The sequence below is a fragment of the Enoplosus armatus genome, chromosome 2 (genome assembly GCF_043641665.1).
Source record: "Enoplosus armatus isolate fEnoArm2 chromosome 2, fEnoArm2.hap1, whole genome shotgun sequence".
Taxonomy (NCBI): domain Eukaryota; kingdom Metazoa; phylum Chordata; class Actinopteri; order Centrarchiformes; family Enoplosidae; genus Enoplosus; species Enoplosus armatus.
In genome coordinates this window covers 26,664,568-26,805,162 of record NC_092181.1, presented here as the reverse complement: position 1 = coordinate 26,805,162, position 140,595 = coordinate 26,664,568, and the positions used below count along the sequence as shown (strand labels likewise).

General features: G+C 42.3%; 10 protein-coding genes across 16 annotated transcripts in view; 3 read left to right on the top strand and 7 right to left on the bottom strand.

The window, feature by feature from the left end:
- ltv1 (LTV1 ribosome biogenesis factor) overlaps window positions 1-6,142 on the bottom strand; it is an 8,836-nt gene extending 2,694 nt beyond the window's left edge. The window contains exons 1-8 of the mRNA XM_070919887.1: window positions 6,046-6,142; window positions 4,572-4,703; window positions 4,151-4,357; window positions 3,583-3,670; window positions 3,010-3,142; window positions 2,116-2,326; window positions 919-1,046; window positions 683-825 (exon numbers count right to left, since the gene is read on the bottom strand). Coding sequence (XP_070775988.1) covers window positions 683-825; window positions 919-1,046; window positions 2,116-2,326; window positions 3,010-3,142; window positions 3,583-3,670; window positions 4,151-4,357; window positions 4,572-4,703; window positions 6,046-6,048 — 1,045 coding nt within the window. The 5' untranslated portion in view covers window positions 6,049-6,142. The remainder of the gene's footprint in view (window positions 1-682; window positions 826-918; window positions 1,047-2,115; window positions 2,327-3,009; window positions 3,143-3,582; window positions 3,671-4,150; window positions 4,358-4,571; window positions 4,704-6,045) is intronic.
- A 2,043-nt stretch (window positions 6,143-8,185) lies between these two features.
- Window positions 8,186-19,886, bottom strand: capn9 (calpain 9). Of its 2 annotated transcripts, XM_070920049.1 has the most exons (20): window positions 19,597-19,885; window positions 18,390-18,459; window positions 18,184-18,302; window positions 16,684-16,817; window positions 15,640-15,808; window positions 15,457-15,540; window positions 14,976-15,061; window positions 14,265-14,342; window positions 13,745-13,905; window positions 13,406-13,563; window positions 12,244-12,452; window positions 11,898-11,934; window positions 11,728-11,808; window positions 11,344-11,401; window positions 10,619-10,683; window positions 10,395-10,463; window positions 9,740-9,818; window positions 8,821-8,937; window positions 8,674-8,732; window positions 8,186-8,495 (listed from the first exon to the last, which is right to left on the bottom strand). In XM_070920049.1, exons 1-20 carry the CDS (start codon window positions 19,801-19,803, stop codon window positions 8,469-8,471), a joined length of 2,067 nt encoding a protein of 688 aa, XP_070776150.1. In that variant the 5' UTR covers window positions 19,804-19,885; the 3' UTR covers window positions 8,186-8,468. The 2 variants fall into 2 exon arrangements, with proteins under 2 accessions (XP_070776150.1, XP_070776142.1); XM_070920041.1 differs by having other exon boundaries at window positions 15,457-15,808; window positions 19,597-19,886.
- Window positions 19,887-22,111: 2,225 nt separating this feature from the next.
- On the bottom strand, window positions 22,112-26,422 carry taf5l (TAF5-like RNA polymerase II, p300/CBP-associated factor (PCAF)-associated factor). Its single transcript, XM_070920060.1, has 5 exons — window positions 26,220-26,422; window positions 25,547-25,688; window positions 24,867-24,971; window positions 23,963-24,723; window positions 22,112-23,602 (listed from the first exon to the last, which is right to left on the bottom strand). The coding sequence occupies exons 2-5, from the start codon at window positions 25,683-25,685 to the stop codon at window positions 22,805-22,807; spliced, it is 1,803 nt and encodes a 600-aa protein (XP_070776161.1). The 5' UTR covers window positions 25,686-25,688; window positions 26,220-26,422; the 3' UTR covers window positions 22,112-22,804.
- Window positions 26,423-27,158: 736 nt separating this feature from the next.
- On the top strand, window positions 27,159-38,979 carry nup133 (nucleoporin 133). The gene is made up of 25 exons (XM_070920028.1): window positions 27,159-27,286; window positions 27,467-27,582; window positions 27,718-27,821; window positions 27,991-28,224; window positions 28,505-28,675; window positions 29,391-29,546; window positions 29,849-29,919; window positions 30,154-30,301; window positions 30,453-30,603; window positions 30,880-31,034; window positions 31,207-31,298; window positions 31,471-31,634; window positions 32,158-32,252; window positions 33,024-33,248; window positions 33,331-33,453; window positions 33,530-33,629; window positions 34,381-34,635; window positions 35,187-35,320; window positions 35,810-35,968; window positions 36,735-36,870; window positions 37,146-37,264; window positions 38,053-38,133; window positions 38,233-38,297; window positions 38,428-38,516; window positions 38,727-38,979. Exons 1-25 carry the CDS (start codon window positions 27,159-27,161, stop codon window positions 38,861-38,863), a joined length of 3,408 nt encoding a protein of 1,135 aa, XP_070776129.1. The 3' UTR covers window positions 38,864-38,979.
- A 5,891-nt stretch (window positions 38,980-44,870) lies between these two features.
- On the top strand, window positions 44,871-48,691 carry acta1a (actin alpha 1, skeletal muscle a). 4 transcript variants are annotated; one of them, XM_070914158.1, is made up of 7 exons: window positions 44,871-44,999; window positions 45,597-45,723; window positions 45,835-45,921; window positions 46,452-46,613; window positions 46,934-47,125; window positions 47,233-47,414; window positions 48,277-48,691. In XM_070914158.1, the coding sequence occupies exons 1-7, from the start codon at window positions 44,871-44,873 to the stop codon at window positions 48,418-48,420; spliced, it is 1,023 nt and encodes a 340-aa protein (XP_070770259.1). In that variant the 3' UTR covers window positions 48,421-48,691. The 4 variants fall into 4 exon arrangements, with proteins under 4 accessions (XP_070770259.1, XP_070770267.1, XP_070770249.1 ...); XM_070914166.1 differs by lacking the exon at window positions 45,597-45,723 and having other exon boundaries at window positions 45,726-45,921; XM_070914148.1 differs by having other exon boundaries at window positions 45,597-45,921.
- A 6,099-nt stretch (window positions 48,692-54,790) lies between these two features.
- Window positions 54,791-57,874, top strand: ccsapa (centriole, cilia and spindle-associated protein a). Its single transcript, XM_070926785.1, has 3 exons — window positions 54,791-55,142; window positions 57,023-57,381; window positions 57,695-57,874. Exons 1-3 carry the CDS (start codon window positions 54,791-54,793, stop codon window positions 57,872-57,874), a joined length of 891 nt encoding a protein of 296 aa, XP_070782886.1.
- Window positions 57,875-63,039: 5,165 nt separating this feature from the next.
- Window positions 63,040-68,705, bottom strand: cdc6 (cell division cycle 6 homolog (S. cerevisiae)). The gene is made up of 12 exons (XM_070924564.1): window positions 68,627-68,705; window positions 67,345-67,612; window positions 66,922-67,185; window positions 66,219-66,418; window positions 65,823-65,971; window positions 65,383-65,489; window positions 64,924-65,063; window positions 64,678-64,778; window positions 64,406-64,473; window positions 64,126-64,304; window positions 63,344-63,484; window positions 63,040-63,224 (listed from the first exon to the last, which is right to left on the bottom strand). Exons 2-12 carry the CDS (start codon window positions 67,598-67,600, stop codon window positions 63,132-63,134), a joined length of 1,698 nt encoding a protein of 565 aa, XP_070780665.1. The 5' UTR covers window positions 67,601-67,612; window positions 68,627-68,705; the 3' UTR covers window positions 63,040-63,131.
- A 19,278-nt stretch (window positions 68,706-87,983) lies between these two features.
- abcc10 (ATP-binding cassette, sub-family C (CFTR/MRP), member 10) lies at window positions 87,984-102,382 on the bottom strand. The gene is made up of 21 exons (XM_070926298.1): window positions 102,207-102,382; window positions 99,894-101,265; window positions 99,231-99,458; window positions 98,706-98,862; window positions 98,137-98,294; window positions 97,949-98,028; window positions 97,536-97,707; window positions 96,941-97,039; window positions 96,361-96,550; window positions 95,931-96,008; window positions 95,035-95,223; window positions 94,433-94,571; window positions 93,799-93,994; window positions 92,961-93,304; window positions 92,280-92,449; window positions 92,034-92,194; window positions 91,321-91,574; window positions 90,565-90,710; window positions 89,943-90,040; window positions 88,272-88,384; window positions 87,984-88,107 (listed from the first exon to the last, which is right to left on the bottom strand). The coding sequence occupies exons 1-21, from the start codon at window positions 102,380-102,382 to the stop codon at window positions 87,984-87,986; spliced, it is 4,644 nt and encodes a 1,547-aa protein (XP_070782399.1).
- A 5,347-nt stretch (window positions 102,383-107,729) lies between these two features.
- sp2 (sp2 transcription factor) lies at window positions 107,730-123,531 on the bottom strand. 3 transcript variants are annotated; one of them, XM_070922894.1, is made up of 9 exons: window positions 119,106-119,127; window positions 117,959-117,961; window positions 115,546-115,622; window positions 113,904-114,662; window positions 112,575-112,793; window positions 111,053-111,347; window positions 110,167-110,344; window positions 109,600-109,793; window positions 107,730-108,627 (listed from the first exon to the last, which is right to left on the bottom strand). In XM_070922894.1, the coding sequence occupies exons 1-9, from the start codon at window positions 119,125-119,127 to the stop codon at window positions 108,527-108,529; spliced, it is 1,848 nt and encodes a 615-aa protein (XP_070778995.1). In that variant the 3' UTR covers window positions 107,730-108,526. The 3 variants fall into 3 exon arrangements, with proteins under 3 accessions (XP_070778995.1, XP_070778999.1, XP_070779006.1); XM_070922898.1 differs by lacking the exons at window positions 117,959-117,961; window positions 119,106-119,127 and adding an exon at window positions 123,468-123,531; XM_070922905.1 differs by lacking the exon at window positions 117,959-117,961 and having other exon boundaries at window positions 119,080-119,119.
- Window positions 123,532-126,841: 3,310 nt separating this feature from the next.
- On the bottom strand, window positions 126,842-140,179 carry socs7 (suppressor of cytokine signaling 7). Its single transcript, XM_070920639.1, has 9 exons — window positions 138,621-140,179; window positions 137,670-137,749; window positions 135,151-135,255; window positions 133,714-133,848; window positions 132,742-132,887; window positions 131,824-131,992; window positions 128,980-129,108; window positions 127,377-127,512; window positions 126,842-126,962 (listed from the first exon to the last, which is right to left on the bottom strand). The coding sequence occupies exons 1-9, from the start codon at window positions 140,177-140,179 to the stop codon at window positions 126,842-126,844; spliced, it is 2,580 nt and encodes an 859-aa protein (XP_070776740.1).
- Between the last annotated feature and the right edge of the window lie 416 nt (window positions 140,180-140,595).

Here is a 140,595-nt window from a genome sequence, read left to right as displayed (position 1 = left end):
TAAGTTTAAAGAAGAAATCCAGACACAAACAGAATATGTTACCCTACTCAACGGCCTCTGAGGCCCGGAGTTTATACAACATCACTTCGGACATTTTAAGATTTTCAATTGGTGCTTTATGACTTTATGAGTTTCTGACATGGAAAATGACACCGGAGGGCCCAACTGGTTGTGGTCATATTTCCTATCAACCATTGACTAAATAAGCTTTAGTGCAACGATATAAAACAGACAAGATTTGAACCTTTGGCTCCCAATGAAACACTTTCTCAGCCAACAGCCGACTTCTGTGTGACGTTACACCTCATAAACTTTATATGAACTATTATCTTTGAAGAAAAGTCATTTAAGAAGAAGAGATCTGCAGCGGCATTATTTAAATCAGCTCAGCTGCTCTCCGTCACATCAGCCGCTGACGGACTTCTGTCTCTTCTTTAAGGTCCCGTTTGATTTCAGGTCCAACATTTTAGGACTTTTGCTTCTTTGCTTTCTTCCCGAGTTGATTTGACGAGATGAGTTTTGAAGTTTGAGTTCAGGGTCATCTCTGTGCAGTGGCTCCAGGATGTTTAGCCTAGCTTAGCACAAACACTGGAGGCATCTAGCTGCTGATCCTCAGACCGCCTCCTGTCGCAGTCGCAGATAATAAATACACAACTTCACAGCACAGAGAAATTAAACTCACTGATGATGGTTTCACAGTCCCACTTCTCTTCTGGAGCCCCGATGACCACGGTTTCCATCTCTTCTTCCTCCTCCTCCTCATCTTCCTCCTCCTCCTTCAGGACAGGAAGCTCTTTGGGACCCAAGTCATCAGGCCTCAGGTATCTAAACCACAAACAGGACGTCAAATGAATCAGCTGGGTCGTTTAAAGGAACAATTTTGGACAAATTAATTTTTATTTGATCTGCTTCACTCACTCCTTCTCTTTCTGTATGAAGTAGTCTTTGATAACTTCCTCCAGGCGAGCGCTGTCCGGTTCGATGAAGCCCTCCAGCTCAGCGTTGTCCAGGGCGCCGATCTCATCGTCATCAAACTGTTCGTAAAACTGAAACAACAACAACAACAGATGCAGTTTGTCTGAAACTTTAACTCAATACGGAGGGTTTGCACAGACACTATGAATGGGTGGAGGTGTGATACCAGAGTGTGATGAAATAAAGACCATTAACAGTGAGCGATCCACATCAGACAGTCAGCAGATGTTGACATGCCTGGTCTTAAGTTTAAACAGGATTTGTCCTCAACAAGACTTCAGATTGGTTGTCTGTGGATCATTTTATCACATTTCATTCAGAAAACGTGACAGATTCACGATTAAATACACATTATTTGTAATCTGAAGATGTAAGATTCAGTGTTTCCACAGAGGGCCGGCAAATAGGTTTGAATTGCTGACGTCATTTCAGCTTCTTACTTTTATTGGTTGTTCTCCCTGAACTGAAATCATCATCAAGTCAACAAGGTCGCAACCGAACATTAGCCGATGCTAGAAACAACTCTTTGAAATGTACTTTTATCAGTGGTGGTAGTATTCACAGTATATTCACATCCCGTGTTTCATGTATCCGCTTTCAAATGAGTCAATAGAACGGCGGTCCGAAGTATTCAGATCCTTTACTGAAGTAAAAGTATGTAAGTATTATCAGTATCACAGTAAAATGTTCCTTGTCAGTGTTGCATTTTACTGCAGTAGATGTTTCAGGTTGAGCTCATTTGAAGTACTTTATATACTGTATACTACAGCAATGCCTGTTTCCTGTTTTCAGCTTTGTGACGATGCATTTTCCAGCTGATCTGAGGAGGATTTATTTATTTAGCTGAAGGAGGAGGAGGAGGATATTCTCAACACAAGAAGGAACTCTTCATCCTTCAGTTCATCACAAACATCTGGAGATACGTGGTTTTCACTGGACAGGAAGGGGATGAAAACTTCTGACGCTGTCAGACGAATGTAGTGCAGTAAAAGTACAATATTTGCCTCTGAGATGTGGTGGAGTACAAGTATAAAGAAGTATAAAGCTGCATAAAATGGAAATACTCAAGAACAAATTTGAGGTACTTGTACTCCACTTAAGCACAGTACTTGAGTAAATGTACTTAATGTTAAAGGTCACCTTTTCGAAGCGGTCGTCCAGCAGAGTCAGCTGCTCGTTCCTCCTCATCACCGACGACGTCATCGAGTACTCTGTGAATCGACTCTTCGTCTCCTCGTCCATGAACAGAAACTCTCGACCGCGACCGTCCTCATCGCCCGAAAACCCGCCCTGAGAGTCGAAGTCGCCTTCCTCGTCTGTGTCATCCCACTCATCATCATCATCGTCACCTCTGTCACAGGTTACACGCAAACAGGAAATCACAATTAAATGTCAAAGAATACCTGCAAATTTATAAATATCGAAACATCTCTCTACATTTTCTGTCAGCTGTATTATATTGATCAAACGTGGCGATATCTAAGTACAGTTATCAATCAGTTAGCAATGACACGACTCCATGCAGCTACATCTTTTACTGTAAAACCTTCCCTAATTTTTTAAATCTGCTCAAATATGGTTCAATAAAAGATTCTTCATTATGTGACTTGTGATATTTCATATTATTTGTTATGTGTCTGCAAGTATCACTGCAAAAATCTAGTTTTCATCTCACGTAAAAGAGATAACGCGGTTATTATTTTGAGATATCAGCAAAAAGATCCACTCTATTTCTGCTCAATATGATTCTAATAAAATACGATGCACAATAAATCGTTTGTGTTGCTTAAATAAATAAACTGCACTATTAACGGGAATAATAAGTCTGAATGTTTGTCATAGCAACCACGTAAAGAAACCAGCAGTAACAACGGTGTAAATTTAAGGCGCTGAATCAAGATTTCAGATATTAGGAATATTTCAGAATCCCTCAAATGACGAAGCCGTCAAGCAGAAAATGAAGGTGACAAAAGACGTCCGATAACTCGAATAGTGATCATGACGAGGAATGTATATCTATATTTCCCTCCTTACTCTACGTCCACTGCTCCGCCCGCAGTGTTTGCTTTGGCGATGAAGTCATCGTCCAGGATGTTGTCGGGGTCGTCAAAGTCGAAGTCCTCGTCGAGAGCGGCCACGATGTCGGGGTCCATGTCCAGCCGGGGTCCTGAAGGGAGGACACAACAAGACGCTGACACCTGAACCCGAGGGCAACTTTAAAGCTGCTTTAGGCAACTTCACATGTTGGAGACAACAAACAGCAGCTGGAGGTAAAAGTTTCCAGTTGGAACATGAAATCCAGAACTATTCTAGACTGTTTAACATGCTTTCATCATTACAAATACACCAAAGAACTACCAGTATATTACCCTTAGAAGTGTGGGAGGAATTGTTGCTGGTACACTAAATTAACTTTGTGTAATCACACAGTAGTGAATCAGATGAAACACAACAAAATTAAATACAGTCTATAATAATTTCATTTTTAAAAAAGGTGCTTAATCTACAAGATTACATTTACAGTCAAGATCAAATCCAGCAGTGTTGTTGCAGTTCCTACCGTTCACCAGCAGAGGCATCGATAAAAGGTCATTTTAAGCTGCTTACCTGAGATGGGAGCCGCTTTGTTCAGAAGTCCCACCTCCTCCTCAAACTCTGAGGCGAACACTGAGGACGGCAGGTTGATGGAAGCTGCCTGTTCATCAAACACAACAGGAATCGTTTCAGAGCAGATTTTCTGTCCATGTTGCCGCATAAAGAGAACAACACTCCTGCGTTAACCTGTGTTTTGTTTGTTGACCTGTTGTGTGACTGTTCGTTGGAGACATCTAGAGATAACAACATATCCTAGAATCCTAGAATCATACAGCAGAAGTAACATGTTGGACTAAGAAATCCAGGAAACGAATGATTCTTCACAGTTCAGGGATTATGAGTAAAAAAGAGGACAAAAGTAGATGGAAGTTAAAAAAGTAGGTAGTTAAAATGTAAAGTACTTCTTAAATTGCCCCATGACGGCGCCATTCAAAAAAATATTCTTCTTTCTTTAATCTTCCCAGAAATCAGGACCAAAAACATCCTCCTGAAGTTTACAAGAATGAGAAACCTGGCGTCAGAATCTGAAATACCAGAATCTTTCTAAGATGTGACTGAGGTTAACTCTGAGTCAACTTACAGGAATAGCCGTCTCCATGTCACCCTCCTCCTCGTTCTCCTCGTCTTCATCACGGAGGTGAATAGGTCGCCCGTCAGTGCGCGAGGGGCCGGCCGCCACCAGCTCGACCGGGCAGGACGCCTCCTTCAGGTGCTGCAGGTAGTTGTAGTCGTCGTCGAAGAAAACGCCAAATTCCCTCTGCTCCTCGCGCCTCTTCTCTACCTCCACCTGAGAAATATCAAAATCATGGTGTCACATCAGGCATAACATTCCCAAAATAAAGGAATCAAGAGTCATTTCAAATTAAAAGCGGCTGCTAACAAGACAGACAAGAAAGAGCAACAATTTATTCCTTTTTTTTTAATTTCGAAATGCTGAATAGTTTGAACCTCTTCAAAGAATCTTATTATGAACCTGTTATGAACCTGTTATGAACCTGTACCTTAGAGGCGGGCAGGAGGACGTGCTGTGGGGCTTTCTCATCTGCAGCCAGCGGGTCCCTCTGACTTCTGTGGACGAGGTGAAAGGTCACGGCCTTCTTCTTTTCGATGAACGATTTCTTCTTTCGATGAGGCTGGAAGAGACACACGCGGCGGTGAACAGTGGCGATCGGTGGTGATGATACAACAGTGAGGTCTTTCTTTGGTTTGATCTCCAGGATAAATCTCAGACAACAGCGTTATTTCTTAAACTGCTGCGGTGGAGCCTCTCAGCAGTTCTTCTCGGCAGCTTTCCACCAAACGTTTTTTAAGACTTACTGTAACCAAAATCACTGCTTTCCTTAAAATGTTAGGAACCAGACATAAATAAAGAAGCGCTTCTAAACAACAAAATGAAGAAGAAGTTTAATTTTCAGCCTTTCCTATTTAATAATGACCAAATTTACAATTTCAAGCTTGTCAAACCGTTGCACCAACGAATCAACAAGTATTTTGATAATCAATTAAACATTCGGGTCATTTATTAAGCAAACACGGCAACAATATCCGGTTCCAGCTTCTAAAATGTGATGTTTTGCTGCTTGTCTTTGTTTTCTATCATTTTAAAATTAAATCTCTTTGGGTTTTGGACTGTTTGTCAGACAAAACCAAACGTTTGAAGATGTCTCCTTAAGCTCTTGTGATGTTTTTCACTGTTCATTGACATTTTACAGATTAAAGACAGTTAATTCTTGACCTTGGACACAGTCGCTGATGGAACTTTATCAGCTGTTCTGAAGCTTTCCATCATATCACATGATCCTCTTCAGCAGGTGGAGTATGCCCAGTTCCAGTGACACAGTTTACAGTTTCCATGGCAACAGGGCAGACTCCATGTGCTGATGAAGATCATGTGATATGATCAAAAGCTCCAGAACACATACTAATTAGACCTTGAGGTGGATTATTATTAATGAATAACAATGAACATATCAAAGAACAACAAAAGACTAAACCTAAAGTTCCAGAAAAAGTGCAAGATATCAATATGCTAATCCAGAGAAGTGTTTAAATATCCCCATTAAACCACAATACACAACCATTTTAGACCATTTACAAGACGTGTTTTTAATGTTTTTCCCCTTCATCAGTGGGGATTCTGCTGTTAAATATTGGTACACAGTATTATATAGTATATATACAACAGTATATACTGTGCTTGTCATTTATACACACAACCTGAGCTGATCTAAGATGTGAAATTAAAACATTCGTGTTATTAGGAATTGCCTCAGATCTCCTGTACGGGTTTGTGTGTGTCCCCAAATCTCAGCTGGAGAACCTTTAAATCAGCACTTTGTCTTTGCATCTTCAGCTTACAAATAATAACAGAGTAAATGTGTAACTTTAGGGAGTTCAGGCTCTTCTGAGTGCAGAACAGTGACGTTAGCCGCTGTTAGCTAACCCGGTTAGCTTAGTTTAGCGATGCTAGCTTACCATCTTGTAACGGAATCTCTGACGGCTTTCTTCGTCTGTTCGGGTTTAAAGATCCTCAAACCTCAAACTCCAAGTAGCTGTTAACACAAAATAACGGTTTAAATCCAGAAAGCGTCGTTGTTGTTTATCCACGCTGGATTCTCCTTCACCACGCCGCCGCTGCTACCATGACTGGAAAGAACCATTTCAGAGAACCACGGGGGTTTCAAACGATGTAAATATGCTTTAATATGTAGAGTACATGTGATGCATTTTTATTATTGTTAAAAAATGTTGGTTTAAATGGATACACGTGTTTATATCAATCATGTAATTCATGTTATTGTAGACTGTGGCTGTATCCCGCTACATTATACATTGTTGGTACAGTCCACACAGGATATATTCTTTCTCGCTTCATTTACTGGCGGTTGGAAAACGTTTATAGGTGCGTTACCGCCACCTGCTGGACTGGAAAGTGGAGCAGTGGGTTGACAGTGGAACAAATGATGCAGTGTTTCTTTCAAGTAGGTGATTAAATGGCTGTTTCTTTTCCACGACGCCTTCCCAAGAAGGCTTTTTTTTTTAAATGTACTGTCATGTTTTTGTTTCAGGATTGATACTAGTCTCTTAACTCCTCATTACGGACACGACAATCCAGCAGAACACTGCAGTTGGGTGTATGAAGTGTTTGATCGACATCACAGTATTCGTGCCACACTTTTCTCACATAAACAATATAAAGCCTTACAGGATGATGATAATAAAAAACGTTTAAAGTATGTGACACACAGCCAATCTGGGGTTAGGAGGTGTTCCAGCAGGAGGTTTGATTGTTTACAAAGAAGCTTCCACCTGTAGTCACTGTGTGCTGTGTAGTTACAGTTGTGGGAGGTGACGGGTTACAACAGGCCTTTCTTCCTAGAAGACGTCGTGACAGCAGAGAAAGCAGAAAAGACACAGGAGTAAATAACTGATGATGTCTAAATACGTCGTTAATGTTGTTAGTAACACCTCTTGGAAAAGTGCTGTCCACCCACCCACTCACTCAGTCACTGTGGTGTTTTTCCACATCAACATTAGTGCTTGTGAAACGTTTCGGATCCTGTTTTTCCAGTTCAGCAATCCAATCCAATCAACATTCTTCCAAAAACGATACCTGCACCCGATCTACAATCTTCACATCTTTTGCTCTGATCCTCCTGCATGAAGATTGTTTTCATGTTTGAGAAACTTATTTCCTGCTTTATCAAAACAACCCCTATGGTTGCCATCCCTTGGCTGCAACTTCAGAAAGCAAAACACAAAACACATGAAAATGAATGTTGTGTAATAGTGGTGGAATGTAACAAGTATAGTTTTGAGGTACTTGAGTATTTCCATTTAATGCTACTTTATACTTCTACTTCACTGCATTTCAGAGGCAAAGTTACTTTTTACTCCACAACATTAGTTGTTGTAACAGCTTTAGTTAATATTAACATTACAAAACATACTAAGAGCTTTAGTTGGCAACTATTCTGAAAATCATGTAAGTTTCATTTCATGCAAAAACTCCACAACATTTATTTACATTTATTTGATAAGTGTAGTTCCGGGTTACTTTGCAGATTCAGATTATTAATCCAAAATATAATTAACAAATACATTCTGGTGCATTATTGTAGATTAACCGAGCAGTATATAAAGTAGCTCCAGCTGCAACATTAAAGTAATGAACACATTAATGCATCAATAATATAATATGTATGATTCTATGATTCTTTTACTGCTAATACTTTTTACCCAAGGAAAGAGTTTTACTTGTAACAGAGTATTTCTGCACTGTTGTATTTGTATTTGTCTGCTGTACTGATGCTGTGTTGTAAAAGATCTGAGTATGTTTGATGGGTTCATTTTAATGAACGATTCATTAAACCTTTGGAGAAGTTTCACTCCCTCTGCAACACTCGACTCTTATTGGTTAAAAGCAAAGTGGAGGGTCATAAATAAACACAAGCTTTAGCTGCACTTCCTGTAAGAGGTTTAATGTGTTTCACCGTGGAGCTGGCTGACTCTCTAATTGTTGTAGTTATTATGAAAAACTATGTTTATTTTCTATGAATATAAATCTTGATTAACCACAAACATTTTCTTCCCAACTCAGTAACATGTCACCGCATTAAAAAGCATTTTATTCAAAATTTATTTCCATTCATGCAGAGAGCAGAGAGAATAAAACAATGTTTTGTCCAAAGGCACAAGTCAGCAAACTTTTAACGTCTGATCCCACCGTCCCAATACTTTAGCGCAGACAGTATCTCACATTATTGAGTCATCATAGATGTCGAGAATTTGAAACATGAAAAAGAAAATCATCATGATGGCCCGAGTGTTCAACACACTCCGAGAGAGTCCGTAGTGTTTTGTTCTTCTGGTGGCTTCTGTTTGCTTTCAGCTTCTCGTCAGACGTTCATTGACAGCATCAGGAACTGCGAGGCAAAGAGAAAATAAAGCAAAATAAATTGCAATAAAATCAAGTCCCAGAACATCACAAGCTAAATTCTGCCAAAATAAAGCACGTGGTCAGAAAGACAATCACAGGATAAATCCCACCCATCTGGCACACCAGGTGTGGTAAAACAAACTGATTAAAGGATGCGGTTTTACCTGCATCATGGTCATGTTCACACGTCCCCTCTTGAATTTGTCCATAGCCTGGAAAGCTCCTGGTTAAGAGCGAGAGAGTTCCAGTCAGGCGTTACTGTAGTTACTGTAAACCTAGTGGAGGATTCTACTTTACCATCGTTTACGTACTGAACATGCTCTCCAGACGGACGATGCAGGTGAGGTAGTCGTCGAAGTCGATGTCGTAGTTGCCGTCAGCAAACCTCAAGCCGACCAGCTGCAGGAGCTTGTTGTCCAGCTGCATGCCTTCATGGGAACAAAGCAGCACCATTAGCCCTCAGACCCAAATACACAAGATTTACTAACTACCACTAAATAATTCCCATATTTTTATTGGTTCTAGTGCCATTGCTGCTACTACCACTATGAGCTGGTGCAATACTACTTTTTATCCCTTTTACTATCACTAATACAGCCTCTATTAATGCTAGAACAAATACCTCTACTACTTTTACCACCACTTCAACTAATAATATTAATATAAATAATAATAAAAGGAAATTGAACTGCTTCGTGTGTGTGGAAAATACATGGGAAATGGGTTTTACGGTATGTTTCAACACAGCAACAATTGGCGTATTCTATATAAAGTATACAGTATTTCACAATAGAATATATCACATATATATTTTATTCTCTTCAAGACGGTTCAGCTTTGATCTTGCAAACAAACATTTCATTTGACAAGAAGAATTAACTTCCACTTACTGGCTTTTTCTGGCTCTTTCAACTGCATCTCATGGTCTTCCTTAGTGGTTAGAGTTTCACTCCGTCCACTGAGGAAGACTGTGAGATGTTGTTCAAAAGTTCCGGAAAAAGTTAGCGAGTGGATCTTAATTTAAGTGTCTTTTTTCTGTCAAATTGAATATATTTTACTGTGAAATCTACACACGATGTGTTAAATAAATGCCAATGTATTACACGTAAAACATTTAAACATGAAAATCATCCGAAAATAAATGTCTGCCAAGAAATATAAAATGACAATTTCAAATGTAAAGTAAATAAAGTGTGTTAATAGTTTAAACAGCGTGCAGTCGGCTCTCACCTGCAGCCTTGAGAGCGATACGAAGCTCGTAGGACGACATCTTCCCTGAGCGGTCTGTGTCAAAGGACAAGAAGAGCATCTGCAACGACAGAAGTTCACCTTTAACAGCCTCGACCAAAACCTCTACTTTACTGACTGTTTCCATGTTCTGCTGCTGTATACTTCCACTCCCGTACATCTCGGAGACAAATCTTTTCGGACTCACTCCAGAGGAGGACAGACTGTTACGTCAAAAACCGAGGTTACTTTTTAGTTGGAAACCTTTTTTAAGGCCGAGCTGTAATAATAATCATCATGTCATTTTATGATGAAATGACATGAAATGTTTGACCACTGCAGCTGTACTGTTGGTGTCTTGTAAACCCATGAAAATAAAACAAAATCAATCAATCAATCATATAAAATAAATCATTAGCTCCACCTTTACCAGCTTCAATATTAAATCGATGAACACATGAATGCATCAATACTTATAATCCAATAATATCATATATTCTGAAATGGGCCATTCTGCATAATGAATCATTTTACCTTTTGGTACTTCAGGTATATTTTGATGCTTATTACTTTACTACTTTTACTTAAGTAAAAGATCTGAGTACTTCCTCTTCAGCCAGAGCTTATTTACAGTTTTACCACATAAATCAACACATACAATCCACTTCTTCATCTTTTCCCAGAAGACCTTAAACTCTTGGAACTCCAGCTTCCCTGTGTTGTCCATCTGGTTCACTGTCAAGGAAGAAACGTCTAAAAAGCATCGTGGTTGTCAGCTAATCCTTTTTCTTAAAATCATGCTGTTCTTGTCTCCTCCCTCTAATCTCCAAGTCAAGTCGAGTGAGCAGGAGAAGAGAGTCGCTCAGTAATGTGGAAGGATACGTCCATCAGGTTGATGATACTGTGGCAGGTGCTGAGACTCAGGCCTTCAAATTTGATCTCTTTTCCTGAAGACAAAACAGATAAAACAGTGGAACATCGTTCAACAAAATAATTCAATAATATCGAGGTAAACTCGCGGTATTTACTTTGTTAGGAAAGACAATATATCATTTTGACACATTAGCATATTAGGCCGTAAACTAGAGTTCAAAAGAAACCAGCAACCGAGCAGCACTTCTCTAAGGTGACTAATCTAAGCATTACATCTGGATTGTTTACGAAATCTAGTTTTTTACAGGGCTTATGTGCCAAACTATTTATTGTCCGGGAGTATTGACTTCCTGGAGTCTCCACTGGTTGCCAAGAAATAGCCCAGCAACCCTGGTAAGTAAGTAAGCAAATTTTGTTTCCAGTCTTTGTGCTAAGCTAAGCTAACCGGCCTCTGAGCCTTATAGATATCATCTGTGTAGTTATGATAACAGATAAGATGATGACAGGGGTGGAAGTATATGAATACCAAATAGAGGAGGTTCACGAATGGACCCCTGTGGGACTCCATACAGCACGTCAAATTTACCCTCTTATGATGTTTGTGCTACAAATAGCATCAGTAAAAAGGTTTTACAAAAGGAAGGTTCACTAAAATCAAACCAGAGAGAAAAAAAGAAATTAAACTAAAGTGAGTAACTGACAAAAAGACATCAAAATATCTATAATTCACTTACGTCTGCTGAGAACGCCGTTCAACATCTGCTGGAGCTCTCTGACGGAGATAGCCTCGTCCTGGAGACGCACCAGGATTGAAAAGAAAACTTTAAATTCATACATACTGATGCAGAATACGGTGAACACCCGCTGAACTGGGAATAATGTGGAATAAAAGTCATCTACAAATCTGCAATGTATGAAACCCCTATCAAGTTCACAGTGTTTATACTTAAATTCACATTTTTCTCTACGTTGAAAACATGTTTTGACCCGTGGGTTTAAAAAAAAGATCATTCAAATCCTACATACTGAGCCAAGAGAGGCTTGTCTGAGATCTGCTACACCAAAGTAATGAGAAAACGTCTTATGAAGAAATTAAATGTGGACTGATGTTTTCTTACCGCACCAGCCAGCTGTTCAAACAGCCTCCTCAGGCCTTTCTCCTCGTCTGATTCCTCCTCTGGGGGGCTGGGCATGGGCGGCTGGTGGAAACAACACAGCATCAGTACAGCAGACAAGCAGCCAGGACTGTTTGATTGATTGATTATCAATTCCTGGGTGATCTACTTACATCTGGGAGGTCAGCATCAACTTTGCTCCCCATCTCCCTGTGGAAGAGAACCACATGTTGTGATAAAAATCCAAAGAATAGATGCTTTGTGCTGACATTTCATATTTTAGTTTTTCATTTTTTAACAATTATTCAGTGTTACCCAAAGAACTTTACTCTCATCAGGTTGGAAAAGCCACTGAAGCTGCATTTAGACCAACATGGGATGCTTCCACTCTCTATTAAACCCATACAGATTAAGTCATTCTGAGGCCTTAAATTCAGTTTTGGTCTCAGTTTTTTGGGGGTTCATTATTTTAAATTCTCCTTGGGTTTTAAATAGCATTGACTTTTGGTTTGCACTCACAGAGCTCCGGCCTTCCCCTCAGAGAAGATCCTGATGAGGAAGTCGGCCTCATGGTGGGGCTGGAAGGTGGTCGGGACCAACATGTATTTCCCAGGAGGCAGCGTGAAGCGCTCCGACACCTCCCGCATGTTGATGTAGGTCTTGCTGCGAGCCTTGGATGCGTGGTAGCGGAAGAAATCTTTCCCCGCTTGGTCCTCGTTATCTGGAGCCTGAGCGGACAGGAGATTAATTCAACCCGCTCTAACTGGGCAAAATATGCTAAATAACACATAAGTACACATATTAAGTAGGAAAGTTAGCGTGACAGAAGTACGATTCTGATCATTTGAAAAGTAGGTCCATTTAGAAGCTTTGGATCCAGATCAAGTGATATGATCCAAAGCTCCTGAACTGCTACATGAACCTTGAGGTGAAGTTGTTTTGTCGACTGCTGTTTCCAAGGTCAAGAATTAAGTTTGGACCTCAATAGGAAATAGGCACAGCTAACTTTTTATTTTTATTTTCAGAGCTGGTATTTAATATATGGCTAATAATGTCTATTTCTTGAAAATGCCCACTTAACCTATAGAGTTCAGGCGTATAGTTAACATGTGCATCGATAAAACTCTGAAGCTGTTACAGGGCCTCATTACTAGAAACACAGGCATAGTTCAGATAATAACTATAGACAGATAATACAAAATATGAATCATTTAAATATAGTTGCTCTCACAGCTTTCTAATCCATCCATCACCACATGTTGTTAATAAGTTGTTTTCCACGTTTTGATGATTCTGTTTTGAGTCAAATCTTTCCTGTAAAGTTCAAACTGTCTTTGATAAAGACACAAGGATCAATATGAGGCCCCTTATTCCCCCTAAGATCATTAAAAAAGTCCAGTTTTATGCTGATGATATGATGATATGTCATGATTGATCTCAATGAGACCTCCTGACAAGCTTAACTAACTACGTAATTATAATGATATGAACATATAGATTATTAAAGTATTAAAATATAAGAATACAGTACTTTTATTTAGTGTATTCTATTACACCAATTAGTCCATTTTAGTAGAAGAGTCCTGTCCCACAGTTTGCGACACTCTGTTCTGATGAGTTGCTTTATACAGAATAAAAGTGACACCATTAAGAGTCTGAGGCTGTTTGGTTTCTTTCTGACCTCGTACACCGTGAAGCCGATGGTCTCCAGGTCCAGGCCTTCCTTCCTCAGCTTTCGTCTGTTCTTCTGCATCAGAGCGATCACTACGCTGCACACGTCGTCATCGTCATCGGCGTCCTCCAGCTGCAGCATGAATTGCGGGTTGGTCCAAAATGTGTCTGAGGGTCGAAGATGCAGAGCTTTAGAGGGCAGTTTGGGATGTGAACACCAAACTAAATAAATCTCATTCAACCATCTCAAACGTTGCCAGCACACCAGACTCGTTTATTCTGCAGTGAATGTTAAAATCTCTAAATATGTGTTGGAAGATTGTTTCCTTCTCAGAGCTGGTGGTCTCACCGATGTAGTTCCTGCAGCCTCCAGCGGTGGAGCCACGGATCCAGTTTCCCTCAAACATGCTGACCTCCCAGTGGCGCTTTGTGCTGTCGGTCAGGTCGTCAGGGGTCATGTTGCAGATCTCCACTTTGTCGTAGTTCCTCTTGAAGTCCTCAAACTCCATCCTGGAGTCACAAACACAATCACTGTCATCTCCAACAAAAGTTCAGCTTTGCCGCATATGTGCTCAAAACACAGAGTTTAATCATAAAGCAGAACAATGTTCAAAAGGCAACAGAATAAAGCAGATCTGACTGTGTTCATGAGGTCGAAAGATGATTCATGGCCTCTATCACTTTAAGAAACCTCATGTGACCCCCGTCTGTATGTGAATCAGCCTCACATGGGGTCCAGACCCACAGGTTGAGAAACCCTGCTGCACAGGCTCTTTGCTTTAAATTACTGCTTTAGCTAATTTAGCAAATGTAGCATTAAATGGTTTTCTTAATCTTTAGTTTGGACCAAATTCATCACATGAACTCACCAGAATTCACCGTCCTCTGTTGAATTCTGCAGGATGCGATTTTTATCTGCTTTGTCAACGTAACTCCACTCTCTGGACCTGAAACAGACAAAACAATCTTTACACTTTACATCTTAAATCTGTTGGAAATCGCATTTGGATTTTTAGCACTAATACAGATCCTCAAAAATTACTAATCAAGCTGCTTTGACGACCTGTGGCCACTAGATGTCGCTGCACGACGTGAGCGTCTCAAATCAAAGAGTCAATTAGGGAAAGAAGACTAAAACAAAGTAACAGAAAAGCAGAAATAAGACTTTAGGTACCCCTTTCAAGATGAAAACAGGGAAACACACAGTCAATTTACTTTTACTTAATTTATTTACTTGTAAATGTATTCTGATCTGCTTTTCCTGGTACTGTGTTCTAGATTGAATGAAATAATTGACTGAACGGATGATACGCGGACTCGAAACAACTACAGAGATGTAAAATGCTCACAGAGAGGCACGAAACCACGACGTAAAGATGCAAAACGACTACAGAGAGATGAACAAAGAGGCCGTTTGTAGTTTTGTGTCTCTCTGGACTCATATAAAGGAGGGACGAGGGGTCTTGTGTATGTCTATTCCCAGGAGCCCGTTGTCTCATAATTTGTCCACGTGCAGACTTTGAGAATTTAGCTTCACATGTCTTGTGTATCTTGGAGGCGGCGTCGTCCTTTATGCTTACTTGTCACTCCAGGGACCATTCCACTCGACCTGACCCCACGGGTTTCTGACTCGGATCAGCTGGATCGTATTACCTCTATAATTCACCTGAAAATCAGACAAATGTCTTCAGTGTTACAGACTTTGCTTACGGCTTATTTTCTTACTTTGTTATTTATTCCTATTATTACAAATTAAGTACAAATCTTTCACTTTTAACTCCTTTAACTATTTTTTTTTTTAACTGTTTTTTGTTTCTTTAAAAACCTTTTTTCAAGAAGTTCAAGTCGAAAAACAAAAACACAGGTAAATGCAGGAAAATGAGCTCAGCAGCAGCAGTGACAAGAATTGAAATGAACTTCATAAATCTGTATTTGAGGTTCTTTGTGCCAAACTAAATAAAGGTTTCCTATCATTTTCCCTCATCACTATAAATAGGTCTGCAGTGCTGATACTGGTTCCAGTCAGAAATACATGAAACCAGGTGCCAGCTGTTTTCTTACCTCCTCCAGGCCTGTGATGGAGTATGCATGTCCCTTCACCAGGCCGGTGGTCGTCTTGGCCTCAGACTCAGCAGAGCTGGTGATCTGCAGAAAACCAAAACACCCAGAGAGGTTTAAAACAGAAGAGCTCGACTGGAGGAGGTGGAGGTAATAATAATTAAATGGTATCAACAAGAACTTTACATCAATAGAGCATCCCATCATGGAGCCTCTGTCCAGAGCCTTCTTCATGATCTTGAACAGGTTGTTTGGAGAGTTCTTGGTTTCATATACTTCCCCCACACCACCGGTAAAATCCTCCATGGCCTCCATTGTGCTGCCGCCCTTCAGGGACTCGTAGCTGCCGTGCAGCCTAAAACAAAGAGGAGGACACGTCGCAGTGGTTAACATGGATTTAACAAAGCGATAAAGTCAGAAGCCAAACTTAAAGATTTATAACTTAACTAACTAACTTAAAGGTTTGTAAAGCTGTCACATTTGAAGAATTTTAAGATGGTGGTCTTGCCATGGATCTTCATAAACCCTGATCCTGTTGTTGGTCTTTCCTCTGGCACCACTGTCAGGCCAAACATCAGCTTTTACACAGTCACAGCTCGGAGCGTACAGCCATGCGAGCGGCTCTGTGAGGCTGCTCAGGAGCACAGAAGCTAAATGCTAATGTCCACATGCTAACATGCGCACTATGATTGAATGATAATGCTAACATGCTGATGTTTAGCCGTTATGATGTTTACCACGTTCACCATCTTACTGTAGTGTGTTAGCATGCTAACATTAGCTAATTAACACTAAACACAAAGAACAGCTGAGGCTGATGGGAAGTTTTGCAGGTTTTTGGTCACAACCTGAAGTAACGAACAAATTACAACTTTTAGCTGACGGAGCAAAAGGGAAGATGAAGTGATCACACTTCATCCTGAGGGGGACGTGAACGTCTGCCCGACATTTTGACGGTAATCCGTCCAACAGTTGTTGAGACATTTCTCTCTAAACCACGTTTATGCTCCCCAGAGGATGACCCTTTTCCCAATTTGCATACTTTCAGCCATGAAACATGAACCCTATTCATTTTAAAGGTCCTTTCATTCAGTTCCACTGTAAAGAACTAAGATCTGCAAAGCCATGAGCTTGTTCTTGATTATAGGTACACTGTGGAGGTGAAGTGTTTTATGTTCATCACCTGTTTACGCAGGAGATATAAAGTTTTAAGATGTAAAGAGTTGTTACTTGGCGTAGGCTTTCTCCAGCAGGGCGCTCCAGAACTCGTTGTTGGAGGCGGAGTGAAGCATGATGAGTTGGTTTCTCACCGACGGCAGCCTGTCGTCCACCACAATGTCCAGCCATCTGTTGTGCTGCCAGAACTACAGGAGCAGCAGAGAATATTGTCAGAAAACACCTGGCTGGTCATTCTCCGCCTACAGCTCAGTGTTTATTATCTGGAACATACGGACGTTTAGTTAGCTTCACTTCCATTCTGTGAAGAGACAAAAATGTCCTTCTAGTTGTGAAATGGTTCTATTTTGTGAATTTTGTTATTTTGGCTCATCTGTGAGCTAAAGTTGAGTGTGATAGGCCGAGACACCTGTCAATCAAGCTCCCAGAAATCTTCCACAATATGTCTGTAGTCTTATTAAAACATGCCTTTATGTTTTGAGAGAGAATTCAGTCTTTTTGATTAAGCAGTTTTTTTGTAGCCAGAATCTAACAGCTGTTAGAGGAAGTGAAGCTCATGGCAACATATTTTGGATTATTCGTAATTTGGGAGGAGGCCCACTGTGTAAGCCTACAGTTTGTTGACCTCTCTTGTCTGTTTTTTATGATCAATTTCAGTTCATTTGATTTGTGCACCACCGCCTCTCATCCAGAGCCAGGGGGGAGAGACTCCAGCCCCTCGCAACCCTGCAAAGGATGACAGGGTGGAGCTCATGGATGGATGGATGGTTAATTTACTTTATTAAAGGGGTTTTGACCACTAAATGTACAGCGCTTAACAAATGTATTAGACCCCCACCCAGTGTAAGGTGTCGCTGCCCTAAATGAACAGTATTGCTGATGACCAAAATATTTGATGTCTCTGTAATGGTTAATCCACCAGTATGTGCAAGCCAAGCTCTTTAATCAAAATGATCTTTAATGCTAAAATATAATTATTGTTGTTATCCATGAATTCTCAAATTTGCTGTTTTACAAAAAAGCAGAAAAAAAATAGTAAAGCACATTATTATTTTTTTGATTGAGATGCCAAATCACAGTTATTTACTTGCATTCCTGAACAGAAACATTTGTTTTGTGGTTGTAAGAATGCAAGCTGTCATCAGGGCCAAAGGAGGTCGTACAAAATATTAAGATGTTTGGTTAATATATGTGAATAAGGACTATTTAGTTGTTCCAGTTTGATATTTGCCTAATAAATAACAATACAATTTTTAGTTTGAAACAAGTTTTTGACAGATTTCTAAAATATGTGTGTTTTCTCTTATTTATGACAGGTGGTCTAATAGATTTGTTAAGCGCTGTAAATGCACACTTTATGCCGCAGACTCTACATAGTTATTCCCCTCCATTCTGCATTCATCTGTGTGGTTTATTTGTGTCTTTCTGAGACTGAAATGTCTGAAAAGGACCAGAGAGACCACATGAGACTCAGTCAAAGAGACGCATGTCAGCCAATAAACCATCTCTGCTCAGACGCCTCATCCGTCAGCAGCCAATCAGCCGGCGGTGTACCTGGAAGTGAAAGATGCCGGCGTATCTGTGGTCGAAGTCCTGGTCGTGGGGGACGACTCGGGCCAGGGCGTCTTTTTTGAGGGTCAAGGATGCAATGGCTGCCAGGAGCCAGCAGTCCCCTGTGGTGACAAACAGGTGCATCATGGGTAATGAGTGACATATGTGTATATGAAAAGACACAAAATGACAGATAAGTTAGTACCAACCGAGCTGTCCTTGGCAAATGTCTGTCCTGTCTGCATTGCCAACAATGAACTTTGGGTTCTCGGAGAGCTCCTGTAGAACGGGCCAGAAACAGGAAAAGAACAGGTTGGTTTATTACAAAAAAACACAAATGACAGTTGAGAGGTGACACAGGTGCCTTTGATAGGTGTGTTCACATTCCAGGCATATTAATCAGCCTGAAATCCAGCTCACTGTAACACAGAAAACACACCAAACGCAGGCAGCTGAAGCATTTACTCTGAAGGAACGCCCAAGAGAGAAATGTGCTGTCATTGTACCGAACATGAGTGGTGACTTTTCCCCAGTTTACTTAGGCCAGGTCCGTGCTGAAGGTATGTCAGCAGGTAAAGATGCTGTAAATGAGCTTAAAAGAGGTATAAGAGACGATGCTTAAAAACAAAACAAGCAAGAACATCATGTAGCTTTAAGGATTTCATGAAAAAGGCAGCGAAAGCTTCCACACCTGCTGTCTTAATCTGAAGCTGATCAGCTAAAACCATCAAGTCAAGCCTCTGAGCGGCTGCAGAGTGTCTCTCAGCAGTTTTACTGGAGATAACGTTGAGGCGTGTGGGGATAAAGTGTGTGTACAGAGCTCAGAGTGAGGAAACTGCCCCTGCACTCAGCTCTATTGACACTGTTTTCTTGCAGAACTGGTTTTGCAGCTACGGCTGGATAAATTACTAATTGCTCTTTTTTTTTGGTATAAAAAGCAATAAAAACAACTTCAAATCAACTTTCACTTTATTAATTCAAAGACATGATATATATAATTATTGACTCTCTGTCTGTTAATGCTGCCAACACACAGTCACACACACAGTCAACTGCCATAGACAGAACTGGTGCAGCAATTTATGGGTTTTCATTCATTTTGTTTCAGAGCCTATTAGAATAGTAAATGTGACCAGTTTTATCTCTAAAAACAACGAGAATATCAAAGCAAGCGTTGACCCATCATCATCAGACCGACAGTCCACCTACAAACCTCAACACTTACTTCATTCAACACTTCAAAAACTGAATTTAAGTCGATTCCGAGACCACGTTCGACCTTAAGAGGACATCGTTTGAGACGTTTGGACACTTTTCTGGCACAACTTGTTCAGTTGTCTGGATGCTGCTCTGACTAGAGACATCAGCCAAGCCTCCTAAAACTTGAAATCTAAAATCTAAAATGTGCCTACATACCTTGGGCCTCTTCCATTCAATCTGCACTGGAACACTCTGGCTGAAGAAGAGCGAGGAGTCGACGGCAGGGAAGTCCGGGTCCTCAAACAGGACCCCCTTCTGCAGACATTCGTGCCTCAGCTCCTCGAACGACTTCCCATCCGACTGCGTGTCCTCGGCCTTGATGGAGCCGGAGCCCCTGCCGGACAAAGTGGACTGAAGAGGCATCTTCTTCGGGGGGGAGAGCCTCAGTGAGCGGAGACAGAGACGGAGAGGTGGTGTGAGATGGAGCGAGTCTCCTGCTGTGTGTTTGATGCAGGGACGAGCCTGTCAGGTCGGTAGGGCTGGCAGGTACACACCCTCCAGACAGAAACTGGTTTGTCCTCCCGAGGCGTTGGACCTCGCCCCTGCTGACTCTCTCTCACCCTCCTGTTTCTTATCTCTCTCTCTCTCGTTGGGCTTGGCCTGCAGGAAACAGTAAGAATATTCAGTCCTGATGGTTTGGCAGAAGTGCTGTTCTCATCCAAATCTCTAAATGGGGGCTTTGTGTTGCAAGTCGAAGGACCGCAGAAGTGTTTTTATGTACTGGGGGGCACTGCCTCACTGTCACTGTTGAAGGTTCTGGGTTTGAACCTTTCTGTGTGGGTCCTGCGTGTTCTCTGTGTCCCCCACCTCTCGTCCAACGTCAGCTGGACAGTGGTGGAAGAAGTATTCAGATCTTTTACTTCAGTAAAAGTACACAAGTATTAGCAACAAAATGTACTGAAAGTATCAAAAGTAATAGGCAGCCCCCGTCAGTGTTATATTACTTTATGTATTAATATGTGAGCAGCTTTTTAATGTTGCTTCCAATGTATGATTTTAAAAGAGTCTTTGTGTGTTTTCTGTGTACGACATAACTAGTAACAGTCAGATAAATGTAGCGCAGTAAGAGTACAGTAGAAGTACAGAGTTGTGATTGTAGTACAGTACTTGAGTAAATGTACGTAGTTACTCTCCACCACCGCGGCTGGGATCAGATCCAGCCCACCAGCGACCAGCAGGTACAGCTAATGGATGGACCATAAATTGCCCCCCCCCCCCCCCCCGTCCCTCTCATCAAAACACGAGAGAGACAGACAGCAGTGCAGACGGAGTCGGGGTGTGCCAACATGGTCCCTGCTGCACCCTGCCACCCACTCGGTCCTCCAGGCTGCACTGACATCCACATTCCTGCTGCACAGCCGCTGGATTCCTCACATAACTTAAGATGTGTTGTGCTGTGAGGTTACCGCTTGTGAGGGCTTGCTTGCTCTCAGGTGTTTTCGCAGTGCTTTTGTTTGGATGCTATGTGCCGTTGATTGAATCTAAATTAGAAACACAAACGTCCTGCTGGGTGAAGGGGGTGAGCAGCATCCTCCACCTGGATGCGTGGTGCACTAGATGGCCGAAGTACTCCGATGTTGCTTCATGATCATGTGTGGAGGCTGTAGATTGTGGCGCTGCTGTTGAACTGTTTCGCGTTACACTGACAGGAGTTTATATTATTCTGTCCCTCCAGTTTATCTCAATGAGGGAAGGCTAATTAGCAAGGACAACAACGCCCCCTGCAGGGCCCTCAGCAAACACCTGCACAGGCAGACTACCAGCTGTACAGAGCTGCAGGCAGGCGTCCCAACCTCCACCTCCTCCAGGCTGGGAGGGGAAGGAGGGGAGGGGAGGCTAAGGATTGCTGGTTTGATCCTTGCATGGAGTGTAAGTGTTCTGTTTTTTTTGTTATACATGATCTCGATCAGTAGTTCCCTCTTGTTCATCATCCTGCTCGAACACCAACTTTCCAGCAGGTGATGAGACAAAGCATTTATCAAACAAACCAAAAAAAACAGCTGACCCACATTTAAAGTTTTGCTGATGTGTTTAAAGTCCTGTCAATCCAGTCCGATACGTCCGGTTTAATGGCATCTGTACAATTCCCCCCCCGGGGATCAATAAACTATTTCTGATTCCTGATTTCTGATTCGGATGAGGGTGTTTTATATGCAGTGAAGTAGAATCACAACACACAAGATGAGGCCCAGCATTACAACAGAGGCTCAAAGCAGCATGTTACATGTGACACAATAAAGAAAAAGGAACTGGCTGAAGCGTTACTTCAAATAGATTCTGTTATTTATTCCTGGTTTTTGGCTACAGGAGGGAACAAAAGTTTACTGACAAACATAAAAAGACAACTTCCAGGCTGGATTTATGAATGAAATATTCAAAACTAAAAAAAAAAAAAAAAAAAAAACCTCAATCACACTCTGAATGTATGAAAACAATCCAGAAATATCAAATCAGTTCCTCTGTCAGTATTTTTAGCCCTCATTTAGAATAACCTGGATGGAACTCTTCATAGCCAAAATATTACAAAAATACAGTATATTTACACTTTTTAAGCATTGCACAGTTAATGCCACTCACAGAACAGTGTGAAAAATACAGGTTTGATTCTTAGAAATGTCCTCAAAAAGGCAATTTATACTTTCAGAGACAAACCAGCAGCATTCACTGCTGATGTGAGAAGAAACAACCACTTCCTGTTCTGGTGTTTGAAACTTCTCATGGCCACTCGTCAGCTTTTGAATTCGACCTTTGGGACCTCTTAATACACTCTGAACTCTATGGGAATCAATACAACACATATTTTCTGTGTTCTTCGTGTAGATGTGAATTTGTCCGACAATAGCAAACAGATTTAGAGCTGCATGCTATCATCACTAACACCGAGTATCAGGATCGTATTCTCTGTGTATGCAATGCATTTGTTTATTTTATCCAACAGGAACAATATTTTCCAACAGTGACATTTTATATGCTGCTTTTATAGTTCATAAAACTTGTGCATGACAGCGGAGTAAACAGTTTTCAACCACCAAGGCACCGAACCCAGAACTTTACACTTTTTAAATCATCAGGTACATGAGAAACTGAGGAATTCTTTAATACTGACATCAAGTGAAGACGCTTTGGTAATTACAAAATACCACCAATGACAAATGATAACATCTCTATAATTGAATATCTAAGCCAGTTTTTTTAACCTTGCTTCTTTTCTATGCCAAGAACTAATGAGGAAAACAAAAATCTGACGGTGACGTTGAACCTCTCAGTGGTTGACAGTCTGACTGGTGACCACATCTTCAAACAAACATCTGGAGATATTCCAGCTCTCCTCCCAAACACAAACACAAAACCCAGACGGCCGCAGCTACTGTTCCGCTTTCTCTTGTGCAGTTCCTGTCACCAGCAGCAGGTTGCAGGCCATGAACTGGACGTTCAGCACGTTGCTGGTGTTTCCAGTGTACAGTCCCACCAGTTCACTGGACGAGCCGTCGGCTGGCGTCCCGCCGTGGGAGTTCCGGATGTCCCACACCCGGACCGAGTTGTCCATAGACGACGACGCCACCAGGCTGCTGTCCGGGCTGAAAGACAGGCTGGTGACGCTGTCCGTGTGTCCCCGCAGGTCTTTGAACAACGACCCTGATGCCAAGTCCCACAGCTTCACCCTCTGGTCCTCGCCGGCGGACGCCAGGTACTTCCCGTTAGGCGAGAAAGCGAGTGACAGCACCGGGCCACGGTGGCCGGTGAAGAGACGAACAGACGCCCCCTGCTGGGTGCTCCACAACCGGACAGTCTTGTCTGTAGAGCCGGTGGCCAGGTAGTTGGAGTTGGGGTGGAATTTGACACAGTCGACGTCGGCAAGATGCCCGGCGTAGAGCCGCAGCGGGTAGGTGCGGGAGAACGTCCAGAGACGGGCCGTGCGGTCGTGGGAGCCGCTGGCAAAGTAAAGGCTGCAGGGGCTGACGTCCACGTCCCACACCGGGTAGGCGTGGCCCTGGTAGAGCGCCGTGTTGGTGAAGCTACCCAGGTCCCAGTAGCGGATGGTTGTGTCCTCAGAGCAGGAGAGCAGGCCGGAGCTGTCGGTCAGGAAGGCGGTGCGAAACACCGGGCCGCTGTGACCTCGCAGCGTCTTTATCTCGCTGCCGGAGCCGTCTTCTTCATCCACCTGACGAGAAGCAATGGAAAGATGTGACACCTGACATATATGAAATGGAAACATTGCTGCTGATCAAACTAAATAAGCAATATTATGATATTACTTTGGGCTCAATTAACAAGACATGGACATTCTCCATTAACTGAATCTCTTATCAAGTGTGTTGAAACAATTCGTCACGCTGTTGTTGGTCATTTACAGCAGCAAGAAAAAATGCCACATATTTGTGGGTCAGGCTTCTCAAATAAGAGGATTTGCTGCTTTTTGCCGTTTTATATAACTGTAAATTGAATATCTTTGCTGTTACTGTTTGAACCAGGGGGTCTTCACTACATGAATAAAACACGATTATCCCTTCAGTCAACTCACTTCCTCCTCCAGTACGTCACAGGCCAGGTGGATGAGCGACACGTCAGCCTGATGCGGTTTGGCCTTCAGCTTCCTGGCTCGGAGGCTCCACAGCTTCACCGTGGAGCTGTCAAAGCCAGCGGCCAGCAGCCGGCTGTCAGCCGAGACCTCGGCGGCGTTCAACATCTGCTCCGTGTGGTGGAAAGCGTAAAAACACACGGTGGTGAGCGTGGGAGGACCCTCACGGACTTTCTTGATGCAGTCCTGCAGAGCCTCCAGGGCCGCCTCACTCTGTGGGATCCCTGCAGGGACCTCCACTCCCTCCCCACCCTCTGCCCCATCCACTCCTGCCCAGGAGGAGGTGGAGTTTGGGGCGGCGGTCGCTCCGCTGGCCGTTCCATACAGCTGGTAATCTGTACGCCTCGAGGCGGTGACTTCCACCTGCAGGTGTGTGCTGAGGGCCCTGCAGAGGGTGCTGTTGTCCTCACTCTGCAGGTAACGCAGCAGGTAGCTGTAGGCCGGCTCCGTCAAGTGAACCACGTACTTGTGCTCCAGGAAAGCACTCAGCTTGGGGTTGGCTGCAACGTCCTGAGCGGTGAGAACATGGCGGAGCTGCTCTATGGTGGCACGCTGCTCGCTGTCCTGAAGAAAGGTGCTGTGGAAACGACTGTAAAAACCATCTACTGCCCCCTTCAGGCCGCAGTGCACCATGTCCAGGTGCAGGTAGACGAAGAGCGGGTAGAGAATGGTGCTCACCTCCTTCGCACAGGACATTTCTGTTTCTGATTTAGGGAAAATAAAAAGCATTCAGAGGGTTTTCTAATTAAAAATTAGCTGGTAACTATTGGTACGGCCACAGCACAACACAAAGCTGTGTTGGGATAAAGAATTCAGTGGTCGTGTCGCAGGAATGTGAACGTGATACCTGACAGAAAGGAGCGCAGCCTGGAGTACTGAGTCTCATACTGCTGTGGGTCAGACTGGCACGGTGCTGCAGAGACGATGTTGGCACAACCCGACTCTGTCTGCACTGCTCAGAGAACCAGAAGGAGGGAGGGAGGGAGGGAGAGGAGGAGGTAGAAGTGAAATATTCATAATGCAGCCCTTTCAGAGTGTTAAATATATTACAACAGAGTATTATTATTATTATTATGGAATGTGGCTGCTTACATGAACTCAATTTGAACTATTTCATAACATGTGGGGCAGTATTGGTATTTTTACTTTTTTATTATACAGGAGATTAAACCTGTGTGACGTGACAGACATCTGTCTCACTATCCTGTTAGCTTTGTTGCAGGACAAATTAAAACTTCACCATCACTCTTATTAGTACGCGGACTCACGTAAATCCCAGCATAGATTTGCACAAAGACTACAAAAGCAGGTTTTAATCAGCCACAACAAGTGAAAACACCTGTGTGGTTAAGTAGGGCCTTTAATGTATAATACAGCATCATATTATATAAGTTGATATGTTCTGTATGTAAAACCAAAGTAAGTAAGTACAATATCTCACTCTGACATGAAGTGTTGTCGTTCATGTGATGTGAAAGACAAATGTTTGTGCTGCAACACCTTCATCATCATCCTCATCCTGCTCACCTGTGAGGCTGGCAGCCATCTCCTCAGCTGACTGGAAGAGCTTGGCTCCTTTCAGGGAGCCATCAGTGTCTACATACTGTCTCCGCTTCAGGTACTGAGCCACGGCATACTGGATCTGCTCAGTGCGAACCCGCTTCATGACCTGAAAACAGAAAAAGTGTCACACACCTGGGACGTTTCAGAGAAGACACCTGCACATCACTTCCTCTCTCATTCTGTCAAACACAACGATCATCAATCACAGCAAGCTGTTTAAACTGAGTATTTACAAGTAGTCAAAGGACTGCAGGAGACGGTGCTGTTTGTTATAGAGTTTAAAATCCGGTTCACCATCTCCATGACAGTATTAACCCTCCTGTGCACAGCATCTTACCAGCAGCTAACTAGCTAGCAAAGAAGCAAGCTAATGTGTTTCCTAAGGCATTAAACATTGGCGACGTCCTTGCTGACAGTCTAAACACGAGAGTTAGCCTGAAACTAATGTGGAAGCCTGAAACAACTGGAGCAACGCATTAATCCGGTCTAAAAGCGGGCAGGTTTCCACTTCAGAGGAAGATGCCTGAACTGAGCTAACCGGCTAACTTAGCGCTAGTGGCAGTGGGCCTGGTGGCTCCAAACTTTTAGCGGGATTTATCCGGTTCCGTAGCACCACCCGTTGAAAATCGGCACTCACTGCATATCGTGCTGTGCTCTGCCCTCGGTTTCTGTATGCAAGTTGATGGAGTTTTAAGGCAACTCAGTTTCCAATTGAAGCTACGCCGCTGCCTGTCGTTGCCGCTCCATCGTGGTTTTCCGCCCCCCGGTCAGCCTCCATCAAATCATGCTAGGTTAGCTAGCTCGCCGCTTTCATCTCTGACGGGTAACAGCTATCGTTAATCTACTCGTGCTCCTGGCTTTCCCTTTATCATCACAAGGGTAAACACATCGACGATCTACTACCCACGTCTGGATAAATCTTTTCGTGCGCGGCGAAATTTGAACCAAACTCCACTGAAAAATGAAGGGAAACAAGCGCCAGTGGTCGCCAGAGACATATGATTCATTTCAATAAAATGTCAACTTTTTGGAGTGTTTTGTAGTGCTCACTTTCGACCAACTATCCATGCAAAAAGTGTGATTATAACACCACCATAAACTAAAAGTTAAAGTTAAAATTGAATCATAATAAGCGTCACTTGGCACTTAAGAAATATGCCGAGTTGATGATTGCTTTGTATTTATTAAATAACGTCTGAGGTAATATTGTATGGAAGGTGTACTTTCAATTGTTTTCATTCGCACTGCTCCCACAGTTGAATTAATACCCATATAACAGTGTCAGCAACAACAAATTAACATTATAATCTTCGGACTTATTCGACGATCTCAGGGCTAAAATCTAATTTAGAAATGGTGAAATATTCTTATTCTTCTTAAATTTATTATTTTAAAGTTTCGTTTTGGCGATGGGCGGGATTTTCCGTTGACGCGGTGATGACGTATATGTCAAGCGACTGCGCCGCGCGCAGTTTGGAGGAGGTTTCACAGTGAGGTCTGGCGGTGTTGGTAGGTTTTCACGGTTTAATTTGACATAAATCTCGACTGTTGAGCTGTACGGGGCATCGCGGCAGACATGTTTAGCCCCCGCACCGCTCCGAGCTCCGGCCGCAGGCAGCAGGGCAGGACCACCGGGAGGAAGAGCGTCTCCGGTGCGGCCACCAGTCTGCTGTTCTCCCCGCGCAGGACGCCTCTGTCGGCGAGGTGGGTGAAAACGCTGGACGGTCACATTTTAGCTGCTGTTGTGTGTCAGCTGCCAGTTTATTAGGTCCACCGAGCTAAAACTAATACAGCCGAATACAACTCTATAAACCTATAAACCTATTCAGCTGATGGTCCTGAGACTTTGTCCACTCTGTCTCACTTTAAATCTCTCTTCCTCAGGTCGACACCCACCAGAGTGCAGAGCCATGCAGCCGCAGAATCAATCAACTACGATGTGCAAACCTTCGGCTCGTCGCTGCCTGTCAAAGTGATGGAGGCACTGACGATGGCTGACGGTACAGGAAACCTTGTCTCTGTTGTGATATATTCCAGTTTTCTGTTCCTGTCGATGCCCCTCTCTGTTTCTTAAAAGTACTCAACCCCGTTCCAGTATTGCCACTGACCTGTTGTGTGTGTGTTGGTGCCTCTAGCCGATGACCAGATCTCGGTGAAGGTGAATGAGAGCGGCTGGGCCTGGATGGTTTGTGGAGAGAGACTGATCATCTGGAAGATCTGCCAGACTGCTGTGGCCAAGGTGCGGTTCAAGATCCAGAAACTAAAGCTGCAAGTAGCAAAACAGCAACTGCTTTCCAGTCCAGAGATTTAATCGTGTAATGAACAGTTAGTTAGTCGCAGCTCTTGAGGAAACACAGATTCATAATTTAAGTTTTTAAAATCCACCAACTCTCTGTGTTTTCCTGCAGCTGTCAGTGTGTAAGGAGCTGCAGCTGCCCAGCAGCGAGTACAACTACACAGCCGACCTCGTGGCCGTGGCCTCCGCCGCTCCTCTGGAGACGGCCGCCGTTCAGTCCATCACCGTCCTGGTGGTAGCCGCGGAGGGAGCGGCTCGCTTGTGGCCCAGCCTGGCCCAGGAGGGCAACTACACAGAGACAGACGTGGACCTGGGAGACCTCTGCAACTCAGTTGTTGCTGTCAGAGTAAGTAAATCTTCAATAAATCTGATTTATTATTATTATTGCAGCTAAAACCTCTGACCCGCAGCTGACTGGTTATCAAACTCTCTGATACAGGAGCAACTAGTCACAAGCTAATCTTATTTAAGATTAATCACTGGGAACTTAAACCAAACAGAAGAAAAACTTTGGACAAAATAAGCTTTTTCAGTCTGGTTTGAACCTCCTAATCAAGCAGAACATCCCTGCTGCTGTTTTAATAACTAATGCTGTCTTTATCTCTGACTGTTCTCTCGTCTCTCAGGGTGGAAGCTTCGTCTTGTCCTCAGTGAAGAGTCGGCTGTTGAGAGCGAGTCCAGATTCTTCGGGAAAGCTTCAGTACCGAGACCTGCTGCAGGGTCAGGGTATGCTGTCCGGCATCGGACGCCGCGTCTCCAGCCTGTTCGGCATCCTCTCCCCGCCAGCCAACGACACCGTGAGTCATGCAAACAGATTCTTTCGTAAAGACCAAACTAAACGTAGATCATTTTAATTAACTAGTCGAATGTTGGAGCATCAGGTGGCTTAATGCCTATTTTTAAACTGTAATGCAAAGTGCACATCTAGGTCACAATTCTTTAGTAACCAAATTAAAAGTGTTGAGTTTCGGCTTTATAAGTCCTCCTAAAGGTTTGGTGGTGATAACAAAACTTCTACACATTTTGATAAAGACTCACAACCAGTGTGAGTTGTTCTCTGTGCATTTTGCTTGTGTTTATTATCATGCAGTTAGTTGTAGATGTGTTCTCAATGGTAACATGGCTACTAGTTGCCTCCACTGTAGATGTTATGTTTTGGTCTCGTTAGTTTATTTATCTGTTTATTTGGCAGAATTCTGCAAAAAACGTAACAGTTTTGAATGACATTTGGTGTACAGTTCAGCAGCAGAGAGAAATGAGCGATCAGTATCCAGACATCGTTTAAATGGTATTTATAGCACAGATGGATGACATGAATAGTGTGTGTAATTGTTTTCTTGACTTTTGCCAACAAACACAATATGTATATTTTTATATATTCCCTTAATAGTGAACAGATTGAGATGAAGCCTCAGCTGTAGTTTCAGTGTGTTCTGCCCAGCCGACCTCGCTGCTGGTTTACTTGTGCTCAGATGGTGAACAGCTCCATCCTGACTCTGTTTTCTGCTGCAGCTCCACAGTGTGCTGTGGGCGGCCGGAGCCAGCTGCCTGTACACGCTGACCAGCTCCAGTCTGAGTAAATGGGAGGTGGACGACAACTGGGAGCACCAGATCCTCAGCTGGGACGTGCAGAGAGCTCTGACCGAGAGCATTGCAGACGCCATCTGGGTCAGTACACGGACACGTGCGATCAATGATCTGTATATTCAGTGTCGGCTTAATTCAGAGGCAGCGTTGGTGAACAGGGGAGGTAAATGATACAGAAACTGTAACTCAGCAGTTTGAACTCTTTTTATTGAATCAAATCCTCCGTTCAGTTCTTAACTTCGATCATTTATACTGGAAATGGTCGGCCGTATTGATCAGATTATCTTTTAAATCTCTTTATAACACTCAAAGCTTCAATGCTGCGAATGTCTACATGTCAATATGTCAAACACAAAGAGTTCTCAACATTTCTCTCCCACCAGGGCTCAGAGAGCAACTACGAGGAGATGAAGGAGGGAGCCAACGTGACGTACCTGGATATGAAGCTCAGCCAGTGAGTGTGCTCATCTGTGTGTGTGTGTGTGTGTTATTAATCCTCTCGAACTGAATGTGATGTATAACCTCTTAAATCAAGCTTGAGACTTAAAAGTCTTGTGTGAGTAGTTAAAGGAGTATCTCCGAGAGGTAGAATCAACATACTGCTGCACTACATGTAAGATAAAATATCCAAAAATACCAAGTGTATCTCGGGCCGACCTGAGCCAGAGTCTGCGCTGTGTGTTTTCAGAGCCGGCCTGGTGGTTTTGGCTGCAGCCTGGCACCCGTCAGACACTCCCTGCCTGGCTTACCACTGCCTGGTCACGCTGCAGGACAACGGAGCCGCCATCTCCGACCAGTTCACCGTGGAAGTCACCAAGTACAACCCCTCATTCCAGGTCAGTCCCGGTCCTGATGCTGCAGGGGCGGATTTGAATTCTGTTTAGTGTGTCAAAGGGTTCAGAGTCTTCTTCACTGGATCTGTTAAAGTTCACCCAAGTTACCATGAATCGCAAGATGCGCCCTTAATTTGACATCTTGTGTCCTCAGAGCGAGGAGGCCCTACAGGCTACACGGCTGGTGTTGCCACGCATCCCCGGCTCCACCGCCTTCCTGTATAACGAGGACCTGGTGTTTGCTTGCTGGACGGGAACCAGCAGGGGAGGACTACCTGATGAGAAAATCAGCTTTAACTTGCCTGGTGAGAGAAGAAACCTTGTGTCTCTAAACGCTCTCTGGTCTCATCCTAACAATCAGATGAGTATGATAATACAGTTAGAATGGAGGGAGGTGGAAATACAGTTAAAGATTTTACAAGTAAATGATTTGCACTAATTGTTCAATAAGCAGTCAAGCTGTTTAATTATTGAAATGACTTTCTTTTTGTTTGGGTTTTAAAAGACCTAATCATTACAAACCAGGCACGACGAACAAACACTAAATGTCTGCAATGATGTTTCCCTCTCTGTCTGTCCAGGTGATGGTGTACGTGGAGGAGGCTGCTGCGCCGACCTGCCGGTGTTTTTCTCCCAGAACAGCGGCCTGGTGGCGGTGGTGGCCCGGGAGAGCGCCTCCATCCTGCCGGAGACCATGGAGGACTCTCTGTGCTCCTCGCTGGCTGCAGCTCCAGAGGTAAAACTCAGTGACGGTCTGTACGGACTAAAAGACTAAAAGAGCGAGACCTGAGCTGATAATCATCTAATCTATTGTTCACGCATCCAATCAAGACAAAGAAAACTTTAAAGAAATAAAGAAAATGGCTCTGAACCATGTGATTATGACTAATCTTGGTTCTGTGTTCCAGGTTTCAGCCATGGAGACTCCAACCAGAGCCGAGCCTGTAGCTCAGGAGGACAAAACCAAACTCCTGAAGGCGGCTTTCCTGCAGTTCTGTCGGTACGTCAATAAACAAGATCTTTTATGGTGGTTTGGCTCCTGGTTTCACACAGTGTTTAATTATTACACAGTATTTAATTAGTACAGACATCAAACATGCTGAGCAAAGCTTCAAGCTTTTTTTCGTCCCCGTAATACTTGAAATAAAACCTTTTCTTCTTTCCTTTGTCAGGAATGATCTGGTGGGGGCTCAGACGGTCACAGACGAGCTCTTCCCCGCTGAAGGTGACGGGGAGGAGGGAGCCGAGCTGGACAGCGTGGTGACTCGAATCAACCTGGACCTGGTGGACGATTACCCGGCCTCTGACCCCCGCTGGGCCGAGTCAGTCCCCGAGGGTGAGGAGGGGAAAAGGGGGAGGGAGAGAAGGTCTATTCACCTGCACATTAAAGAAGAAACCTGACAAAAATGAAATTGAAAGCTGCCTGGTGTTGCTTTTCTTTACATTGTTAAATTGTGAGAGTAGATTCTTCATAGGCAGACGACACGGGCAGACTCTAATCTTTATTAATAATATATTAGTTTGTGATTTTACAGCACAGAGTACTAAATTAAATGAATACAGATCAGAGTTAATACAACATGTATGTTTGATTTTTAAATGCTTTTCTTGATTTATTTGTACCTCATGTCCTTCAGCCTTTTTCCTGAAAAACTGTTTATGAATCACTGCAGAAAAGTAAATAATATAAAGATAACAGTAGTAATTAGAATGATGTTTAAAAAAGATGCACAAAAATAGCAATTATAGTAAATAAGCTGAAGATTGTGGAAGTGATTGAACAGCTCATTCAAACTGTTTTCTGCTTTTGTCGTGTTTATTTCATACAAACGTTTCCTTTCCTGGTTCTGTTCTTCCAGAAAGCGCCGGCTTTCCTCTCACCTCCCTCATCATCCTCCACCAGCTGGAGGACAAGATGAAGGCCCACGGCTGCTTCATGGACTTCCTGCTCCAGGTACACACACACACACACACACACACACACACACACACACACAAATACATGCATCTGTATAGATTGATTTGTGTTGGACCAAGGAATCCAGAAAGTAGAAGATCTTCGCTCTGCTCCCCACGGTCCAGGAGGGTTGGGTGAAAATGTGACGTGGCTGATAAACGGCCACACGGTGGTGCTATTGCACCAAAAACGAACCGGCTCTGTCTTGACCAATGGCCTCAACTTTCAAAGTTCACTTAAATCTGTTAAAAGAGTACGCCACCTGTTCAGCATTGCACTCACAAATGCTTACAGTTGATGCAGCAGAACCACACATTTATTCCACACGTTCTTCCTCCTTGTCAGAATCTGGTGCCTACATTTCCCACAATGCAACCCGATCATGAACTGTTCGGTCAGGAATTCAGGTGTGTTATGCTAGTAGCTGCAAATGGAGCCTGTAGCTTGCAGCAGAGATGAGCAGCAGAGATGAGCAGCGGGCTACAGAGGTCTGGTCAGCTCACCTCCGTCTACCAACAGATTGTTTTCAGTTTCAAACTTTTATCAGGACATTTACACACCGCTCCTTCTGCACACATGCAGTAGCACTCCCCAACACCTGGAAACACACTTTGATGTGGAGTTCCCCTTTTAAGTAGTTGTTGACATAATCTGCTAAGATGACCGGGACTGAAAACAGAACCTCTAATCTAAGACGCAGGCTGGATTTAGAAAGAACTCAAAAGTAGAATCATCTACAAAATGATCGTCTCCGTCCTCCCCTGTCAGGTGGGTCTGCTGGACCGGCTCGGCCAGCTGGCGGTGCGCTCGTCTCCCATGGCAACGCGCCTGCTGCTGTGCGAACACGCCGAGAAGCTTCAGGCAGCCATGGTGCTGAAGAACCACCACACCAAACACGGCGAGCTGGTCAACCGGGCCATCGGCATCGCGCTGCAGAGGAACAACGCCGCCGTGCCGCCCAGCCTCACCGCCGCTGACGTCTTCTTCAGAGAGGTTTGTGTCTGACGGGGTTCTGCTGTGATGATCCGTGCTGGATTAAAGTTGGATTAAATCTTTGCTTCCGGTGCACTCGCAGGTGTCTCAGATCTCCTCGGTGTTTGATTGTCTGCTGGAGGAGGAGGAGCGGAGCCTGAAGGAGAACCCGGTCGACTCGGTGCAGTGGGCCGAAGTGGTTCTCACCGTCAACAACATCATCAAGGTAAACATTTCATGAAGGGTGACGTGTGCCACCAGAGAGGGAAGACGGCAGCGCTGACATTAACTTGTACCAACAGGACATTCTTCAGGCGGCTGGTCAGTACAGAGAGACCAAGGCCTTCATGTACAGAGCTTCTGAAAACGCTGCTGCAGAGCCCGAGTACGTCCCGTGGACAGGTACGTCTGTCTCTCAGCTTCAGGCCGCTGCAGCCTGACAGCATGTTGTCTCATCGTTTGTTTAAACCCTCAATTTATTTGAGCTCAAATACAAAAAAAAGTCTGAGTGGACATTAAACTGAAAGCGCAGTTTGATTTGGGTGTAGAATACCTGCAGGACACGTGTGTTCATGCGCAGTCTGAAACGCCCAATCACAACAGAAGTCCTCTCATGACACTAAGATCAGAATACTCTACATGCCATAATTCGATGATGCGTAATTAATGTATGACCTTATTACTGTACAGTTTCCCATTTCAGACTATCACCTAAATTAATTAGATGTAAATTTCTTGTAACAAAAGTCACAACTTCAACTTTGTTGAACTATCCAGCGTTGTTTACTTGCGAGCTTGTCTTCTTCCTCTTTGCCTTTGTTGCAGCATTATTGCGTTTCTTTGCTTGTTACCGCCACCTGTTGATAAAAGCAATAGTGTGGAACCGTTGAATGTTTATCGTGTCACCTGTGGGGTCCCACTCATAAAGGAAAATGCTCCATAGTGCTTGAGAGACTCCACAGATCCCTTTTTAATGTCAGAATATTTAATATTGCAGTCCATGACTGAAAACAAGCTTTGTTTTTATACCAATGCTGTAGGAAAGTGAAAACTAGAACCTCCAAATGTTTGTTAGTTACATGAAAAAGTGCTTTTTGGAGTGGAAGAAATGATAACCCCCCCCCCGTCTCCCACCCGATCTTTTCTCCTCCAGCGTCAGGTGGCGTTCGCACCGTCATCTCCCGCCAGCATGAGATCATCCTGCGCTCGGTGTACCCGCATGCCGACTCAGAGCTGCGCAGCGCCCTTTGCGAGCAGCTGGTGGCGTTGTTGGACATCTACTTGGGCGGCTATGTGGCCCAGCTGACCTCCCTGCAGCAGCAGAGGCCCCCAGGGGCCCAACAGGAGCGCTACAACAGCCTGGAGATGGAGTACAGCCAGCGCCGCTCCGAGCTGCTGGCCCCGCTGTGTAAGTGGAGCATTAAACCGGTGGCCGAATGGTAAAGACACCTGTTGTAAAACCACAATGCTCCCGGTTCACTTTCAGCCTGGGACCTTTGTTGCATGTCATGCCTCATGTTTCTCTCTGTCTCGATACTCTCAGTGAAGTCTAATAACGATATATATCAACCGATATTTGGTTTTTAACATAAACGCGCAACAAACATTTCTGTAAAAGATCACATACATCTGTTATTAGAGAGTTTTGGCCCACATGTGTACAAACCAACAGCAAATATAACATATAAATACAACTCAAATTCAAATAAACATTTTTAATAATATAAACTATTCTGAACATTAAAGATAAAAGAACAATAACATTTCGTTTTTTTCTGTACTGCGTTATTTTTCTGCTACTAACATTTACACAGATACAATATTTTCCCAGCTGATGTATCGGTCGAGTCTGCTCCGTCACAAACTGCCTCCAGGAACCACATCGAGGGTCAAAGGTCACAGCGTTCCTCTGAGTGCGTCTGGGTGTGTTTGTCACTGTGAGGTTGTTGTGTGTTGCAGTGGATCTGGGTCAGTACCAGTGGGTCGCAGCGCTGGCTGAGAAGTACTGTGACTTCGACATCCTGGTTCAGATGTGCGAGCAGACCGACAACCAGAGCCGCCTGCAGCACTACATGACCAAGTTTGCAGACCAGGTACACGGAGAACCAGAAACGCTGAGGGGCCACTTTTAGAAAGGGTCGTGTTGTGTTAGCATGTTAAAGGAACCCTGCGGAGTTTTTCACCACTTGCAGTGTAGAGTAATGTTTTCATGCACAGACCCTTGTTTTGTTTGTATCTCACACTCTTGATAACAGTTTCCTGCTATTCCACTTTAACTTCTGTGGTTATTGAAGGTGCATTTGTCTTCTTTGATTGGTTGATTGTGAGTTAAATGCCTGATGAAGGTCTGTGACAGAGCTGACAGGTTTCTAAAAATGGAAATAAAAATGAGAATTGATTGTCTTTTCAGTGTAGTCGTAGTTTTGGCTTCAATATTCCGGCTGATTTTAGTCAGCTGCAACAAATAAGTGTGATCACATGACGGCACAACGCTCATCTCGCCGTTTTACTTTCATTTCACGTGCCGGAGCTTTCCTCTCGCAGCCGCTCGCTAACTTCCTCCGTTTGACTTCCCGCTGCAGAACTTTGCCGACTTCCTGTTCCGCTGGTACATGGGGAAGGGGAAGAGGGGGAAGCTGCTGTCCCAGCCGGCCGCTCAGCACCAGCAGCTGGCCAGCTTCCTGCAGTCTCACCAGCACCTGAGCTGGCTGCACCACATCCACATCCACGACTACCGCAGCGTACGACACACACACACACACACACACACACACACACACACACACACACACACACACACACACACACATCCTCTGTGAGACTACCAGAGTGTGAAAACAGCACACACACCCTCACAGAATACTTCCTTTCTTACTTCCTTCCTTTTTTACACGTCCTCCATAACTGATGGCTTCAAATGGCTTCTTTACCTTCATTCTTTATTTGTGTTTATTTGTTTATTTATTCCTTCCATCTGTTTTTCTTCTTTCCATCCTGTCTTTCTCCTGTTTAACTTTCTTTCTCCCTGGTTACTTTCCAGTCTTCCTCCTTACATAATATTGTTCTTCTTCCCTCCATTTTAACTTTGTGTCTTTCTTCCTTTCCTCCTTTTTCCTTCTTCTGATATATTATTGGATAGATAATATATTAATATAATAATAATGATAATAATATACCAGAAGAAGGAAAAGAAAAGCTGCAGTATTTCAGATTAACGATCAGAAGAAGAGATTTAAATACAAATGTCTGTTTTGTTTTGAATCGTATCGCGTTATCGACTGTTTCTCTGTTTCTTGTCGGTGTAAATTCAACTTGTTTAGGGTTTTTTGGCAGCTGGTCCGACCCAGTAAGCAGTTAAAAGATGCTTTTGAGTCATTAATTTTTATTTCACCAAAAATGTGACATGAACCAATAATGGCTAATAATAATAACGTCGTTCACAAACAGCTGTCTCCTGCGGTGCTCACTGTGACGCTGTGACTGACGAGGCGTCTTGTGTCTCTGCAGGCCCACAGGACGCTCTACAACCAGGCCAACGTGGAGACGCGATACTTTGTGAAGAAGAAGACGCTGCTGGCTCTCAGCAAGCTGACGGTGCTGGCGTCCGACCTGCCGGAGGGCGAGATCAACAAGCAAGTCGATGGTAAAAGCTGCTCATTGAAATACTCCTGTCTGAGGTGGAAATCTGTTGTTCTCGTCACCACTTCTCTTTGTAATCTTTATTTTCATCGCTTAACCACAGACTCGGGGTCTGACGTGTTACTGTAACACCTGTTTGATCCAGATGGGAACTGAAAAATGTGACTTTTTGGGAGCTTTTCCACTTTTCTGACTGACGAAATCAGACAGATTGACGGTTTGACACAACTGCAGTGTTGAACTTGTCCAGAAACTTGATGCTGTCATGTGTCCAATCAGACATCGTGGAGCAGGAGCGCTTCCTGCTGCATCAGGAGACTCTGCCTCGACAGCTGCTGGAGGAGAAGCAGCAGAACCCCGACACCATGCCTCTGCTCAGCGCTCACAACCTCATACAGGTGAGAACACACACACACACACACACACACACACTCCAGAGGAAGTGAGTCATGGACTTCTTTCATGTGCGGGTCTGAAAAGTGAAGTGTCTTAAACCTGCATTCTTTCTAATGGCCAGCAGGGGGGCGACTCAGATTGTATAGAAGTCTATGAGAAAACGACCCGACTTCTCTCTTGATTTATTACCTCAGTGAACATTTTACTGATGAGTTTATGGTCTCAGTCTCTAGTTTCAAGTCTTCTTCAGTACAGCAGGATGTTCAGTCAGTAAGTTAGGGTCCCATTTAGAGTGAAACAGACGATAAAGTCACTACCATGGCGACCTGTCAATCACGACAGAGGCGTTTGGTTGCACTAAAAGACACTTTAAGAGTCGGCTGTTCATTTTTTCCAGTGAGTACATTTACAAGCTAACTTTGTTAGCAGCGACTGATGAGGAACGCTGAATGAAAACATGACCACATGGTCGCTGCCCGTTACCCCCTTTTTATTTCCAGTAAAAGACGACCTAATGTTTTTCTCCTAAAATGTTCCTTGCAGCCGTCACAGTTACAGAACCGTTTAAGGTTATAAAGGATCAAACAGTCGGGTGTCTGCAGGAGAAATCTTCCAGCGAGTTTACTTTTAATCCCTTAACATGAAGAAACAAGACTTCCTGTTTACGTTGACATTTCTGATTCCAGGTTACTGCCATAATTGGGGTATGATCATATTACCGTAGTGAACGTTAACACGCTAACAGTAACTCCATGGCCTCGGCTCACGTCCGTGTTCCTCCTCTCCACAGTTGTACATCTGCGACGACAACAGGCGAGCCAACGAGTACGACTTCAAAAAGGCTCTGGATCTACTGGAGTACATCAACGAGGTGACTTCCTGATTTATTGAGCCCTGGTCTGTTTGAGGTTCGACCCGTCGGCCTTGATGGCAGTTAAAAGTCGACTTATGTGGGTCATGTGTGTTGCAGGAGGACGCTGTGGACATGGACTCGCTGAAGTGTGAGATCTTCGGCAAAGCGCTCAGGAGAGACGAGTAAGATCCGTCTGTTCCGGTTGATCTGGTCAAACGCTGCAGCTGTGTGCTCCGTGTTTACTGTACATTACGCTCCCTGGTTGTCGTGGAGTTTGTTATTGAGTAGTTTTACATGTTCTGTTCCTCCCAGCTGGTCCTCGGCTGACGGGACCGACGACCCTCTGGAAGCCGCCAAGGACAGCATCTTCGTCAAGATCCTCCTCAAACTCATACAGGAAGGTGAGAAACGTCCACGAAGCTGCGTTTAGAAAATAAAACAAAGTGCAGCCAGGAGGATTCAAGCATACGATTTATTTCATCCACAAATGTAAATAGCTTACAAGGCTAATTTTTAGAAGGTATCGCACAAGAAGTGTCGAATCGTCGTCTAATCCAGATGTATCCGTGGAGTCCATGTTTTCCCCTAAACCACAAATGAATGTTTTGCAGGAGTTCCTCTGCAGACGTACCTGCCCGACGTCAAAGAGCTGCTGGAGCTGGACGAGCTGAGCGGTTTGAAGTCGAAACCCTGTTTTGAATTTGTCCTTCGAGCTAATTATGAACATTACCTGCAAGCTCAGATGTGACGACTGCTGCCCTCCCGATGACGCCTCCCGCACTTCTGCTTTCCTTTAACTTCTTGTCGTTTTCGATCCATCGTTGGTTTGTATTGTGCCGTTTTCTAAATAAATGTGTTGTTATTTCTGCAGACTAGACGGCAGCATTTCTTTCAAGTTCTGAGTGTTTTTACAGAGAGAGCTGGTGGGACGGCGCCGGATAAAATCTGTGTTTCAGCTTCGGTTCGGTGGGTTCTGAGTGACATTTCTGCAGCACTGCTTTAAAAACGACTAAAGACAAAATGTCCAACTTTGTTAAAGGAATCAAAATGATTTATCTACAGAAGAGAATATATTACTGCCAAGTCAATTAAGATGGATCCTAAATACAGCGACTTGAGTATATTTCAGTTGCTGTTATAGAAGAAACTAATCATATAATTTGGTTTTAAAACTAAAAAAACAAGAAGAGGTCTGGAGCGGTGAGTTAAATCTGAATCCAGTATTGAATCCAAATCCTTTCACATCCTTTGTTGAGTCCAGCGCCTGTTAAAAGTACATTTAATAGATTCAGTCAGGCAGAAAAAGACCCTTTAATGTCAGAGTGGGGACGCTGCAGACGGTGACATTTCTCTGCAGGAACCTGAATTCTGTTTACTATCAGACCTAGAAAGTGACAGAAACCTGAGCCAGCGGACTCCAGAAGCTGGCCTGCGTCAGTCAGGACTTCCTGGTGTTTGGTGACGAGGGGCAGATGTTGGTTATAAATAGATTTGGACTTCTTGGCTGACTGACCGCCACCCTGACGGGGATCCTCGGCGATGATCCACTTTCACAGCCACAGCGGCTGCAGAGGGCTTTCAGGGTCCAGCTCACCTAAAAATAGTGAAAGTAGGTTAGATTAGGGACATCAGCTCTGCGGATCTGTTCTGCTCTGCTTTTAGCTGCAGAGCTGAACCTTTAATAGTTGGAAAAACATAACTGATTGTAGCTCTGCAGGATAGTTGACAGAAAACACTGTCGTTGCATCGCGTTGGACCACAGGGTCTTGTTTAATTCCCCAAATCTGGGTCAAAAGATTAAAAAATGTAGACTGGACCATCATTCAAATACACGGAAGTCTGTTTTCAATTCTGCTCAAGATGCCACATTTTCAAAAGGCACCAAATGCTGAATTATTTGGGGGGGGGGATGTGAATACAAATAATAATTTGGAGGACTTGTTGGATAATAGACGTCTGAAATGGAAAATCTCTCTCAGGGTTGAATAATTAAAGTTATCTGGTCGCAGAGAAGAAGGACATGATGATAACAACGCTGCGGTCGTTTTAACACGATTAACAAAATATGAACATACTGTGTAACGTGAAATATATTGTTATAGGTGTAACTGTACGTCCATTAAAATGACGCTTACATGTTAATGCATCATTAACGATAATTACAGCATAAACATACTTTAACTTTTGATACCCAAGTACATTTTGCTGCTTTTGTACTTTTACTTTAGTAAAATTCTGAATGCAGTATTTTTAAACAGATATTTTGTTTGATACTACCTTTTACTTCTACTTCACTACACGTCAGAGGGAAATATCATCTGACAGCTATGATTACTTACTTTTCAGATCAAGATTTTACAAACAAAACGCGTGATCAGTATCTAAAATATGCTGTGTTATACATTTAACTACCCTAAAGTATATAAATATAAATGTAGCCATAGTATTAAAGTACTTTTGACATGTTAATGCATCAATAATAATGGTCTAGTAATACAATAATATGAATACTTTTACTTTTGATACTTTGAGCATATTTTGCTGATAATACTTTTGTAAATGTACGTACTGAAAGGTGCAGGACTGGTGTGGTATCACTACTATTTACTTGAGTAAATCATTTGAGTGCTTCTTCCACCACTGCTCCACGTTCAGAAGCAGGTTTGTTCAGAGAAAAAGTTCTGCTCAAACCAAAGTACAGTGTTAATCTCAGCAGTTTAATGAAGCCAAAATCATCGTTCAGTTCCTGCAGAGGTTTGTTTTAAAGGGTCAGAGGTCGGCCAGCACTGATAGTGACCTTCTGCCTCTTAGGAGATTAGGATGTTGTTCTGGATAACGTCTGTAAGAGGGAAGCCATTTCATTGTCACCAGATGTTTCAGTTACGTCTTGTCCCCCTTTGGATCGATGACTACAGCCTCCTGCCACAGTTTCAGGTCATCTTCCATTTAAAACTCGCCCGGCTCCTCTGACCCGCAGCTCTGTGAGTCCCGACACCTCCGTGGAGCTCAGTTAACAGTTGGATAAACACAGCCGGGCCTGTTGGCTCAGTCTTTGTCTCTCAGAGGAATTCTGTCTGTCCTCCGGCTGCAGCTGTCCGATGGGTTGGAGGTCCCGACCCTCTTGTTTTAGAAACTGAAGCATGAACGTCGCTCAGCTGCCGCGTGGATGTTGTTGTTTGAGCTTCCAGCCGAAACACTCTCGAGGTGTCAGATGAAAATCCCAGAGGAGTTTTTTTATACTTTATTCATTGATGTTTCTAAATCAAACATTAAAACTTTATTTACTGCGTCAGTGGTGGTAAGACTCTGATTGGCTGACAACAGCAGCTACTCTTATTCAAATCAAGTCTGCTGCTTTTAGACTAGTAATTACACTAAATGTGATTTTTCAACCACTTCAGCAAACTGACATTTACTTTAAGTTTTTACGCTCCTTTCAGGACTTGACTTCAACTGACAATTTGATTCCTTTTTGTGCTTACACTTCACTGCCTACACTTCAACTCCTTTCATTGCTAGTCGTACTGATAATGCAGATTTAACTCAGCACTAAACACAAACTTCAACTCCTTTCGCTACAACACATTTCAGGGCTTTAATTTTAAATTCAGCGCTAACACTTTCAGTTTTAACTGCAACTTTTTTTTCCAGTAATTCTGTTTAAAGTGTTCGTTGTCTTTCAGTGATTCAATTTTGGGTATAACTTTATTTGCTTTAATGTCTTCAACTTCAGCTGTTACTGCCATACATTTACAGCGCTTAACAAATGTATTAGACCACCTGTCATAAAAATGAGAAAACACAAATATTTTAGAAATCTGTCAAAAACTTGTTTCAAACTAAAAATTGTATTGTTATTTATTAGGCAAATAACAAACTGGAACAACTAAATAGTCCTTATTCACATATATTAAACAAAAGTCTTAATATTCTGTACGACCTCCTTTGGCCCTGATAACAGCTTGCATTCTTACAACCACAAAACAAATGTTTCTGTTCAGGAATGAAAGTAAATAACTGTGATTTGGCATCTCAATCAAAAAATAATAATGTGCTTTACTGTTTTGTTCTGCTTTTTTGTAAAACAGCAAATTTGAGAATTCATGGATAACAACAATAATTATATTTTAGCATTAAAGAGATCATTTTGATTAAAGAGCTTGGCTTGCACAAACTGGTGGATTAACCATTACAGAGACATCAAATATTTTGGTCATCAGCAATACTGTTCATGTAGGGCAGCGACACCTTACACTGGGTGGGGGGCTAATACATTTGTTAAGCACTGCACATAGAAATTGTTTTAAATGTTTTAACTTCATTTTTTCAGCAGCACAATGTCAAATAAACTGAACTAAAAAAAAACACACACAACAAAAACAAGAAACAAAGAGAGTCTTTGGCAAATAAAACTTTGAAAAGGCCTTTTTTTTTGTCTCTGAACTCGGTAAAAAAAAATTTAAAAAAAGTTAAACATTTGAAAAATAAACTTAAAGTTTTAAATGGGCGCGTATGCTTTGTGTGTGTGTGTGTGTGTGTGTGTGTGTGTGTGTGTGTGGTAGTAGTAATACTCCTGGTCTCGCTCCATACACGGGCTCGAGCGCTCCTCGAGGGACTGGCGGGGGCTTCCTCTCCATATATGGCCCCCCAAGCGCGCGAGCCTCTGTGTGCATGCATGCGGCCGCCCTCCCGCGCGACCAAATATGGACGAAGGGCCGGCTGAATTCCTGCCGAATACCCGGACATTCCTGACGGCCAGAAGGAAACGACCCTCTCCGGGTGGTATGGAGGGGAAGGTATATATAAGGACCCCGGTGGTCGCTGCCCGTTACCCCCTCAGCTGGAACCAGCAGCGGTTTACATTTCCTCACTGACAGCCGGAGACAAGCAGAGGTAAGCGGCTTGGAGGAGCGGGGCACCGGGGGTGGGCTGGGTGGATGGAGAGAAGGATAGAGTTGGAATTAGCTGTTGAGTTAATGGAGTCTGGCTTGTTAGTTTAAACCGTTCATGTGAGTGAAACAGATGGAGAATAAACGAGTGGTGAACGGATGGGAGCTGACAGCGAACCGCAGCCTGCTTCTCTTCTCCGTTGGCAGCTTTTATTGTGACAGGCAGCGGAAAACTTCCTGTCAGGGAGCCAGACCTGCTGCCTTCAGGCGCTGTCGGACATTCTGCGATTACAAGAGAACGACACAAGAAAATGGTCAAATCAGAATTTTCACAACACCGAAATGTAATGTTTAGAGTACCGTGTAAGTTCTTTTCTAACGTACGTTCTTTTTACATAATACATATTCTAAATAGCTAAAATTGGCTTTTAACTGTAATCCAGCAAGACATGACTCACCCCACAAAATCTTTTTGTTAATAAAAATATCTTTCCATTTTCTATTTATCAAAACAAACGTGTTGAATAATGTCAATGGAAGGTAGCATATAATCAAAAGGTGTGCACTGAAATGAAATTAAAGAACAAAAAAGAATAATAGAAATTCTATTCTGAATATTTAAAATATATATAATATTTACTTGTGTAGATACTCTGTAGTTCTGAAGGAAAATAATGTTATAGATAGTTATTGTTTGTGAATAAAAACTGTTCACAAATAATATATTTAGTTACAAGTGCAAAATATTTCAAACACCCTAGGAAGGTGGACCACGCCCGACAAAAGTTGTGACACTCCACTGAGCTTGTTTTTGTATATATTATTCATATTATTAATGAAACTTTTTAAATATGATTCTAACAAAGAGCACTTGAGTGAGTGATAGCAGCTTAAAGTTCAGATGTAGGAGTTCATGAGGAGCACTTGAAGGCATCATTACACTAAATGAGGGTTAATGGTGTTTCTGTTTGCTTCTTAATGACTACATGTCATTACAGGCTGAGTAAACTGTATTCAGCTCATTAACTGCCCTCTGGTTTAATGATACACAGGAGCCAGACACTGCAGGGCTGGGAGAGGGTATTTAAGAAGATTGACTTATATTTATTAGCCTTTGATTATTCATAAAGTTTAAATAGAACAGAAACAAAATAATAGAAAAAACATAATGTATTTGTTGACCAGCTGTTGATCATCATACTGCACAACTGAAGAAAAGGTAATGAAATAATAATAAATAGTAATAATAAAATATTAGATAAACAACAGAAAGGTCTGTCTGTGGTATGATAATGAAAAGAGTCGCCAAAGCAAATTAATTTAGGTCACAAAGAGGTTGTTTCTTTAACTTTGGGGTTAGTTATAGCAGCTGTAAACAAGTTACTTGTTTTTGGTCAGAAATAATAAAATTAACAACAAAAAAGTAGACAATTTGGTGGCTAAGGGATGAATAACTGCAGAGTTACAGTACAATTATTTTGTTTGTAACTTTATTTATAGTTTATAGTATATAGTTATTATTATTATTATTTAAAACATACTGCACATTACTGTTTATTGACATTAACAACATGTAGCTATGGCGATGGTGATGAATGATCTAACTCCTACATGGTCTGTGCACCTAAACATAATATATCAGTGTGTATAAAATACTGGTTCACCTCTTTGTTGGGTCGTTTCTATGTTTCCAAGTGGTGTTTATGGCATTTCTGACAGCGCCTGAAGGCAGCTGAAGGCTAAACTGAACCACAGAGGCAGTTTTTGAATTTTTCAATGAATGTTAAAACTTTGTGTCAGACAAATGTTGAGTGTAGATGACCGACGCTCACCACCTCTGACTTTCCTCCTCCAGAACCTGCAGACATGTGTGACGACGATGAGACCACCGCCCTCGTGTGTGACAACGGCTCCGGCCTGGTGAAGGCTGGCTTCGCCGGAGACGACGCCCCCAGGGCCGTGTTCCCCTCCATCGTCGGCCGCCCCCGTCACCAGGTACACAAATCATCCTGTGGTCACACTGAAGAGCTGACCCTTGACCTCCTGAGCGTTTGGCTGATATGATAAGATAAACCTTTATTGATCCCCAGCGGGACAATTCAGGTGTTGCAGGAGCACAAGGACAAAGGAGTACGACAGTATAACATAGTACAGTATAGTACAGCAATATAGCATAGAGTATAACATCTAATAAAGTACAGGACGAGTATTGTATATACGAGCATATATGTATATTTTTGTAAATGTTTTGAGGACTTTCATCTCCACCAAGGAGGTTGAAATCACTTCTGTTCATCCATGTAAAGTCTTCAGGTGATCTAATGGAGGAGGTGGCCGTCTGTGGATGGAGAATATTACTGAAGTCCGTTATTACACTTTTAGTTTTGTCACGTTTTAAATCACACAGTCTCGTTTTTTTTGAGCACAAAAATTATCCAAATGCAGTAAACAAGGACTCAACTAAGATGCATGTTGGACACTTGAAGCTCAAGTGTGTGTGTGTTAGTCACATTAAAACACACCAGCAGCGTATTTCATTTGGATGGACTCAAAGTTATAAAACTTCTCACCTGTTTTTCCTCCCCCCCCCAGGGTGTGATGGTCGGTATGGGTCAGAAGGACTCCTACGTGGGTGACGAGGCCCAGAGCAAGAGGGGCATCCTGACCCTGAAGTACCCCATCGAGCACGGCATCATCACCAACTGGGACGACATGGAGAAGATCTGGCACCACACCTTCTACAACGAGCTGCGCGTGGCCCCCGAGGAGCACCCCACCCTGCTGACGGAGGCCCCGCTCAACCCCAAAGCCAACAGGGAGAAGATGACTCAGATCATGTTCGAGACCTTCAACGTCCCCGCCATGTACGTGGCCATCCAGGCCGTGCTGTCCCTCTACGCCTCCGGTCGCACCACCGGTGAGTCTGCGATCTCCTCCATGAGTTCGAGAAAGGATTGATTGATTTGAATGATCGGATTTGTTCAGTTATTTCATTCACTGGATTAGTCAAAAACAGACATTTCATTGGGTTAGTTTAGCCACAATCTGTAAAAATGATATGAATCCGAGAAAGGTCATCACATTTTTCAAGAAAATTTTACTATTTTTACTCTGTAAATGCTGAAAATGAATAATTGACCATCAATATCAGATCCTCACTTGATTACCAAAACTATGAGCTAAGTACAGAGCAATGAATCAATGAATCGATTAATAGAGCGATAGAAAAATGAAAAGCAACAGTTCACTGTTTAACAGCTTCTCTAATGTCAGGACTTAGTGCTCTTCAGTCAGTCAGTGAAATAAACCAACTTTAGAAACATTTGGGCAGAAACTGCAGTAATAAATCAAGTATTAAGGAAGAAGTATTGATCCTGTTTTGAACCTTTTCTCATGGATATGAAAACCTTTTAAACTTGGATTTAACTCTTCTGCTTCTGCTCTCAGGTATCGTGCTGGACTCTGGTGATGGTGTGACCCACAACGTGCCCATCTATGAGGGCTACGCCCTGCCTCACGCCATCATGCGTCTGGACCTGGCTGGTCGCGATCTGACCGACTACCTCATGAAGATCCTGACCGAGCGTGGCTACTCCTTCGTCACAACCGGTAAACGCTTCACACAGCGGCCCAACTTTATTCTAAGACCTAAAACCCAGAAGCACGTTCGATGTTTTAAGCCACGTGTTCAACTATCGGACATCATCCCTTTTATTTCTGTTGGTTTTTTACAAAAATGTGAAGCTTTAACTCTTTGCGCCCCTAAAGAAGTTGCTCAAAAGTGGCTTAGAAATGGAAATGTATTCCGTTTGAGGCAAAGTCTTGACATAAATACTCTAAACACAGTAGTTTCCAACTGAATGAATATTTGCTTCAGTTGTTTTGGGGCACATTATGCACAACGTCTGATCTTAACTTCCTGTTTGCAGCTGAGCGTGAGATCGTGCGTGACATCAAGGAGAAGCTTTGCTACGTGGCTCTGGACTTTGAGAACGAGATGGCCACCGCCGCCTCCTCCTCCTCCCTGGAGAAGAGCTACGAGCTGCCTGACGGTCAGGTCATCACCATCGGCAACGAGCGTTTCCGCTGCCCCGAGACCCTGTTCCAGCCCTCCTTCATCGGTGTGTATGACCTGTATTCACCCCGACTGTAGCAGCTTTCCACTCGGACATTTGGCTATTTCTTTTCTGTCTTCTGACCTGGGTGTCTTTGCCGTGCGCCTGAACAGGTATGGAGTCCGCTGGTATCCATGAAACCGCCTACAACAGCATCATGAAGTGTGACATCGACATCCGCAAGGACCTGTACGCCAACAACGTGCTGTCCGGCGGCACCACCATGTACCCGGGTATCGCTGACCGCATGCAGAAGGAGATCACAGCTCTGGCTCCCAGCACCATGAAGATCAAGGTTCGACGAACGCTCAGTTAACATCACCTGTCATTGGATGTGGACAGTTTGTGATGATAGTTCACATTGCACAAAAACTGTATGGCCAAAAGTATGTGGACACCTGAAACTTAACACATATGTGACGTTCGAGCGGCTGCCATGCTGCTGTAACGGCCTCCACTCTTCTGGGACAACTTTCCTCCAGATGTTGGGTGATCAGGTCTGGCTCACAGTCGGTTCCAGTTCGACCCAAAGGGCTCTTTGCAGGCCAATCAGGTTCTTCCACAGCAAACAAGGAAAACCATTTCTTTATGGAGCCACATCATTTTGGCCATATCGTGTAGCAGATGTGTTTTAAAAATGTGGGAAGTTATAATTAATGAACAGAGTCACAAAAAGCTACTTGACGACACTTAATCCAAAATATAATTAACACATATTTAAACTAGGGCTGCAACTAAGGATCATTTTGATTGCATCATTACATTCGTTAGACTATAAAATGTCAAAAGATGGTGAAGAATGCTCATCATGAGTTCAAATAACGTGTTTTATCTGACCAACAGTCCCTTTTGGGATTGGAGTTTATTTTGAAAGTTAATTTAAGTTCATTTCAAGCCAGCGTGGACGAGAAGTTGTTAGAAATCATGTGATAGGATTGAAAACTCGCAGTGAAACTGTTTTCTTATCTTCACTAAATCACACATCCTGTGAAAATGTCTTAAAATCTCAAAAGGATGAGTTCATTTTAAAAGCTAGAAAACTGAGTCTGCGTCATCATTATCCTATCTGTTATAATAACATTATTATTGATATATATATATATATATATTATTTGTGCTGATGTGTGACGATGTGCTGGTTCCCTTCACCTCTGCAGATCATCGCCCCTCCTGAGCGTAAATACTCTGTCTGGATCGGCGGCTCCATCCTGGCCTCCCTCTCCACCTTCCAGCAGATGTGGATCAGCAAGCAGGAGTACGACGAGGCCGGTCCCAGCATCGTCCACCGCAAGTGCTTCTAAACACGACGCCTCTGCACGACCACCTCAGGCTCAGGATCCAGAGCAACAAGACGCTGCTGTCCCAGGACGAGAAGCGTCCAACCTGTACATATGTTATTTATTCCTTTCTGTTATGTATGTGATGTTTTGAATGGGAATGATGTGAAAGCAAAGCCGGTGTTGGCTCTCCAGGTACGACACACTTCAACTCGGACCAACTGAGAAAAAGGAGAAGAAAAGAGAAAAAAAAGATCAAAAAAGAATCGAAGCAAATAAAATCCTTTTATTTTCACCAACGACTTCCGTTTCTGATTCTGAACACATAAAATACATAAATAACGAACATCATCCAAACGTAATTATATTAAATGAGGTTTACACTGATCTGTTTTTCAACCAGTCAGCACCATCCAGCTCTGATCAGGCCCGAGGATCGTTGGACCTTTTTCATTACTACTGCAGATATCCAGGGGTGGAGGAAGATATTTTACTTAAGTAAAAGTATTAAAGAAATAGTAGTAGTGGCTGGCAATGGAAATACTCAAATAAAGTACCTCAAAATTGTACTTAAGTGCAGTGCCTGAGCAGATGTACTTTCCACCACTGCAGATATCTGATACTGATACTGAAAAATATATTTTGTAATACCTTTTTTGAGAAATAAGAAAAAAAGATAAAAACAACAGCAGAACTTTGCCTAAAAAAGATTTTTATAATAGGCAAACATTTGATTTAAATCAGGAACTATCTGATCAAAGAATAAACCAGATCCACAGACATCTTATGATTGGTGCTAACAAAGTAAAAGTAGAAAAAATGCCACAGTATAGAAGTACTCTAGTAAACAACAAACAAGTAAACAGTTCTGCATTCATAATTCTACTTCAAAGTACTTTTAAAAAGTAGTTAAAGTACACACATATCAGCAAAGAAATGTGCTTAAAGTATAAAAAGTAAAAGTATGCATTAGGCAGAATGGCCCCTGTTACTAATGATGTATAAATATGTAAGCAGTACTTCAGTTTTGTAGTTGGTCAGGTAGAGCTAATTTGATCTGCTTCATAAACCGGTGGGTAGTTTAATCTGTAATAATGCATCATATTTTATAAACTGGTATTTTGTCATTAAACTGTAACTGTGAAATAAATGAAGTGAAGTGAAAAGTACAACATTTCATTCTGAGATGTAGTGGAGTAGCAGAATAGAATACCTTAAAATAGAAATACTCATGTAAAGTAGGTCTAAGAAGGTAAATGTACTTAGCTACATTCCTTCCAATAGTCAGTGCTGTTTGATGTGAAGCAATGTAATTAATCATCCATTGAACAGGCGTGAACAGGGTGGCTGAAACTAAAATGATCATCAGATGTGAGAAATCTGAGAATAAGGAACTCCTGGAGGAAACGCTAAATACTTGAGAGCTACGACTGAAAAGGAAAAAAAAGATGACAAACAGTGACTCAAAATCTGAACCAGAGGGAGCGTCGACTCGCCGCAAATATATCTGTAGGCCATTGAACCGTTAAACACCCGACTCCACTGGTCCGAATCCAAACACCTGAGTGAAACCAGATTCATAATAAACTTTATGAAGCTCTTAAAGCTCCAAGACAAACAAAGAGTTCAGGTTCAAGTGCTGAGATAAATCCAGCAGCGTCTGTGAGCCAAACTAAACAATTGTTAATATCCTCTACCTGCTGCTGCTTACTGACAAAACTTATGAATATCATTACATACTTATTATTTCTGTTGAAAGAGAATATTCTCCAGCGGAAACACTAAAGCCTCTGAACCAATAATGATGCATGTGTGTCTCTTATATAAACGGTCTGAGAGTTTAATGAATGTCTTTCTGCATTAGTGCTGGGTGAAATGTGACTCAGTCAAAGCCAGACCTCACAGTAAAATGTAGTACTTTTACTAGTGTCGAGTATTTGTAGGGAGTAGCCATACTTCAGTTCGAGGAGAAAAAATAAACACTACACGACCGAGGTTCCACTTTCTTGTGAAATCTTGTTATTCTCAAGGTCAAGAATGAACATTTAAGATCAATTTATGAGCCAAAACAGATAAGAAGTGATTACTGGGCCTCTCCACTGCACTTTCATTTTCCACCTTGGTTGAATGTAGTTTGTTGAATTTTAACCTGTGCAAAGTCAAAACGATATTTGCTGTGAAAGTCGGAAAGGGTGCGAATGTTAGATGTGTAAATATAACGAGAAAGAAATGTCAGGAGTTTTAAAGGGTCGCGACAGCACAGAAATCGAAGCAGCAGAGGGCGAGACATCCTGACTTTCAGTCTTGTAAGGGTCAACCTCCAAAAACACTGGATCCTACATTTCCCATAATGCACCATGATAGCATCTCTTCCTTAGACCCTTCCTCTCTGGTTAACTCCCACCTCTTTCAGCGTCCATGTTCTCAGTTTTTTTTATGACTTTGCCGTCCCCAAACCCAATTTGCGACAACCCTGATGACATCACTGTGACGTCACCGGGGTTATTTCTCCAGAGCCGCAGAAGTCATTCTACATGTTGCAGTAGATCAGGAGAAAGTCACCTTTTACAGCGTAATGAGTTTGAAGTCTAATCCTTCTGTTTTCACCTGTTGTCTCAGTGCACCGATGGAGGGAGAGCACGCATGCGCAGACTCTGCATCCTTCACGGAAAACCCATTTCATTCTTTATTACACTTCTGCTCTGCTCCATCGAGCTCGCGGGAGTTAAGCCGGAAGTGTGGATTTTTATCTTTCAAAATAAAAGTTGCGATTAACTAGTTTAAATATCTCTTCCAAGTGTGTCTCAAAACAATATTCACATGCCCATATGTACGCTGAAAGAGGTATTGATTGTTGTGTTATCTCTCTTGTTCATATTTGCTGTGAAGACATCATAACACAATTCCAGTATCTGAGAAAGGGCACAAAATCCATAGTCCTGGTTCTGGTTCTGTGCAAAAATACATTCTAAAGTTCAGTCAAAGCTACTATGAGACTTATGCAGTTTGAGTTTGTAAGTGGGTGTCCTCCTCTTTTTAGCATGAAAGAACCCCTCTTTGTGATACTATCCCCCCACTGCAGCTCAACAGGGAAACAAAAAGAACGTAATAAGCACTAAAAAGACTGCGACTGTGCAATCCCCCACGTGATTGTCTAACTCAGATTGTGAAAGCCTCATCGTAGCTTTAATCGAACTTTACAATGCATTTAAACACAGGGACTGTGGACAAGGACTGAATTTTGTTCATCCATCTGTTACACCGGAGTGGAGTTTGGCAGGGATCTCTTCAAGGCCATTGTCTACTTGATTACTGGTTGTCTACCAGACCTATAAGGTAGACCAACATTTGGCAGGCGTGAGGGCATCATAGTGTTGGTCACATCGCATTGAAATGCTAATTTGTAATGTCAGAAGGGATCATTAACATATCTGCTATTCTTATCATCCCAGACAAATAAACAGTTGTCCATTGAAAAACAACCAGGTGCACAAATCTGTTAGCGATTGGCGATATTGAATTAATGATGCCAAAAGAGGTCTGTTTTTTTTAAATTGAAGTCTCTAAGTCTATAGAAGATGATAACTTTGATGTTGTAAAGAGTCCCACCTTATATCTATCTATGCAGAGGTGATGAGTTTGACGTGCCCTTGCAGTTTTATTTTGAAAGTCTGAGCCGGAAGCTGTTTGTTGTATTTTAGCTAGCAGCTCTCGGTGTTTGCTGCCAGTCGGAGAAGCGGAGCGATGCTAGACGTCTGACCGCGGGACTGAAGGGACACACTGGGCTTAAAATCAGACCGGACCCCTCTGGAATGAGGTCTGGGTGAGTGAAATTATATCCGACTTCAATATCCAACCGTTAGCCTCGCATTTTAAACCTCACCGTGTTTACAAACGGGGCTTAACGGAGCAGGCAGGTGAGAGTAACGGCTGAGAATATGTCTGTCGCCTGTTTTCACACGATAACTGTCATTTAAAAACTCACATTTACACACGTATGTTCCGTTTATTCACCTTCAACACACACAGACGGCTGTAGTGTTTTTTTCTCTGCGGTGTGTTTCTACGCTGAAATCCTGAAAAGACGATGTTTTGTGGGGTGTGACTGAGGAAAGGAGAGCCTTCAAAACAAGAGACCCGTATCTGTATTTCAGTTACAGGAAAAAAAATAATACACCAATAAATCAGCAATAATTAGATGTTTGACAGGAAATTGATGCTAAATATTGTCCCTGTTTCGTCCTTGGACACACAGGATGTAGGTCAGCTCAGATAAATGAATAATTAATGTCGTTTATTCTCACTAAAGATAACAGGTATGTAGATAATACAGTAAAAGGAAAGATGTGTGTAGGCGGGAGGACTCCCGACAGAAATAGACGGTCTGTTATTGGTCGTGTAGTATGAGTAGTATGAGTAGTATCAGTAGTAGTACAGTAAGTAAGACTATAATAAGCCTCAATCCTCCTCTGCTCTGAGTATAATCTGTTGTGGAGGGAGGTGGGCGGGGCTTACAGGTAGACCACACCTGGCAGGGTGACGCCACAAAGAGCTGCAGGTAGATCCCCTCAGAAACGCACAAGTCTTTTCATTTGGTCGAATATTATCAGCAGCGGTGCAACGTGACCAAGTACATTTACACAAGTGTTGTACTGAAGAACAAATGTGAGGTATTTGTTGTGTTATCTTTTCATACCACTTTCTACTTCTACTTTACTACATCTCAGAGGAAAATACTGTACTTCACTTCCTTTACCTGACAGTTGTAAATACTAGTTACTTTACAAATTAAGATTTTTGCATACAAAACATATAAGGAGCTCATAAACTCTGGTGTTTTGTTATAAATTAAACTACCCAACAGTTTATAAAAGTACAGCTGAAACGATTAGTCGATTAACTGATTCCTCTAAATCGTTTTTTAAGCAAAAACATTTCCTAGTTCCAGTTTCACAATTGTGACGATTTGCTGCTTTCCCTTTTTAATTGTTTCAGTGTATTATTAATAATGGGGAGCTTTGGACTGTCCCCCGGGGATCAATAAAGTATTTGTGATTCTGATTCTGAAAACAAGCACTGTGAAGATGTCACTTTTACACACTTTAACTTAAGAAATATTTTCAATGCAGGACTTTTACTTGTAATGGAGTATTTTTACAGTGTGGTATTAGTACTCTTACTGTAGTAAAGGATCTGAATACTTCCTCCATCACTGATAATCATCAGATTAGGTTCTAGGCTCTAATACTACTTAAATTGTAATTAAATTTTATTTAATGAATGACTGTTTGTACAGTGCTAGTTTTCAGTTTATTATGGTGTTAAATATTCTGTATGCAGACCTTCTAAAATGTGTGGTGGTGAAATTCAGAGGTGGGGTGAGCTGGGCTTCAGACACTCTCCTTCACCAGGGCTGATTATTTTCATTATCACTTAATCTGCCGATTATTGTCCAACCAACAGTCCAAAACCCAAAGACACTTCATTTACTGTCATAAACGACAAAGAAAAGCAGCAAATCCTCACATTTAGCAAACGTTTGACATTTTTGCTTGAAAAAATGACTGAAACAATTTATTGATTATCAAAATAGCTGGCAACTAATTTTCTTTCGATTGAATAATCGATTAATCTAGTAATTGTTGCAGCTCTCCTCCTGACTGAAATGCAGCATGGACAGGAAGAATAATGTTCATGTGGGCATTTGAGAAGAAAGAAAAATTGTGAACCTGTCCTTTAAATTAACTTCTGATTGATTTTGAGAATGTTCCATTAAAGACAGCAAGGCTTAAAGAGAAGTATGATTGAGTTACTTGATTGACAGGTGTCTCAGCCTATCACAGTCATCCCTGATGCCTGAAATTGTTTCAGTAACTGGGAAGATCAAAGTTTAAAAACTCTCCTTTAGAAACCAGCAGGTGAAGCCACGCTGGCTCCATGTTTGTTTGTTGTTTTTAAGTTTCTTATCCATTAATAACCATTAATCTTTTTGGCTGCTGTTTTTGATTTTCTTTGGTAAATCAAAGTCAGAAATAAATAAATTTTGGCAGTTACACTAACTGCGTCTGCCTTTAATTAATATCACAGAAGTTAGGAGATTAAGCCCAAAAAGTTATATATGAGGTTTTGATATTTTGAATTCTGTGACTTTAATGTACTAATGACACACTGTAGGTATTAATTAACTGGAAAGTCTTGTTTTTGATTACAGAATCGATTTAAAGACATCTCTTTTAACACATTGACATTTGTTCTTCTCTTGCCTTGTGATAAGAAACACTTCCCTTCATGTTTCATGCCTCTGCTCGTATCTGCTCTTATTTTTATTTCATTATTTCCTCCTGCTGCTTTTCTGCAGTGTCTCTTGAACCAGACACGAGCGACAACAAGAACCATGGTGACCAAGAAAATCCGGACGGAGTATATGAAGAAGTTCAGGGATCCCAAATGGGAGACGTTTTCCAAATGTTACGAGGACTCTCTGAAGTACCGTCTGACCCGGCGGGTGATGGAGCATTCCCACAACCCCTGGTTCTGGGAGGGCTGGGACAGCGGCTCGGACTCCAGCGGCTGGTCCACGCCCAGGCTGACCCGGAACAAAGTGGCCCCTCTGTCCCTCCCACCGCCGACGTCCTCGGAGGGGAAGCAGGGGTTGTCCAGCCCTGGACCGAAACCGCCTCCTGAGGACGGAGACACTGAGGTGGGAGCCGGTGAGGCGGCGGCCGCAGACGCTGCACCGACCGCAGGTGAGGAAACTAATTTTACTGACTTTCAGTGGTGAAATTATTAGTCGATTAATTGATTAGTCAATCACCCGAAAATAAATAGACACACATTTGATTAACTGATTAATCGTTTAAGTCATTTATCGGCAACATTCACTGGTTCCAGCTTCTGTGATGTGAGGATTTGCTGCCTTTGTCTTTGGGTTTTGGACTAAAGAAGCTATTTAAACACTTCTGATGTGCATTTTTCACAAACTTCAAATGTTGTAAAGTTTAATAATTTACAAGTAAGAGAAACAACAGACGAATTGATAATAATTTTGTTTACATTTGTTCGTATCTAATTTAAGCTTAATCAATCTGAGTTATATGCATCAAATTCAAAATGTATATGGTAAACCAAATACTCCCAGTTGATCAGCGTTTGTGTTTAATATGAGAAAAGTGAGATTCATACGCCTGTCTATACTTTAGTAGAAGAGTGTTCCTGTTTGTGCTCGTTCTTCTACTTCCTCTGTTTGCTGTCTCGCTTCCAGGAATATTTTGGGATAATCTAACAGCCCCCCCCCCCGGAGGAGTTTCTTTGTGCTCCTGTGTGAGCGTCACTCTGACAGTATGAGGGCCAGAGGCTTGTTTACCTCAGGAGACACTGAAGCTAAAAATATTTGTGGACTGAAGGTTCAGTGATCAGATGGGACTGAGTCCTCCTGTTCAGACTCTGACATAAAGGACCCATTGTGTCTCTTCTAACATTTCCATGACGGCATTTCAGCCAGGAGAGTGTCTGAGGACCAGCTCTGAATGTCACCACCACAAATTTATAGAAGGTCTGACATAAAAAACTGAAATATATTACGCATATTATCATATTTGTACCGCTAGCCAAAAGCCACCATGTTGCAGTGCACTCACGCTGGTTGAAACTAGAGCTGAAACAATTAACAATCTGCAACTATTTTGAAGATGGACTAATAAAAATACCACACGTTCTCTGTTTTCAGGTCCTGAAATATGATCATTTGATGCTTTTCTTTGTCACATGTGACAGTACATTAAATATCTTTGGATTTTGGACAAAAGACGATATCTGATTAAGTATTGTTAGACTCTGGGAAATTATAATAGGTATTTTTTATTTATTGACAAAACAATCAATCAGTTAATAAAGACAATAGTCTGCTTAGTTACTTTACATTACTTGTTGCAAAAAAGAAGTGAAGGAACATAAAAACTAGGCAGAATGTTTTTGGCTGGGCGAGTAATTTGATATTATTATTTATTGACTTTCAGTATAATCACGTTATGATGATCTAATATTATTATGTTATGGTTCCACACATGTATTTAATCAACTAAAAACATTCAAAGGCTATAAGCTTGAAAAACTATATGTGGAATTGATAATAAATACATTATGAAATAACTATAAATATCTGAAAGAAACAATCAAACAAAACTGCAAAAATGCTTTTTTTTTGCCTTTAAGTAATGGGCCGATTAATCAATAATGAAAGTAATCGTCCAAATGAATGTTTTCCAGCTGCAGGAAGTAACAAAAGAAGTTCTTGTTTTTGTTGAAAACATATGAAGAGTTTGGTCTCACGTGTGAAACACAGTTTAGCCCTTTGAACATCAGTTGGATTATTTGATATGTCGTTTTATCGTGAGACATATGGGTGATATGGGTGGTAAAAGTAATAAGAATGGAGCAGCTGCTGATGAAACTCAGTGAGAAACTGTGTCTTGAAGTGTTTCCTGTTTGTTTCTGTGTCTTGAAGTGTTTCCTGTGTGTTTCTGTGTCTTGAAGTGTTTCCTGTTTGTTTCTGTGTCTTGAAGTGTTTCCTGTGTGTTTCTGTGTCTTGAAGTGTTTCCTGTGTGTTTCTGTGTCTCATGTAAACCAGCTGTTGTAGAAAACGGCGTGAGCGAAGCCAGCGGCGGTTCGGTGATGGCGGCTCCAAACAGCAGCAGACCCTCTGGCGACGCGGCGACAGACAGCGGTCCGGCCGACACGTCTTCTGACGTGGAGCCGGTAAACCCGGCACCGAGACGACGCCACCGCCGCCGCACCCCTCGGTCAGAGCCGGGACGCCGGGACGGCTCCCATGACGACAAACCGACCGTTGTCCGCAAACTGCCAAGAGCGAAGAGCCAACCGCCGATCGGCACCAAGGAGAAGGAGAACCGGAGACCGTCCAGCCGACTGGACTGGACCGAGAGACAGACCGAGAGACAGGCGGAGGTCAGGAGGACGCCGAATGACGTGAGTGTTTGTTTCTCTGAAGGCACTTTTATATCAAGCAGTAAGTTAAAGGTCCACTCATGTAGTGTTAGTCTGTCAGCTCAAATGAAAGAAATATACTGTATGTGTCACTGCTGACCAGCTTCAGTGTTTGTGATGTCATTCGAAATCTTTTTCAAAAGAGGGACCACTAAAGGTTGTCAGGGACAGAAACTGTAGGAGCCAGTTTGAGTCTCTCACAGCAGCTCGACCTCGATCGCAGGACACCAGAGAAGTGTCACCAAACACTCTGCAGACATTAATAATAAAACACCTCTCTGGTTTCTCCTCTCAGAGCAACACGTCCGACGCCTGCGTTCAGACCCGGCGAGAGTCCGACAAGCGGAGCTCCAACCTGGACCGCCGGCGGGCTCGGTCAGCAGACCTGGAGAAGATGAGGCGGTCGCAGCTGACGGTGGTGGACGACCGCTGGATGACGGAGTACATGCGCTGCTTCTCCGCCCGGCTGAGGTAGAGGACGGGATCCACCCCCCCCCCCCCCCCCCCCGACCCCTGAAAACCATGTTTCCTTACTGGAGGGCAAATATCAGACGGTGGAACAGCTGAAGCAACAAGACAAACTGAGACCGCGTTGTCTCGTTACAGTCCATCAAAAGGACCGTGGTGCCCGCTGTCCTGTCTCCTTATTGGACAGCAGGTGATAAAGTCAAGAAGTGGGCGGAGCTGCTGATACAGAATTTAATGTTTTCAGTTTAACTCCAGAAACAGAAGAGTGTCTTCAGGTTTATCTCATGGTCGTCAGATATAGATCCACCCCCCTCCACAAATCACATTTTATTCCCCTTAGTTTGGTGAAAGGTTCGAAGTACTACAGTACCCATGAGCCTCAGTGGCTCTTCCTATGGAAAAGGGGCTAGCTTACTCAGAACTGTAGCCTGATCGAAACTGGGTTTTCTTTTCGAACAATATGAAAAGTGTGATATTTTATTATTATTAGCCAATATTTCGGATCCCTTCCGATCGTTTTGTATGAAACTGGGACCAAGACGTGAGCTGAGTGGGACATCGCACAGTGTAGACACTTACAGTGGATCACTGAACTTGTGTCCGCTGCCCCCGAGAGGACAAAATAATGGCAGGTGTAAGAGTTGGAAATGCTCCATCATGACCTTCAACTATGCAAAAAACAAACAGGACCCTGGTGACCCGATAGAACCGTGCCCACTTCTTAACTTTACACATTATACTTTATGTCCTTGTGATGACGTGACGAGATGAACTCTGCTTTCTTGTTGCTTCAGTGTCCTTTGAGAGAGTCGCTGCTGTCGAGGAAAATAACCCCCTCCCCAATTCACCGGACATTTAACAAGCTGAGGTCCATGTAGAAATATCATTAAATCAGGCTTTAAACGTCTCCCTACTGATAAACCGCTTCTTTAAACATTCAGCGTGACACCAAATCTGATTTTAAACAATATGTGTTTTCTTTAAAATACTGTTTCTGTTAAATACTCAAGGTCATGTCGGGTTGAGTGAAATCTGACTGTTATCTTTTAAAAAATGAGTCATTTGAAAAGAAACTCTTTCCTCCACTTGTCAGATGTTGTTTTATTTACCCGACAGCAGTGACACAATCTGCAGGAACCGTTTTATTCTTCAGTTTTCATTTTTCTGTGTTTGACGATGAACAAACATCAGAGAGAATTAAGTCTCTCTACGCTTTTATAAACAATCACATCCAGATCACTATTTGAATGTGTTTAATTTCTGAGCATGAACGTCTCCAAACACGCTGCTGTGCTTTATTTTAGCTCTTCATCTTCATCCTCTCTCACAAAGGCAGCTGTGTGTTTATAACTCAAAGTGTTTCAGAGGCGGCAGAAAGGACCAAACTGGAGTATTTTTGATAAACTGCATATAAACACATGATTTATCAAATAGAATTAGTATGTAAGGTATTTTCTGAGTAAGAGCTCTATGTAAGATGTGCTACCTTTTATAATAATCTCAGACTCGAGTTTGCTTTTCTTCAGGTTTTCGGCTCTTTGAGATGCAGCTTCTGGTTTACATTGATTTTAATGAGAAATCATCTGCAGTGCTAACGAGGCGCTTCTCTGCTAACTGCAGTGTTAATTCACCAACTTCTTTGGGCTGATTATGTCAAAGTTAACTCTTAATTTAAAGTTCCAGTTGAATTTTTAATGTTAATTAAAATGCAGCACTATAATATTGTTGATTTGTGTTGCTTAAGACAGCTGGAGCTTGTTTATCAGAAATCCAGCTTCAGCGAACGTCATAAAAAGTGAAAACTTTTCTGAAACAAAACTTTAACATTCAGGCAGAGAGAGCATGACGTGTATTTGACTGTAATTGTCAAATCTGTCATCAACTAAGTAAATGTGATGGATTCGTCAGGACTGAGGAGGCTTCACACGTCTGTAGTTTCCCTGTTGAAGGACTTTATTGTTCGCAGTTCTAATAAACAAAATGTATAATGTTTGATAGAAATGAATCAGGGTCTGTCCGTTCCTACTAATGTCCTAGACATAACTATGGAATTCGTAATACAGTAAATGAATAATAAATGAATATTATTTTGGGGTTTAAATGGGGCGATAACGTCGTTCTTTAGAGAAAAGAAGATGAATTGTGAATTACAGACGCGTGAAATGAAGCTTTGTCACATTTTCCTGCTCGAAACCCCGAAATCAGTTTGAGTTTTATATCCAGTGATGGGATGAAGTGGAGAAAACAGGGAATATTATTCATTTGAATGGTTTTCCATCAAATGAGACGGAGTCGTCGTGTCGCAGTGAAGAAAGTTTGAGTTTTCACCAGTTTCCCTGATTGTTCGATGTAACTAAAGATTGTAAATACATGTTGAAACTGAGGGCTAACGTTCTTTATTTAACGTGAACATGTTGTGAGTTAACTTATTCAATTCACTGAGAATGTTGATTGATTTTGAACACCGGCTGAACCTCTTCACTCTGAATGTGCAAAACTGTTGACTTTTATCCATTATTCATTTTCACTCTTCAGACTCGTACGTTTGTTTTGTTTCAAACTAAGTGACACACTTCACTTTATTTTAACACTTCATGCTGCAAGTTGTGTTCATGTTGATGTTAAAAGTTCACATTTTCTCACTTTATAAGAACAAAAGTCAAGATTCAACAGGGAAATTTGCCACATATTTTGGCATTTAAGATATGTGAACATTTAAAAAGCAGCACATATAAAATTCTGAAAACGTACAGAACAAACATTGTGTGTCTGTTGGTGGGTCACAGGGTCTGTAAAGCTGTTAGAGATATTTTGAGTTTTAGAAGAACACAAAGTCTGGATTTTCAGAAAACGTCTCTCAGGTAGAAAGAAGTACATATATATATATATATATATATATATGTGTATATAGTGGTAAGTGGTTCAAATGGATCTGCAGATACTTTGTGTTTATTTTTGAGAGTCAGAACGTTCAGACAATCACAGGAAAACATTTGAGCAGCTAATTTGACACATTGAAGATAGAAACAGGCAGTAAAATATAATTACCGTTGCATGTGAGGAGTTTGTGAAATGCACCGTTGGAGGAAGTGACTTGTATTTGCTTGCTGTGTCTCTACTGTGGTTCATTTGCAGAACATAATATGAAATATTATTGTATCATGCGTTTCAATATTTAATCATATTTTATCTCGTTTACATTTCTGGTCACTGTATTTGTATTTGAAAACATTCACAACAATATATATTTTCATCCACTTTGCTGTGAATAAATCATATTTGAATAGTTTGTATTTGTGTCTTCATTGTGTGAATATTGAATTAAATCTCGATGTTATCAACATCATTTCACCAAGTTCAGATTGTTTATTCAAAGTCTGAAGTTTCTGTTCAGCTGAGAAAAGTTTGACTTTAGATTTTACTTTTAATAAAAGTTAAAGTTATTTACATTTTGCATTGAAAATGTTTCCATGTCCATGTTAGTATCATCAGTGAAATGTGCCCTGTGACTGTTATACCACTATAGGTTATTATGTAGATTATATCATGAGATTATTATTATTATTATTAATCGTGTAAAAGCAGGATTTTACTGTTGGAGTTGACTTGTTTTGTCCATCCAACAGTCCAAACCTCGAAATAAATTATTACAATTATTAAAAGGATGAAGGATGAAATGTTTTTACATAAAAAATGACTCAACTCAACTAATCGTTTCAGCTGTACTTGTATATAAACTGTTGTGGCGTTTAATTTATAAGAAAACAAGTAAAAAGTACAATATTTGCCTCTGAGATGTGGTGGAGTAGAAGTAGAATGAAAAGAAAAGACTTGAGTAAAGTACAAGTACCTCAGATTTGTACTTGAGTAAATGTAAAGTTACTTTCCACCACTGAAATCACTTCCTGCTCGTCTGTCGTCACGCTGCTGAAACTGGGAGACCGACTTCGTCCTGAAGCCTCCTCACAGCTCCTGCGGCCGTTAACCCTTTAATCCAATCAGAGAGGCCCTTCAGGTGGACTGTCGGCTTAGTGTTTGGTGGCCTCGTCCCGGCTCAGTTCTGCCCCCCTTTCTCTCTGTCAACTCAGTGTCATGACAGAGTCCAAGCAGCAGGTTTCAATATACAACACAAACTTCACGGGATTTTAAATGTAAAACAAACTCAAACAGAAGATCAAATTAAGCTTAAATAGAATAAAACAGTAGAATAAAGATAGAATCATGTATAATAAATAGTCCCGACTTGAATTTAACCTGCAGTTACAAACTGATCTCAGTTCAGATGTGTTTAGTTTAGACTCAGTAAGAAGACCTGAACCAGAGCCTCTGAGAGGTCCAGGCAGTCCAACATGTAGACCCAGACTTATATAATAATAATAATAATAATAATAATATACAAACACTTATACGTTACATTAACGCACCCACCCCCTACTGGACACTTTATCTGGACACTTTCCTTTATTTTGGTCACTGCACTGTTTGTTATTCATCTGATCTGATCTTATTTTTATTCTTATTTTACCTTTTATATTCTACTTATTTGTTATCAAAACAATAGCACCTTCAGACCACGGCAAATTCCTTGTAATGTATGTTACTTGGCAATAAACAGTTTCTGATTCTGAATAATAATAATAATAATCTGTGTATTATAATGTATGAACACACAGTCAACATGAGGCCGTAACACGAAGTTATTTCATTAATAATCTTTTAAAGAACACATGTGGAGTTCTGACCTCCAGAGCTGAGGAGTGCTTTAATGATCACACTAACACACACACACACACACGTGACACGACTGTAAAAGGAAACAACGCACCAACAAAAGTATAATAAACGTTCAGTGTCTCAGTGGAGATTCATCCCATCGACACACTGAAGGAGTCGAGAGGTGAAACGATTCCAGCTGTTCAGTGTGTGTGTGTGTGTGTGTGTATTCACCGTGTGTGTGTGTGTTCACCGTGTGTGTGTGTGTGTGTGTGTTGCTGTGGTTGTTTGTTTTAAAAACAACAAAGAAAGCTGATTAAAATAAACGTTTGTTTATTGGAAACGTTTCAAATCCAAAGAGAAACAGATGCTGTTTCATAACATCAGAATGAGAAAAGATTTAAATATTTTCAGTAAACATTTTCCAAAAACAAAACCAAAAAAAAAAAAAAACTGTACAAATTCTCAGCAAAAATGAGAATTAAAAAATAATAAACCTTTTGAAAATGCGGTTCGTCAGTTCAACTTAAAAAACGAGACAAAGAGTAAAATCATGAGGGGAGTCCTGCAGCGAGGATGCTGCCCAGCAGCGTTCGGTCCTTCAGAGCGTTTTCAACGTCCTTCTCCTCGATCTTCAGAAACACCTGCAGGAGGAAACAAACATCCGTCAGAACGAGACGACCCACAGATTATTAACATGCAACTGAAATTCAGCGATGAAATCTTTAATACCAGACTTGCAACGTTGGCGTCTGACGTGTACCTTAGTGAGACGAGCCTCTTTGGCTTTCTTCAGAGCGAAGATCCCTCGACTCTCCAGCAGGCTGCAGAGAGACAAACACTCGCCCTGAGCGACTGCAGACACCTGCCTCTGAGCGCACAGCCGGCTGTAAACCTCGTGGAGCTAAAACAAACAGAAAACCAGTTCGACTCATCACACGTTAGGCTCCAGTGCCACCTGCTGGACACTGAACACAAGTGACGCTGCAGCTTTACTGCTGACTGTCACTGTTAAAATGACACTCCTAAATACAAACCCATCAATAAATCAGCTTTAAATCCACTCAGATAGATGTAGAGTATAAACACGAAGAGGCTGTAAAGGAGGACTAGTGAGTAGATGACTTTCTGTGTTCGGAGTGAAGACGTTAATGTCTTCAACCTCTGAAGTCTCATTTAGCCGCTTGTTAGCAACCGCCTTTTTTAAGACACATAAAAGCTTCAAAATTGTCGAGTGGGGGGGGGGGTATCTACTGACGTGTTTCATGTCGTAGAACAAAACGTGTGAATCTCCTCAGCTTGTGTTCACCACAGACTTTATTTTCAGGCATCTAAACAAAAACCCGCCGACTTCCAGACGAGGGAACAGGAAGTCACTCACTCCTGCAGCCCTCTATAATAAGCTTCTTCTTCTCTGGTCATATTAAAGCTGTTTTAACAGCAGCAGCGTGGTGCTCGGCACCGTGCAACTCAAGTCACATCTACTTTGGTTTATTAAAAGCATCTCGGTCCTCCGTCGTAAACATAAGCAGCTCAGCGACTCACCTTTCCGAGGACGATCTCTTTGCTCTTTCCGTTGCGTATGAGCAGCAGCAGGCAGCAGACCAGCAGCTTCTGCTGCAGCGGGAAACTCTCCCCTTCAGAGCCGCCGCACTGAGACGCCATTCGGTCGCCGTAAACCTCCGACAGCACCCGCGCGACCTGGGGGAGGCTGACCCGCGACGCTGCACGCAGCCGGGGGCAACAAGTGCTCGAGTTAGTGTTCGAGTTTGTGGAGTCGGAAACAAAAATCAACAAATCTGTTAATGACGACAGCAGCACTCACCTTTAGTTTCAGCTTTCGGATCTGATGCTTTCTTCCTCTCGTCAGACTCCACAACCTCAACAGCTCTCCTGAAAACAAGACCAGTCGAACGTTGAGCAAATTCAGCTCCACAGAAATCAGGATGTTAGTTCCGGTCTTCAGCTCATCAGATAAAAAGCAGAACCGACTGATACTCGAAACTATTTCTTACACAACAAATGCTTGTGCTCCAAACACCAAACTGAGAAGGTTAAGCAGCAGACGCAACGTGGAGGTGGAACTTTATTTCGTACCTGCAGATGTCCAGAGCTTTCCTGGCGTCTCCCGAAACCGCCGACACTTTCCTGGCACAGAACTGAACCGCCGAGGCGTCCAGGATCCCTTCAGCCGACGCCTGAGAGGAGGAACATTAAAACATAACTTAACACAGAAGTCCCATAAAGTTTGGAATCAGAATCAGAAATACTCCCCGGGGGGAAGTTAGACGTCAAGAAAATCAAATCAAGATTCAAGCTGTATGTTTTCCTCTCTGCGTTTACCTGAGCGAGTCTGTCCTGCACGATGGCGGTGAGCTCCTGCCGGCTGTAGGGAGGGAAGTGTAACAGCAGGGGGCGACAGTGAGGACGAGCCTGCAGTCTGGGCAGGATGCGGTCTGTCAGATCCAGAGCGTTGGCGATACCTGCAAAAACAACCACCGTCACCCACGTTCTTTCAAATTTCAGGAGAAATGAAATGTCAGTTTTAATGAGATGCTGTTCATCCAATCAGCTTTTTAAATGTTTCCCTTCTTCTTTATGTCTCTGCGTGTTTGTTCTGATATCAAAATGGTTAGTTATGTATGAGTAGTTATGACGAAATAAAGTTCAGAAGGTCAGATGTTTGTTGTCTGTACAGCACACACACAAATATCAGGCTTAGAGAAGGAGCTGAAAACAAGCGTTTTACTGCTGAGATTTATCACTGAAGGGCACCGAGAGTTTACCAGGTGGAGCTCTTACCGATGAGACAGAGGCGAGACTTCGGCAGGTACGGCCATTCAAAGATGGTGTAGAGGACGTCCTGAGCTTTACTGTCCAGCTGGTCCATCTCATCCAGAACCAGAAGCCTGGGGAGGACAGAAAGGTGGATTCAGAGTCTCTTTCGGTGTTCTGGCATCCTTTCCTGGATCAGAAAATCCAGTAACAACGTCTACAACACATCAAGAGGTCAGTTCAAACCAAACAGCACTCTGAATGTAGTTCAGTAGCTTTAAGCAGCGACTGTTTAATAATTTCAATTTATAATCTCCTGATTATCAGAATTACAAATGCTTGATTTTCTGTAATTCATCTCATCAGTTAATCGTTTCGGTCAGCACATTACACTCTCAGAAGCCGAATATTCTCTCAACCACCGGCTGCATCCTCAGTAACCCTGGGAACCACGTCTGGGTACTCACACAGGGGGCCCCGGGGCCGTCAGGAACCTCTGCAGCCCGTTCTGCCCGCCGGACGCTCTCAGCTTGTCGGCCAGCAGCGGGAAGACGGCGTGGGAGCTCCGCAGACTCATACAGTTCACCACCACCGTCTGCACCGAGGTCAGCTCGGCCTGACGGGACAGAGGACACCGTCAGAACAAACAAACATCTAAATAATCAGCATTTAAAGAGAAACAAAGGGACCATAACTTTCTCTTTGCATCCCCGAAAAAAAGAGTGAAGGCCTATTAAACCAAAGGTCTTCCTCTCTCTTGTATCGATTATTTCCAGTGTTGGAAGAAGTGTGCAGATCTTTTACTGGACTTAAAGCAGCACCACTACAGCGTTGAATATCTCTGGAGCTCTCTGTTAAAGTACCTTCATCTCCTGCAGGACACAGTTCAGGCAGGCCGTCTTGCCGGTCCCCGGGGCTCCGGAGATGTAGAGGCTGCCGGGGAGGCGCCGCAGGGCCTTCTCCTCCAGGAACGACCGGATGGACGCCCGCTCGGCCTCCCGGGACAGGAGCCGCTCTGGGACGGCGGTGTGGAGCGCCTGCTTCACGCTGAGAAACCTCGACTCTGGAGGAGAAGAAGAAGTCAAATCCATCATTGTGGCGGATTTACAGTCATGGAGGGTCAAATTACTGAGAAAGACAACGTCAACCGGAAAATAAGACCAAAAACAGCTAGACGTTCTTCTTAGACCAAGTTTTTGACTGAAGTGAAAATGTCCACAGCCCGAGGGGACGTCTTCAGGTGTCTTGTTGAACAAATTAACTTGTCAGGTGAAATCTAAAATGATCAAAGGGTGCAAATTTCCCAACTTGTATCAGAGCCGAGACAATAAGTTCATAATCCAAACATTTTGATAATCTATTAAATGTTTAAGATGACAACAGTTATCTGGTTCCAGAGACTCTCGTGAATATGTGCTTGTTTTCCTAACTTTCTACCATATTACGCTGAAGATCTTTGAGTTATGGGCAACAAAACATTCGAATGTGTCAGCGTGGGCTCCGGAAACCTGCGATTATTCGATTCATCGGGAAAACAGAACCTTTCAGACACTTAAGAGCTCTCACTTTCTGCAAAGAGTCGAACGACCGGCGGCTTCTTCTCTGGGTTTTGGCGGGCCGGGCTTCCGGCGGGCGTTTCCTGTCGCCTCGGAGACGATCTGGCGGTGGGAGAGAGCGGCTGCCGTGGCGACGAAGGGACCAGCTGTCTGCGGGCCAAGACCGGCGAGTTCTCGTCAAAGCAGAGCTTTCGGGGGGAGGCCAGGGTCGGCTTGCTCTGCTTCGGTGGTGAGCCCAGCAGGGGGGCGCCCAGGTTACAGCCGTTGTCGTCACCTTCAGAGGTAAAATAGAAAAGTGTAGATGTAAAGATGAATTACACAGCGTCTGTAATCCTCAGATAGAAAGCTGAAGGAAATCTCTCCAAACATTTAGAGTTAGTTCGTCACTCTGACGCTCATATCATCTTCCTGTGCTGCGTGGAGTCTCTCTCACCTGTGCGTTTCCGGGGGCTGAGCGGGAGCCGGGGCAGGAGACTGGGAAATGAGGGCGGCAGCTGGGCTGCAGGACGTCTGGGCGAGAGCGGTCCGACCCGGATCAGGGCCGGGGCGAGGTGCTGGGGCTTGGTCGGCGACGGAGCTGGAGATTTGTCCAGCGGCGGCGTCTTGGAGCTGGAGGAGACTCTGCAGGACTTGCGGCGAGGGAACGACAGCGTGGGCTGAGCCCGACCCTGAGAGCGTGTGCTGGGCATTTTGTGTTTAATCTGAAACACACAGGAAAGTAAAGTGAACCAAGTCTTTGGGCAGGTTGTTATATTATTTTATATTTGATTTGGTTCTTGCACATCTGTTTCAGTACGACTACAAGAAGTGTGCGTCCGTTTGTAAAGCACCCCGAGACAAAGTTGTGGCGACATAAACTAACTGTACATGACTTGTGGCAACATTTAACCCCTTCACTGAAATCTGAAGCTTTTTTTTTTTGTTTTACTTTACTTTAAATGACCATCCTCCATTAATCTTGAGCTTTTCTTTGAATTATTTGAGTTGTCTGACAAGAAAAGTCACAAAACAAAAAGGTATCACATGTACTAAAACATATTACATTGTGTATTATGCCCAGCAGAGTCGATCATTACACAGCATCATGAAATGGTAAAGTTTCCAGTTAAACTGTTAATTGTAAAATCTGCTCTTTCCACATTAAAACATTCATTACTATCATGTAATCTCTCTCTTCCTCCACCTCCAAACATCCAAGTGTCTTTTATCCCACACGTGTTTCCAGTTTAGTTGTTGTCAAATGTCAATCAGGGATTCAATAAAGTTTCAGTGCCCTGAATTTAACTTCAATAGAACTTCGTGTCAAACATCAGATTATTACTAATTGTAAAATGGCAGCCAACACTATAAACGTAGCGGCTTGTAAATCCTCAGTTCACAGTTTACGTTAAAGTTGTTCCCGCAGAGGAAACAATGCAGTGCGGTTGTTAAATGGCGCCAAGACCGCAGAGGTCCAAACGGTGGCGTCTACGTTAAAAACACCCGCATTTCGACATTAACGTGACTGATGTTTAACCTACAACACGTCGTGTCAACATGAGAATCATTCTGAAGGAAAGGTTCATGGTACATACGGTGGAAAAAGAAGCTAATCGATCAATTTTAGACGATAAACTAGCAAACCAACTCTGAGGAGCAGAAGGACTCTCTTCCGGTTACGATGGAGAAATTATTTCACGTTTTCACCTCATGTGACGCGTTGGGGATCCATTTACCTTTTCCAGAAGTTCAAAGAAATCTTCTCTCCTCGGAGTTAAGCGTTTTCTCGTCTTGAAGTCCTCTTTGCGTCTCTGTCTGTCCCGTCTTCTTCCGCACACTGAGCTCTGACTAGCGCCAAATCTCCTCCACCTCCTCCTCGATCAGCTGTGTTTCCCGCCGCTGCTCTCTGATTGGTCAGCTAAAACTCACAGCAACTGCCCATTGGCTCAGCGTCGCAGGCGGACGTTGCGTCAGTGTTAGGAAGCCGGCAGGCCTGTGGCGGGAGTTTCAATAGAGCACTGTTTTGGCGGAATATAATTTTCCCGGGAACCTCAGCGTTGTTTTGTTACATCAGTCTGTAACGTGGCAAACGTTTAGTACCAGACTCCAGTCAAAATATGACTGTTTCTACAAAGTAATTCACTATTGTATATAGACATAACTGAGAGTGTCATTTTATTTAAGGTACCATTAAATCAACTTTAGGGCAGAGTTACATACTTACAGGGAGGGCCGTGGGGTTCATGACCTATCCTAGACTGAAAAACCTCATCCCAATATGTGCGTCTTTGATTTACATACTACACAAATACAGTTACATGCAGCGTATATATATCCAGTCATATTATTTCTGTCCATCAACATAGCTGTGTGTTCTGACCGACACCCAGCGGCAAACAACATTTCAATCTAAATAATACGGCCCTTTGCAGATGACACTTTCAACAGAGACTATGTTAAAACTTCTGAGCTTGAGTTGCTAGCTAATGAATGTTAGCTCTGTGCCGCTAAAAGTTGTTTTTGTTTTTCTTTACAGGAAAAAAAAAGAGATAGGTGCACAATATGACTGGGGATGTGCTCTAAAAAGGGTTAAAATGGAATTTCATCTCGACTTTAAATGTTAAATATAAATCTTTGTGGTGGACTATGCTGGAAGAGACAAATTTGGGGAGTCCAGTCATCTGGACCAGGTTTACACAGCCGGTCCTGGACAAACCAAGTCCAGAACATCACTATATTTGTTGTTTTCTAAGTCGTCTTCATCGGGGCGATCCGGGTCCTTGTCATCTTTTGTTGATGGAGTCCTCAGATCTTTCGTTTTGTCTTTGGCTTCCGCCTTCCTCTGAGCCTCGTCACATGTTTCTCTGAGAATATGGAAAGTCTGAGTTTGTAAAACTGTTTAAAGGCAAATATTTCAGGAAACTTTCAAATCATTCATCTTTGATCTTAATCTCTGGTTTCCCTCAGAGTAACAAATGAATGTTCACAACAGTGATCACATATCAGGGCTTTAAATATTGATAAAAAGCTGTGAGGCAGGAGTTTGTTTTGTAACTTACGGATTGTTCCGCGTTTTACCAGAACTCCAATGAGAATGACGAAAAAACCAACAACAACAGTGGGAGTGACAATGGCAAAGACCAGCGTCATGTTTTCACCATCCAAAGAATATCAGAGAAGACACTGAGTTGAGAACCAGGGCTCATTTTCACAAGGTATTTTTCCACCATAATGATGGTATTTATTCCATTAATTAACATTTAGCGTACTGCTCCGATCTAAAGTTCACACACATCACAAAACTTCACTTACTGGGATTGTACCATGTTCTCAGAATACCACTGCAGGTAAATGAGAACATAAATAAAACCACACAGATAGATTTATTTGTCCGGGTTTTGAGACATCTGTCCATAAGACTTCTGCCTCCACCCTAATACGATAGATAAGTGATTTTAACATGATTACAACATCTGAAGTACCATCCAGATTGTGGCACGTGGTGGATGTGGTGTTGTTGATGCGGTGTTGTCAGGCCACATGACCAAGACTTTTGACTTGAGTTTAGCCGGCTGTAGTGACTACAGTCGATTTCCGGTGTACGAGCTTATATCAGTTTGATTTTATGCAAACCGGAATTTGTTATTAAGTTCTGGTGAATTTAAAACGTAGCCTACATCAGCAACCTGTGCCGCCCAATAAAAGGGTGCGTTTCATTTGCTCTCAACTGCATTGATCTGTTAACTAAACATATAAGTTATAACCAGCAAACAATGTTTTAATACTACGCCAACTTTGTTTTTGTTTGGAAGACTCAGTGAATGCATGAGTTTCTCTGAGTCAGACTAAAAAAGAAAGCCTCTGACTTTGGTGAATAAACACAATTAAATAAGTAAATAATGAAGCTTTTAAATTTGAAATGAAGCAACAAAAAGTACTAATGAAGGCTAATAATACATCTGGGCCACATCTGGGAGAGTGGTTCCATAATTATGTGGTGGGGCTAAGAACTTCGATTTGTGTGATGAAACCACACTCATCATTTTTAAATTATACAGAAAGAAGTTTTCCATTATTACAAACCATAAAACATTATTTTTCAGCACTATAGCTCGACCTGTTAATGAAGAGTTCAGACACAGTGCGACACCTGCTGCTCAGTTTGTGTAAGTTTTTCCATTCCACTGTTCTTAACTGTCTATTTACACTGAAAATTACATTTTTGAAAATAGATATGATGCTTTATGGTAACTCAACTATATTATTTTATTCAAAGATTGATTCATTTTTCATGATTAAGATCACATACAGGACATCATGGTCATATACAGACTATACCCGTCTAGAGTTATTCATATGCAACTGGACTAATTGGAGTTCAACAAGCAATATTAGATAAAAGATATAATCTGCACACACAAATATAAATCAATGCAATGAGACAACAATATCATTTTAGTTGTTATTTATTTGTAGCGCCTCCTGGAGGGCAGGAGGGAAAGTCTCCTCAGGAAGTGGAGCGGCTGTTGGGGGTTTGTGACCCGGGTGGAGGCATCGATGGTCCAGGAGAGGTCCACTCCACCTCTGCTCCATCGATGCATTGAATCTGGATGCAGAGCTGATGGCAGCAGGGAAGAGTGAAGGTAGTGTAGGATGAGGCTGGCGTGAGCGTGGAGTGAAGGGAAGGGTGGCAGGGGGGAAGGAGGGAAGGGGGGCAGGGGGGCAGGAGGGCAGGGAGACAATCAGGAAGACGGGCAGGCTGAAGATGATCCTGGGGTAGATGTACTGCAGAGCTGATGAGTTGATGGACGGCAGATGTGATGGCTGGGAGAGGTGACGAGCTGATGGGAGACAGGAGAGGGAGGAAGGGAGCCACGCCCACGCCAACACACACACACACACACACACACACACACACACACACACACACACACACACACACACACACACAGGGTATGCTTATTGACAGACCATTTTTGGCTAAATAGACTTCCAGGTGCTGCAGAGACACTGCAGGGTTATATCTTGTTGTTTCGTTTGTTCACACTCTACTTTTCAGGATGTTTCTTGCCTGAACTAAACCTGAGTGGATTTTTGTTGTGGTCTCAGCAGGCAAGAAACGGGGGGATTTACAGGAGGCCACAGTCAGTTAGAGGACTGAGGAACAAGAGGCAGGGGAAATCAGTCAATATTCATCAACATAGTGTTGTTGCAACTGGTGCACTTAATACAACAAATGATAGTGAACTTCCACTTCTACCAAATGTGGTTCCAGCAATAATACAAATAATAATAATATAACTACATTTGGTGCTAATAATGAGAAAAAACTGCTACAAGAAAACATAAAACACTGTTTTCCACTATTAGTTCAAGAGAAGCTTTTTCTGTGACATCACAAGAAAACCTTCTCTTGTGATCAGGAAACTGACAGAATGGAGGAGTCATATTTAGTAAAATACCCATTAAATAATCTTTCATTTTCATGGTATCTGTGAAAGGAACTGCAAAAGACCACAAGTGCAAGGACTGGATTCTAAATCTACTGTCAATGGTTATATATGTATATATATATATATATATATATACATATATATATATATACACATATATATATATACACACATATATATATATATATATATATATATATAGACATATACATATATAAACACACATAATCATATATATATATATATACACATATATATACATATATCTATACATATACACATATATACGTATATATACATATACGTATATACACTATTTTAATAATCATTTAAGTAATTTTTCATGCGAAAACATGTCATGGTTCATCAGCAGATGAACCCATAATAAAAATAATCATTACTTGTAGTCTTATTCAAAATAGTTAAACAATGTAAAAATTAGATCCACTTCAACCAACTACAACAGTCAAATCCTGCTTTTACATTAATGCCTGAGTAATAATAGTCTAATGATGCAGTATATAATAGTATGACAGTCGCAGGGGACATTTTTCTGCATCGAGTACTTTTACTTTAATACTTTCAGCATTGTCAATGCAGGACTTTCACTTGTAATGGAGTATTTTCACAGCGTGGTCTTGATACCTTTACTTAAGTAAAGGATCTGAATATTTCTTCTACCACTGATGCTGGAGTACCTGAAGTTTCAGCTCCTCTAATGGCCGTTTTTACAGTGTGCTATATACTAAAGAGACTTGGATGATGCCCACCTGGTTTGACCAACTGCAGCTGCTGAAGCCATTTGCTTTAGTGAAACCCTGGAAGAAACAAGACTGCAACGGCATTAAAAGGGAATCTCTTGGACAGGATGAACAATTACAGCAACCAAAACCATGTTCAATGTACATTGTTTTAAAACAGAAATATACAATAAAAATACGTAGAGAAAAACGTTTTTAAATGATTATATTTTTATTAATTGTCATCTCTAATATCAATCTAACATAAAACACACAAAAATAAAAATGTCAATATTCCAATTAATACATGAAACATTTAAAGACAAAGATGCATTATACTTGATGAACCTGAGTCTTTGTCTGGCTTTGAATGCTGAACCTTGTTTCATCTGACTAAGGAAACTGTTATGAACTTAAATAATGTAAAGTTGCTGAAACAGCTGCTACATTCTCTTCCTTTCAACAAATCGACAATATGAATTAGGAAACAAACGCTGTATACATTTATTATTTTTTCATACAATATAATAACAATATGATATTTGGTGTGTCCATTGTAACCAGTCTCAATTGCTTCATAGTCACTTTTAAAATCTGTGTATATAGCTGTAATACACAGCAATCTTAATTTCATTATCATTTCTTATATTATTGCTCAAAAAAATGTTGAAGCAAACTTGGCTGTGAAAAATATAAACTCAACTTTATACATCCCCAGTGAATATAAAATATAGTGGGTGTTTCAAAAGTATAGATATACAATATAATATAAACATATGCTCAACTTTGGATATTTTAACATTCAGTTGTATAACAAAACTTACATTCTTACATCCTGTAATAGTACCCTAAAATCCTCTAATTTCCTACTTGAGTTTTAACATCAGCAGTAAACTGCTGAGAAACTTTTGGGATTTTGGGTGCCATAACTTAACTTTAATGTCCATAAAAAAAAAACCTACTTTTCAAGCAAGTACTGTATAGTGCAAACATTGTACAAATTACAAAACATGAAAAACTTTGAATTTACATATAAAAAACAAGTGCAAGAATTCCACGTTGTAATGTAGGCTGCATCATTACAAAGCAACAATACTGGCTTTATATACAAAAAGAAACTTAAATGAGGCAGAAAGTGACATATTTCAAAAAATGCACCAGCATAAATCATGCAATAACATACAACAGCTTAAGTCACAATAAATAAACCAAATATAAGAAGCACTCTAAAAGAAACAACTGGTCCTGCTTGTGGAAACACCAGTGGTTTGAAACCTACATGAGGTTGGAGAAAAAGAAAGTTGACCCTTTTAGGTCATTTTCACCTGGAACCTCAAGGTTCACGTTTCTTGGATCAAAGTCAGGCCCCCCAAGTGTGTTATATTTGCGGTTTGGCATTCGTTGATTTTGTGGTTGAGTGGGAAAAACAGTGACGTAGTATCCACCTGAGCTGTCAGGTACTCTTATTCTTGGATCTTGAGAGAAATGTGGCAAACGTGCATTGGGTACCGGCTGCATTGTTCTCATTGGTCTCTGGTGCTTTGAGTATACGTCAATGTCACCAGGAGGAATTCTTCTGGTATGTCTTGGGTCCCTCATGTCAATATTAACACCTGATGGGGAGATCGCCTGTCTGTAGTTATGTGATGGTTTCGAACCTCTGGCTCTAAGCACATGATCCTTTCCTGTGAAATCATCAATGTTGAGATCTGAACGGTTGTAATCCACATGGGGGCCTAAATGTGCATCCATTACAGGGTAGCTGGACCTTACATTGGTCCTAAGTGAATGTCTGTTAGTGTGATAAAGTCTGGCATCTCCATCTATGTCCAGGACAGGCCTTCTCATGTTTATCCCTGTGATATCTGATCTGCGATTATTATAAAAAGGTCCTTTGACATTTAGTGAAGGATGATCGATGTTAAGATTTGGAGATTTCAAATGCAGTTGCGGATTCCGCATTGCTGCTTTCGGCATGTTGAGGTCCATGTAGGGAGCTTGAACCGTTGGACCGGTGAAATTCCCCTTCAACTGTGGTGGTTTCATATTCAGTTTTGCATTTGGAGGAGAAATATCCAGATTTGTTGGTCTCAGAGATGCACCAAAGTCAATATCAGACCCTTCCCTATGAAGATCTGGGCCTCCAAACTGAGGCAGCTTGAAAGAAGGAAGTTTGAATTTTCTGTCTGCCAAATCAAGATCAGTCTGAGGACCTTGGAAGTTTCCTGAGGGAACATCCATGTCAACGTCTGGACCTCTTATTCCTCCTTTGATTTGAGGAGCAGTAAAGTTCATGTCAGGTCGTCCTATGTAACTATTTATTCCTGGTTCAGGACGTTTTGCATTGAGGTCTAGCTTGGGACCTTTGAACCTGGCATCAGGCAAATCTAAGTCTGGCATACGTATACCAGGGCCTTTCAGTTTAGGTCCTGAAAGATTCATGTCTGGTATTCTTGTCTTAGGTCCAGAGAGACTGAGATCTGGGGCATTTAAACTAGGCATTTTGAAATTTCCTTTTGGACCATTAACATCTACATCCGGAATATTCAGGTCAGTTGGCATCTTGATTTTGGGCTTTTTGAAATTTACATCAGGGACACCAATGTTGACATCTGGAGTGTTCATATCTAACTTGGGAGCTTTAAGGTCCATGTTTGGTAAGCCTAACTTGGGGCCATCAATTCCACCTTTCATCTTTGGAGCTTTGAGATTCAAATCTGGAATTTTCAGGTCTGAATTTATGTTCAAATCTGGTAATTTCGGCAATTTGGCATTAAGATCTGGTGACTTGAGGTCAAAGTTTGGGCCATCTAACTTTGTACCAGAAAACCCCACATCAGGCATTTTCAAATGTGGCTTTTTAAATTTTCCTAATGGGCTGCCCAAATCAACATCTGGCATTTCAAAGTCAGGTTTGGACCCTTTGAAGTTGACGTTGGGTTCATTGATGTCAATGTCTGGGACATTGAAATTGCCATCAATATCAGGTCCTTTTAGGCTCGGGAGATTCATTTTGGGCATTTTCAATTTTGGCACTTTCAGCTTTGCTTTGGGTGAACCAATGTTTAGATCTGGAGTGTTTGTGTCAAACTTGGGAGCTTTAAGGTCCATGTTTGGCAAGTCAAATTCAGGGGCACCAATTCCACCCTTTATTTTTGGAGCTTTCAGACTAAAATCTGGTGATTTCAGATCTGGTAATGTAATCAGTTTACCTGATGGCAAGTTGAGCTTTGGTGTATTGAGGTCCAATTTGGGGCTTTTAAGATCAATCTTGGGCATGTTTATGTCTGGTGCATTTATGCCACCACTGAGATTGGGACCAGAGATATCTAGGTCAGGGGATTTGAGGTCCAAGTTAGGGCCATCTAACTTTGGACCAGAAAGACCAAAATCAGGCAGGTTAAAATGTGGCTTTTTGAATTTTCCAGATGGACCAGTAATATCAAAATCTGGACCATCTAAGTTTCCATCAATCTCAGGTCCCTTTAGGCTTGGAAAACTAAATTTAGGCATTTTCAATTTGGGGAATTTAAATTTTGCTTTGGGTGAACCAATGTTGAGATCTGGAGTATTTAAATCTAACTTGGGATCTTTAAGGTTCATGTTTGATAAGTTCAAGTCAGGGGCATCAACTCCACCCTGTATCTTTGGAGCTTTTAGACCCAAATCCGGTGACATAAGATCTGCGTTTAGGTCCAACTTTGGTCCTTTTGGCAATGTGCCTGAAAGATTAAATTTAGGCAATTTCAATTTTCCTGAGGGAGCATTAACATCCCAGTCTGGAGCATGAAGCTCTGGCATTTTCAGTTTACCTGATGGCATGTCCAAGTTGAGCTTTGGGGTATTGAGGTCCAGTTTGGGGCTTTTCAGATCAATCTTGGGCATGTTTATGTCTGGTGCATTTATACCACCACTGAGATTGGGACCAGAGATATCTAGGTCAGGTGATTTGAGGTCCAAGTTAGGGCCATCTAACTTTGGACCAGAAAGACCAAAATCAGGCAGGTTAAAATGTGGCTTTTTGAATTTGCCTGATGGACCAGCAACATCAATATCTAAATCACCTTTGGGACCTTTCAAGTTGACCTTGGGTGCATTTAAATCTACATCTGGGCCATCTAAGTTTCCATCAATCTCAGGTCCTTTTAGGCTTGGGAGACTAAATTTAGGCATTTTTAATTTGGGCATTTTCAACTTTACTTTGGGTGAACCAATGTTGAGATCTGGAGTGTTTGTGTCAAACTTGGGAGCTTTAAGGTCCATGTTTGGTAAGTCCAAGTCAGGGGCATCAATTCCACCCTTTATTTTTGGAGCTTTCAGATTAAAATCTGGTGATTTCAGATCTGTGTTTATGTCCATGTTTGGTCCTTTTGGCAATGTACCTGAAAGATTGAATTTAGGCAATTTCAATTTTCCTGAGGGAGCATTAACATCCCAGTCTGGAGCATGAAGCTCTGGCATTTTCAGTTTACCTGATGGCATATCAATATTGAGCTTTGGGGTATTGAGGTCCAGTTTGGGGCTTTTAAGATCAATCTTGGGCATGTTTATGTCTGGTGCATTTATACCACCACTGAGATTGGGACCAGAGATATCTAGGTCAGGTGATTTGAGGTCCAAGTTAGGGCCATCTAACTTTGGACTAGAAAGGCCAAAATCAGGCATGTTAAAATTGGGCATTTTGAATTTTCCAGATAGACCAGCATCAACATCTGGAATTCCCACATCAGCTTTAGGACCTTTAAGATTGAAATTGGGTACATTTACATCACCATCCAAGTTTCCATCAATCTCAGGTCCTTTCAGACTTGGGAGGCTAAATTTAGGTTTTTTCAATTTTGGGAATTTAAATTTTGCTTTGGGTGAACCAATGTTGACATCTGGAGTATTTACATTGAACTTTGGAACTTTAAGGTCCATATCAGGTAGGTCCAAGTCAGGGGCATCAATTCCACCCTTTATTTTTGGAGCTTTCAGACTCAAATCTGGTGAATTAAGATCTGTGTTTAGGTCCAAATTTGGTCGTTTTGGCATGCCAGAAAGATTAAATTTAGGCAATTTCAATTTGCCCGAGGGACCATCAACATCAAAGTCTGGAGCATGAAGCTCTGGCATTTTCAGTTTACCTGATGGCATGTCCAAGTTGAGCTTTGGGGTATTGAGGTCCAGTTTGGGGCTTTTAAGATCAATCTTGGGCATGTTTATGTCTGGTGCATTTATACCACCACTGAGATTGGGACCAGAGATATCTAGGTCAGGTGATTTGAGGTCCAAGTTAGGGCCATCTAACTTTGGACTGGAGAGGCCAAAATCAGGCATGTTAAAATGTGGCATTTTGAATTTTCCAGATAGACCAGCATCAACATCTGGAATTCCCACATCAGCTTTAGGACCTTTAAGATTGAAATTGGGTACATTTACATCACCCTCCAAGTTTCCATCAATCTCAGGTCCTTTCAGACTTGGGAGGCTAAATTTAGGTTTTTTCAATTTTGGGAATTTAAATTTTGCTTTGGGTGAACCAATGTTGACATCTGGAGTATTTACATTGAACTTTGGAACTTTAAGGTCCATATCAGGCAGGTCCAAGTCAGGGGCATCAATTCCACCCTTTATTTTTGGAGCTTTCAGACTCAGATCTGGTGAATTAAGATCTGTGTTTAGGTCCAAATTTGGTCGTTTTGGCATGCCAGAAAGATTAAATTTAGGCAATTTCAATTTGCCCGAGGGACCATCAACATCAAAGTCTGGAGCATGAAGCTCTGGCATTTTCAGTTTACCTGATGGCATGTCCAAGTTGAGCTTTGGGGTATTGAGGTCCAGTTTTGGCTTTTTAAGGTCAACCTTGGGCATGTTTATGTCTGGTGGATTTATTGCACCACTGAGGTTAGGGCCAGAGATACTGAGGTCAGGTGATTTGAGGCCTAGATTAGGGCTGTCTAACTTTGGACCACAAAGCCCCAAATCAGGCAGGTTCAAGTTAGGCATATTCAATCTTCCCGATGGTGCAGCAATATCAACATCTGGTATTTCCAAATCAGCTTTAGGAGCTTTGAGATTGACTTTGGGTGCATTAATATCCATGTCTGGACCATCCAAATTGCCATCGATCTCAGGGCCTTCTATGCTTGGAAGACCAAATTTAGGCATTTTTAATTTGGGCATCTTAAATTTTGCCTGTGGTGAACCAATGTGGACATTTGGAGTGTCCACATCTAACTTTGGAGCTTTGAGGTCCAAGTCTGGGGCATCAATTCCACCCTTTGGCGCTTTAAGACTAAGATCTGGTGATTTTAGATCTGTGTTTATGTCCAAATGTGGTCCCTTTGGCAATGTGCCTGAAAAGTTCAATTCAGGCATCTGAAATTTGCTTGAGGGAGCATCAATATGCATGTCAGGAGCATTCAAGTCAATATTTGGCTTCTTCATTGCTGGTACTTTGAATTTACCTGAGGGCATTTCTAAGTTGACGTCTGGGCCAGAAAGATCTAGTTTGGGTTTCTTAAGGTCCATCTCAGGCAAATTCAAATCTGGTGAACCAATAGCCCCTTTAAATTTGGGGGCTGAAAGATCAAGGTCTGGAGTCTTTAGCTCACCATCAAGCCCTTTCAGCTTTGAACCTGACAGTCCAAAATCTGGCATTGTAAAACCTGGCATCTTAATTTTCCCTGACGGACTTCCAATATCAGCATCAGGCATTTTCAGCTTTGACCTTGGGCCTTTGAGATCAAGTGAAGGTGCATCAATGTCAAACTCTGGTTTAGACAAATGAAGACCACCTGATGGCAGGTCTGGTCTGTCCAGAGATGCATCTACGTCAATGTTTGCTCCTTTTGGACCGGATAGGTCTAAGCTGGGTATTTTCAGTTTTGGCATATTGAATTTTCCCTTGGGTGAACCAATGTTTACATCTGGAGAGTGGAGGTCTAAATTTGGAGCTTTGAGATCCATGTTTGGTACGCTCGTGTCTATGCCTTTTATCTTTGGTGACTTCAGCATTAGTTCAGGTGTTTTCACCCCTGCATTGATATCAACATATTTTTTCTTTGGTAATGTGCCAAAGAGCTTCAATTTTGGCAGTTTAAGTTTGCCAGACGGTGCATCTGCATCAATGTCAAATCTACCAGAAGGCATATTAATATCCACATCAGGGGTATTAACATCTAGCTTTGGGTCAACACCAGGCAAATGAATGCCCCCTTTAAACTTGGGAGTGGATAGATCCATGTCTGGAGTTTTTAACTCATACTCAGGGCTTTCAACTTTAGGCCCAGATAGCCCAAATCCTGGCATTGTGAATTTTCCAGATGGGCTTCCAATATCCAAGTCAGTTGAGGCTACATTTAAGCCGATATTTGGGTCTGCAATTCCAGCTTTTAGATCTGGTCCCGCTAAATCTCCATTAAAACCTGGAATTTTAATTTCTGGTAAATCAAATTTGGGCATTGTAAACTTAGGAGGCTTGTATTTTCCAGATGGACCTTTAATGTTAACTGATGGAGTGTCGATGGCTAAATTCTGTCCTTTTAGGTCAGCTTTTGGTAGATTTATATCAGGTGCATGAATCCCACCTTTTATCTTTGGTGTTTTGAGACTTAGGTCAGGTGTTTTAACTTCAGCTTCACTTTTGCCTGAGAACCCAAACTTGGGCAGAGTGAATTTACCAGATGGGGCATCCACATCTAAATCCGGAGATTTCAAATCAATCTTTGATTTCTTAAGTGGCAGTTTGAATTCCCCTGAAGGCATGTCAATGTCCGGCCCAAGTTGTGATACATCAACACCTGGCATTTCTAGGTCTAAGTCAGGGGATCTCCCAGACAGCCTAAGCTTGGGTGATTCTACATAACCGGAAGGATTGTCCACGTTTAGATCTGGGTTTTTCAGTTTCTTAGAATACTTGACACTGAGTTTACCTGATGGAACATCTGGGGTTCCTACATCTGATGTCTTGACCTCACATTCTGGACCACTAAAAGAAGGTCCAGAGAGGTCCAGGTCTGGCAGTTTGAATTTCGGCACTTTTAATTCTTTGTTTGTTCCTTCAATGCCCACTTTGGGAACACCAGTGTTAAAGGATGGACCAGAGATATTTCCCCCATTAAGGTTTATCCCCATGTTAGGGGTATTGACATCTGAACCTTTTAAGTCCATACCAATTTCTGGAGCTCTAAAAGTTCTGTTACATTCCTGTCCAATTTGAGGTCTTTCAACATTTGGCATTGTGAAGTCAACTGATGGAGTATCAGTGTTTGGCATTTGTATACCAGCTGTAGTGACGACATTTGGACCCTCTGGTAATGTTCCGGACAGATGGTAGTCTGGAGCGTTAAGCTGTGGACCTCTAGCATGGACTTTCAGTCGTGGTACATGAGCTCCACCTCCACCGAGACCCAATGGTGGAAGGTTCAGATTGCCCCCATATGTTAATTCTCCAGCATCATCAGATTGTGAATCAGCATCAAAGTCTGTGCTCAAAGTCTTGGTTTTCAGAAGTCCAAAGTCAACTCCAAGGCGAGGCAACCCCACGTCGTGTTTTAGGTTGACCTTGGATGAGCCTGATATAATTGGCTTAGGGGTAACCTCCCCGCTCATAAACTTCTTGATTTTGGCATTGTAGAGTTTGTTGTATGAATCCTTCAGCATCTACAAATATAAACCACAACTCAGTGATTGGAATGAACCTAAATATCAAAGTTTCTTGTAACTATTCTGTAATTGCAGCACAAAAACAGCGCTTAGTTGAACATTATAAAAGTGCTACCAGAATTAATACCCTTTGAATTATAGGAAAACCAAATAAGAACTGTTGTTTTGGTGGAACCTGCATTAACACCAGCTGCATGAAGGTATAAGAAAATGACTAATTCATTAACTAATTCATTAATTCTTTTTGACCTAGTATAATCTGTATTCCACCTACTGTGTCAGGACTCCTATCACACTGGTCAAGATTTCCAAGGCTCTTGCTCAGCTTGTTCCTGGTGAGGACTTGGACCTTGTCATCAAACGGCTGCATCATTTTCAGTACTTCTAACACCTCCTCTTTTGATAGATTATCAAAATTGATTGTTGCCCCCACAATCTCATCCCCTGAAAAAGAAAAAGAAAAAGAAAAATGTGTGAATGAAACATACGCTTGTTCCAGAACATTAACATGCTCTCATGGGTACCAATCATAGTGGATCACTTAAAAGGTAGCCTTGGACTCAAAACCCTAAATCTGGCCCTAACAATGCCAGGGCGCTGGACATGGGATCAAATATACAATATACTGTTAAATCCCTAAAAGACACTGTTATGTCTTCGGTCAAAACTATTACAGAAAAAAAGCTTCAGCAGCAAGTCATGGGTCATACCTTTCCTCAGTCCCTGATTGGCTGAGGCACTGTTGTTGATGCCGGAAACGACCAGTCCCCCCTCCTCTAATTGCTCCAGGGTCAAGGCGTCAGAGAGACTCCTTCCCCTCCGGTGTGACGGCTGCAAGCAAAGACATTTCATATCGTGGTTAAAAAAAAAAGACGCACTCATCAACAGAATGAGCTTTTCAAAGAAACACACAACAGAAATTTCACTTTTATAGACTGTTTAACATTTCAACACAGAACTAAAACAATACGTCGATGTTTCTTACCATGATCCGTGTGTTTCTGTCACAATGGCATTGAAAAATCCCCCTTAACTAAACCTATAAACAAAAAGAAAATGTTCAGTAAACAGATTAAGATGATGTACAGCAGGTCTTTACACATGTGTGACATACAGTGCAGCTTATGAGATACTGTATGTTTGTAACACGTTAAAAGTTTGTAAAATAAAACTGCAGAAACATTAGTGATTAACATATTAATGATTTATCTTGGTAGAACGTACAGCTGTAGGATTGAATTGTTTCACAGTGAATGTACCAGTAATTTTTAACTGCATTTCCAAGCAGACCTTTGAAAAGAGGGAACAAAAAATTACATAGATAAAAAACCCTTTGGGTGGAGCAAATCTACTCAGCCAGCTAAATAAATTCTATGTATGGGAAACAATGGTGCTGTTTTATTTTATTACAGTTGCAAGAAGCAACGAGCGCGAGGGGAATGATGTGCCTCAAGAAAGAAATGGTTTGACAAGAATGTTTAAATTTTCAAAGCTTTGTGTTTTAATACTGTTTATGTTGACGTTTTACTTCCTTTCTCAGTATATCAATAGTATATGCTCATATGAGAGACAAGTTTATTTTACTGAAGATTCAAAAAAAGCAGGAGGACGGACTCCGCAGGTGCATCTCTCAGGTATTTGAGTTATGGCCTTGGGGCTTTTGGGCCATAACTGAGGAAAACCAGGAACAGGTTTATCGAGAGTGCCGCGAACAAGTGTTCTGTTTTTGGGTGTTTCCTTTTTGTAGGCACACAAAGTCAAAAGTAACCACACCCACCGATTTCTAGTATAGAAATCCTGGCAGAGCGCTGGCACACCTCCAGTGAATCAAGACACACTATGTTCTATCACGATCGTGGGAAATCATATTCAAAGACGAGCTGCATAAATGAAGCTGTGATTTATTCTGCATCTCCACCTAACTCCACATATCAAAACCTAAATATGGCAATTAAGAAAAGTCTTTACTGACTTAGCAATCACATGTAAAATTCAAATCTATAATATGCTCAGGCAATAAGGACTAAATGAATACTACGATAATTATCACAGGATTATCTTAATATCACATATTTACTAAGGAATTCAAAATTACATGGCAGAATGTTAAAATTATATTCATCACTTTTAAGTCAAATTTAGAGCAGAAACATGTTGTATTAGGTGTTCAAGATGTCAAGCTGAGACAACCTTTGGTAAAATCAGCATTCATTCAGACACGACAACTGGTTTCACGACACAACTATATGAAAAGACATAACAATGGCAATCTTTAATCAATTAAAACCTAAATATTATGTAATAAAATGGTCCTATATTCTAAAAAAAAGTGTAGTTTTAATGTTTAGAATATATAGTCTGTAGTTTGTATCATGTGTTTCCTGAAAAATCTACTACGTCCTCCAGACAAATGCCTCTGCATTCATCGCGTGAAAACAAATAATAATATGATTCAGATTTTTGGCATTTAGCTCGTATCACACGCGGTTGTAAATGACACCTGAGCAAAGGAAGCAGCGCTTTTACTGCTCAAAAAGTTACACATTAAACATTTTACAGGTAAGCCAAAGTGCACCTGCCTGCACTTTTGAAAGGGAAAATGTTCAGTCAGTAGGAGCTGGGTGCACAACAGAGCCAGTAATCAATCACAAAATGCTTCTTTGCTTCACCAGCAACACAAAATTGTGAGCCATCAGCACATTTGTAATTTGGCAGGAGCAGAGGATTTGTAGATCGTAATAATAATAAGAGCAAGCCCATCAAAAATGAACTGACATGGCTTCTTAAATGTTTTTTAGAAGAATGTATTAATAAAGTTTTATGATAAAAGGCAGGTTGAAGAACAGAAAACAGACCGTGTGCAAGAATGAGAAATGAACCCTTTCACAGAGACATGCTGTCTGCTGGTTGAACATGGTTGAATTGTCACCAAAAAGACGCGTTTCTGTTTCTCAGAGGAGTCAGGATGAACTGTACAGCAGACTTGACAGAAACTACCTGGATGGTGGCACCTGAAACTTGAAACGCAGCCGCACTGTCACTCAAAAACCTGCCACCGTAAGGACCCGGCACCACACAGGATGAAGCCCACAGCTGAGAAGAGAACGTATAAATGAAACAGACCTCAAGGTCCGTCAGGCCCGGAGTTTCGGCGGGCGTCTGGCCTCCGCGTTGATGAAGTTGTGTCGAAGAGTTTCAGCCCAGAGCGATCAGCTCATCCTGTTTGCTCTGCAGGTTGTGACTGAGGAGCGGAGCGCCAGTCAGGTGCACGAATACTTGACTTGAAGCAGACAAACAGGTTCCACCTTAAAAGGCCCGCCTCAATCAACTGTCAACAGACATGAACACACACACACACACACACACACACACACACACGCCCTCATGCACACACACCCTGACTATCACACGCCTGCGGCCCACATGCATACAAACACACACCGCTGCAGCCAATAGCATGACTCCAATCTCTGACCCGCTTTTCCTCATACGTCAACACATCTGTTCCCACATGCACACGTATGCAGTCTAAACACACACACACACACACATATATATATATATTAAAGCCAGCATTATAGTCGAAACCTCGACTTTCAGGAACCCGACAGAGCACAAAAAAAAAAACATAAACCAAACACGCCCCCCGACAACATAAGTGTTTCTACATGAGAAAAATGCTGACCTGTGCCAAGGGAGCGGCAGGCGTTCACTGAGTGAGTCACTCTGATTATAGTCACTCGCTGGTCACAAAGGCTGCTGTCGGTGTGAATCTGGATGGAAGGTAAAAAGAAGTTCAGTGGCATTCACACAGTCATTATATAATCCTACCTGGACAGGTACGGCTGTGGCTGCAGATGACCTCTGTCGTTATGTAACAACGACTGAGCTCTCAGGCAAACCTGGTGAAATGAAACAGGTATGACGACAATGTGCATTACGAATGAAACTGATTTATTATAGTTTAATTACTAAAGGCTACTTCAATAACCTTCATCACCAATAATACATGAATCCTTCCCAAATGATTAGGCATTGAGATGCGAGTATGTTAAATTATCACATGTCATCACACAGCACAGTCAGCATATCAACAACAACAGCAGAGGTACATCCCGAACAAACGTAGTTCTTTCAGTCAGTTTTTGAATTTACATTTGATTTAAAGTTTACATTAGAGCTGCAACGATCAGTCGATTCATCCATAAATCGATCAAAAGAAACGACTATTCTGATTTAATCAATGACGTCACGTCGTGCTCTAGGACATTGTGATGGTTTCCTTAAGTTTTATAGACCAAACGATTAATCGAGAAAAGAATCAGAAGATTAACTGATGATAAAAGTAATCGGCTGCAGCTCCGGTAAACGTACTTTATGTTGGTAAAACATCCAAATATGGAATAAAGCAGTCAGGCTGATAAAATGTCCTGTTAGCGAGGTTTCATGTTTGGACATTTTGAAGTTTGGAGAAATACGTCGCACGTAAATGAAGTCACAGTTGTTTGTGACGGACAGACAGAGAGTTTTAACAGACAACAGAGGACAAACACAGACTGAAGGTTTCAGTGGATCCTCGTCATGACTGACTGATGAATTACAGCAAATCAACTCGTCAATTCTAAAAACATTCCCTCCAGTCATAAAAAATAGTTTGTGTTTCTTCATTATAAAAAACACACATTTAAAAAAGTTTTTGTTTTGATGAGAGGTAAGTATTATATTGTGTAATATGTAAACAATGGTGAAAATAAAACCAAATTATTTTGCATGTTGAGAGTGAAGTATTACAAATAAAGATGAAAAAATAAAGTAATTAAGAATAAGTATGTAAAGTTATCTGCTTTCCGGTTTTTCTGGTTTCCAAAGTTAAGGACATTAAGCAGCATAGCTGATAAAAGCTCGACTTCCAGCTTTCTCTTTCTCTATCTAACACAGCAGAAGATCTGTGAGTTCATTAAAAAATATATATGAGTAGTGAACTTATCAACAAAGTATTAATTTATTCAAACATAAAACAAAATGCGAGACCCAGCCAGATTCCCAAGTGTCTTAATTCACTTTTACTGAAAAATAAATAATAAAGGTGACGCAATGCTAATAAATGCATGTAAAATAATTCAATTTCCTGAAAATGTAATTGTAAGAAATCATAACTCGTGATATTGAGTTCCTACGGACAAACATCATCAGCAGAAATCAACATTATGTTCAGCCTGAACGCTGATTTGAACTGAATTGTGGGAAACCAACTCATCAAATGATGCAGCTGAACTGAGGCTTCATCAGTACATTATACTAAAACACTGAAATCTGACTATGTCGTCTTCTGAATTTTGCTTTCTGTTACAACAGATCAATGTTTAGTGACTTGCTCCAGAGCTAAGTAGCTCAAACAGATCTAGGGTCAGTTATCTGTGCCCTAAATCCACGTTGCTCCCAGTGGATGGATCAGAATCCTTCAAACACTTTCTCAAAGACAGACCTTCATTTAAACCCCATTTTACATAGAAATGCTATCAAATATCTGCCCATGTAACTGTAGGTACAGGAAAACTATCTGAAGTGACCCATCATCATGAACTCCCACCTTGAAGTAATATATTTAGGGAAGCTGAGGGTCTTACATAACCGCTTAATCAACTAAAAATGTGTCCACTGTCGGGGGTTTAGTGGAGCCTGTTCCTTAACTGTGGAAAGACTAGAAGCAAAGGTGTTCCCTGATGTTTAATAGCAGCTAACTGAGAGTATGCATTTTCATATTTCTAAGTTCTTTCAACACGTTCAGATGTGAACTACTGCCCCCCCATTGGCCCCCGTAGCTACTTTATAGGAGCCTTTGATGGGGCGATTTTAGAGCATCAGGAGGGAAGAAAATACTGGCTCCACAAAAACCACAGAATCAACAAAAACAATAAATATGGTCCGATGACGATGGGCTGGTCGAGTCCAGAGAGTCGTATGTTAGCCCTGCTGCCAGTTAGCCGCTTGTAGGAATAATGCAAATAGTGCAAATGCATTGCTTCATACGTATAAACGTCCCTCAAGATGAGATCAAGCAGGCAAAGAAAAGTCCTTTAAGGGAAGCGTAGTTCTTACTCAAAATTCAGGAACATTTCAATTAATGCTGTTTAAGCATTAAAATCAATCAATTAAAAGAAGAGAAGATCACTTCCTGCTCCGACAGTAGAAGCTGTGAAAGTTTTTCTGATAAGTTCCCTCCTTCCAGTGTCTTCTTCTCACGCTCCTCTTCAACCGACCAGCCTGTGGAAGACAGAGCGGTCAGTTCTGCAGAGAGCAGCCGGCGTGTCGAACTCCGCCACCTTCCCAGCATGCATCACCAGCACCCGGTCGCAGTCCATGATGGTGTTGATCCTGGTGACACAAACACAGGCAACAAATTTCCACGTAAAAATTTAAAAATGAGAACTTAACTCTGAAACTGAACTCTGTAAAATCAGTCCGTGGCTGTGATACCACGTCTTGGAAAAATAGGAAAAACAGGATTGCAACTTGATTTCCATCAGAAAACCTTTTACCTGTGTGCAATAGTGAGGACGGTCTTGTCCTGAAACGTCTCTGTGATGGTCTGCTGCAGCAGTTTGTCCGTCTTCTGATCCACGCTGGCTGTGGCCTCATCGATACACAGGAGCTGCAGGACATGACGGGGGAACAGTGTGTTACAGCAGCGTGTGAAGGAGGCAGACACAACAGAAATAACAATAATAATAATAATAATAATAACAATAATATAAGATGCACACAGACGGCAGTCATCGAGGGGTTACTGGAGAGTATACACATGCTGCTTCCACTGCGGTTGTTTTTATGGCCGGCTGAAGGTTTCGTGTCTCGTGCTGCTGCACAAAATAAACAGCAGCAGTTGTAAGTCAACAGACATTGTGTATTTTAGGTTTCTTGGAGCAAGTGGACTGTCAGTCGGAGTATCAGAGTCTTCTGATGTGACTGTGTGCACCCTTATCTTTGCCTCTGTTATCTATAGTTTTGGTGTATAAGTTTGTGTAAAGTACGTCTTATAGCTATGTTGTTTAAAGAGAATAAACACACTGTTTAAAAAATAAAAAGAGCATTTTGAAGGCCTTTAAAACCCTCATCCATCCAGGTTTACCCCCGAGGTTTACCCCCGAGGTTTACCCCCGAGGTTTACCTTGTGTCACAGCTCACGGGCGCTTTATTCTGTCATTCCAATATTTCATGACTCTGTCAATCAATTTGTTCCTAATGACGTCATATCTTTGTTTTTTCTCTTTCTGTTTTAATTCATATGTATTGGTATTGGGGTCCTGGGGGACTATCTATTGACGAGTCCTAATATTATTAGATATTATGCTCATGTCAGCTCTATATGTGTATTCTGGGACTCCACCAGAGCAGCTTTGCATGATTCACAGTTCAGAAAAGTCCTGATTTATCTTCTGCTGGCTTCACGCGGCCTCATGTGCTCTGTTGACGACCCTAAATACTGCTCTTCCTTATGCTCAAAGTCAGAAACTACACAATATGCAAATGAACTGTAGCTTAAAACTGCAACCTAACCTAAAATAATAATATTCTTTTTGCTTTTGTCAGATGAAATTAGTTACATCACTTTTCTCTTTGAGAAGAAATAAGTTGTAGTTTATTCTCGGGGTCCCCAGTCGGCAGTCCTTGTATGTTACATACGAGTCATAACAAGAACAAAGGTGTGGCAGAACATTCAGTTATAATCCGTTCCGTGAAATCAAACCCAGCTTTTGATTCTATTTACGGTTGACATTTTTTGGATTTTATCTCACTGACCAGCCTCATTGTTTAATCTCGTCGTACCAGAGCTGGATGAAGTTACTGCTAATGCAAACCCACACTTGCTACTGCTGCTGCGTCACGTTAAAAGCATTCATTTGTGTGGGAAAACTACTCACGTCGCACGAAATCAGATCGCGGTTGCTCCTGGCATGATGGAAAACAGCCAATTAAAAACAATGTGAGTTGGTTTGGCTGCTCTGCAAACAGACACAGCTGCCGCTCAAGGAGTGTTTCACTCTCACGTAACAACTTTAACTTCAGCGCATCAAAAATCTGCATCGCATGTTAAATAACGGTAATAAAGATTTTAGAGCATCTTGAACAGGTGAGCTGCACCCCGACAGGCACGACGTCAGCAGCTGATCGGTGTTGTGTAATGTACAATAACACAGCTGAGGTCTCACCTTGGCCTGGGTCAGCAGAGCTCGGGCCAAACACAGAAGCTGCCTCTGTCCCACAGAGAAGGACTTTCCTCTTTCCCCAACCACAGCATCCAGACCACCTGACACACACACACACACACACACACACATATATATCTATATATTATATATACACAGACGGAGAGGTCATCATCTCTCATTCATGCTGCTGTGAGTGAAGTGGTGCTTAGCAGTAGTGCAGCAGTAGCACACTTAAAGCTACACCAGCTCATGTTAGAATCTTAAGACTAAAGCGGCCATCTTTCCTGCATCTGAAACTGAACTCCACCTCCGTCCTCCTCTTTTCTTTCCCGCTGTCAAGAGAAATATACAAACAGGAGAGAGGAGGAGGAGGAAGATGATTTTATGTAACATGATCACCAGAGAGTCCTGTGATAGACGGGCAACCTGTCGTGGGTGGACCCTTCCTCTCACCTAATGCATGCTGGGACAGGCCGCAGCCACCACGACGCTGAACAAACGGGTGAATGGACGATCAACAAAGTGGCTGATTTACGTCGTGGTGAAACTAAACCACTCATCAACAATCGCTTTCTCAGGAGCAAATTGTCTCTTCTCCTCCCCTCTGTTCTCAGGCTCTCACCCATCCTGTCCACCACAGAGCTGAGGTGGCACTGGTCCAGGACGTCCAGCAGCTGCTGGTCCGGGTGTCGCCCACACGGGTCCAGATTCTCCCTGATGGTCCCGCTGAACAGGAAGGGGTCCTGAGGAATAATGGCCAACCTGGACCTGCAGAGGGCGCCACAGTGTCAGCTTTGACTTGTTACTGACTGCTTTTCTTATACTGAACAAAGACTGAAACTACAGAATGATGATCTGGCTGTCCCTGTTTATTTCAACAATTTAAAAAGATGCTCTTAATGGCAGTCAGGATAAAATATGAGGCCAGTACATCTGAGCTGAGATCTAATTGGAAATAACAATACAAAGAAACTGCATTTTCAAGACTTTTAAAACTGAACTTAAGTCATTTCAAGTTGACCTCGACTGAGGAGGTTGTGTTTTCTAACTCATTTCTAACATTGCTAGATTTTTAGTGCATTTTTAAACCTTGTCATGATTTTCTCATAAACTACTGCTCTCACTTGACTGGAACAAAGTCTGGCACACTATCAGAGTGTGTATTTTGAAGCATGTCTGGATCCAGATGGAGATTAAATATTTCTAAACATTTTCTATTATTAAAATTTAGAGGATTGTGCAGCCTTGGTGGAACTATGTTCTCTCTGACACAATCCGAATATGTATCACTGCAGCTGCGGAGACCCTTTATCTATTAAACTGTGTTGACTGATCCTCATTTAATCTTCATCCAAACCCACCACCACTTCAGGAATACCTGAGCTGAGCCAGGCCCACGGTGCTGATGTCCAGCCCGTCCAGGAGAATCTGACCCTGGTTGAGCTCCACCATACGGAACAGAGCCAGGAACAGGGTGGACTTGCCGGAGCCCGTACGTCCCACGATGCCCACCTTCTCCCCAGGTCGCACTACCAGGCTCACCCCATCCAGGGCGTTAGGAAGACCGTCCCTGTAGGCTAAAACCACACCGCGAAACTCCAACCAGCCCTGCTCCGGCCACGCCGGGGCCAACTGATGGTGAGACGGAGAGGGACAAGAGACAAAACAACAGTCACCAGAGACACGTTTTTACTTCACATTGTTAAAAAATAATGACAAACTAACTTCACTTTTTGTTATTTGTTGACAAGATTAACAGAGAAGCCATCACGGAGTTTGATAGCAGGAAATGTGATCAACAACAATAATAAAGAAAGAAAGAAAAAGAACAGCGACTTTGTCAAATAAAAACTTTACTTTGAAATGTTGTGGATTTTACAGATAATTTCAGAGGAAGTACCACCTCCTGCTTCCTTTTTTTGCGAAATAAAATTAAAGGGGCGGCGCAGTGGTCGGACTGGATCTGATGTCTACGGAAACATCTGGAGCAGCTGGGAACCACTGCTCCAGGTCATGTTCTCCATGATACTCCCTCTTTAATGGCTGTTACCACTCAGTGTCACTTTGTGGACGTGCAGCAGTTGGTCTGACCTGTGTGTTGTGGTGTTGTGGCTCGGTGGGGAGGCCGGTGGAGTACTCCTCAGTTCTCTCCACACTCACCAGCTGCATCTCCGTCTGGGTGAAGCTGAATATGAGGCCGGACAGCAGCGTTGTGATGGACAAGGCGTAGGACAGGGACAGACCCACCAGACCTGACCGAGACAACAACAACACACGTTATGGAAGCTACCCTCTCCTATACTGGTGCACAGCCACCAGACTCAGCTGTGGAATTACCTGGATCCACAGAATTATACTGGTGCTGGACCACAGCGATCACCCCGATGCCGGTCACCACGGCAACACCAATCAGCTGCAGGCGGATGTCCAGCCACTGCATGGCGGCGTTGCTAAGGAACAGGCAGCGCTGGTTCTGCTCCAGACGCCTGGCGCTCTCCTCCTCAAACCTGGAACAACAAAACTTAGTCCTTTAGTCTCGCGTGAGCCGCTCTGACTGTGCTGCCAGTGAGGATTTTAAAGACACAGTGAAAGCTTCTGTCAGGTGACGTACTTCATATACAGAATATGTGGGTGTGATATCATTTAGGGATCTGATCAAATTGTTTTGATCAAACGGGATTTGGAGTCTCTAGAGTCACGCAGAGAAGGAGCTCGATTGTTGGAGCAGGAAGCAGAGGAGAGACCCACGTTTTAGCCAAATGATATCCAATTTATTACCCGAGCTTTCAGTCAAACCTTTGTCACACTCTGGAGAAAGTGAGCAGGTGTTTTTATTTGTTTTCATTTGCTGCTTTCTTTCATCCAGCGCTCTTTCAGAGAGCACTGACAAGTTTATTTTTCAGCTGTAAAACGTCCTGCTGATCTATCGTGATCGTATATTGATCTAAAATACTAGTGTTTTAGATCAACAATGCAGTATTCATCGGGCTCTAAAAGGGTCTTTTTCCCGCCTCTCACCGGGCAGAGCTGCCGCTGGCCCGGATGGTTCCCAGTCCGGTCAGCGTCTCAGAGAAGTGCGAGTAGACGGGCGACAGAGTGAGGCTGCACAGGCGCTTCAGCTCCCGAGAGGTGTGTCGGTAGAAGTGCTGCGTGCGGTGGTACAGCAGAGCCAGGGGCAGCAGGGGCACTAGGACCCAGGGGAGGCCGTAGCCTATCACCACCAGCATGCCCAGCAGACTGAAAACGTTGGCCAGCAGGATGTTCAGGATGAACGGCAGGCTGTCGTCCACGCTGTACAGGTCCGAAGAAAAACGGTTGAGAACGCGACCCATCGGGGTGATGTCGAAGAAGGTCACCGTGGCCTGGAGGAGGACGTAAACAGGAAGTTACGTTATCTTGGTTAGTTATTCGACCAGGTAGGTAAAGATGAGAAAAATGTCTAATCAATATTTTCATATGAACAATGGGTCACATGACTACTTGTATGTAAAAGGTGTCGCTCACAGTGATGAACCCACAGAGGATCAGCCACAGCTGGCAGCTGTTTTCAGCTAAAAAGCACTAAAAACCCACTGTACTAAATATATAAAATATAGCCAAATATTTCCCTAATTTCCCTCTGGACAGAACTAGCTGCCTTGCTAGCTGTCTTAATGCTAAGCTAAGATAACCGTCTCCTGCATGCAGCTTCATATTTAACAAACAAATATGAGTGGTATCAATCTTCTGATCTAAATTTGAGCTCTACATGTCTCGTTCGAGGCTGTTTGAGGTTGCGGGAAGCCTCTGTTTCAATAACTCCTGGAACTCGGGACGCCTGACACTTGCTCGGGGGCTCAAAGATCAGACGACGCACCTTAAGGACCCGGTCCAGAAGTCTGTTGTGGATGACAGTGGCGGCGCAGATGACTCCGTAGGCAAAGAGGAAGGCTCGGAGGGCGGTGAAGACGGTGTTGGCCGTGGCAATGGAGCTGTACACCGTCAGGTAAAACCTGACATCAGAGCTCAAGTTGCTTGACGGGGACGTTTGCACAGAGGAGGACAGAGGAGACCTGGGTGGGTAGATTTAAATGCTATTTTTAGATTTCAGTGAAAAGCTTAAATAAAGACGGGAAAGTCAAGTTTATAGACTTGATTACATTTTCACTTCAGTCATTACCAAAACAACAGGCTGATTTTAAAATACAAAAATACATAATTTCATGTTTCTACTGTTGAATCTTCTGAGTCACATCCTTATCTGCCTCATCTGAACCATGTCTGGAAACCCCCCCCCCCCCCCCCCCCCATGACATGTTACACTGTAGATCTAATTACAAAAGTACATTTAAAAATTGCTTCCTGAATCTTTGTGTGAATCTGTTTTAATATAAATGTTATTATGTTCTAAAGTGATAAAGTGAAAGTTTTATTTAGGTTTAGTCAACTTGGCCGTCTCCTGCAAAAAAAGAAACTAATTTGCTCTCATTCAATTAAAAACGACAACTTACATTAAGCCTCCAGGTGAGAAGAGCAGCAGGCGAGGAGAGCTGAAGGCACCTGAGGAAGAACCATTTGTTCTAGTGGAACCGTTGTTCTTCAGCTCTGAGATCCAGTGGGACAGCCACCAGTCAGAAACATTCTTAGAGCCTGAATCACACAAAAAAAAAAAACACATGACGGCAGTTTGTTGTGAACAATGACAACAATTTGCTTCTTGTTTGGATGAAACACAGTGAAGTCTGAGGAAACTACTAAAGAAGAGAACAAACTGCAAATTTTACATCCTTCACCTGAGAAGGTTATCAGTCTAAAAGTGTTTTGATTCCTTGTGTTTATTCTGTCACAATAAATATTTTAAAATATTGTTTTGTGTTTTATTTCTGATCAGTTGGATCTACTAGGCCTTTGAGACAAACCTGTTATGGACATAAACGAATGAATAAATGAATAAATAAACTTGACATATTCCTATTTGAGCAGAAGTATGAGAATCACAGCATTTCGGCTGCAGTGTGAACGAAGTTGTGAGAGCTTCGGACGACCGGGAGCATCTGCCGAGTGTCATCGCTGCACACAGATCATGTTGAAACACCGGGCGGTCGATCCAAACCTTGCATGAGTAGCAGAGACATCAGGATGGAGGCGGCCAGCAATCCGCCCACAGCAACCCAGTAGGTCTGGTAAACTCTCCACGCCAGCCCGCCCACCTGCTTCTGCTCCGCCCCCGACAGGTCGGGGTCATCATCCACACATAGATCAGGGGGTGAACCCGGCTCCTCTTCCTCCTGCTCCGCACCATCTGGTCAAAACCAAGAAAAGCCGTGAAAATGTGTCAGATTTTTCTAGAGCAACATCAGATTGGATAAATGTTCAACAGCAGGCTGAAAGACGACACTGTACCGGTTACACAGAGCGTCTGAGCCAGCTGTAGGAAGACGGGTGAAGCTTGACATATATCACAGCAGTGCCACCAGCTAAATGCTAACACCAGCATGCTAACATGCTGATCAGAGTCAGAGTCAGTTGTCACATACAAGGAATTTGCCCTGGTTTTATTTTGCTGCATAACAATAAACATAGTAAGAGAAGAATCATACATATAAAAACAGAAATTTACAATAACAAATATGAAGAAATATCTTTCTATTATTTTCTAATTTGCACGAAACTCAAAGTGCAGCTAAAACTGATGTGAGAGTCATCAGCTTGCAAGTATTAAGTCATGAACCTAAATGTAGGACACATTAAAACTTTGACCTGATGATGCGCTGGCTGAAAATCTCAGTGATCACTAAAGTTAATACAATTCATCTTGAGGGGGACATGAATGAACCAGATTTTATATATAAAAGATATTTCACTCAAAGCCATAAACGTAAACCTCACGGTGGCGCTAGAGGAAGTCATTTATCCTCTGGGCACCATTGATGTCTGTATAAGCGCCGATCCAGTTGATAAGATATTTATACATATGTCATCATATATCGCAGCTCGAGGTGAACTTACCTTTCTCTTTCACGTTACGGTCATTCTTGCGTTTTTTCGGCACAGCCTCGACCAGAGGAAGGATTTCGGCCGGTGTGCCTGTTGAACAGCAAAGGACGAGTGCAGGTGGAATAAGAGAGGGCTCGCCGTCCGAAAACACTGTGCCTTGTTAGCGGAGTCTCTCTGAACTTTGAAACATCCAGTCAGCATTTACAGGTTCTACAACAAAGCATGTAGCGTGTCTCAACTTTAAGAGGACGTTCCACATAAACCATATGTGAAGCACACTCAAGATGTACAATATCAACAATCAGCAATAAAGGAAATGAAGTATAGGCTCTTTACTCTGCAGTGAATACACTAAATACTGGATAATATAATGTCATGTCTGTGTTAGTCCTCTGTAACAGTCCGGATTTTCCACCTGTCTGAAACACATTTTTGTTTCTACCTGTTTGGACGATCGTTCCGTTGTCCATGAGGACCACCAGATCAGCTTTGTCCACAAACTCTAGGCGATGTGTGCAGAGGATTCTGGTCTTTCCCCTGAGGAGCTCCATGACGCATTTCTTCATGAGGTGTTTGGCCACGTTGGTATCAACCGCTGCCAACGGATCATCGAGGAGGTAGATGTCTTTGTCCTGAGGAGGTGAGGTCAGGCGGGAAAATGAAAGGAGGGAGTAGCGTCACCTGCTGATTATACGTAAACATATTTGTATGTTTATCTGGTTTCATTATGGCACATGTCAACTACAGTACAGCTGACACAGGGATCAAACCAGTGACCTCCCCAGCAACAGGCAGGCCTCTCAAACCAACTTAACTTCTTAAACTCTTAATAAAACCTAAACATCCACCTGATGTATCAGTACATGTGTATCGAGGCTACAGAAATAAACACATATTGGTATCAAATTGTGCTTTAATACTCTGTTATGGTTTTCTGCAGACTAACACTTGTGTGTTTGGTAAAACCTCTTTCATGTCTCCCGGTGCTCAGAGCAGATGGCTGGTCTGTGCAGAGGACTGACCATGTAAACAGCTCTGGCGAGGGCCACTCGAGCCTTCTGTCCTCCGCTCAGAGTCACTCCGTTCTCGCCCACTTCTGTCTTGTCACCATTTGGCAAAACCTGAGGACACATTTCAGAACAGGTTTCCTAGAAATGTTAAATAATCACACACTACTCTCTTGTTTACAGTTGAAATTTGTTTTGATGTTATCAGGCTCTATTAATGTGCTGAGATTAACTGAAGAGGAAGGCGACACTGAGACATTGAGTGTCCAAACTGATAAGAATTCATCCTCTGGGGTCAACGCATGGATTAAGTCACGGATTCAAGTGTTGATTAAGGGGATATTTTGATCAGGCGGTGGACAGAAGAGGCCACACAGCCACTAAAATCAATCTGAGGTCGTTAAAGACGTCTCACTGTGGACCAAAGTGTTGGACCGACCAGTGGACTGTCGTCACCTCTTTAAGGGCCCACCACTCGTAGGCAAAATGTGTCTCCTTGTGAACAACCCAGAGAATCAGTAACAGACAGTAATCACACTAATACACAGAGATACTGTAGAAATATACAGGCAGGAAAAGACGGAGACATAAAGGGGCGCAGTAATCGTACGTTGAGGTCATCTGAGAGGGCGCAGGCCTCGATCACAGCCTGGTAGTAGGCGGGATCGTAGTCTTTGCCAAACAGGATGTTGTCCCGTACTGATGCGTGCTGGATCCACGGCTCCTGAGACGCCAGACCGAAGCCGGCCTCTCTGTCGGCAACATATACAACTCCACTCAGCCTGCACAGACGGGAAGGAGGAAGACTGGTGAACCTCACTATGTCCGAACTTCCCGCTATAGTTGGGATGAAAAGTATCAGTGGTCAATGTGCACAAAACATCCGAGTATACACCTGTGAAGTAATTAGTACAGTTATTGTTCCCTAAACAACTAATTCCTTGATTTTCTCTGGTAGAACATGATCTCCAAACTCCACAACACGAGCAACCTCAAAGTGAACAAGTTTCAGAGGTGGTCTACCTGCCGAGTTCTCCGGTGAGAGCCGCCAGGAAGGAGCTCTTCCCACAGCCGACCTTCCCCACCACAACCACCAGAGCGCCCTGAGCCAGACAGAAGTCAACACTGTCACTGCTTTGTGTTTGTAGTTTTGATTCTTCTTCGACCCGTTTCATTCACATATACTGGATGTGTTAACAGACAGCTTGTACCTTGGTTATGTGTAGACTGAGACCGTGCAGCAGCAGACTCCCTTTAGCAGCTCCACTTTCAGTTTGTCCCTCTTTGTTCTGGTTGAGACCGTCGGGCCCCTGCCAGGAAAATGTCCCCTGGCTCAACAGGACTGATGTGTGACTGTCTTCAGGGGACACTAGGACAGACATGGTATGATTCAGCACAATGGAAATATATATATTATCACGTTATCATGTTTATTTTTGTTGTACAAGAAAATAAGAAGGATTGAGTTATCGACTGTGCATGTTGATGTTTCAGACGTAGTCTTTAGGGAACATTACTTTACGACCCTTTCAAATAGTACAATCTTCTAATACAAGTTCTGGTTACGTTGATCCATAAATGGTTTCAAGTTGTAAATGAAAAGAGCAGAAAATGCCAAAATGGAACTTCGTGTTTGCATCTAGTTGTTTTAGACCTCCAGTGATTTTTGTTTTCAGCATTCAGAAAACCTTCTCTTTCAAGGGGACCAAACAAATACTGTGACCTGTTTTGGGTCATTGATTAAACACAAAAACACATAAACTTCAAAGCGGCAGTCTACCCAGGGCGTAGTGCGCCTGCAGGTCCTGGTTGGTCAGTTTGAAGAAACCTTGGATTCGCTCCAGAGACACTTTGGCCTCCAGGATGCCGTTGAGAACCCAAGGGAAAGAGTTGAGCGGGATGATCAACATTCCCACCAGAGCCAGCGTGGTGAACACCTGTGGGGGGGGGACATTGACTACTGAGTCTGAACAAACATACGACAACCTGCATTCAAAAGTAACAAACAGAAAAGAAAATCTTCTTCACGTGTTCTCAAGTTCTTGTACCTTTTGTGAAAGTCTAGATGTCTGTTGTTAACTATGGAATTATGAATTTCTCATATTATTATTATTCAAAGGAAATTGTTGTTTCTGCTGCCAGAGATGTTAACTGCAATACTTCCTGTGAGTCAGTGGACCTTTAATTGAAAAGACCTTCCACACAAAGTGTGTAAAAGCTTTCATACACTTGAAATAGGATGAATTATTATCGGGTTAAATAAACTAAGAGATGGACGGATGGATGGATTTAAACCCCCACCCACCTTGGCTGCAGTCAGCTGGTGTCCCAGCAGCACGTAGGTGACGAAGGTGAGGATGGAGATGACCACAGGCAGAGCGGCCCAGGTGTAAACACACAGGGCATCCAGGTACTTGATGGCCTTGAGGTGGGACAGCTCTTGTTTACGACAGTCGGCGACCTTCTGAGTAAAATGAGGCTCCCAGTTGTAGAACTTGATGACGCGAATACCAAAGAGGATCTCCGTCATTAACTAGGAGAGAAAAGTCACACATTTAAGAGAATAATCTGAGTCTCAACTTTCTTCTTTGGATACTGTATGAATGAAGAGTGAGAGGAGACCTGCAATGAAAACGTGATTTATCAGTTGTCTTCTGGTAACCTAAAAAAAATCCTTAAATAATCTGATAATGATATAGGAAGTCCCTGGCTGACGTCAAACCACCAAGTTTAAGATCAAAGTTGATTTTGCTGGAAATTAATGTGATCAACTATAAATAAAACAAATTTAAATGATTTTAAGCTTGAATTAAGAATAACTAAAATCAAAAATACATAAAAATGCAACCTATAAAACATAAATGCACTGCAATTTCTTTTTTTTTTTTTTTAATCATACCTGACATACTGTCTATAATATGGTGATTTATCTGTGTGACAAGTGCTATTACATAGAATCTGTTCTCACCTTAACACGGATGTCCTTGTACCTGAGCATGTCTTTGTTGTTGCTAAGGATACGGGAAGCGAGGAACTTGTTGAACGGCACCAGCAGCAGCGCCACAACCAGGCCTCCAACGAAAGCCACACCCACCTGCAGGTACAGCAAGTAGAGGGTGATAATAAACCTGAAGGGCAAGCTCCACAGATCATGGAAACTGTTGAAGAAGTTGACCACTCGGTCGGTGTCCGTGCTCATTAAGTTCACCACCTCCCCCAGAGTGAAGCGGGCCAGGCTGCTGCCGCTGACCTGCAGGGCTTTGCCGTAGATGGCCGACACAAGAGCGGCGCGTGCCGACAGCGCCACCTTGGAGACCTCGAAGACGAATATGTTTCGGAGGACGGAAGAGAGAAGAGTGGTGGCAAAGAGCCCCACAGCGCACCAGGCACCCCTGCTGACTGGAGCTCCCTCGTCCTCCATAAAGTTCACCAGACTGCTGAGGAGGAGGGGACCTGCAAAGCTCAGCATGTTGACCGTCACCTTCAGCACACCAAGGACGTAGTACCACAACCCAAATGCCTTGTGCAGCACCCTCAGCAGCCCTACATCACCCTCCAGCTCCAGTGGTTCCTCCTGGTAGTGTGAACTCCAGGTGCCACTCAGGAGGTTTCTGCTGACCGGCCTGGGCCACTGATCCCGCTCGTTACTGGCCGCTGCCCCTTGTCGGCAGGCTTCCCAGCACTGGTGGAAGTATCGACAAACCACACTAGTCCGAAGTTTCCGAGGGAGGTGATAAACATCGGCCGGTCTGTCCAGCTCCCCTCGCTGCCCTCGTCTGAGGAGAGGGGTCAACCACAGGTAGAAGAGCCGAGAGACGCAGCCGCTCCCGTCCTCGGCCACCATCTCACCTGTATCCGGCTGGCTGCTCTCTGGGACGAGCGGGGATCCATCTACAGCGTTGATATACAAAGTATAGCCAGCGTCACTGATGCAGGGAAACGCAAATGCCAGAAGATAAACCAGAAGGGGGAGCGTTCGGGCCGAGGCAAGCACAAAACGTGCTAATTTAAGAGGTTCTGCAGGGTTCAAATATTCCTGATTGTCACAGAAAATCATCAAGGTGATGACCAGGTTTGGGACGGACAGAAGGACCAGCAGAAGCAGCAGTGGAGGTCCTCTGGTTCTCCTGAAAGCACTCCTCTGGAGAACTGCGATGGCACTGAAGTGGACCAGCCAGGCCAGAATGGCACAGCTGTCAGCTAGGACGTCCAGATACATGTCCGCCTGCTGGAGGAGGCTCACCAGGATGACATCTGCAGTGAAGAGCAGCGCAGCCAGAAGAGCGGACGCCAACCTGAGTGTCCAACCACAGGGAGGAGACGTCTGGAGGAGGCTGCATCTACAAGGCAGAAACATCATTACTGAAAACACCAGAAAACACTGCAGATGCACTGATGTGACATTTCAGCACCGATAACAATTACAGATTATTTTCTATTTTTTTGTGGCCGATAACGACACAATAACAGATCATATTACTTTTGCAAATGCAAATGTGAAGAGGACAACTTTTTAGATTTTCCCACCAGTAAAACCAGTGTTTAGAGAACCTTCACCGACCCCTGAGTAACGAGTAGATGAGCTTATTAACCAGAGACCTTCTCTCTTTATTGACAAGCATGTACAGCTCACAAAAGACTTTAGGATATTGCTTGTTCTTCAGTACCGATAGAAGAACCGACCTTAAAAATACTCCAGACTTGTTACTAATTTAGAACCGGTTCCCATTCAGAGCCATGTTTTCCATAGCTGCTGTGAAAAGGCTCCACATTATGGGCCGTAATTATCGTCTCACACTCCATTATCGGAACAATAACAAGAATTACGTTTTCTCATTTAATGCAGGGCAATACATTGGCCACTGATAGATTACATGCATACAAGATACACACACAAAAATCAAATCTTTATTTAACAAATAAGATAAATAATAAACATTTTCTGGGATGTTTCTCAGTATTTCAAGTTTCCTCCCTGTGCTTGAATGAAACATAACGTATTTTCATAAACTGACCATTTTTAGCCTTTTCAAGCACGTGATGTGAATTATTTAGTTCTCTAATATTTACATCTCAAAATAATGATCAACACTGTGAGACCTGATGTGTTCAGGTGTTCAGACAGATAGATAAAGTAGATGTTAATGCAAAACTATGACTCACTGATATTTCACTGAACTGCAGAAGTGAATGGTTTTACACTTTATGAAATGATGTATGAATAAACAGACCAAGGTTTGAATGATATCAGAGCAAAATCTACACTTTAGGTATGACCTACCTTGCCATGCTGAGGTAACAGGCACTGAAAATGGCCATCCCCGCGTGAGGCAAGGCCCCGAAGACGAGTTGGTTAAAGCAGGGGCTGATGTGTCCATTCTGCCACGCAGGGAAGGGATTCTGCTCGTCTGTATGACAGAGGCCCGCGACCAGCCCTGCTGGCCCAAAGTCCCTCATCCCTCCTCCTATTTGACTGCCGTCATTCTAGAAAACATCGGAACCAAAACCAAAAAAAAAAGGAAAAGGAAGCTGTAAGGGATGAGAGAGCCGTTAGATGAAAGAGACGCTAGTTGTTCTTCTAGCCGGTATTATGAAAACAGCCGGATCTCCCTGAGGCGTGTGTCTGCCTTAGAGGCCATGATGTGAGTTCCAGTGCAGATAAAAAGGTGGGATACTAAAGCACCATGTAACAGTCTCAGGCTTAAGTATTGAACCGCAATAGATTTAGAGTATCGACCAAAATGTGTCCTTAGCACAGAGTGTTGAAAACAGTTTGCATCAAAGTCTGGTCAGACGCATGTCTTGTTTACTTATTCTTTGAGTTTCTGATCTAAATCATAACGTTGCTCATTTTAGTTTAATGTTCTTGTATGGCTGATTGTGTTAAGACAACATTAAACACTGACGCATTAAAAAACATATTTACAAATCATTCCTAAAAGTCTGGTATTGATATAAGTATTGTTTTGGTATATTGGTATTAAAAAAAAAAAGCATACTCAACCCTGCTCAGTCCATTCTGAAAATGTCACATTTATGTAAGCAGTCCAAGTGTTTATCAATCAGCAAACACCATGAAACACACACACACACACACACACACACACACACACACACACACAATGAAAAGGACTTTTGCACTGAGAATAGAAAAGTGAAGAAAGACTCTTTGGTTGACGACATACTTTTTAGTTAAAGCTGTGTTAGATGTGTTACACATCATCTGACTGATGTTTCCAATACTTTGTGTTTAACAGATTTAAACAGATTTTGGGTCTGTTTTCTGAATTTCTTTTTTAATATATAGGAGAGTCCAGTTAGCCAAAATCGATGGCCTACAAATACATGAGACCATTAACATGTAGCCTAACACAGGGTTACAAACCAAGACAACAAACCTAACATACTTCAGATAGTCACTTGCATTTGTTGGTAATTTTCCATCATAAATGTGACGTTTAACCACTCACGTAGCAGAAAAAAGAAAACCCGTTAAAAGGACAGTGGCAGAGATCAGGGGGGGTTTCCTGACTGAGAGAAACAAGCTGGATATACTCATGTAAACAAATGAGGCTAGCTAACTAGCTTAGCTAACAAAATGTCAACCTGTTTGGCTTGTTTAAACGGCAATACCATGCTAACACAAATACTATGTAAACAAAACATTAACGAGATAGACCAGCGCTAAATATAACTCAACAACACAACTAATGCAATAAAATTAAAGTCAGCAACCTTCAAATATTACCGGCTTCCATCTAGCTAGCTGGAAATACTTCTGTCGATTCCTGATGACGCGGGAAGCAATCTTTTCAAAATAAATGTCCCATGCAGAAATATTGACGTGATTAAAATCTAAGCAGCAGGTCATTAAAGGAATTGCAAGAAATAAGCAAAAAAACACAATTTTCAACATGTGAAAAGTTTGGATTAACATTTAAAATGTGCTCTTATGTTTATGTCATTTGGCTAGTATTACATTGTGACATTAAAAATCTTTCAAATGTTAATGTTGCTGCACTTAAAGTGTTTATGTTGACATCATAATCTATCCCAAAATGGTGTGAAAACTGTTTTCCTCATCCTCATATTATTATACATTAAAATATACAGTATATGCTTGTAATATTCTGTTGGATACTATGCTTTACTTCATTGATATTTGCTTGTTGAATTATATCATACAACTGTTGTTTTTTGTGATGTGACTGTTTCGGGAATCAACATCTTTCACCTTGTCTACTTACTTTCTGTCCATATGATTAAATCTTCTAGTTCTTTATATTTTCTAATTTAAAGTTTGGTGGACTGTTCAAACAGCCGGGTCAACGATGGAAATAAATCCAGGACTTTATTATTCTATTCTTGACAAAGTCTGATATGTTTTGATGTGTTTTTTTTTTATTTTTTAAACACACTAAGGACTAAATTATGCAAATTACTTTATTGTTAAGAGAGTTTTCATCTACAATTGATCCTAAGATGAGAGTAGGAAAAAATAAAAGGAAGCAGCAAGCAGTTTGAATTCTTTATTGAGGGGGGTGACTGTAGAAAAGGCGCAAACCTTATGTTTCAGCACCTTTGTACAAGTTATAAAATTAATTGCTGGTTCTCCGGGTTCTCCTGATAAACACAAGAACTGGCTGCAGAACATTATATGATAAGTAGGCTTGGAGAAGGAGAGGCGTGTAATTCACAGAAACCAAACAATATAAATGTCTTAATTTGGAAAATCTCATTATATTTAATTACAATCAAGATTAAATTTACAAATTTTGGAACCTGGGATTTTAAATCAGTGCACATTACATTGGCATGTAACATAAGTTAAAAACACAAAAGGAACTTTACAAATGTTGTTACCTGGAATTAGACAGAAAAAACATCTTTAAATACTGGGTGCAGCTGTCTAAGGCATCTTTAATTCAATAGAAAAAAGATCTAGAAGTCTTATACAAAGCAGGAATGAAGCTATACAATGTCACATTATATTTTATTCCTTACACACTGTACAAAGTCAATTTCCTTCAGAGCTGGCCGCGCCAACCACAACACTAGGCAGCTTAACTTTTGTTTTCTAATATCCTACATTTACTGTGTCTACCAGACACACACTGTATTTACATATTCAGAGGTGGAATACAAACATAAATATGAGCAGGCTCTGTCTATCCATCCCAATGGCATCGCATGTCTTCTGACACATTCTTGAAAAAATACACCAAATATTGGCCACCTAAGCTTTACGTTATCTGTCGCCCCTGTGAAGCACTTTGAGGAAAACTGGTTCAAAGTGCTTTAAAAATAAATCTGACCTCTGACAGCTTTTTGGTCAAATTTCTCTGTTGTGGACAGAGACGAAGTTGTTGTCGGATAATGTTTAGCAAGGCAGCACCATCCATTAAACATGTATGTCACAGTATTAAAACACGCCACAGTGAGAACTCAACACAGAGGTGAAGCCGCTACCTGCTGTCTGATGGCACCACGCTGATTTGACCAAAAAGCTTATTTGACAATAAGTGGGTGTATTTCTTAAATGAAAGGAACTCCCATACAAGTTCAGACTTCAAACTGACTGATGACCTGTTAACGAAAGGTCAGTACATCTTCGTTATATCAAAAAAACGATATGAGCAACAGCGTGTTTTCTGTAAAGCAAAAGATATTAAAGTAACTTGTGTGAATACTGTACAGTAGGCCTAATGCTGGTCATCTGTATATCAACAAAAACTTCTCAAGTGTTAATTCAGAATTAAAGCTATCACATAGCTGGAAAAAAAATCATGTACAAAGTTAATTGATCGAAAGGCCTGAGAAAGGTTTTTCTTTTCCATCTCGAGACGTGATTGTCAAGTCAGGCCAAATAATTGGAAATCTGATCACATATACAGCAATGCATAGGCTACAAATCATCAAATCAAAATTATACCCTAAGTAAAGCAGAATATCAGAGTTACCCTGGAATTTAGTTGTTCTTATGTATCAGTACACACAGTGTATGTAGGGCTGGGTATCGTTTGGTACAGGTACCAAATTCTTACTTTTTATGATACCTTACTTTGAGAAGTATAAACATGTTTTCCTCAAATATATGTTATAATGAAGACTCAAACCTTTCAGGGTAAAAAAAAACAAAAAAAGAAAAGAAAAAAAAGGAGAAGTTGTAAGTTGATGTTAAAGTTAAATGTTGTCTTAACACACGCAACCATTCAAGAGCTCGAACTAAACAGAAAAACTAAAAATCAGTAACTATGTCATAACAGAACAAGTGAACAGTTTGAATCTGGCCAAACATCCAATACTCAATACTTTGACAGCTTTGACACTCAGTGCTAAGGACACGTTTCAGTACTGGTCAGTAACAAAAAAGTACTGCAGTTCGATACCCAGCCCTAGACGTAAGCGTACCTGTTGTGGTATCCAAGATGGATAACCAACCATGCAGCAACCTGGTGTGAGCGGGTTTATCACCTGGGTGATCGACTCGTCTTATCACTAATATTTAATTAGATCCTTAGCACCTGGAGACTCAAGAGACCTCAAACTTTAAAAAAAAACTCTTGGACTTATCAAATCAGCTCCTCGACAACACAGGAAGTGAAGAAGTTCTCCAGGAAGTTTTTGCAGGACTTCTCTAAAGGTAGAGAATTTTAGGTAGTATACATAGATATAGATTCATATGTGAGATCATCATTATCTGTGGACATCATCCCGACCAAACCGCTTAGACAGGGCACAGTCTGCCGCAAGCGTTTCATCAATGAAGCATGACCTTTTTTAAGAGAGACTTAACTGTCGAACCTCAAAAGAAAAAACTCCAACCTGGATCTACTTACTCTCATTAAGTACAAAACTCCCATTTGTTATTTTTAAGTTACTTAAAAGGTGTTTCCTCCACATCTGTAATGAACACTTCAGTCAGGTATTAGAATCCTCCAATCATCTGAGATGTTATGAACGGGTCGTGTCTTCATATCAAGTAGAACTGGTCAAACTCAAACGCTTAAATATCTGGTGTTCCACAGGGGTCAATGATGGGTCCTCTATTTTTTTGTGACATTGCGCCTAATCATGATAGTTATTTTGACAGTATAATGGGACACTCGCGTCCCTTCAAAGCTTCACTGATGGCCTTTCAGAATGTCCAAATGTCCAAACATCCATAATGTTGATAAAAAACTGTCTCGATAATGCTTCCTGTGCCCCGAAAACTCCATCAGCCAGACAATATTTGAAACCTTACTGAGCTTTACCAAGTTTGACTGTGCCACTCAATTCAAATTCGCTTTAATTATCAAAGATGTTCAGCAGTCTTCCTTCTCTCACTTTTAGAAAACTATATCTCCAAGTTTGCTGACCTTGAAATGTGTCCATACCTTCATCTTGATGCATTTAGACCAGCAGGAGTCAAAATCTTCACCAAGACATCACTATACTACTCAAACTACAGCAGCTCTTCACTTTTTGCCTGTCTGTTTTTTGAAATTGATTTTAATGGCAACTTTTAAGGCACAGTGACTTCAGGCCCTGAGCTGCATATTAAACCCCTTCCAGGCCTGAGCTCAGCCTGAAGAGCTGCTCTTTTGTTCTGGGGTCTTGGCAGCTAAGTGACTGCATCTCAAACTTTGCCATCAGAGATGCCAGGTCTTGGATCGCTCTGCTGGAAGAGCTCAGGCCAGCCTGATCAGGACCGCCAAGGCATTTACAGCCTCCTTGTTTTCAACTTTGTCTCATTTAGTCGGTTTCCATTTTTATGTTTTTCTACATACCTACTTTGTAAATCAATTTGTAACAATTGTATGGAAAAATGTTATAAATAGTTTATTATCATTATTAATATTACGTATAATAGTATGCATATACACACTTTAAAAATAGCCGATGTAAACTTCTAAAGTCTTGTAAGGGGAGTTTTTATGTAATGGTCCCCAACATTTTTGGGGTGTACAGGTTTTAAATCAGCAGAGACTCCTGCTGAAACACAAATGTCTTAAAACAAATTACCATTCCACTGAGGTAAAACAAATTTCTGTTAAATTTACAAAACATGGTGCTGAATTATTTCCTTTTTGGTGCTTGATAGCCAATTTCTGGGAGCTCCTAATGTTCCACAACAAATAAATAAAAAAAAACAAGCAGGGATTCGGGGGAAGAAAAACAGAACAAAACAGAGGGACACTGTGACTGGAGTCCTGTGGTCTCGGTTTTGGCGTCTGAATAATTCTGCGTACGTTCTTCCCTCAGAGACGTTCATAAATAAGCAAGCAGAGTTAAGCATCTGCGTCTGAAGCCTCGCCAACTCACGCGTTCAGTCGGCGCTGTTCTCCGCTCAGACCAGAGGAGAAAAAAAAACAAAGATAAACTATTATTAATAAATTTGCTGGATCAGTTTGAAGTCCACCAGGAAGGATTTCTTTGTACACCACGCTACAGTGTCCTAGAGGAGTGAGAGGGGTTATAGGGACTTTTTTTGGAGTATTTCCCATACTGGGATAAGTCACAGACACTCCCTCGGTGTCGTCTCCTCCGCCCCTCCTTCCTCTGATACAGTCTTTAGTTTAAGAGTTTGTCTGCATATACACTCGGCATACAGACAGCTCACAGGTTCTTGGTGTTTATGTGAGTCTTGTAATGCTTCGTCAGGTGGTCACTCCTCATGAAGCGTTTCTGACACTGGCTGCACTCGAAGCGCTTGTCTCCTGTGGGGGGGAAACAAAACGAGAGTGACGGGGTAATGTTTTTAAAGTCAAATACAAACAGGCCTGAGGCAAAAACTAAAAATATCTCTGAAAGGTTTCACTTAGTGCTGGGCGATAAATCAATATAATCATCATTATACTGGCAGAGACTTCAAAGTGAAGACATGATCGAGGAGTAATGCTTGATTTTAGTTTAAGTTTAAGAAAATCCACTAACAATATATCAGCCAATATTCATTTTTAAACATACGTAACATAAAAGAGATATGTGTAAAAATAAACTTGTCAGTGCTCTCTGGTGGACAAGCTCTGTATTAGTGATACCATTAAATTATCTCAAACATATCTTTGGCCGACATACAGTTTATTCCAACGACAACATATCTTCAATAACCCCGTTTAATTAAACATCTGAACCTCACTGCTCACAACTCCTCAAATGTGACGCCAGTAAACTGCACCTGATCAGTGATGATACCAAAGGAAACCAAAAAGACAACAGAAGAAACAAAACTAAAAATCAAATGTGTTTACATGTGTGTTTGCATTGGGAAACATCGCCCTGCAGAGCCGACGAGCCCCCGCAGTCCTAAACGCAGCAGTTCCAGAACCAACGTTTAGACGTACGCATGCGCATAAAATTATATTTATATATAACGCTACATCTACTATTTGTCGGTGACTACGTTATCAGCCTATCCTTTCTGCCCTGGGAACCAGCCATAACTTGGAGTAGCTTCAGCATGAATTTTGTATATAATAATGATATAGCAGTAAAGATTTGGCTTTTTCTGACATTTCTATTTATTCAATTAAACTAGAAAAGTAGACTATTATTTCAACAATGTTGGCAGCCTTGACAGAGTTTAAAAGCTGGTGGATAAGCGTTGCGTCTAGAGCTGTGGGTCTGCGGAGAGACTCTCCGGCTCTGCAGGTCGATGATACTGGTTTCAGCGTCTCCAGCAGACAGACCTGTGTGCGTCCTGGCGTGCCGCTGCAGCTCGTCGCTGCGCGTGAAACGTTTCCCACAGAAAACCCAGTTGCAGACGAAGGGCCTTTCACCGGTGTGCAGCCGGACGTGAGCTCTGAGCAGCGACGTTTTCCTAAACGTCTTCTCGCAGCCGGGGACGTGGCAGATGTGCTTCCTCTTTCCCACCTCCCCGGGCCTGCAGAGAGTACACACACATAAACATACACAGTGAGATGTACAGATTTCATGGTAGAGCTGAGCATCGAAAAGTAACAGCAAAACAGCATTTGATTTCGCATTATTTAAAAGTACACACAGTATCTACAGAGAATTTGTATTCAGTTTTATGGTACCAGCAGATAATTATGACTTGACTAAATCTGAAAGAGAAATCTCCGTATCTGACGATATTTACTGAAAAAAATAGGTTTTCATTTATTAAAATGTTTTTCTAAATGTCTGTCCAGGATATCCATTTCCAGTTGGTAATATTCTCTTACAGCCCTACAATCCTAAATCTGTTCTTGTCTATTTATTGAATGTTTCACTCCGTCTCTTGACAGACTGACCTCTTGTCTGCGTCTTTACAGTTGGGGCAGGTGCAGGCCATGCGTCGCTTCTTTTCTCCCGGCTGGCCGGGCAGCTCCAGGGTGAGGGTCTGGTCTACCTGGATGGCCGGCTGGCCCTGCGTTGTTGCCAGCTGGAGCCCTCCTCCCTGCATCGTCTGCACTGTTAGGTGCTGCTGGCCTGACGAACACAGACGGACACTGTAAGAGACACAGCGGCGCTCCTGTGGTCCTCTGAAAATCTAATTAGACTACCAGCTGACTGCCATGAGTCAAAGTGGACTGAAATTCTACTTAATGATTAATGGTATCATTAACATAATGCAAAGACGTGAAAGTAAACATGTTCTGTTTTTATCTGGAGCTGATTAAGAGGCTGTTGTTGCCTTTTTTCCATTTTTCAAACTGTTTTTTTACTTAAGTAAGAACTCAAAATGGGCAATAACTGAATATTAAGCTTTAGTGACTTTCAGTGAAATTGCATCCCGATTATAGGAACCACAAAATGTGTCTAATTTTATTATTTATCAAAACACTGTTGCTAATACTCGTGTTATATATATTTAGAGTATTCTTCTAGTTCTCTAGTTAATATTTGAGTTATTGTTTTTATTCTTGAATTGTCTTATTTACGTCTTTGTGTGTTGTTCTTGTTTTGTGTGACTTGCCTGCTGCTATGCTGCAATTTCCCAATGGGATTAACCAAGTGCTCCGTCTGTCTATGTGTACAAATCCACTTTTCTGAGTTGGTAAATTATATGTGGTCACTTAATTACACCATCAAATGGTTCTGGTCCCAGTCTCTAGTGTCCTTGGCCTTTTTCCAGAGAAAATTTATAATAATAATTCTGTCTTCTAGGCCACAACAAACCAAACAACATGCACTCACCCCCTGCGTTGGTGATGGTGACAGGAACTCCCTGAACTTGGACCCCGTTGATGCTGATGGTCTGCACTGCCTGAGCTGCTGAGGAGAGCGGCGACGTATTCAGCGCTATCATTCCCCCCGCCGGAGCAATTTTTGCAAGAGTCCGTTCCTTTCGCCCCCCCGCCAGCGTCCTCTTGGTGCCAGCCGGCGGCGAGGTGGTGGTGGTGGCGACCGAAGTGGTGGGGGTCGTTGTTGTGGAGACCGAGTCCTGGAGCTGAACAGACTGCCACTCGCCCGATGCTGTTTTGAAGAGGATCTGAGGGAAGAAAATGTCAAACGGATGTCTGACGTTTTAATTAAACTGGACTTCACAGTGTGGTTTGATTTTCCCCCAAAGCTAAACATCACTACATGTTGTCCAGTGGAGAGAAAAAGCAAAATAAAAAAAGGTAAATACTTTTTGCTCTACTTTTGGGTATGATTAGGCCATAATTAAATGTTGACAAAAAGGAAAATCAAAACAGAATTATGAATAAAATTTTCTGTTTGAAACGTTACTGAAAATGTAAAGTAAAATTGGAAACTTGAAACTTGAAATTGAAAATAGGAAGGCTTAAATAGAAAAGGGAATAGTTTAAATAGAAATAGGTATGGCTTTTTTCAAATTAATCCTTTTTATCCGGGTATTTCTCCTTTTATCAGTTGAACAAAACTAAGAATCCACCATCATGCTAGCTGCTCTGTCAGGCTGCACTTTGGCACAGCAGTGCATTAAGCTAAATGCTAACGTCAGCATACTAACATGCTCACAATGACAACGCTAACATGCTGATGCTAAGCCCGTACAATGTTATATATTTATGTTCACCATCTTAGTTTTCCGGGTAAGCATGCTAACATTTGCTAATTAGCACGAAACACAAAGCAAAAGGAGGAGGAAAAGTCAGAGCTTCAATTCATCCAGTGGGGGAAATAACTTATTATTATTTAGATATTTTAGGACAATCCATGCAGCACTTGATGCCATAAATGTCAACCTCATGGTGGCGCCAGGGGAAATGTCAGGGGATCACCAGAGTCATTAGGATTCATCCTCTGGGGACCATAAATGTACAAAAATTCATTGAAATCCATCAAATAGTTGGAGAGATATTTCAGTCTGGACCAAAGCTGCTCGCACGGCTAAAACAACACTAAATCTAAGTGATCTTAAGGGGCTATGGCACTGCTAGACATGATTATAATACATGGATAATTATTATTATACTGAATAAAAAGCACAACCTTTTTTGTGTAAATTAGTTTTAATCAATATGAATAAAATAATTGAATATTTAATTTACTATTTCCTTGTGAAGCAACTTAGCTTTAACACTAATAGGAGTGTTGATCTTGATTTTAAACAGTAATATTAGTCAGTATGCATGTAGTCAGTGGTGTACTTTTACTGCTTTGAACGGCAGTCAGCCTATCAGAAGTCAGGGTTGATAAAACCTTGATTATACATGGTGGTTTTGAAGCGGGAGTGTGTCTGAATGGATACCTGTGTTGGTGTTGGCTCTGTCTGAGTGACCTGCAGGCTTGAAGGGACTGACTGTCTCTGTGGGACAGGCGGCAACGTGGCGGAGGCGGCCTGCACCACCTTCAAGGCCTGCTGGGGGATCTGAACCACCTGAGACTCTGGTTTGGACTGGACCAGCTGGACCTGTTGCACCATAGCTGGCTGCCCGGGACTCTGCACGATCAGTAGGTTGTTACCTGCCTGCAAAAACAGAGACAGCACAGGTGTGATGTTCAGGTAGGAGGCTTTCAGCCAACGCTCACATCTAAATGAGAGGGAGGGGATTCAAAGTGTTGGGCTCAAGGCTGATGACGTACAAGAGGGCCGAGTCAACCCTGTAACAGTTCAGTAATGGGACCCTCTCTCTCACCACAAATTAGTAAGCTCACTTTTCATTAGACGTGCATTAATTGATCTTTTGGCCACTAGGGGGGAGCAGAACAATCTGTAAACACTGATATTAATGACATATAAAGTTGATATGGTGAACAGAGGCTTATTTACAACAACAGACACCCTCCTCACCCTCCTTTTACTGTTTTCTCCTGAGATAAATATCCAGCTCTTTATCTGCTAAATGCTCCACTATGTTCAGTTTGCTGTTTGGTTCTTGGCAGAAAGCAAACAGTCAGTTTTTGAACCAAAATAGCAAAGTCCTAAAACAAAAACAATGATCTGAAAGATTAAAACTCTCTGTAGACCTGAGAGAAACTGCACAGTCTGCTACTAATTATCTGTGGGTTCGTTATTACAAGCAACACCATTTATTTACTGGTAATATAAAAATATGTAGTAGAGGAACTTTCAGTTAACTCAGGATAGATCACGCTGTACGGCAACTTGACTCAGCATGAGAACAACAATTAAATACTGACTAAGTTTTGTTCAGTCAATTGACAGAAAATTAACTGACAAGTATGATAATTTATTATTATTTACGAAGCTTTTTAGCTTAATAAAAGTGATTTATTAAGTGAAAAGGCCAAAAGTGATTCACTTTGAGGATTAACTGCTTTCACCTATTTCATATCATTATAAATTCAATAACTTGGTGTTTACGACTGTTTGTGGACAAACCAAACTGCTTTTTGCTGCACTTAACCCTAACCCAACCCTTAATCTCATGGCTGAATTCACATTCTCTTGCTAGCAGAGCCATCCATGTTTTAACACAGATACTGTGGTCAAGAACGAACCTTGTGTTTGAACAAACACACAAGTGAACTATTGTTATTGTTACTTGTCACTACAGCTAAAGAGACATGTTAAGATTGCATTCTGTTGCTGTTAGTGCTTTTCTGCCACATGTACCTGAATGATGTTGTCGCCAGCTTCAATCAGGATGGTCTCCATCTGCTCTGGGGGTGGAGATGAAGCCTGCGCAGGAGGAAGAGGCGGAGGCTGGGCAGCCGGAACCACTTTCTTCTTCCTCCCTCGTCGTCCCTTTCCTGGAGTGGGAGGGGCAGCTGCCGTCTCTGTGATGATTTGAGTATGATTTGAGATGATTTCGGTCGCCACGTTGAGCGGCAGCGTCAGCCCGCTGGGCAGCTGCACCATGTTTGCAGCAGAGTTGTTTTGCTTACGCAACTTGGGGGAGGGCTTGATGGCTACAGTCTTCTGCGGCGTGACCGGAGTGGTGGCGGCCGCAGGGGCCGGTACGGTCATGGGAGTGGTGATGATGGCCTGGTTGGTGCCTGGTATGAGCTGGATCTGACCTCCCTGTGGCATCATCTGGATAGTCTGGGCTCCTTGGATCTGCGGCACCATCTGGTACTGGATGTTGGCAGGGGCCGAGGTGTTGGTGCGGGCCGGGCTCTGCTGGATAGTGAGCACTATGGGACTGCCAGGGGCCGTGGAGCCCAGGCCGGCGGGGAGCTGGATCACATTGCCCTTGGCTGAGAGGAAACCCAGGTTTTTGGGCGGAGCGGGGGCGATCGGAGCCGGCTTTATGGGGAGGAGCCTGCGAGGCTGCGGCTGCGCTGGAGGAGAGGTAACAGGAGCCTGAGCAGCAGGAGGACCGATTTTACTACAGGTGGCGGCCAAGAGGGCCAGAGGAGAGGGCTGGGTGTCCTGCAGGGAGAAACACGGTCAAACAAACTTAAATACAACACACACAGGCTGCATTAAAACCAGCCTGAGCACAAACAGTTAAATTATTAGTTATATTATAAGTTATATTAATGTACACCGCCCCTGTTACCTTTATATTTTTACATGTTTGTTGTCAGCACCATCAGACCACGGCAAATTCCTTGTAATGTATGTTACTTGGCAATAAACAGTTTCTGATTCTGATTGTGAAACAGTTAAGCACCAAGAGAGAGATAAGAAGCTAAAATAAACAAGTGAAGATAAACCAACAGCTAAGCCTTCAGTTGTTTAGTGGATATAATGACCAAGCAGCCAGAGGCATTCATTGTTCATTTCACTTGGAACAAACAAATCATCTTCAAGACAGCCTTCAAGAAGGATAACACACATTTAAAAATGATCATAATATTCCAATAATCAGAATTTGCTGGCTGCTATCGTACTAGCTTTTGGAGTTTTCAACAGCACCTTCAGTCAAAGCTGAAGATAGACGTGAGATGCAGCTGAAAGCTCCAAATTGCTAGAAAGTGGACCTTTGACCTCTGATTATTTCCTTACACATATCTCAAAGGTCAAAACTGTACTTCCATGCTCAGATATTTTGTCTGAAATCATAATATTGATTTTATGATATGATACCTGTTAAAGGAGTTTATTTGTTATTGGGCTCCCTTACTCTATCAGATCACACTTCATGCGTAAAATGCTTTGACACGTTGAAGTTTCAAACGGGAGAATCAGTCGCTCAGTACGATCCTGGCACAAAGAAATGTTCCTACGGTAATTAATGGAGATAATGACGTCAGGGGAGTGCAACCAGAGTGCAGACAGTAGCGGGACACGACATCTGGCTGTTACTCACTTGTGTGGAAGCGGTGGAAGGCTGAAGGTATTCACTGGGACTGACAGCAACAGTGGTGGCCATACTGTCCTGTTGTTCTGGAAAACACACAGACACAGCAGAGTCAGATTCAGGCTGGCTGCAGCATCTATTTTCAGTGGTTAGGCTGTTCAAGGACACAGACACAGGAAATTACTACAAAACAGACACAGATCTAAGAAGACGAGCTCTGTAATATCTCACCGTTATATCCATATGATCATTAAACATCATCAGTTACACAAATGAGGTCACCAATTAGTCAATTAACATGCAAATATTTGCATGTCAACATATTCGCCTACACCTCACACTTGGAGTGTTAGTATAACTCTCATCTCTATAAAAGGAAGAGGAACATATTGAAGTTTTGCATGTTTTACACTCATTTACTAGTGACAGCAAAGGCTAACCATTTGTCAAAGCTAACCATGTTCTTTTTATATTTCTAAATGCATTTAAATGCAATGTCATTTAAAGCCAAGAGGAAAATCAACTTTGACACTTGAAAGTTTCTTGAAATGTGTATTCTGTTACAGTAAATATCACGACTCCTTTAATGTTTTTCTCTTTCTTTTTTAAGCTAATTTATTTTGTTAACTCAATGCACACTTTCAATTTGCAGTTTCAACTACATTACAATGCAGCAGCAACTGTCAACAATAAAAGAGGAGTAACTAACTACCACCGTGATGGATAATCTATCGCAAATATCTTTCTACTTTTTGCAAGTTCATTTTCATACCATAACCAACAGCTGTCTGGGAGGTGAGAAGAATAATTGACAATCTCTACAATCAAACTTCAAAATCAAAGAAAACAGTCCACAGTAACGCAAAGCAGCAGATTGGGCTGTAGACCTGTAAAAACACCAGTATGTGTCTTTAAAACAGAATTTCTATCTCTAGTATCTGAAATGTAATAAACCTACCAGATGCACAGTCCATCTGAAGTTTTTGATTACATTAAGTACTGCTGTGTCAGCTTATAATTCTTTCATTGGCTTGATACTTATCTTGATGGGATTTGGTCATTGCAATGATAATCTAGATAATGATCTCACTTTTTAAGATTAAGGACAACAAATTGTGTAATAAACATTTTCAGTGCAACAAGTGCAGCATTTGGATCTTCTGCAAAAGCTCATGTGAAGTAACGGACAACAAAACATCAAGTAGGCTGGTTTTCACGCAGTGACAGCAGCCATGACAGCTGTTCTGTTTGGCCCATGAAAATATAAGCAACATCTTTCACAAACAAAAATCAAGCTACTGGCAACGATTCAGATGCTCACCAAGCAAAGAAATGCACTACTGGACTGCAGTCAAAAACATTATGTGGGCAAAAGACATAATTTATAGTTAGCATCTGTTAAGACAGTCAGCATAAGTACATTTAGGGCAGGCTGCCCAATAGTTTAAGAGCAGGGTAAATCTTGAGTACCAGGCAATGCTGCCTAATGGCCAAAATAGGTTGAGGCTGTTATTGTCAAACAGAATTGCTCCGGGTAAAGTGGTAACCTTAGGATTTACACTGAGTGACCCATTCCACCGGCCATTATTGCCTGAACTTGAAATACATACGCTAAATTCAACTGCAAAAGACAAGACAAATTCAAAGGTAGGCAAGTCTGTGTCTGCTGTAGCCTCCCTCAAGTGTTTTCATTTGTGGTTTTATGCAGCAGAAGTGCTTGGGGGGTATTTTCAGGTCTAACTCACCATCTGTCATCATTCATGAACGTGTAAAATAAACTGAAATATTAATATTTGTTGTATTTCAGTACATCAGTTGAGCCCAAGGCACGTTAGCAAACACTTGAAATCAAACAGCAGGTGACACGTAACCACATGACAGCCACAGAGCACTGCTCTGGCGATCAGCAATACTAGTGACAAGTGCACAGGCTGCTGGGAAAGGAATGATTCATCATAGATCTACTCTAACTGCAAGAGATGCTGATTTCATGATTGTACTGATGAGCACTAAAGTAAGGCAGTTTGGACTCATAAAGGAAAGTATTTACATTACATTTGAGCCACTTTCTGTTCTGAAGGTACTTCCAGAATCCTCAAAGACTCTTCTGACAATCTGACTGAAAAAAGATTGTCTGCTGCAGGACAGAAAAAGATTTAGGTGGACGGCTCCTTGCTCGTCCTGAACACCACAGAAAACATGGACGTCGTTTTGTATTAATTTATAAAATAAAAGAAAGTAACATCAATATGTATAAATATACCCGTCATTTAAACGTTTACTTTTTGGCTCACTGTACAAACTGTGCAAGGACATGTCACTTCCAGCGACCACCTTTTGAATTAGGAAATTGAGACAACTTGGGAAACAAGTTTTAAATCTTTCTTTTTATCACGTACTGGACAGTATGTGGTTAGAAAACCATCTAGGTTACTCAAAGATTGCCATGTATTATCTCTATTTTCAGAAAACATATGCTTAGCTCTGTGACACCCATGTAATGGTAATATATGAAAGGCACAAACTGGGGCTTCATTACACAGTCATATGCAGATAATTCAGCACATAAAAGATATGTTGCTTGCTTAAAGGAAGTTGTCTAATATACAAAAGACTCTTATCCACAATATTACCTGCTTGATTCTGCCACTTTGTCTGTCAACACTGACCTTCACCCTTACAGAAAATAAACTCAAACTGTGTTCTGCCTGCTTACCAGGAACTGTTCCCTCTGTTATAGCTGCCTGCCTCATTGAGTGAAAGTATTATAAATGCAGCTGTGCATTATGGTGCCTAAACTTCACTGTCAAACAAAAAAAAAACTTTCACACGGGGATATCTCAGCCTGCTGAGCCACTAATCTCTGGAAACACCAACGTGGACGGGTGATTACAGAGTTGCTGCAGTAACTAAGCAGAGAGCTTCACAACAATGAACACTGCTTCAGCAATTTTACAACCACCACCAGTTCTGAGAGTGTGTCTTTAAGCCCTGCCAGTAATGCACACAGAAAAAAAACAGTGCGGCCTCAAAATAGCGCCGCCATCAAACACATACTATTGGTTTGGTTTGCTGTGGACAACCAGCTAACGTTAGCTAGCTAGCAACACTAACTAACCGAGGTAGGCTGAAGTAGCTAGCAGCTAGCTTAAGCTGATTTGGTGTGCAGCTTAGTTTCTACAAATAAACGAACCAAGATAGGACCGTGCACCACACTGTGTATTTTATTATGGAACAAATGGTTGGGGGGAAAGCACAGCCAGATTTGGGAAAAACAGGTAAAGGACCAGCCATTTAGCTTATACTAGCATATTTGGCTAGCTGACGCGTAGCTAGCAAGTCAAACTCTCTTTGATAACGTTACAGAAAAGGCAGCCCTTTTCCGGAAGTGCAATGCTTATTTTGGTTCACAAAACTGCCCGAGTCCTCCTAAAACATACTTATTCGTACCGCATAATGTCCAGTGCTTTTCTGTTCAATGCAAATATAATGTTTTACGAAGTAGAATGTAATATAAACACCAATGTTTTAATTCCTACCCACCGCTCATGACGACATTCGCTCTCCGCGAGCCTTGAAGACCGAGCCCATGGAGGAATCCGCCCGCGCTGCTGCACCAATCCACGGACAATGGAGCGTTGACCGACGGCCGTGCCGACCAATCAGCTTGAGCTGTCTATGTGATTGAAATTTAACTGAGCCAATCCCGGTGAGATGTTTTTGCACGTCGGTCGATGGATGACGGTTCGACCAATGGGGTGTCGAGATTGTGCTTGGTAGGGGCGTTTCCGAAGATAAACCTCGAACAAGTGAGTGGCCTATTACAGCAGGAATACGGTTTCACTGACGTCCCTAACGACCAATGTGATTATTGAGGGGCAGTTCGGTCAAAACAAGAATGACAACCTTTTTGATCAATGAGCTTTGAGTCTCCGGTGAGTGACCTGTTTAAATTGTCCCATGTCTCATTGTAAGGAGCGGTCCGTTATGTGGGATAACACAGTAAGCCAGGGTAAACGGCTTATAAGTTATTATTATTCTAAAGGCTGTGGCTATGAAAATACCATCTTGCAGTAATATATTTCTTGGCCTGTTCATGCCTTGTAGTTAGTTATTGTGTAGTTAAAGACTCACCTGGCATCATTTCATGCTAGTGACACCTGGTTCAAACATGACACCTGGTTCAAACATGTATGGCATGCAAGCTGTTGTCTATTGAATCCTAGTGTTATTCAATGCAACCTGCACAATGGGCTGTAGCTTGACACTAAAAGGCTCTTTGACCTAGTATTTGGCTCTATGCTTGTGTAATAACAGCTAATCCAGTAGTGGATATAGCACATAGCACTCTAGCCATTAGTGTAGAGAGAACAACAATGCTCCAATGCTAAAGCCACATGAATCATTATACTGTATAATACATGGTGGAAGAAGTACTCTGCATCTCTGAATCAGAATCAGAAATACTTTATTGATCCCCGGGGGGGGGGTTATACAGTACCGGTGCTCCCATTCAAGAGTAGAAAGTAGCATAAATTTTGAAATGGGAGTATGTACAAAAATAAGATATAAAAAAAGAAATACATTTACAATATTAAGTGAATAATAAGTGAAAAATAACTATGTATATGTATATATATGTATATATTGCACTGTTGCATATGTTTATATATGTATTGCACTGACATTTAAAGAATAAATAATGAGGTAGTATATGATTTAAAGAATCCACCTTTTACATAAGGAGGATTCTTTAAATCATATACTACCTCATTATTTATTCAGAAGTAAAGTACAGAAGTATTATCAGCAAAATATGCAAAAGTGAGTAATTTATTATTATATATTACATTATTACACTGTTACTTACTCTTACATTTTACTGGCGTAGCTGGGCGAGATTGATGCTAGTTTTACTGTAACAACTTTATATACAGTTTGTTTAGTCATGTGGTTCCCAACTTGGGAGTCGGGCCCCCTCTAAAGGGTCACAAGATAAATCTGAGGGGTCATGAGATGATTAATGGGGTAGGAAAGAAGAAAAAACCTAAATTATGCCACACAAATGTATGTAAAATATTGAATAATTTGTAATTAAACCATCTGAGAAGTTTAGTGAGGAAATCTGCTAACAACTCACACACATCTGAACTCTGTTTAATCCTTAATTATGCGTTGTATTTTATAAGTTTGTCTCGTGTTTTTTTCCATGTAAAATCTTCATCTGAAACGTAACTAGTTACTCAAGCTGTCAAATAAATGTAATGGAGTAAAACATACAATACCTCCCTCTGAAATGTAGTGGAATAGAAAAGTAGCATGAAATGGTACTTAAAACAGCACGTGAGTAAATGCACTTAGTTACTTTCCACCACATCAAATTCAGCTCTCACAAACCTAATTTCCATCAACAGCAGACAGTGAACAAAGCAATGATTGCTGCTGTACCGTACTATACTGTACCCAGCAACAAAAACTGTGTTTCAGGTTGAGTTTGTTATTTATTTCTGTCTGCCCTTTTGTCTCTGACTTTGCGAATCATCTGCATTCATGTGCATCACTTGTTACAAGGTACACCCAGCGGGAAGAGGCAAATGCATAGCCAATGCATTGCATTAGCCTGGCAAGCCAACTTCAGTGCTGGACAAAATAAAGCCAAAATATAGCTTCAGGATTCAGGTCAGGTGAGGGTCATAAATTTGGTGGTAAGTCTTGAGTTTAGTCGGGTTGGATGCAGAACCCTGTCGCTACCTGCTCAGCACCAAATAACAGACAAAGTTAGCAACTAGCTGGTGAAGGAAAGTGGAACATTTAGCAGCTGAAAAGTCAGATATTTCTCTCAGGAGACCAAAGCAGAGCTGAAAGGAGACAGATATTGGACTTCATTCATCAGGTGGACACAAACAGGACTCCAGTGGGATGATCATGTTGTTCTATGTCTGCTGGAAGTGTAATTGTTTGCTAATATATATATATATTTATATATTTATATATGTGTATGTGTGTTTTTGGATTGTTTTAGAGTTCTTCTTCCCCAAAGTGGACACAAAATGAATCAACGCAGCAGTAAATATTAAATAATTCTACATTCAAACATTTTCAGACCCTTAATCAGTAACGTTTTTAATGTTGTTTGAACTTGATCACCACAGACTTCAATTAATTAACTAATTAACAGCCACTGATGGGATGATGACACTACATTTTTTCGTCACAACATAATCCAAAGCATTGACTTGAACATTTTAATTCCAACTGTGTTTTTTTTATAGCGTAGATTATCCAAACTCAGACCGGTTCTTGGACTGGGACCAGATTTGAACGCTGGAGACTCGGTATTTGTCTTCTTGGTTTGGTGTTGGCCGCAGCCCAACGAGAAAGGCGGACATGATCCTTTCACCCTGCAGAGGAAATGTTCCAGTCGTGGCTGTCAGTCCCATCTGTCGTCAACATCGGCTGAATTGGCCCCCCAGCGCCGACGCGTAGGCTGCGATGAGCTGTCCCTCTTTCTCATTGGATCACTCCCTGTGACTCTTTTCACATCCACAATGCATGCAGCCCTTTTCATATAGGCTTTTCCCAAAGAGTGCACTTGACCTTATTCACATGCAGTCGTGTCTGTTTCTCCCCGGTGCATCCTCTCCCCGCATCACTGCAAGGGGTTTTTAAAGTGCTTGGGAAACGAGAGTCCTGCTTTTAGCTGAAGCACTCTCTCCCTCTTCACTTCAAGTGTGCCGTAGTTGGCGGTGGAGGATGCAGATACTGTCTATCACCTTCTCCCCAGGCACCTCTGTGGAGAGCCTCGCAGAGAAAGAGCTGCATAATTTAACTGGGATATCTCACTCTTTTCACTTAACGGGCTTCATGAGCGAGCCAAAGCATTAGCTGGAGAGTTTTCAGCCTTAAACATTTCAAAGCGAATAGCTGACGTTAAAAAATGAAACACTTTCTATGCCGTGAAACCATCAGCGTCTCTGCAGTGTTAACTCACAGAAATGGATGGATACGTCCACATCGGCTGCTGAATAGTGTCGCATTCACGTTAAACATATTAGAGCTGAAGTGATTAGTCTTTTTTTTTTTTTTTAAATGGAGAAATGCCCAAAGATTTTCAGCTTCTTAAATGTGGTTTTTCTTTGTCTTATATGCAGTATTGTAACGTGAAAGTACATTTACTCAAGTACTGTCGTGAAGTATTTGACAACATTAGTTACTTTGCAGATTCGGATTATTAATAGAAAATATAAATCAACTAATAAATTAAGATGTATTAATATGGATTAAGCTCACCGGCAGTACATCAAGTACTTCAAATTAGCTCCATCTTTACCAGCTGCAACATAAGTGATGCTTAAAGTATATTTTGATGCTAATACTTGTGTACTTTTACTTAAGTAAGATTTTGAATGCAGGTCTTTTATTTGTAACAGAGTATTTTTACAAGAAGATCTGAGCACTTCTTCCTTACATGACAGTAAACTGTATATCTTTGGGTTTATAATTGTTGTGTACAAAAAAACAAGCATTTTAAAGAAGCCATCTTAAGTAATGAAAACAACTTGTTTAGCCTCTGCAGACGTCCTGCTGCCTAACAAGCTTCAGACACTGAATGGACTCGTAGAGATGGTAATGCGGTAATAAACGTGGATGTCTAGAAGAGACACTGAGATACCTTTTTTTGTGGAAATTTCTGGGTTATAGGAACCTGGGAGAAGTTTTTTTTTTTTTACACTTGTTTACACTTCTATTTTTAGGCCAATAAATAAAGCAAAAATGAAATATTTCTGACTTTATTCCTGGCAGTGTGAGTCGCTGTGTCTCCTAAGGATGAAGTGTTCCTACTTCTGAGACTAAAAAAACATTTAAAAACACATCTGAGTATCTGAGAAAGCTCTTGACCTCTTGACCTCACTCTCAACACAAGGTCCAACTTGTTGTTTCTGAAGCTTTCAGCCACGTCATGCGGCCTTCCTCAGTGGATGGAGGCTGTTCAGTTGTCACGGAGACGGTTTAGTAGTCATCAGGTGACCTGTTATGTGTCGTATATGTGGCAGCTCATCCATTCATTTGTCACGTGATAACAACAAACCATCTCCATGACAACTGAGCAGCTCCATCGGCTGAGGAAAACCATGTGATGTGGTTGAAAGCTTGACCTTATGTTGAAAATGAAAAGTTGGCATTTTTGGAGATACATAGTTTTGACAGAACAGAGGTCTTTGTGTTCTGAAATAAAATAGATGTATAGACAATATGACGGCCCTAAATAAATAAACTAAAACTTTTATTCTGGGGGAGCTTGTGGCTTTTACACGTGAACCCAAAAAGCTTCATTTTCTTGCATTTCTTTCAATGATGAGGGTTATTATTATTATATAAAGTTGTAACCTTCAAACAGTTTCAGACTCCAATATCCAAAATGAAAAATGATGCCACACACAAATGTTTATTTTTCTTGTTTTTTTACTGAAAAGGCTGAGCCAGTAGCCAGCTTCAGCTTCAGAGTACTGAGAAATAGAATGAGCAAAATACACCTGGGCATTTCAACAAATAAAACTGACGGTAGAGACGAGTCGTGGCAGATATACACACTTTGAGGCAGGGCATTGTGGGAAAAAATGAGGCATCTGGGTATAACCTCACACCCGGCTCATAAACACCCGACGCCAAATTCAGAAAATTGTTAGAACTAAAGCAAATAAACACGTTAGTTTTGTCTTTATTTGCAAAACTCTCCTTTGTTTAAGTAAAAATTCTAAAAGTTTTTATTTTGATGAAGGCACCAATGCTGAAACTTGTGGTGGAGCCACAGAGGAAGAAAATAATTGTTATAATCTTAACGTTAAAGAGAACATGGTTGCATTATTTTGCCTTCATTTCCAATGAGCTCTGTAAAATAAAACTTTTAAAATGAGCTGTTGGTTTAATAAATTGCCTTTCTGAAGATACATTTTTTCTTTGGTGTGTTTTCCCAGCAACTACATGTGGTGAAATCATGTGAAGTAAGAGCAACACGTCCCAAATTATCTACCAACAGAAGCCTCAATAGACCAGAATGCAATGCTGCTCCAGGACAGGTTGTGCTATAAGTATCAGACGCAGCCAAATGTTTAAAAACTTAGTCTAATTGATGTAGAAGGCAAAATGAATACATTTGAAAATATCTCCTGCAATGCATAGGACACCTGAAACTGACATCTAGCAGTATCTGAAGGTTAGAGTTAGAAATCAAGAATGAACTGAGAGGTTCCAGACTAATTTGAGACGATGCCATGCTAGATTGTTGTAGGTGGACTTTCAGATATAACAACTTAAATCTGCTGACTTCTGAAACCGCTACCTCAACTTCCATGTTAACTTAAAGTGACAGCGGTGGGACGGATACGTCGCTCACTACCGATTAGTTAAGGCTAAACAAACAATATAACCCCCCCTCGCACACAGAAATCAGCTCACACAATCCATCCATACACCCATTAGCTGTACCCACTTATCCTTTAGAGGGTCTGAGGGTCTGAAGCCGATCCCAGACACAATGTCAGACTAAATTCATTCTGATTCATCTGAAAACGTTCAAAAGTTGAGATGTTTATGCTGCAGTCACAATAAACAAGTACAAACTTCAAACTGAAGAAGTTGAAATGGTTTCATCAAATCCGCCCACTTTACAGCTTATGTCTAATTCACATTAGCAATACATTAGCACTGTGGCTAACATCGGAATTGTGTTATTTCCAGCCGGTTTACCCAATATGAGATTATAGGTCCTCCAACATGGTGGCCTGTCTCTGTTAAACACCTCGACTGTCCGAATGCTCGTTGCCGGGCCTCTGCTGCCCTGCCTCTGTGTGTATATCTATCCTGAGGGCAACTCTTCATCCCAAAACCCCTCATTTTGACAGAATGGAAGGGAAAAACAAGGAAACGGCAGCAAACAACAGTTGTACAAATTGACCAGTGCATTGTGTTTTTAAAAGTCCGGTTCAGCAGGTTCAGGAAATTTGCAAATCGAGTTCATACTTCACGCTCTCCTTTTGTTTCAAACCTGCATGTCTTGCAGGTGAGAACGTCTCTGCAGTCCCTCTGAAGACGAGGCTGAGTCCTCTGCATCCCAACGTCTCATTGACAGTTTTCCCGCTGTCCAACTGCAAACATCCCTCTTTTTGTTAGTCCAAATGAAGAGGGAGGCAGGTCCATCCAAGTCCAACTGGACACAGAGACAGAGGGACTCTGATTGGCTGATGCTGGCAGACCAGTACAGATCAGTCCTCCGTACAGAAACCTAGGCAGAGATACAGATTTCATATGAATGAATCGTTGTAGTCACATGACCAGCATACAGTCCTCTAAGATGTGACCTTCGGGGGCATTGGTGGAAGAAGTACTAGTATATATATTTTAGTACAAGTCTTACATTCAAGATTTCACTTAAATACAAAAGTATTAACAGCAAAATGTCCTTAAAGTGTTACAGTACAAGTACTTGTTGGGCTGAATGGTGCCTTTCACAGAGTTATAGTGTCATATATATATCGTATCATTGGAATATTATGACTGATGCTTTAACACCGAAGCAGCATTTAAATGTCAGAGCTGGTGGAGGTGGAGCACATTTTAACTACTTTAAATACTGTTGGGAAGTTGACTCTGCAGGACAGTATCATATTTTATAAACTGATCATATGTTTTGTTTGTAAAACCCTAATCTGTAAAGAAACCAGTCACTCCAGCTGTCAGATAAGTGTAGTGGAGCAGAAGTACGAAGCAGCATAAAACCGAAATACTCCAGTGGTTAGACAGCCTCTTTCAAGGATCTCTGCTATTAGCCAAGCCCCAAACTAACACCAATGGCTCAGATTTATTTACATGATAACCTTTGTTGTGTCTATTTTTTTTTTTAAACATGAGTTTAAACATGAGACGAAGCAGAGTGAGCGCTCAGTGCACTTGACATCAGAACTGATGGTCGGATGCTCGAATCGCACCGGAAACTCCCTCCGCCCACACATTTCTGACATCAGATCTGTGTCAGACCACTTCTGTTACTTTCCAGTCACATTCACACTCACTTCTTCTCTCTCTAGCTCTCTCTTTTCAGTCTTCACACAACTACTTCTCACGTGGACAACCGAGGACAACACTATGAATGTCTTCCAGTCTGAAAATGTGTGCCGTTACCCTCGTATTTAAAAGATTATCGCGTCTCCCTCCTCTCTATGATCACCAGTTATTCACGCCGCCCTCCAGTGTGTAAACACTTTTGCCTTTAGTCCCACACTCACTTCAGCTGAGATGATCTCTGCTGCTACGTCTGCGACTCAGCTTCTTGTTCTGCTCCCACCACCCTCCGGATGCTCTTGATTGACAGGTACATCTCCTCCTCGGGGTCGTAGTAATAAAACTTACTCAGGTAGGATATCAGCGGTCTGGAAAGAGGTGTTGATAAACATGAAACAATCAGCAATCAGCCAGGTGTCCCTCTGTTCCTTGTATTAGTACTTGTTCTGTGTGATGACATTTGAATCTGAATCAGTCAGCATGGCATATGCTAGAGAGTTAGCATGGGGCTAATTTTGCATAGTAGCACCATTAAAATCATGGAGGTCTGGACAAAATCTCCCCATCATCAATCATTTTAAGAGGCCCACTGTGTCTAAATCCTTCTCTAACTGATTTATCTGCGTAGAACTCAACACCTTGAAAATCCTGCAACACCTGGCCCTGACTTTTCAAATGGCTCAGTTTTGTGTGTTTATTGCGTCATGGTTTGTGGTGCAACAGGTGAGTATTTCGGCAGGTGCGTTATTTAAGTGGTCACATGACTGAGAGGAGCTGAGTACCTGGGCAGTGGAAGCTCCTGGATGTGGTCGATGCGGACCATTTGTCGGATGCAGAAGCGACAGAGATGTTGTAGTGACTTCACGTTGCTGAAGCGAGATACAGGATACAGCAGCTGAACCGGGGTGGGAGGAAGCCCTGCAACACACACACACACACACACACACACACACACACAGTCGTGTTTCCATCACTTCAGAGGACATTACCTTGACTTACATTCATTTCCTGGAGACCCTTATCCTGAAGCTGACCTTACCCTGACCTTAAACCAAGTCTTCATCCTAAAATTTAACGATTGACGTTATGGAAGTCCCCACAATGTGACTGTGTAAACAGATGTATGTCCACAAAACATAATACAAACACACACACACCCCACACATTTGTGTTACTGCACTTAGTCTTGTTTAACATCATCTCACAGTACAGGACAAGGCTGGTGTTTCTCTATATTCATATAGAGAGACCAAACCAACAATGTGTTAGTCCGTCTCTCAATACTTTTCTCACTTTTCACTGTCTGTGGCTCTCAGCTCCAAATCCATTCACTCTGAAGACATAAACCTTTAAAAACACATCAGAAATAGACAGTTTCATTTTTTTAATTTCCTGAAACAGCTGCTCACTGTAGTTTTTAACAAACGTTACTCAAACAGGAGGAAATTGTGCATTTGTTGGGGACTATTTTCAGCTGCGGATGAATCCATATTTGGTGCTCTAGTGAGTATTTGGGGCAGCAGGACGGTGTGTGAGTCAAAACAAACTACAGTGTGTGTGTGTGTGTGTGTGTTCATGGTAATGAAGGAACATGTCACCCGGTGACACTGTGTGGCTCACTGATGTGTTTGTAATGTGTTATTTTTATTGTCAGTGAACTGTGCCGCCATTTTGGCCAAGACATTCTCAAAAGAGTGACACCCTGATCTCAAGAGACGATCCTGGTGAAACTGAATCAAATTCATTTGAGGATACACTTCCTGATGTTAGTATAGCATCCATCAACATCTCCAAATCCTCCCAGCTCACTGCTGATGTTCTAAAACTGAACTGTGAGCTGAGCTGAGTTTCCAAACATCAATCAGTGGGTGGGAAGTGATGAGGTATTATACCCAAAATGAGGTATTATAACAAAATCAGTGTGCTTATCTTTTATGCAATGATGATTAAGATGATATAAAAGGCCAAGTATTACATTATTCTTACATTTCTTTTTATTTGAATCCTTAATATGAACTTAATTTAACTTTAATTTATCTTCACCCTAAACCAAAGCACCAACCCTTTCATTCTTTTGGGAGGATATCTAGTGATTGTAAACACAAAAACACACACTCACATGTACTTTAAAGACAAATATATAAGACAGACGTACTGTATGTAAACACAAACACATGCCGCTACAGTCATACTTACTTTGAGTATAAACCACACTCATAGATGCATTCTCACAATTATAAATCATGCACGGGCTGAATGCAGACATGCAGACATGCAGATATATTCCCCCTCTCCTCCGTCTCTCAGGCACTTCTCACTAAGTGGCAGCTCACATCCATTTTTGATCGGCTCTGGCTGCGTGCAGATATATGACCTATATTTTACCTGGGACTCTGGAGCGGAGAAAGTAGAGGAATTTGCCGTTCTTGGAGTGCATGATGGCTCGCTCGATAAACTCCACCACCGAGTGGCAGCGGTCCTCAAACTTCGGGTGGCACCACAAGCTGAACGTCCCTGGAGGTTAGAGAAATGTTTTCCTTTATCATCTATAAATCATACCCACATTAATTATGAAACGTTTGTATATTTACAGTATACACATAAGACCGGCCTGTATAAGTTAGCTGCCTCTATCAGCCTCTTACAGCATGACCCTCTTTGATGGGTTTTGACATTTTCTATTTCTTTCACAGCAAATGTTTCAAAGTGACATCCTCAACTTCCCCTGTTGTACATTTTATTTCTACTTTTGCATACGTGACCCGATGAGGGGCTTAATTCTGATTGGCTGAGAAGTGCTACAGCTGTGCAACAGTAGAGCTGCACAAAAAAAAGGGACTTTATTTACTGTAAAATTGTTACTTCTGGGAAAACAATACTGCATCTTTAATGTTGGCCTCATGCTGCACATGTTGGCATAAACAGAAACTTCAGTGGACAAACTATACTGACAACTGTTCCGCTCCTTATATCACAATTCGCCTGTTAGCATACGTACATATGCTAATTGGTACAAAACACATGGTACAGCTGAGGCTGATGGGAATGTCCTTCATTTTGAAACTCATAAGCTCATTAGGTTGTCGAGCTATTTCACTGAGTGAGCGACAACTTTGACCTGGTGATGGCGTTAAGATATTTAACTCTGAACCTCAAAAGTCAACCTCATGGTGGTGCTAGAGGAAAGGTCAGACGATCACCAAAGTTATTATTCATCCACTGGGGACCTTGACTCTCTGCATTCAATTTCAATAGCTGTCAATATATTTGACTCTGTACCAAAGTGGTGGACCGACAGACCGACACCAGTAGAGCCGTGATGCTAATGTGGCTTAAAACGGCCAAATGATGACTGTTTAATATAAGACTTCAGAATAAAAGCCTCTAATTTGGACAGAAAGCCCACTATCTATAACCAGCTGATGTGTGACACATACAGAGTGCGTAGACACAGCTGAATAAGTGTGTGTGCCTTCCTGTTGACTGCTCTGTGGTTGTTTATATGTGAAAGCCGTTTTGCCCTCGATTCATGTCAGGCCACGATGCGTTCATGCACACGTGATCGTGTTGATGTGAACGTGTTGTGTCAGTCGGGGCTGCACGTCTGAATAATGAATGTGTTTCCAGGCATGACTCCATAGCTTTATAATGGTGACTCATTAATGTAGAGCCCCATTTATGTATGTATGTCTGTGTGTGTGTGTGTGTGTGTGTGTGTGTGTCTGCCTGGTCACACACACATCCTCCATGAGTCACCTTGTTAGTTCGTCACACATGTGGCGTGTGTGCAAATACGTGTGTGGTGTTATGTGAGTTATTCATGCTTCAGTATTGTAGCGTGATCTTATTGGATCTCTATTAGGGCGTGTTTGAGTTTATTCTTGATTTATTTGTGTTCTGTTGTTTCTTCTTTCTTGTTATGGTCGCTGTGTGAAAAGCTACAAAAAAAAAAGGCTTATTACCTTGAAAATAAAAGCTTATTTTAAACCTTGAAGCCTTTTGAGCGGTGAAGGAGCAATTTTGTGTCTTTATACTAAAGAAACGACAGAAAAGTTGTGTTTCCTGAACTTATAATGCTAAAATGATCCTCTTCAGGTAAAGCTCGCTTTCTTGGCACAAACGTGATCGTTCGGTTGGTTTTTATTCATCACAAACAGACCGAATGTGTGAGAGAGTGTCCGCTTGTGTGTTTGTTATTTTCCTTCAGTCTCTCTTGTTTATCGTCTCGTCTCGGTATGTTAAAGGATACGTTTGCGGTTTTTAATGCCCTGTAAAGTCCTAAAAAGACTAACTTTGTGTGAGTGTGATTTTGCACAAAACGATGACTGTGGATTTTGTCCTTCATCTCTTCCACTGGAAGCAATGACAAAGGCAGGGATCCTTTAACAGCCTGTACGGACAGATGAAGCAACTGTCATCAGTTAGTTGACTAAAAACGGTTCCTGTTTTTTAAATTTACTACATCACAAATGTGTTCACATACAGTATGAACTCCATCCAGACCTTGAGAAGCGGCTGAAAGCTCAGGGAGAAGATGAAAGTATGTGTGTGTAAAGGTCTTCTGTGACTCATCGTGGTGGTGTGCCGTCATACATGTGGTTTGTGTCCATATTACATGCCTGAAGTGTAGAATGACCAGCGTATGGACGCACATATTTTGCATTATGAGTGTTTGTGTGTGTGTGTGTGTGTGTGTGTGTTGCTGTGAGCATGCATTATGCTTGAATACTTGCACACATATGCAAGCATAATGTAAGTTATGCAGGGAAATGTGTGTGTGTGTGTGTGTGTGTGTGTGTGTGTGTGTGTGTGTGTGCGCTCTTGTACTTCTCTCCTTGTGATTTGGAGTTTTAGACTCAGAATGAGGACATTTAGGAAAATAAGGACATTTTTGGAGAGTGAGAACATTTCGTCTTGTCCTCAGTTTTAAGGTGATGGTTATAATTAGGATTAGGTCACGCTTGGATTAAGGGTAAGTGTTGTAGCATGTAGCTGTGACGGTTTGGGTTAAGTTATAATTACACCTTCCTTATAGCCAGAAGAGTTTGCATGATGTCAGTTTCGTCAGACTCTACGCACAAACTGTAACATGTTCATCTCTGCGGATATAGACAGTTCAGTATCGTGTGCATCTGCTGGCAGCATCCGTGTCAGTTTGAGAATATCAAAGCTTTTAGTTTGACGGGGTTAGAGCCAGTGTACAAACGTGTGTGTGTGTGTGTGTCTCACCTCGGTAGTGCTCCATGCGTGTGTGGTGTGTGACGCCCTGCGACCTGAAGCTGAGGCTCAGGATGTATCGGGGGTCCGAACTGTCTCGGACCAGGAAGGATCCGTCCGGTTTCCCCTTCAGCTTCATCTCTGCGTCCTCCCAGTTCATCGGACCCCAGTACCAGCCGCACTGAAGGGAAACCAGTGAAACCTTTTCTTTATTTTCATCTTCAAAGTTCAACTTTCACTCAAACAAGCCAACACGCTTGTACCTGCAAGGACGGAGACCCTAAAGCTGCCCCAGAAACCAAAGCCTTCTCCAGAAACATCCACTTCCCTCAACACACTCATCTCAGGGGATGCAGCTTCCTTGATGCTCTCTGCAGTTACATTAAGACCTACGTCCTGTCAATCACAACCAATTAAAGCTAACGAACAACCCACGATGCTTCTGTCAACCGTAAACTCTAAAAGTTGATGGAAAACAAAGTTCGATTTTACACCAAAGCGTAAAGACCTGCTTGTTTAAACCTCAATGTCTTGTTTTCTTTTTCTGCATGTGTTAAATGAACAAGATACAACACACATTTGATGCTAAGCTATCTATTCCCCACTGCTTCCAGTCTTTACACTTAGCTAGGCTAAACTATTTTACAATAAACTAAACTGTAAACTGAATATCTTTTATCTTTTATAGTTTTTGGACAGTTGGTCAAACAAAACAAAAACAGCCACCTGAAGACGTCAACTTCAGGTAACTGAGACTGAGAAGAAAACTTTTCACTATTTTCTGACCAAAAGATTAATCGATGAATTGAGAAAACTTGCAGTGGTTCAGCGGATTCCCCGCATGAGCCAGCCAGCGTGAATCTACACCAAAATCAAAAAGACATACGTGATAACAAATGAACGTAGGGAAGTCTTTGATAATAGTCTTACCTTCTCCAGCTCTCTCAGACTGGCGGTGAAGTTGCTGGCCTCAGACCGCCGCAGGGCACACAGCATGGGGGGCGGGGCCTGTCTGGAAGGGGGTGGGGCATCAGACGGCGATGGGGTTGAATGAGGGAGGGCCCGGAGGAAGGCGTCTAAATCAAGGACAGAATGTCAGAGAAATTAAAGGCGCTGCGTGAAGCATCTTTAAAGTTCTCCTCACTTTCCGTGGAAGGAAAAATAAACTACACGGATACCTCAGCTGATACTTTTATATTTTCCTTTTTTTCAAAAAAGGATAGAATATTATTTGTATTCGCTAGAAGACATGTTTCCCCCCTTTTTTTTTTATCAAGTCCACATAATATTCAGCCATCAGCCGCTCAGTATTTAAGCTGTCTGTCCCTTCCAACATCTGGAGGGACCCATCGTGCTGTTAACTTGGTATTCTACTCAGAAAGTGGAAACTCGTTAGCTCAGCTTGCATGCTTGCTTGCTAACATTGGCGATCCCAGCTGGTTAACTTTGTCGAAGTGATATTCGAGCTACAGTATTACACTAATCAAATAACCAGCACCAACGTCGTCAGTCAGTGCGGAAATTCACGCACCTGGAGACACGAATGTAGGGGGCGCTATCACGGCAGACAAAGTAGTTTTCCCCAACTACACAAATCAAATCAAACACTAAGAATATCTTGATTTCTTTACAAAAATTCTGTTGAACTTAAGCAGCTTATTGAAATATAAATAATTTAGTGTATTTAAATGAGAGCATGGAGGAGACGACTGGTCACTTCGCTGAATTAGGACTACTTCTCCCATCAGCCCATTGCTTCTTGATGAACATGTTGGAACTTCATTTTCCATCGATTGTTTACTCGTTCAACACCAGAGACTCGGTTTGTTTAGTTTTCACAGCAGCGCTCACTTCCTGTTTAGTGCCAGGAAGCAATCGAGTTGATTCACCGACACGTCTTACCATTGAGGCTGAGACTGTGCTGGATGGTGGCGTGGGAGGGAGGAGGAGGAGGAGGGAGAGGCAGGGGGAGGGACTGCAGGGAGGCGCCCATAACACTCACTAGGAAGGGCCCAGGCTGAGGCCCGGCTATGTCATCTGGAGGAAGGAAAGGAAGGAAGGAAGGAAACAAGGACAGGAGGGGAGAGGGATGGGAGGAGGGAGGACAAAGACAGGGAAGAAAGCAAAGAACGTGTCAAGAGGAAGAGAGAGAGTGAAAGAAAGAGGGAAAAGGAAGGAAAGATAAACGAAGGAAGGAAGGAAGGAAGGAAGGAAGGAAAGAGCTTTTCAACACCATCACACAGAAAGCCTCAGTCCACCAAATTAAAAGACCTCTTTCTTAATATTGACCAAATCCCACGAAAAGATCAAAACAGTGACGGTATCTTCAAACATGTATTGTGTATCACAGCCTGACGTATCTTCTTCCTCTGAGCCATAAAAACCTTTAAAACAAAATAGTCCCCAACAAATGCACCATTTCCTGTTTTGAGCGTCGTTTGGTGAAAACTACAGCTGTGACCGGCTGTTTAAGGAAATGATTGAGCCTTTTTTAAAGATGAAACTATATCATTATCTCACGGTCTGTAATGTTGTCAACATTATCATTTAAAGCAGACCAAGACGATGCTTAAGCCCTCTGCTTATGTGGGTCAGAAAATAACACCGGCTCGGAGCAAAACTATGCATTTGAAAGGTCAGAGAGTGGCCATGACATTAACAATGGGGGGACATTAATGCCCTGATATTTAGGAACATCATTTTTACATTTCACATTGTTTACAATTGATTTCTTGTGAAATATTGATGCTCTAGTGTTGGTACAGTCCTCTATCTGTCTGTATGATGAGTGTAAATCTCTGATTGGGTGATTGGTTGTAGTGCATTTGGTGAACAAACAAGAATCAGATTTGACAAAATCAACGAAGCAAGAACAAAAAGGACAAACATGCCCCTAAAAACAACAAACAAGAAAATAAAAGCCGGTATTTATTTACCCTGGAACAGATTGTTCCTGTGAAGAGAGGAAAACTGTTTTTCTCATCGATTGCAGATTTCAAATTAAATCTGTAGTTTGCGGCTGACCTTTCAAAGCTTCTCCAATCACATTACAGCAGAGTACAAAAACCTGTCTGCGTCTGTTTCTGGAAATGTCCGACTGATAACAAAATTGATAAGTAAGTATTTGATGTAAAAATATTAAGAGAAACTGCCAGAGCTTCCTTTTCATCTAAATTTAGACAGGCTAACGTAAAGCTCTGTAAAGCTCAGTCAGGACCGCCTGTAACTGTATTTATCATTTACCATTTGATATCATGTTAATCAGAGTGTGTGCGTGCAGAGTGAATAAGATGAAGGGAGAAAGAGAAGCAGAGACAGACAGGAAGGAGAGAAAAGTACCTAACAAACTGAGACTTCGGCGTGGAGGGGGGGGAGGCGTGGGAGGGTGTGGCGTGTTCGTCCCTCGCCGCGAAATATCCACATCCACCAGGGAGACAGTCTCACCTGAAGCCAGAAAAGTGGCAGCGGAGAAAAGAAAGGAAAAGTTAAGGAAAGCAAAACAAAGATGCCGACAGCAGAGTAAGAAAAAAGTAAAACAGGCATCTGTGATTGTGTGTTGTTTTGTCTGTGCTGCAGAGTGCCATTAAAGCTGCACCAGGCAGGATGTTTATGGAAAATTACACCAAGCTAATCAGCCTAAATCACTGCAATAAAGACGAACATCCCATCCCCGCTAATTGAGATGCTGCAGATTCACTGTTTACCAAAGTGAAATTCTGCAGTTGGGGACGGTTACTGGCAGGGAAAGAAACAAATTCAAATGTAAGAGCCAAATCCCCACCGTCTCCTAAACAGCAGAGAAAGCTGGACTCACCCGCTTTACATCTCTTCTTCTATCATCTCTTTTCTTCTTCTTTTTTGGTGGTGAAACATCACAGAGCGGCTGGGTTGGTAAACACCAGCACGCTGTGCGCAGGACTTCTGGGGGTTTTAAGTCCCCAAGATTTCAAACAACTCAACCTTGCTCCCATGTGAAATGTTGCCTGCATGGTGCAGCTTTAATGTTTCTGTCTAATTGGTGGTTAGCCCTGTGCAGAGCATGTGTTCATTAAACTACAAACTACAAAAATCATCAGATTCAAGCAAATCTGAGATCTACGAGCAATGTGGGACACCAGAATGTACTTCTGAGCCCTGCAGAGGTTGTGGGCCGAATCTTATAAAGTCAGCTAAAAAATTATTTTGCCAGCTGATCTACAAACATCCTCACCCATCTTACCTAAAGGCCTTTTTGCTAAATCCTGTCTTCTCTTATCTGGTGCACCAGTTAAAGTGTCTGACTCGTGACAACAGTTAAAGATACTATGTGGAGGTTTTTTTTTTACATGTATTTACATGTATGAATCACTGTAATAGAACTTAAAAAGAGTCCTTCCCAAACTCGGGACGGTTTTTCCAGGAAAATCCAAAGGATGTGACGTTATGCACGTTCCCGAACGCCTGAGCCTCTCTTCAGCTCCATGTTCAGCTCCCCTACAGCGCCAACACTGTGCAACACTAGCTAGCATCAGCTTAGAAATGGGGTCTGCTAACGTCAACAAACTACAAGCGCCCACCAGCTAACTAACTAGCTAACGTAGCAAAATACCGTCTTGAGTGGATAACGTGAGCTAATTCATTCTGGTTGGTAAATTGACTACCTTGCCGTTTGCAAACCAGCTAACAATACAATGCAACCAACAACAGATCCATGCAGCTACTTACAGTTACAGCTAGCTAGCAAAATACTATCTGAGGGGATCTGTTAGTTAGCTAGTTTGCCAAATTACTCCACCAGCTAACGTTATCCATGATACTCGCTGATGTATTGTGACAAATGGTGTTGATTTTAGCCAACAATAAGTTGCTAACTAAACATGCTTTCCTCTAACCAAGAGCAATGCAAGGCAGCGGTGGACAACTAGCTAACTGTAACCTAAGGTGAGGTTAGCCACCTAGCCGTAACTTAGCGACGCGGCATGGATCTGTCACTGCACCTACCTGTAGTTGGTCAGTATATTTAGGCTACCTCTTCAACTTAAATACCTAAATACAAAGCGTGTATGAATAAGTTTGGAGTTATAGGAGGCACCTCTGATGAAGCTACATGCTAGCAGTTTCCACTTTCCCAATCCAGCTATTTCCCACACATCCTGTAGCAAAGAGCATCTTTGTGGTGTTTAGTTTGTCCCTATCTTTAAGATTCAAATCTTCTAAGTAGCAGTAATAAGTAAAAATGCACAATTATTATCAGCAATATTAGAAAAATGACTAATTTTGCAGAATAATAATAAGAAGCAGCAGCCAAATGTATTTCTTACAGTCTGGCAACCCAAACATTGTCTGTGTTAAAGATTAATAAGCCATTAGCTATGTCTCTTAAACACTTTATAAAGTCTTGTTAGAAAGTGGGCCCCGGCAGTTTTTGTGTTGCTGGAGGTGGAATTAATTTTTAACTATACTGTTGGGGCCGTTTGTTTTACGCCAATTCATCATGGCTCATGAGTTCGTTCCACGTTTTAGAATCTTAACCTGCAAAAGTACGTCTGTCAGACGAATGTAAAATGTGGAGTGTGTAAAGTAGCATAACATGGAGATAGTCATTCAAATCGTACTTCAGGAAGAACTTGAGTAAATGTTCTTTGTTTCTTCACTATACAGCGGTGGAAAGATTCAATACAGCAAAGTTTCTTTACCTTAAATGACCCACAACATCAGCCTGATCAAAATGTTCTTTCAAAAGTGGATTAATCGAGAAAACAACGTGAAAAGAAATCTTTAGTTGCAGAGTTTGGAGTGTCCTGTGCGCTGAATGAAGTTTCAGGGGGGGTTTAAAGCATTTCTGAGGGGAACCAGAGTTACGACCGAGCGGCCCTTACCAGTGAAAGCAGAGAGAGAGGCAGAGAGGGAGGCAGGGGAGAAGGCACTGTGGGCCCTGGTCAGTCTGGGCTGGCTGTGGCTGCAGGACAGACATGAAGACGGGCAGAAGAAGAAGAAGGAGAACATGAGAGGAGAGCTACAGTGCAGAGAAGAAGTATTAGTTGCAGCAGAGTTTCAGAGAATTAGCTCTTTCAGCATGAGTGTGTGTGTGTCTGCAGTTTCGGGTCCTGCAGCTTTTTTACTTTTTCCGTTTGATGCTCTTAGCTCTGGCAGTCAAGACTTCTGAAGCTATGTTTTTTTAATCACAGCCTTCCCTCAGTGTGCCGCCGTGAATAATGACTAAGCAGTGAGTTGGATGGAGGGTGACAAGCCACAAAGGTTTGAAAAATCTCTGCATCTAATAACATGCAGCACTAAAAAGTTCTTGAGCGTCTGAGAGAAAGCCAATAAGCTGCCAGTCGAAGGAGTAAATTCAAGCCATTAGAAAACAATGACTGCCCGGCTTCTAAAAGAAAATAAAGTCCACAGCAGAACGGAAAAAACACTTGGAAAGGAATCAACATGTCTGGAGTCTGAATGCGTCTTCATCAGGGCACAAACACTGTATTCAAACATGTCTGTGTTCTTTTAAAAGTTTCCACTTGGACTTCCAGTTCTTTTTCTAAGCTCAACCTTTTCTGTTTTTTGTCCTTAAACTTCCTGACCTGTAGATTTGTTTTGACCTTGTCAGTTGTTGGACTCCCTTTTCTGGGAGTTTCTTATCAAAAGGCTAAATACAACAGAAGAAACACGTGAAGGGAAAGCAGAAATATTACACTTCCATTTCTGGTCACTGCTGATTTTGTAGTGCTTGGTTCAGATCTTGGCCTTGATTGAATGGTTGATAGTGATAGTGGGGAATAAGAATAGTACATTGTAAGACTAATCTTGGACTGTCCAGGGCTGCTCACCTGTCTGTGTCCTGCTCGGCACCAGCGGTGCTCGCCATGTCCAGCAGACTCCCGGCAGAAGATACTGAGTAGGTCACCGAGGGCCTCTTGTCCAGCAGGTGATTGGAGCCGCTGCAGCTTTTAGTCCGGAACAGTTTACTCAGGCGGATCTTTAACGAGCCCTTTTTGGACTTCCCTGGAACTTTGAGCGTTTTTTCCCCACCCGCGCTCCAGCCTGTGGGAGTCCGCGGCGCACTGGCGCAGCGCTCCGGCCGCCTTCTGGGTGTCGACGCCTGGCTCAGGTTTGGGCTTGTGGCCCAAGGGGAGCTCTGGACCGGTGTAGGTGACGGTGACATGGCTGAAACCTGGGCGACAACCTCTGTATCCCCGGAGCTTACCTGCGAGAGCCGGCTGGCCAGGTTCCCGTGGAGGCTGCACACCTGCGCGCCAAGGTGCGCTGCCGCCGCCGCCTCGGTCGCCGCCGGGGCCATCCCCTCCACCTGCCTCCTCAGCTCCGCTTGGAAGCTGCTGATGGAGAAAGCCCCGGACATTTTCTGGACTATTTCCCTTTTCCTGTTGAGTAAAAACTCGCGGCGTCCGTGCTCATCATCCGTCTCTCCCTCCGGGCACTCGTCCATGCCCAGGCCGGTAACGTCCCCGCTCCCCAGCCCCTCTAGGACCAACAAAGCATCGCTGGTCTCTGTCGGGTCATCCCCGGGCTCTACTCCCCCTCCTACCGGCCCGTGTGCACCCTGACACGAACACTGCGGGAGCTCCCCTGCTTTGAACAGCATCTTGGGTACCGCGCCGACCCCCAGCTCCCCAAACCGTCGGGCCAGCTCAAACACGGCTCCCTCTCTGTCCCTGGTGGCGCATCCCCATTTAGAGTCAATCACGGTGAGGGGGTTGGATCTCTCCGACAACAAGGGCCACTCGGGCGGGGTAGTGATGAGTCGATGCCGGCGGCATAGCTCCGCAGCTCCCTGCATCTCCGCAGTGACGGAGAGCGGCGGGTGCGCTCCCCATGTCCGCTCCAGCAGATTCTGCTGCTGCTGCTGAACGTCTGCGGGACTCAGGGTGTTGTTATTGACAGTCGGGCCGGAGCAGCCAGACCCCGGGCTCTGGTCCAAACCCAGAGCATCCCTCGGCTGATTCCGACGGTCTAATTCTAAAATCCCTTCTCCGTTCCGCATTATATTGGAGAAGACCAGCAGCTGAGGCCGTAGGCCGGGGCTGGGAGCGAAGTCAAAGCCCTGGGCCTCCATGGGGCTCTGCGGCGCAGGAGGTGCGGACAGCGGGTCTCGCTTCTCCGTCACCCCGGTGTCAGGTGCAGCCGTGCCCTCGCCGCTCGGCTGGGCTTTGTTCAGGCGGCTGCTGGGATGCTCGAGGCCCGCGGTCGGATCTCGGGTGATATCCAACCCCGCTTTAACGCCGCTGTGAGCCAGGACCTCCTTCCCCAGCCCTGCCACCACTCCTCCCGGTGGCAGATTCCCGTTTTCTGCGTCCAAGCGGTCATCCTCGGCCGCGGAAACCAGGCGCATCAACACGAAATCGGGCGACATATCTTGCGCGTTGTTCATAATTATTCCTCAGGATCGCGAAATGAGAATGATTCGGCGATCTGCTCTTCACATAGCAAACCGCGGAGATCTCCTTCCTATAATAAAGAAAGGGCCGAGCCGCCGCTGCCTCCCATAAACAGGCAATGAGCGAAAATGCCAAAAAATATATCAGGCGATTTTTTCATCCTCCTCCTCTACGACAGGACAGCATCCATCTGTCAGATATCGGGGAAATGAGTGCAGCTCGCTCCCGGCAGCAGGCGGACCCCTGGGTCAGACATGCGGTCTGATCTGAGCAGAATAAAAGCCAGTAGAGTCTCCGGTCAGTGACCACAGTCTGCCTCCGTGTTCCCAGCCAGGCCCCACCCGCTCCTCCTCCGCTCAGCCCATAACACCGCTTTATGAGCGCCGATGATGAGAGCTATAAATTAGTC

Coding starts and splice junctions, on each gene's coding strand:
- capn9 (XM_070920041.1), bottom strand. CDS start 19,803: ATGCCTCTTCAGTCCACTTTGTCCGGCAGGGGCTCCGGCTCCATCAAG. Junction 18,460..19,596: donor TTGAATGGAAGAGGCCCAAG/GTATGTAGGCAC, acceptor CCCGTTCTACAG/GAGCTCTCCGAGAACCCAAA. Junction 11,935..12,243: donor GAGGGGAAGGCCGGAGCTCT/GTGAGTGCAAAC, acceptor TCTCTTCCACAG/GGAGATGGGGAGCAAAGTTG.
- taf5l (XM_070920060.1), bottom strand. CDS start 25,685: ATGAAGCGGGTTCGCACTGAGCAGATCCAGTATGCCGTGGCTCAGTAC. Junction 24,724..24,866: donor GCTGCGCTCCTTTCTGTCAG/GTATCACGTTCA, acceptor TCCCTAAATCAG/AAACAGAAATGTCCTGTGCG. Junction 23,603..23,962: donor GTGACGTACTGGAGGAGGAA/GTGAGTTGACTG, acceptor GCTTCTCGTCAG/GTGGATGAAGAAGACGGCTC.
- nup133 (XM_070920028.1), top strand. CDS start 27,159: ATGTTTAGCCCCCGCACCGCTCCGAGCTCCGGCCGCAGGCAGCAGGGC. Junction 33,249..33,330: donor CTGACGTCTTCTTCAGAGAG/GTTTGTGTCTGA, acceptor GTGCACTCGCAG/GTGTCTCAGATCTCCTCGGT. Junction 38,134..38,232: donor TACTGGAGTACATCAACGAG/GTGACTTCCTGA, acceptor TGTGTGTTGCAG/GAGGACGCTGTGGACATGGA.
- acta1a (XM_070914148.1), top strand. CDS start 44,871: ATGTGTGACGACGATGAGACCACCGCCCTCGTGTGTGACAACGGCTCC. Junction 45,922..46,451: donor CGCCTCCGGTCGCACCACCG/GTGAGTCTGCGA, acceptor TTCTGCTCTCAG/GTATCGTGCTGGACTCTGGT. Junction 47,415..48,276: donor CCAGCACCATGAAGATCAAG/GTTCGACGAACG, acceptor TCACCTCTGCAG/ATCATCGCCCCTCCTGAGCG.
- ccsapa (XM_070926785.1), top strand. CDS start 54,791: ATGGTGACCAAGAAAATCCGGACGGAGTATATGAAGAAGTTCAGGGAT. Junction 55,143..57,022: donor AGACGCTGCACCGACCGCAG/GTGAGGAAACTA, acceptor CATGTAAACCAG/CTGTTGTAGAAAACGGCGTG. Junction 57,382..57,694: donor TCAGGAGGACGCCGAATGAC/GTGAGTGTTTGT, acceptor TTCTCCTCTCAG/AGCAACACGTCCGACGCCTG.
- cdc6 (XM_070924564.1), bottom strand. CDS start 67,600: ATGCCCAGCACACGCTCTCAGGGTCGGGCTCAGCCCACGCTGTCGTTC. Junction 64,779..64,923: donor TGCAGGACAGACTCGCTCAG/GTAAACGCAGAG, acceptor TCCTCCTCTCAG/GCGTCGGCTGAAGGGATCCT. Junction 63,485..64,125: donor AAGAGATCGTCCTCGGAAAG/GTGAGTCGCTGA, acceptor TGTTTGTTTTAG/CTCCACGAGGTTTACAGCCG.
- abcc10 (XM_070926298.1), bottom strand. CDS start 102,382: ATGAGGGACTTTGGGCCAGCAGGGCTGGTCGCGGGCCTCTGTCATACA. Junction 96,009..96,360: donor CGGAACGATCGTCCAAACAG/GTAGAAACAAAA, acceptor GCTGTTCAACAG/GCACACCGGCCGAAATCCTT. Junction 95,224..95,930: donor CCGTAACGTGAAAGAGAAAG/GTAAGTTCACCT, acceptor GGTTTTGACCAG/ATGGTGCGGAGCAGGAGGAA.
- sp2 (XM_070922898.1), bottom strand. CDS start 123,498: ATGACGTGGCTGAAAGCTTCAGAAACAACAA. Junction 111,348..112,574: donor CAGAGCCAACACCAACACAG/GTATCCATTCAG, acceptor TTCTTCCCTCAG/ATCCTCTTCAAAACAGCATC. Junction 108,628..109,599: donor GCACGCCAGGACGCACACAG/GTCTGTCTGCTG, acceptor TCCCCCCCACAG/GAGACAAGCGCTTCGAGTGC.
- socs7 (XM_070920639.1), bottom strand. CDS start 140,179: ATGAACAACGCGCAAGATATGTCGCCCGATTTCGTGTTGATGCGCCTG. Junction 131,993..132,741: donor GTCTGAGAGAGCTGGAGAAG/GTAAGACTATTA, acceptor GTTTCCCTTCAG/TGCGGCTGGTACTGGGGTCC. Junction 129,109..131,823: donor ACGCATGGAGCACTACCGAG/GTGAGACACACA, acceptor TCTAACCTCCAG/GGACGTTCAGCTTGTGGTGC.